This window comes from Melospiza georgiana, chromosome 1, assembly GCF_028018845.1.
Source record: "Melospiza georgiana isolate bMelGeo1 chromosome 1, bMelGeo1.pri, whole genome shotgun sequence".
Taxonomy (NCBI): Eukaryota; Metazoa; Chordata; class Aves; order Passeriformes; family Passerellidae; genus Melospiza; species Melospiza georgiana.
Genome location: NC_080430.1, coordinates 24355568 through 24477463, shown reverse-complemented (window position 1 = coordinate 24477463; position 121896 = coordinate 24355568). Strand labels below are relative to the sequence as shown.

Here is a 121896-nt window from a genome sequence, read left to right as displayed (position 1 = left end):
ACAACACAAAACATAAGGTTACTAATGTCATCATTTTTTTCTCAGACATGTGTTTTATCATATGGCATGCTATTGATTTATGCCTATTTTAAAAAACTAAAACACGTGTTTGTGAAGCCCTGAGTATTAGCTAAAGATGCTGTTCCACATAACATAACATAACAGTTATGTTCCACATAACTTCATGATCTCATGGATGAACAGGAGATCCTTAAAAACCAACTCTCTGCTGTGATGAAAACCAGCTCTGGCAGTGCAAAAACAACTCACAAATATCCTTAAATAGCCATCAAGCACAGAAACCTTGCTGCTTGTGAATTGAATTATTTCCATATTTGTACCATAATTCCACTGTCAGTGCAATGTTTAGCCTTTATCCTATGCTGTTTCAAACAGTGGTTACAAATAAAAAAGACACCATCAAGAATAAAATAAATCTGCATTTTTTGGACCATCTCCATTTGTGTCATTTACACTATAGCAGGTCTTAAACAGGAAAAGACCCCAAATAGATCACTTTCACTGCAAGAAGAGGGGATCCTTAGAGTTTTTGCATTCTGCGACACAAAAGCACAACTCACATCTGCAGTTTTGCATTTGGTATCTATCCCAAAACATCCCTTTATCATTCACATCTGAAAAAAATTCAGAGGGAGGCAAACCTTTCACAGAAGCTTTGAGGCAGCCGTTGATCACACATCCTCTTTTGTCCCCCAAGGGCATAAGGGCAAAGAAGGGAGCCTGTTCTTTCAGTGAACACAAGCTGTAATCTACACACCACATCCAGGGCTTGCTAAGCAGATCTGGTACAGAGCCTGGTTTTTCCCACTGAAGATCAGAAGCAAGCCAAGTTTTTATTGTACACATGGGAAGACCCTTAGGCATGTGGGGAAAATGGAATATGGAACAGTCAATTACCTGAAAATGTAGCTACTTGCCTGAAATCATGTCATACCCATGTTCCACCCTGTTGAGCAGTAGAATTCACACCTCCAGGGGCTGCTCTGCATACTGTCCCACCAGCTGATCCAAGAAGGTCTTTTCCATATGCTTTGAATAATTAAACCTATACCAAAGCAAGGACCTCAATCGTACATCAGGGCCATACAAGCAATCAGCTGGCTTCCTGCTATTTTCATCCCAGTTCCTTGCTTTTTGGAAGGACAGTGTCACCATGAGATATAGCTGAGAGAAGCTGACAGTAGGAAAGCCAGTTGTGTGCTGTCAGTGGAGTGCAGGTACAGACTTTGCCTAACCAGACTTGAAAACTGCTCATCTATGTTCCAGGTGAGTGTAACAAATATCAGAGGACCTGGACACCAGGATTTAGTCTTCATCAGGCTGAAGAAGGATTGCAGATGCCCACTTCTGCACTGCTGGTTAGTCTTCTTGGAGACTGAAGCCAATCTTCTTCTATTATCAAAGTTTTGCAAAATACTCCTCTAAAACATAAAGGATATTTAAGTTATATTCTCTACTGCAGAAAAAGCAGTATGAGGCTTATTGCAGAGAACAAAGATGTACAGAGATGCTCAAAATCAATTTTATAAAAAAAATCTCATATCAGAGGATGGCAACTACCAAACATATCCTTAGTGAGATAACAATTTTCAGCACTCAGTGAAAACTTAGCTTCATTAGCCAGTCAGAACCAAGCAATATATAGAATATTCTGAGTTAGAACACACCCACAAGGATCAATGAGTCCAACACCTGATTTCACACAGGGCAACCTAAAAACATGTATCTAAGAGTGTATGTAGGCCATTTAGCTATGTAGCTTCTTGCTTGGCATCAATCCTGGGTAGCAAGGATTTGGTTGGGAGCTTACTTAAAAATAACAAGTCAAACTATAGATATACTACAACAAAATCACTCCTGATTGTGGCTTATGCAATTGCTCACCTTGACCCTGCATTCCAATGATAATACTTCTACCTTTAATTTCTCCTGAGCTGCTTAGGTCACTAAAATTACAGTGACCTAAGCAGCTCAGGAGAAATTAAATGTGTTCAGCTCACCAAATCTCTGGTAAAGATATTTGAATTTCTTATTTCATCCAAGGGAAGAAAATGGAAAGATATTTTACACTAATAGTCTCCAATATGTTTCTGTTTCTTCCAAGAGCTCTCGCTCAGGATTTGACTGCAGGGCAGACAGGCTGACGCAGAAGTGCACACTTTCATCTGTCCCACCTTTTTAATTAGGATTAAAGTGATTCAGCTTCAACATATATGGTGACAAACCTCTAAGCAAGATTTAAACAGAACTAGGCAAGACAGCATGGTCAATAAAGAACAGTGTAAATTTTGTTTTAAATCTTATTTCCTTTGAAATACAGATAATCAAGGAAGCTGAATACCACACAGTCAATGTTTAAAATGTAAACTCTATTATTATTCTAAAATTGTATACAGGCTTTCTCTAAACTCACACAATGATGCTCAGTACACTTCTGAAGAGGAAATCAGGCCACAGAAAAGAACAATCATGATGACTCCATGAGGCAACTTTCTGTCACTGCAGTACTGCTGATATTCACTAACTCCTGGTTCCCTCATGTCTGAATTAATGAACAATGGCAAGTATGAATCCCAAACTGAGAATTCAGCATGCTGCACACACCAGTGGATTGCAGCCCCTGTACTTAATTTTACCTATTAGCTCAAAGTTCCTTTAAAATGGTCAGACAGCACTCCAGAAAATCGACTGTGTAATAAAAAATAAAATTCCTGAAAATTTACATACTGAAAACCAAAGGTAAAGCAGAAAATTTCAGTGAAGTCGGTGATGCTCTGACAAATTGATTTCCAGGACACATATGCAGTCAAGCCATTTTACTTTGCTCATGATCACTCAGGATGCAACAGCAAAGCAGGAAACAGGAAGACTATCTTAGTATCAATCCAAAACTTCGGTCAGAAAAACATTCCTCTGATTCCCTGGCATTATTGCTGGCATTTTGCATTGCTGAATTGGAAAAACAAAGTCTCACAAACAAATTGTATTAGCATACAATGTTTATTATCTTCTATTAATCTGAAGTCAATCATTTTGATATGACTAAATTAATTCTGAAATAAACAGACATTTTTAAATACATATGAAGATGATGGGCTCCAACATGAGAGTACTTAGTTGGTCTGCACTCTTAATCCACATGCAGGATACATAGACCAAATTATTATACATATCCTTTCACTTTACACTGAACTATAATACAGCACAATTTCTGGAGGTGAAAGCAGGGAGGAAAGAAATCATATTTTCAAGTAGCCCTTTTATTTAAAAAGAGCATCAATGATATATTAAACCATGGTGTTTCTGATTTTGATTTTACTTACAGTATACACTTTTGTAAAACATATAGCTCATCAATGACACACAGTGGCCCTTCACTAAGGGCAAGTAATCAAAAAAAAAAAAAAAGAAAAAAAAAGCAACAGAAAATAATTCTACAGATTAGAAAAGTCATATTTTAGACCAATTTCACTTCAGAGTGTGTCCAATGTTGCTAGGAAAGGTCATGCACAACATTTCTAATGTTGTCATTAGTCCATGAGAGAAATGTCTGCATGCTTCACATGTCAGAAAGAAAGCAGCTTTCTCCAGTTATCTCTTAGGCCTGTCTGTGTCATCAATGGTAGCTAACAGCTTCTGTCTTGCCTTTTTGTTGATGTAGGTGCCCAGACAAATATTCACCAGATTGGTCAGCTGCTTAGTGGAATATTCCTGGCAAACAAAACCAGATCAAGTTAGGGTAGAAAAAAACACCAGACAAAGACAGAAAATTTTAAAATACACAGACATACTCAGTGTGGATTTCACAACTGATAGAAGCATCAGTACACAGGGAAGATTTAAAGCTGTAGTGCAGTCATGTCTGGATAGTTTTCATAGTTGAGGCAGAGGACAAAACTGTATTTTGCTACATGGTGGCTTATAATGGAAAATGCTTATGACTTTAAAAGTACTGGAAAGAGTTCACATAAAGTAAGTCTGTGAACATGTACATAAATCAATTTTTAATGTGTTTTCCATTCTTTGGGAGGCTTGGTGGGAAAACGTATGCAAATGATTAAGCTTTCAACACAAAACCTTTTTTTTTTTTTACAAACTGTGATAAATGTTGGTGATCTTTTTTTATTTTGACTTCCCATTTCCAATAAGCTTCTAAATGCTTCTGTCTGCAGAGTCTCCAAACGATTTTGATTTCAGTGTATGATAAAGGAGGAAAAAGTGTCAAAAATGTGAAGAAAACAATTTTTAACACCTGAGAAAATATCGTATTTGCCAGTAATACCTTTATGTCTTAACAATATCCAAAACATAGCTTCCACCAATGTGTTTTAAAAAAGAGTTTTTCCCTGTAGGTCATCAAACCCCGTAACTCACAATCTCTCTTAGGTCTCCAGGCAATACAAGGAAAATTCACTCAAAGACTTATTTCCTTCCTCCATTTCTAGTGGGATTTAATCCCAAAATACAGATTTCAAGTGCTTCACTTCAAAAGACTTTTTACTTCAAAGATGGGTATCCCCAATAGCATGTGACATTACTTACAAAGATCTGTTATAATTGTTAGTCCATGCTAGAGTGAAAGCATCTGAATATTTTCAAAACACAAATATAGACTTATCTCAGCAAGAAATTCTGATTAAGCATTATATCATACCATTCATATGATAAAGTTGAACATATCCATGCACACATACACTTATATTTATACTGCTTCTATTATAATAAACATTATTATAATAATATTTATTATAATGAAACTTTCTGTAAGTTTCATTATAATAAATGAAAATGTACATATTTTCATATATGCCTATATTCATTTTAACACATAAAATAATTGATTATTTATAGTTGTTAGGATGTTTTTATCATCAGGGTGAATTTTCTCAATGGAGAGGGAAAGAACGCAAATTTAACTCTTACCCTATGTTCTTTTATCCAGGATTCCATGTCATTTTCTGTCAGGTAGTATGCTTTAATGTAGGTTTCCACAAATTCTTTATCTGGAATAGGCCTAATGTCTGTTAACTTTTCTAGTTTCATTAAGAATTGTTGAAAATCCAGTTGCATCAAGGCACGTCCTTCATTACTGCACTTCTTTACATTAGCATAACTAAAAAGAGAAACAGTGAAAAGCAGAACTTAGAAGGAAATAAAAATTAATTTTGCTCCTCAAAATTAATTAGTAATTAATTAACTTAGTATTTTGAACCTTGAGGAGGAGCAAAGTTATGGTTTTAAGTCAAAAGCAGACAAGAGCTTCTCTTAGGATGTCTGCTGCAGAGTTTTATTTGCATTAGTACAACACATTTTGGCCCAGTTATTGAACAGAACCCCACTGTACCCAGTGATACTTAGAAAAATCACACCCTCCTCTCCCAAATGCCACAAAAAATCCCACATTGAACAATTTACTATAAGTTAGAGTAAATTAAACCAATGCTAATTAGCACACTGGACAGTGGTTTCAAGTGATCACAACAACTGGAGCTTCAAAGGTACCAGAGCAGCTTTAGGAATGGTCACCAGGAGCTTCCTGAACCAAGTGGGAGCAGCAAAGACACAAAGCTACTTGTTCAAAAAAAGCCACAGCAGCCAGAGGATGAAGGGTGGCAGCACTGGCTCATGTCTGTGAGAAGTAGAGGATTTAATGAGAACAGGTTGACAGGAAATTAGTGACAGGTTAGAGGAGACAGTAGATGAGTTTAAGGGCAGGGTAACACTAGCAATGATCACAGTGGAGTGATAGGCAACAAACAAGGAAAACAATTTTTGCAGTTCTTCAAATGGATAAGGAACTGCATTTGTCAAGATCAAAGGAAGTGACACAGCAATGCCCTTAAGAACACCAATTTCAACTGTGTACAGAGTCAGGGGCACAGTGACTTGAGAGACTTAAACCAGCTCATCCACCAGCTGCTCCCACAAGTGAGAACCCTGCCTGTACCAAATCCAAAATAAGCTCAGTTTTTCACTGTTTCACAAAGTTAATCCTAATTATTATACACTCCCTAGATTATTAGGTTTGATACAGAAGAGGCAGCAGAAACATGCAGGTGGATGCACAGCAAGGTCAGGTTAAGAATATGAAGAAATATCATACTTAGAGATGGTACACAGAAAGAATTTGCAGAATGCAAAAGTAACAGAGGCAAAAACAAAGAGGGCCAAGGCAAAAGTCCTCTGGAGCTTCATAGAAGACTAGTAGATGATTTTCAGTTGGCTTAAGAAGCCAGCAGGGAAACAGGAGAGAACACAGAACTAGGAGATAGGGAAGGACTAAATTTAAAGAAAGATATAGCTGACTGCAGTGGAGGCAATTCTTCATTCAGTGAAGAGCCTGATGAAAGTAATTTCAGTTAACTGGATGAGTCTTTAAAAGCCTTCATGGCTTTTAACTCCATACATTCATTGAATGCAGAGATAAAAGAAGTTACACATTCAGAGAGTCAGCTATTCAGAACACCTTCCTTTCCTTTTCACAGTGGGAAAAGAACCTACAAGATACATAAAAATAACAGAACTGGCCAAGAATAAGAAATTACAGGCAAATATTTGGGAGAAGATGATAATGAGTACTTTTTACACTCTCAGAAATGGTACAGGACAAATTATATCAGGAAAGTATTCCTAGTCCAACCTGCTTAGGCAAAAGTAAAGGTCAAAGTTTCATGGAAAGTCACAAATATGAACCTAACTGTGGCATGGAGCAAGACATATGAGTGATGATCTTCACAGATAAGGATTAAATGGTTCATCAACACTGAAGCCACAAAAGATGAATGAGATGTGATGCAAGAAAAGGAAACAAGTTGAAAACAAACACAAAGGCTGAGGTAGAGGAGGTTAATAGTGATTGACGGTGTTATTGACTTGAAAGACAAGGGGAACTGAGAGGAGAAGAGTTAGGCCTTTGATTCACTTTCTTTTATTTGAAAGTAGAAAATAAAATTTTAAAAAGAGGAGCTAGTTGTATAGGCCACATATTATATGAATAGGAACTGAGAAGTCAGAGACAGGTCATGCATAGATGTTGTTACCCTGAACATGAAATTGTGAGACTGCTAGAGAATACAAAAGGATGATGGCATGAAAAAAATGAGCAGGAGATTAAAAAATGATGGCTTTATGGAAGCAGATGATTCTCAATAGGTAGCTAACACTTGGAGAAGAAGGGTGTTTTGTTGAGATCCTCATTTAGAGCAGACAGCAGGAGACCGGGATGGAAAGAAATAAAATAGGCAGTAGCGAGTGAATAGGCTAAAGATAACCAGGAAAGAAGTATGGAAACATGTAGAGGGAGTGGAAGACAGCACATATTCAATGATGCAGAAGTAGCTCTGGTAAGAGCCCAATCATATGTAGCCCAATCATATGGGACAAAACCATAAAAACAAGTTCAGGGAATTAAAAGTCTACAATACTCAGGCTACCAAATTGAATCCAAAAAGAAGGGGACACTGATCACAAGAGCAAGGGATGAGCAAGGTGTAGGTTCCTGACTAAGGTGCTTGTGCAAGCCAACTAAGACATCTCTCTGTTCTTGATGAATTTGGAAAAATCATGTTCCATTGCTACTTTAAGAAAACTGATAGTGCTGATAACTCCATCTTTCTTTCTTGTCAAGGATAAATGGCATCACCTTGGAAGTACTCACGATTATATTGCAACTTCCTTCTTTGGTCTGCTGCAAATGATAATTTTCATATAGAAGTTTCTTTGAAGGAGTGCTGCATTTTCAAATGCATTAGTAAAATATTCACTGTCATTCTTCAGCAGTATCTAGGATCAAGACCACCCTCTTTGGGCTTAATGCTGCACCCGATTGTGAAAAAACTGCTAAGGAGTGTGTTAAGCACTGATAGTTTTTAGGGTCCCCAAAAGCACATGAACTCACAAGGACACTATAAAATTAGAACTTTTAACTCAATAAAATTTTTAACTCTATAAAATAAACATTATCATTATAGACATACTTATCCCAAAGCAAGACCTTCATAATTACTTACCCTTCCACAAGGGTTCTATTGGCCAAGCGTATGCAGTGCTCCCAAAGGATGTTGGAGACTGGCAATGGAATACGGACTCTCTTAGACACATCACTCAACCTCCTGTTAAATTCTTCAAATTCCTAATAGAACATAAAAGATGTTTATTCCTTAAGGTAAAAGCAGATCATATCTGTACATCCAACAACTGCAACAACTAATTAGAAATGTACACGAAAGAGAATACTGAAAAGTAAGAGCAAAGAAGAGAGGCTTAATAGGCACAGATTGTAGACAACTCAAAGTGTAAAGTAGAAAACATGTCACTTTCTAGTATATCACTCACAACCTTACCTCAGTGAATTTTTTTAAAGGAACTGTTGCTCTGTTCCCCAGAACCACAGTTCTCTGTGAAACTGACACTTCTGAAAATGAACCAAGCAGCTTATCCTTCAAATGCCATTTTCATTGCCTTACTCCCTAAATTCATATTTAACTTCTTTAAGTCAAAATTCAGCCACTGAAGGAAATTCAGTGATGATCTCTTTATCCCTCTAAATACCCACCCCCACCGGCTTTCAAAGAGAAGCTCAGAAACACTATAACCCCTTTTCATTCTTCAACCTTTCACATTAGGTAATTCCTCAGTGCTTCAGAAGGAGCTGAGAGAAGCCACTGAAAGAGGCCAAATCCAACAGTTTAGGACCACACAGCAGCACTAGGTAACAGTTCAGGTTAAAAGAAGGCACCTATTTCCACACAAATAATTAATGGCCTGGATGGATTTCAGCTGATATTTTGAGTGAGAAACTAGTCATAACTGGATGCAATTACTGCTACAAAGATTTTTGTGACTTAAAGTGAAACAGAAGTTCTCTGCCAATGATTAAAGCCTTTATCATATAAAAAGAATCAAATTACTTCAATGTCAAGCAGAATGGTAATGAACTCCTCTGTATAACCAGCAAAAGTAATTTGCAGTGCAGTCTTTTAAGATTATACTTGCCCAACAGAGATTTTATTTCCAAGGCTGTTAATCTAGGGTTTTTTCCTTTTCTTCTTACAGACTGTCTCAAAAATTCAGTAAGTGAAGAAAGTCAGAAAAGAACTACAGTAACCAACTGGCATTTAACACAAATTTTCTGAAAGATTAATTTGGCAACAAAATGCAGGTAACACAATGTCATGCTTTAACTGGTATACAATTCATTCTTCTGAAGATGAAGATGTCTAATGCTCCATAACCTATTTCTTCAACCATCTTCTTTCCCCATTTTATCTGCTTCCAACATACTATGACTGAATGTAGAACTTTGTGTATGTGTGCACACGACTGAAAGTAGTTGATTATTCCTTCAATCTCTGCTCACATCTGATGTTCCTGGAGTCCCAGTGTACCCTGAAAATCCCTCATTACTTAGCAGTTATTTAAAAGCTTTTGTAGCAACTAGTACTAGCTATAGAATAGAGAAACCAAAACTGGGTTTAAATGGTATTAGCTCTGAATGTCCTGAAGCAAGTTCATCAGCAGTTGCAAACACACAGAAGACAAAAAGCTTTACTCTGAGATCAAGTATTTTAAGCACAAACTGGTAACAGCAGCATAAACAAGGATAATCACAAAGATTCCATCAATTTCAGTGCAATGATACCTCCTCTGTCAAATTCTTCCTTCTTTGGCTTGATTTTTTTTTATAGCAGAGAAGAGCTATAAAGTATGAAGGTGTTATCCAAACTGTTTTTCCACACAGATGTGTAGCTTTTTCTGTGATTCACACTTCACACATCTTTAAAATAAAATTTTCAGTTTCTCTGAAAAGAACTAGTAATTAGTACAGTATAATTAATTAGCATAATCCTTCCACTGCCAGAACTTCTCTCTGAAGACCTTTAGAAATATTAATTAGGCATACATAAAAAGATGAGAAAGGAATTGTCCCAAAAACTAGTTTTGTATGCCTTAACACATGACAATTGTATAATGACATCTACTGAATGCAATCGACAAGTTGGGTGAATAACTTCTCTTTAGATTTCTTTTCAAATATTAACTTCTAAATATAGCAACTTCAATTAGATACTGCATGATCATTATTGGTGCTGATTTGACCTATAGCTCCCATGATACATCTCAAAGACAATCAGCAAAATTATTCAAAACAGCAAATAGTGTGTTTTGGGGGTTTTTTTAAATGCTATCTCTGGCCACTGAATTTCCCTCAGTGTTACTCTGTTTACTACACACTTCTCTATCATTCAAAACTTTGATGTGAGACTCATTAAACTTCTTTGGTCACTTTCACACACCATGTAGTCAAAAAATCATCACTGAAAACAATGCTTTAGAAGCAAGAATAATGACACTTCTGGACAGATCTCATAGTAATTTTCACTTTGTAAGGATGATATATCGTCCTAGCCATGCCACCTTAACAGTTATAGTGAAATATTACAGCAATTCAGTGTTTATATAAACTCTAGCACACCACTTCCCATAAACTATTCACCTTTAAAAGAGCATCTACATATACATTGTGCTGTGACATGATTTCCTTCACATCCCATTTCACATTAGCCATCAGTAGAAGCATTTGTTCATAGTCAATGGCTTTAGCAGCAACAATCCAATAAACTGGTTTACGTAGTTCACTGGCAGTTGACACTGTCTGAAATAGAAAATAAATAAAATTCACTTCAGTAGGAGCAACATATAACTACGATACAGAAGTATTTTCACCATAATGTACAAGTTTCAAATCTTCTGTATGAAAATCAGCTGTGAATTACACCATTCTGACCTGAGAATAGAACTGCTGAAGAAAAGGCTTCTTGGCAGCTGGCATCACTGCATCAAGATGAGGCTGAAGAAATTCAAACTGCTCAGCCAGAAATACCCTTTGAAAGCAAAGAAAATTTACTGTGAACTAAGTGCAACGTTTGGCATGCCTCTTTACAACTTTTACTCTACAGCTGACGTATCTGGCAATAACAATATGCAACCGTGGAAAGTTTAGTCCCGAGAAGAGCCATATCAGTTGCGTGCCAGTATATCAACTAGCAGTCTCAATTCTGGCAATTTTAAAATGTATTTGCAAACAAGAAAATATTTTAATGAAGAGACTAAGGCTTGAACATCAAAAATTCATATTTCTATTTTTCTGAGGATACACTGCAAAAGTCCGTGCCTAGGTCTAGTAAAGTCAGTGACCAAGAGTCACACAATTTCCACCACAGGACAGTCAACATCAATATTAATAAATCCATATTAGAATTTCCAAAGAACATTCCCAATAAATTTTGTGCTAGTGGATCTATGAAACAGAACTTGATCTCATATTCCTAGGAAATATATTTCTAATTAAGCATAAATAAAAAAAAAATTAACTCTTAATCTTTAAGCGTCATCTCATGTGAAGAAAAAATCATTCCTAGCTGACTCTTACTATTATTCTTATCAAATAAAAATCACTTTGTTACATTTGCATTAATTCTTTACAATGTCTTCTTCTCCTGAGGTGTGACATAGGTACACTTCTACCCATTGCAAAGAACACAGTGATTCAAGCCAAACTGATACAAACTAAGCAGTTCTGAGTCAATATTTAATATAAGGTGAAAATGAATCATACAGATTAAATATTCCCACTAGCCTCTTTGAAATTAAACTTTTTTCATTATACATTTGGCCATGTATTGTCAGAAATTACTGGCTCATCTGCAGTAAAATTTCATTTCTTGTGTTTGCATGTTGCTAGACCTAAGAATTAGACACCAGTACCTTCAATTACAAAAATCACCTTTATCACTCATACTTAAAATCACATTGAGAGGTAGGAATTCTTGACCTGTCAAGAAGGTTTTGAAATGTAACCACAATTTTTTCAACTATCAATAGCTGTCAGTGATCACAAATACAGCGTGTATAGTAAACAACCTACAAGGATTCTGTGGCCACCACCCTCTCTGCCAAGCCATACAGCGAATTGCCAGATGTCAAAACTACGAGATGACTGAGATGTGGGCTTGGCACCTTCTCTTTTCTCTCTTCAGCAGCTGTGAGAGTCCCTGAAGGATCAGCAGACACCTCCTGAAACAAAGGATTAAACAAATTACACTCCACAAAACCAGCAAGGATGGCTCCAGCTGAACAGTTTCAGATGCCAGATAAGATGAAGGAATGTTTCCAATTCTAGGATGTAATTTAAATCAAGCCTATTTTTATTTAAATAGTATAGTGAAATGGGTGAAAAAAATCAGATCATGTAAATCAGTAGCCAAGGAAAAAATAAGTTAAAAGAAAAAGGCAGCAAAAAATCTTCTCACTATGCCTTATTCCTCAAACAGGCTTTAGCCCAAATCCCTTTTGGGAGACTGACTTCTCATCCTTGGAGAAAGTATCTTCAATCTGACAGCAACCAAATCAGGAGGCATATCAAAGAAATGTTACTTCTGCATGGGCTTCACTGCTTATACGAGCAGTGGCTAACTTAGGTAAAAAACAGCCAATGTTCTCAATCACACAATCACTAGGTTGGAAGAGATCTTTAAGATCATCAAGACCAACCCATGCCCTAACACCTCAACGAATCCATTCCATGAAAACTTCTATCCTGAAAAATTCTTGATGATAGAAAGCAAGGAAATATTGGATTGAGTAGGATTGAGTAGAATCTGTAGTGAGAAACAGGTTATACCAGTGCCTTGTTCCAAAATTAAAGGAAGAAAATAGAGAAAAAATTCTATCCCCACATTTAAGGAATCTAACCATAGGGTACAGCTAGAAGAGGAATCACAGAAGGAAGAAATTCCCAGAGAAGGTGTACAAAGGGACATACTCTGAAGCCTGGCTATTTCCCAGTCTTCAGAGGGTTTCAGGGCATGAAATCATAAAGGTAGTTCTGGCTGGCTTGAATTAATTATTCATACCATGCTTATACACAGGCCACAGGAAGATGAGAAATCTACAAAGGAAAGGCACAGCACCCAGAACAGGTAAGAAGACAGGCAGGATATGGCACTGATTTTAATAAGAGCCTGTCAAGACCCTGGGGATAGAAATCCTGGCCAGAGTCTACAGTCTATGGATGCTACAACATACCAGCTTGTTAATATGGAATGAAAACAAATAACAGTAACAGTGAAAAAGTAGTGGAAAAAATAACTTTCACAAAACTAAAATCAGTGGTTCAACATGGCTGCTGTAAACAGCATAGGAACAACCAACCAATATGACAATAATAATGCTTAAACATAACATTTATGTTTGGACTCAAAAATACAAATTAATGTAATTCTGAAAATGCAGTTAAACAAGGGGAAAAGATAATAACAAAAACAATGTAATGAAAAAAAACAGCTTTCAGGTTTGTGAATTGTTTGTTTCAACTAGAGATAGGAATAAAACCAGAAGAAATTACATTGAAGTAACTACAGAAAGAGGGAGAAAGACTCAAGCTAACCGCAAAGTTGCCATGAATTTCTTCCGGGCTCCACAGCAGAGAACAACAGTGAGAAGTGACCCGAAACAGAATACTTGCTATTCAAGCAGATTTTGTTTGGACACTTGCTTAAGGAGGAGAGCAGTGAGCACCTGAAACACTGGTGGAAATTAGTCTGACATCATTCTCGATGTCAGAATTGAGACAAAAAGGAATATTTCATTGCAGACCTTGAAACACCAAGAGAAGAAGTATTGCACGTACAATCAGTTGAAAACTGGAAAATCAACAGGGCAGTTATTCAGATAGCAAAATATCTGACAGACCCATTGGGGTAGCAGCAATTAAAGGTAGGGCAGGTGAAAATTGATTATGTCAAAATGTGTAAGGACCTGGTGAGAATTTAAGTGATACAGGATGAGCAGAAAGATCAAAACTTTGCTGCTATAGACAAAGCAGCACCAGAATGTGTTTACTGCCTGGATGAATGCCAAACCAAAAGTGACATTAAGAATATAAGACAACTGAGAAGATAATAGCGGCCAAGCTGTTAAAAGTGGTTTGAGGTGTGGAGGAACAAAAATTCACAAGTTCCACTTTAACTCTCTCAGATTTTATTTGGCAGTTTCCTCCTGTGGTGTCACAGCCCAAGGCAATAGGAGGTGGATTTGCTATATCAGAAAGGCTCTTTCAGTTCTGCATCTCCAGAGACATCAAACACAAACATAAAAATGGGCTACAGCAGATGGAACAATCCACAGTCTGGGAAAGCAGAGCTCTCACTACCAAGGGTGAGGAAGTACCTTCAGACTTACTTAAAAAATATTCTAATTAGGTTACAGACATAAAAGGCCAATAAAGCAGGGAACCTTGATGGCTCCCCACAGAAATTCTGACACTAAAAACAAGGACTGCTGACTGAGAAATTCCATCAACACATCATTTGTAGCACTAAAAGAACTCACAGAAATACATCAGTGAGCAGAAGACAAAACTTCTAAAAGAAGCTCATGGCAAATGTAATGAGATACAGTTGCAATGAGCCTAAGAACAATTATAAAGGCTAGCTACAATGTTATATTATTTGAAAAATTAATTTTCTTTGCTCTGATCTGTGTTCGCACTCAGCCAGATAAATCTGGAATTAAAATTACTAGATGCTTCACAATACTATGAAATTTGCACTCTGCTGAGTTTATCAGAATGGAGAAGCAAGCCAAAGGGCCTGGATATTTGCTGAAGGTCCTGTGACCTCTTTCAGAGAGTTCTAAGGTACTTCCTGAGCACACCCACAGGTTTACTGCAGATAGGGAATGACATCTAACCATCTAGCCACAACAATCAATTCTCTAAAAACATTAGCTAAGGCAAAGACAATATTGCTAAATTATTAAAATTCCCTCTTTATCTGTCCACTCTTTTACTTTTTTCACTTAATTCCATTCTCAAAAACCCAGATTTAAAAAAAAAAACAAAACCAAAAAACCCACCCAAAGCAACAGAAAAAAAAAAAAAAAACACAAAAAACTCAACCAACAAAAAATTTTAAAAATAAATCAATTTTGAAGTGTTTATACATGACAAAAACAGCCAAACCCACAGCTCACTAAGCAATGCTATATCCTTAGGAGAGACAATGAGTGACAGAGCTGGGGGAAGAGTATCAGAAGTAAACATTTAAGAAGCTTTCTTTCTTTCAAAGACTAATTACAAATTATGTAAAAGCCTAATATTATGAAGACTTCATTTTGTATTTATCTCACTTCAAAGTTGCTTGGCACTTCAAACACATTTTAAACTTTTTTTTGTTCCTTTTTGCTTCCCATGAAGGTAAGTAACAACTCTTAAATGACAAAAATGTGTTGCATCTGAGGAACACAAAAGGTATATGAGAACTGGCCAAGTCACAGATAATGCTCCTTTCAACTAGGGAGTCAAACTCTGGTTGAAATATCGTGGCCAAACAGCATGAGCATTTCATTCTCCTAATTTGTTCTAAAAAGCAGGCACTGCAAAAGCATGTTGAAAGCAAAAAGCCAGTGTGCCAATACCCCACAGAAGCACAGGATCACTCTGAAAGGGTCTCAGTGATGCATGTGGTTTTCCTTCCTGCCTTCATTAACAGAACTGATCAAATGACTGAAAGAGGAAAATAAAGGGGCAAAACACACAGGCTGGAACAGGAAAAAAGGCTATAGCCTATTTAAAGAAATCAGATGTTTTTCAGTGTACTGGACTTGTTAAAGTTAACCCTTCCAGTAATGAAGAAAATCTGCAAGAAAATGTCTGTTGCCAGTGATTCCCTCTGTGTACCACAGCAAACAAGCAGGGTCCTGTAAAACTGCCAGCCTCAAGAGGAAGAGGAAGGGAGTAGAAGCCAGAAAATTAAATAGCAGCCAGATGAACTTTAATTTCAAGAAATGTCAAGTCACACTGAGAACATCTTGTAGCACCCAAGATTAAGCATGCAGAGAGCAATACTAAAGCAGAATAAACTTGCTTAGCTCCTCCCTGCATCAGAGTAGCAGGTCCTGCTGATCCAGCAGAACTGGGAAATGTCAAAGACGTATCACAGCCCACACAATATCCATGTAAGAAAACTGCACAAAATAGATTTTATAAAATAACTTCAAGGAATACATGGAACTGATGCAAACTACAAGATGCTCTTCTCCTTCCTTGACAAAAAAGAAAAAACTCAAAGTGTTAAAAAAATTTAAAAATATTAAAAGCACCACTCTGATCTGAACAATAACCAAATGAACTGCAGTAGGCAGAGCAGGGCAGGTTAACCAGTACTGCCTGCAGACATCTTACAGCAGGTCTTACCTATTAAATTTTCTCTAGTCTAATTTCCTCATACTGTCACAGGAAAAGAACTGTGGGTTCTAATGCTACACATGATAGGTATACCCAAATGGCAATTATTTTTACAAGCTGCTTTGCTATAAAGACCTGAAAATATCAAGATGAAGTGTTAAAGCAGGCTTATGGCTGTTTCACCTATTTAAGGGTTGCTAATAACAGTAGTATGAGTTCAGTGTATGCCTTGGGAAGTATCTTTGCAAGACACCTACAGTTGAATTAAAACTCATCTGGAACATGTTTTTACAACCAAAAGGTATGTATCAGCAAATAACAGGTATCAGATGAATGGGAGTGTGACATTGTTTAATTGTTGGGTACTTCACTTCATCATTTAATTGTTTACACCCAAGAAGAAAATTTTTAATGAAGAGGTAGGAAAAAAAAACTATCTGTGTAAGGAACAAGCCTCTCCTTCAATCTCTTTTAAAAATGTCATCTGTAACAAGAGAACGTTTTCATTTCAAGTTTGGCTGAACCCAGTGGCAAGACTTTGTTAAGCCTTCCATCTCAATGGGAAGAGGACATATAAACTAATTAGCTAAATGGAAGTATAAACTATGTAAGATAATTATCTAATTTTAAAAACTGACATTTAATTTGCAAGAGAGACATTTTTACAGGGCTGATTTCATGGGAGCAAAAACACTTTTATTTCAGTTATCCAAAAGAACTTACGACTGAAGCAACTGATTATCTGCCAATTATGGTGAAATAGTTGACAGTTAATTACAATCATCCACCTCCACCAACTTTAAACAAAAACCAGTAAACTCTACAACCTGTCCCCAGCACATGAAGTTCTGCAGATCACACTCATAACCAATAATCTTTTAAAACTGCTCTTCTTCTGGCCTAACACTTTTTGCATAAGATTTCAGTTTCAGAATTGTTTTGATTTAATACACATACACAATAGCAAAAATGTTAGGTTTGATTTTGCAGTAACTCCAAATGTTACTGAAGAAGCCCAATCTTAAAGGAGTAAGTGGTGTTCAAAAAGCATGGACAAAACTGTACTATCTGAAAAGTTTCTGGCAAAAGAACAGTCTACAGCAGCTGCAACATACCAACACTACTGCCAAGAACTTGATGTGTGCTGATGGACAAGGAAAAGCAGACTAACTCCAAATGTTTACATAAAACAGGACAGCTCCATCATCTCTGTTTAAAAACTGTAATTAATAGTTCCTGGAATACCATGAGCATCAATTACAAGAAAGCAAACTGATCAAAGAAAGCATAATTTCTTATTGTATTCAAAAGCTGACAGAAAATAGTTCAACTAAATCCAAGTAGATGCTTAACATACAAGAATTTTTAATCACATGAAATGTACTGAAAGCAACCAATCAGGCTTTTTTTTTCTCCCCTTTGAGCTTGCAGATCTAAATGCTGAAAATTATAGGTAGGGACAATTGCAAAAGCACATTGCTTTCAAGGTAGAAGTATTTCCTCAATATGTTGTAAATGCGTTAAGGTTTTAAATGGTATTTTATAATACTCCTACTATGTTTTAAATTGCAAGATTAGTCTTTCCTTGCTGAGGGGCACAAAACTTACCAAGCAGGTAATCTTGCCTCAACTTGCAAGAAAGTAAATCAAACATAAACAATGTAATCACCACTCTACAGGCTTTAAGAAACCATATCTTTAAAAACCAAACTACAAACCATCTTGAGAAACCATGCTAATAATTTTCTATTATTTACAGTCCTTTTCATGCAAATGGTGTCTTTATAGCATTATTGAAGAGCCATAAAAGTGATCCCCAAACTTCCCAACATTTACAGTGCACACATTTCACACTGTCCTCAGGGTTGAATCGATCAGCATTGCCTCACAGAAGGCATGAGGTTCTGGTTTCAAGACTGGGGATCCTCCATGCTCTTTGTCACAAAACAAGCATGTCCCAAAACTCATTTGGGTCAGTCCCACTGACTCAGTAAACAGTTCAATTAAGTTTGCATCACTTCTGGCATCTCTGACTTTTTTTTTTTTTTTTCAAAGGTAAATGTCAGATCTTCTGCATTAAAAAATTACAAGAATTTGGAAGGCTTATTTACTACTGGTTGTCTCAACCAATGCAACAATCCCTCTGTGAGGAATCACTGTGTGCTTCCAGATAACTGAGAAAATGAGTCATGAACTATGTCCTTAAAAAATTAATATCAAATGAGACTCCACAGAAAACCACACACACAGGCATCATTAGAACCTGAACCACTACCTTGCAAAAACCATGAGCTGGTCTGGTCTGCTCACACACATTTTTACTGCACCACTTTCTTGTACAAAGAAATTTTCTCAAGAAGAGCTGCTGCTGGTTCCCAAGGGCTCAGCTGTGAGTCTGTGGACACCTGCACCCCTCTGGAAACAGCCCAGTTTTAGTGCCCAGCAAGAGTCAGAAGTGACAAAAATGAGATGTCCCAGAGACTGCTTAAAGAGAGACCAAGCAATTGCCAAAACCCAGAAAATATATCCAATTAAATAAGCTCAAAAGCTCCAATAAATTATTGAAGTCTACTTGGTAATACAGTCGAGTAAACACAAAAAAAAACTTCTATGAAGAACTTTAAATGAAAAATGTGAGGAAGTCCTAGCATAATTTCAAAGAGCTTGTCATGTCAGAACTCTGTATATACACAGTTCTCTTCCCTTGATAAGCAATTCATACAATGCCTTAAAAATTGTCATCATGTACATAACAGTAACTATGTACACTTAAAAATCTCTTTTAAAGAGGGGAAAGAGAAAACCCACAAACAGTGTTTTCCTCTTTTTTTCTTCAGGTTTTTTTGCCTTTCAAGCAGCAGGAGACCAAGCATGAATTAGAAATGTTGCACTCTTCAGCTAAATAAAACCTCACCAAGAATCACAGCTACCATTTCACTGAGGACCTTAGCTGTGCCCTTTAGGAGCTGCATCCTGTGCTAGGAACAGCCCTGTCAGGTAAACAGCTCCACAGGCAAGAGTCTCCAGAGTTTGCCACTAGTATTTTGCCAAACTATATGTAATAGGGAACCCATCCACACTACAAAATGTAGGCCTGTGATGTGACATTTTAAGGAAAACCAAACTGTTTCCAGCACTGGGACTAATGTAACTGAATTGCACCATTCCACAGGATAAAAGAGTCAAAGCCAAAATGGGATGGGAAGTCAGACATGAAGAAAAAAAATTACTCCCACCAATCTTTATCTTATTTGTACATCTGAAAAATCTACATTTTCCATCTCTGCACTATCAATCTCTAACCTGACTCTGCCAAAAGACATACACTTTCTGGGGAAGGAGTCCAAAGACCAAAGTAAAGACAGATTGTAAAATACATTGACCAATACTCATTTATATCAGTAATTCCTTCCATCTACTCTTCTATACGTTGCATTGCAATACTTAGATACTTTACTACAGTGATTTTCTACTGCTCTAAGTAACTTTAAGAAACTTCACTCTAAATTTCAGTTTGTGCTTGAGCAAATCTGTTTACAATGAATTATTTATGAGTATTCCATGGTTATTTGGTCCCCAAATCTCTTTTTGCAGCAATATCACTCAAAGAAGCTATTTACATACACAGGACATTCACAAACAAGATCTAGGCAATGACAGTATCATGATTACATTTACATTTTTTGAATATATGGAAGCTGCTCAAAAACAGAAAGAGCAAGGAATCAGAAGTATTTTCCTTCCAAAGCACTAATTATTCCCACCAAAGCACCCAAGAAACTGATTGATGCCTTGTACTTACAGACTTAAAGCTCACAGTGAACTAACATGGACATCATTACTGTGTAAAAATACGTTTCTGTTAGAAATTACAGACACAAGGACAATGTGTGCAGGTACCTCTACATACCGACTTGGAAACTGCCATGAGGAGATACAAGCAACTCAAAAAGGGGCTTGCTTTGATGTATTTAGCCTAATCTAAGTCACATCTGAGTGAGGATGAAAGAACAGCACTTCTTCATCCCCTTTTCAGCATTCTCTTTCTGTGTTTTCTTTTTAATACAATCTGCTTATATGAATGAGTAGTGTGTTTGTAGAGCGTACACGAATCTGTAGATTGTAGATATTCGTAAATATGAAGGTGTAGAGCGCTACTTCTGGAGGATCCAGAAGTAATTATTAAATTACTAACTCTGAAGCTGCTGCATAGCAGAGATCTGCATGAAAGCTATTCTGTGCTAGATGTGCAAAGACCTGACTGTGAAGTTAGATACACATATGAAGTTCAATACAGTGTGGCGAAATAAATCTTTGAAAGCCATACTGTTCTCTTAACTCTCAAACCCTAAACTACTTTAAAACAAATACTCACAGTGCTTTTGTTTCTTATACTTTTGATTTAGCCTAAAGGTATTGCTTTAAGGCTAAGACAAGGAGTTTCATACAGAAAACAGCTTACTCAATCACTGTAAGCTGTCAGCACACTTCCACATAACTTACTATAAGAAAGCAAATAAAGGTTTGCTAATTGGTATACCCTTTTTATTTATTTTTAACTAAGTCTATTTATTTACCAAAAAAAAAGTTCATATCATACTTAAATCAGTATCTGGATTAGCAGTACGGTATTTTTAAAAAAGCCATAATTGGATTCCATTATTATTAAATTTGTAACAGTTTGAGATTGGAAGCATATCTATAGCACTAGTGTTTTAAGAACATGCTTGCTCAATTGTAAAGAGTCCTTTAAGTCCTTTTATCATTGTCATAATGAAGACTTTTATTACGGTCATTTTGATTACATCATACAGAACATCCAAATTTTCAGAAAAGCTCAAATTAAAAATGTTTTTGTATCCCAATTATGACCAGCATGAGCTCATTTACTACCAACTGAAGCAGTTTGGTCACTGTTTATTGTTTGGGGGTTTTTGTTTCCTATAATGTGGTTTATCATTCATCAGTGTAGGAAAACATTCTGACACTGAATAATATGCACCACAGCTGAGGTCACATTACTGCCTTGCAAAGAAGTTAGCAGGACTAAATACATGTTCACATTTCAGCTATTTCCTGTTCTCTGTGTAAAACATTGATCTAAACTGCAGGAGGACTTACTTGCTGCAGTTTATAAAGCACAGTTGGTTTTGCTATGAAGTGTTAGACTGCACAAAGCAGTGGAGAAGTGATTCAGCTACAGCTGAATCCTGCTCAGAGGGGACAGAAGCAGGAGGCACGTGATGCATGAGAAGGGATGGAGGGAAGAGTAGAGGAAGTGCTTCAAATGCTGCAGCCCTTTGCGCACTGGCCACAAGGCAGACATCTGACCCAGTCACTCAGTGGTCCAAATAAAATCCAGGAAAATACTTCTTTTCCAAGTATGGTTAGTATACTGTAAGCACAGTATATATTAAAGGACAAAACTTCTTGCACTGTAATAATGGGAAAATAAAGCAGCTCCATAAGGAGTTACAGGGAATGCTCCAATCGACCTCCATACTCTTCATACTGAACATGCTACAAAAATGCAAGAAAGAACACTTAGTGCTTTAACTTGCCAGAAGTGGAACTCCCATTCCACATCACTTTTTCCTTCCCAAAGGAAACTTAAAATTCAGCCGAACAACAATAAAATGAATATTATTTAAAAAAAAAGAGGCAACTGGTATAAACTAGATAGCATTAATTCAATCCTAAATAGAAACTACCAGACTTCCACACAAAGCTGGAGGGGGAGGCCACTCAATCCTCCAATTATTCCTCTAAATCCTGACAATAAATTTGTGTAAAGAGGCCTTCATTCACACATATCTCAAAAAAAGTAATTGAGAAAGTCCAAGAGGAAAGCTAGAAATTATCCAATCTAACTTACTGAAGCATCTTGATATAGACCATGTAGCTCAACCTTCACAGACACTGACAGATTTGTGAAATTATTCTCATCTCTATGCAACTCTGGCCAAGTTTTGGTCACAGACTCAGAAATGTCAGATTCAGACCATCTTTATGGAAATAAAATATTGATGCTGTCATCGGGAACTGAAATGTGACAGAAATTAAGCCCTTAGTAAAGTTACCATGGGTAGAAGACAAGGCAACAACCGTAAATTCCCAAGAGGCCATGAGACTGAATGCCACAACACAAACATGAACACTTTCAAAAAGTAATTTACAAAAATTTAAAAGAAGATAGGAGAATTCCTTGAGCAATTCAGAACCATCCATGCAGTCTCAAGAAATACGCTTTTTATGACACAATGAAAATGAAACTTGACTTTCACAAAGTTTTAAAAATAAGCAAACAATAAACAAAAATACCCAGAATACTTTAACTTCCTCATATATTAAAAAGTGAAAAATTACCGTTTATACTATAAGACTGGCTTAAGTTCATAAGATATTAATAAACCTTATGGTATGTCTTTAAGCTAACAGCAGTTAGCTAAGATTTCTTTCTTCTTTCAAATCTTACATTGAACATAGCAATTAATTTCAACTGGCAATAACATTATCTATTACAGTACTATTAATGACTGAGGAAGAAAACAAATGCTGTTATTTTTCCATTTCACTCCTAGAATTTTTTTCAATTATTTTAACAGCTAAAAAAATGAAGTCTGTAAAGCACTGTCAGGAACCATCACTACAGAGAAATTTAAAAAATTAATTCCATAACTTGCCATTTTTCGATAATCTTTAACTGATTTGGAAGTACTTCCTATAATTAATTTTTCTTTCTGCATACACTGCCTTTGAGAAGAACATCAGGAAGCCTTTTTCTCCTTTTCAGAGGCCTAGGGTTATTAGTTATCTTATGCTCCCTCTACTGACCGTATAAGAAATGACCTCCAAGCCTTTTAAGATGCTTCTCTGAGAGAACAGTTTAGGATTTGATATAATGCTTCAAGGAATTTAAAAAGCATGAAGTATGTTTCTTGGAGTGTCAAATCCTTGTGCAAGTCAGAGTAAAACATATTTTTCTTCTTTCTAAGATAGAAGCCTCAGAAACTAAAACCTTTCTGTAGCATCCAGGGTATTAACTACTACATAACCCATTTATGATACCCTGAGGAAATTTCTTCAAAACGTTTCAAGGGTTTGATATTTAGGTGGAATATGAAAACTTCAAACTTCCATTTCTGGTGTAGTTTTTAGCAATATTTCTTTATAAACTCTGCTGTTCAGCTGAATCCACAAAACCTACCTACAGTCTCCTTTACCATCCTCCTGTGCAGGACAGTAGTCTACTGTCTACTGCCAGTGTGACATGAGCACCATATTTACTTTTCACACTTTCAAAATAAAACACAAAATGACCAATGGGATATAATCCAAAAAAGTACATCAGGGAAAGTTCCTCAAAATTAAGGAAGGTCTTAGTATACAACCTCTGTTATCCTGAAAGGTGAACAATCTTCAGGAGAGCTTACAGCTTTGCTATTCTTTTACTGAAGAAAAATGAGTCATCTATTTCTTTTTATAAAATGTCTCTTAGTAAAGATAATATTGAATTGTCTCTCTTTATTACATGAATCGTAATAGAAGATTTAAATATTGAATTTCACTGTTACATCTAGCAAAATCTATTTAATTAGTTTTGCTGTGCATTGGAAACAAGTGATTTAATACAATAATGACCTCTACATCACGAAACCAACCATTGTCTAATAACAAAGGCTTATTAGATACATTTACACTGAATGTGAAAAGAGGAAAAAAAATCAAAAAGCCATGATGAAATATAATTCCTGAATGTCATATACAGTCCTCTCTCCCACTGAGCATTAACAACATCCAGGTACTTACCAGATCAATCAGACTCTCCTGGATTCTGTTCAGTGTGGTGCGTAATCTGCTGCTGCTGAGGCCCAGTCCTGTAGATTCAAACTGGAAGAAATGCATTCTACTTGAGATGGGAAAGGAAATCTCTTTAGTTTAAACTTTAAAGTTATACAGCAAAACTTGAGCTTGCAAAGACCATCTACAACTTGCTCACATTAAAATTTTAGCACAAAATCACAGCCACACAAAATGAAAAGAAAATCAACAGAGGTCACAGCACTCAACACTGCACTGGTATGAAGAATGACCTAAGTATCTTCCATGAAGATGACAAAGTATCATTCATACCAATAAAACATCCAATATCTTAAATACATATTTTTGTATTTAACTTCAGGGCTGTAGATTTTCTCATTTGGGCCTGGAATGGCTCCCCACATTTCTCATTGAGCCTGGAATAGTTCCCCACAACACCATCTCTGAGCTTTGCATTCACACCACATCCAAGTCAAATGGTTTTCACTCTTTTTTCTACAATCCCTTGTAATCATCAGATATATATCTTGCATAAGTAAAAATTATAACCACTGATCTTTACAAACAGTCATTATTACTTAATGCCTACAAAGATCTACCTCAGAAATGTGCCACCTTCATGCTCACAGCTCAGAAATGTACGGGGCTGATGCTCAGCTGGGATATATAGTTAAATATATACACCTATGCTATATATATGTGTTTATTTTATTTTTATATGTATACACACACACATATATATAGCTACACTAATTTCCTGCTAAGTGCAATGGATTATACCAGCTGAGGGTCTGATTTGACATGCATAATTATTGTAACTTCTTATCTTCTACTGTTAATAAAATCCCCCAACAAACTAACACAACATAGAAAGTGGAAATGGGATGTGCAACAAACACAAACTTAAGTCAACAACCTGGAAGGATTTGAATACAGTTCTGGTATGTGATTCACACCAAAAGGCATTATTTAGGGCACTGTTGTATGCTGCATTATTAGACTTCAGGGAAGGAAGTATTTGAGTTTATGTGACCTCCTCCCCGCTGTGTGAATAAAGACAGATACAATTCAGGTCACCATTTACTGCATCCCAAGTTTCTAATTTAAAATGTCCATCTGCCCCAATCCTCCTATATATTAAATGGCAATTTACATCTGAGTTGAATTCCCACTGAAAGTACACTCTGATGAAATCTATAACCTGATCTAGGAGACACATCCACAAGAACAGAACCTCACGGCTTCACCATGAACATTTCACTCATCAGTACAGCTGACTCAATTCATACAAGTTCTTTCTATTTGCAGAACTATAGATTTTTAAATTCCATAAATTGATGACCTAGTAAGGCTAGTTAGCAGAGCATTAAACAATTTGCAGAATAATTCTGTTCATCACCAATTTTACCTCTTATCATTAACCTCTTATAGTAATTACCTCTTATAATAATCTCCTATAGTTACTTTAAAAAGTAAGTTTACAAATTAGTGCAATGTCCTGTCAAACAAAAAAAAAAAAAAAAAAAAAAAGAAAACTCACCTCAATTTGTTTCTGCTAAGAAAAACTATTTTGTGGCATGTTCATGAATATCTTCAATTTTAATGAGTAGATGTTAAATACAGGCAATACTTTTTTATTACTCTATAATTTGAGACAAGGTAGGCTTAATTTGCAGCCCACAAATAAAGCTTTGAAAGCAATTCTGGTTACAACAGTGTTTAATTTTTGGAAGCGAAGAAAGCTAATACTGATTACATAGGATAATGATTTGAACAAGGTCTGGAAAAAGCAATGACAGCAAAGTGAACAGCCATAGAACTCAACATATATATTTTAAATCCTTGGTTTTCACTAAGCTGGCAATGAACTCTGTATAACCAGCCACTCTCCTTATGTGTGTACTAACTCACATATACAAAATAACCATAATATTCACAAATAATTTTAAACATTTAAGGAAGTTATACCAGCATACTCTAAGAATCCCATTTGACATTATTTTCTGAATAAAAATAAAACCAGAACTCTCTGAGTGGTCTAAATCACATACCATCACCCATCTCTAATTTCTAAAGGTTTAGAAACACTATGGGGAGTGAGGACATTTAAGCAGCATTACAAAAGGGTTTATTACAATCACAAACCCTTGCAAGCATTGTGTTTCCCATGGAAAACAATCTGTCAAAATAAACACTAGGCACCGTACAAAAACATCACAATTCTACCACCCATCTGCTAGAACATTTACCTGCCTAGCACTATGCTGTTCTCTGTTAAAAGCACAAAATGAAGAAGCTGGTATGGGCTTTAGAAACACAAAACAGGAGGTGTAAAAAAATAACAATAAATGCAACACAATGTGAATAGCAGAGCAACTAAGCCAATGGAAATCAATTATCTTAAAAAACAAACCAAGAAGCCCCAAACCAAACCCCAAACAAACAAACAAAAAAACCAAAACAAAAACCCAAAAAAAAGGAAAACACCCTCCACCCATCTTGTAAACACAATTGCAAATACATTTGTCCTGCCAAACAGTTCAAAACCTTTTAGAACCATATGTTGAGTCTGAAAATTCATTACAATTTGCCAACAAATGATGATGGATTTGGCACCCCTCAACACTGTTACTTGTGGAGTAATTTAGGGGCCAAGATAGGAGAAAGTTGTTTTCACATGCAGCTATTAAGACAATTCTATTGACAGCTGATCTATATTATGTAAAGACATAGCCAACAAGCATTTTTTTCAACTACAAGATCACTCAAAAAAACATTGTTTTCATTAATTCAAGTAGTTTGGCAGAAAAATACTAGATATGAAAAAGTGTCTTTCAAATTTCTTAAACTAAAGTACCTACTTAACTTTCATGGCCCCCTTTTCCTACATTTGCTATTCTCATGTAAACTAGAGAAATACATATAGAAAAATTCAATCACCTTATACTGTCTAGGCTCAAACCACCCTTCTGCAATCTCCCTTTCTGCTACTACTTCTAGGTATTTCACAGTATCTTTCCTCCTTTTCAATAGTGCTGGAAAAAAGTATAGAGAGTCTATCTATTCAAAACATAATATGATTAATGTCTCGCTAACAATAATGTTCCCAGTACTTCCTTCCTTTATTGCTGATCTAATCAGCCTTTTCTTACTCCTACATTCAAATCCATTTTATTGCCACTAATTTTTCTGGGAATTACATATTAGGTAGCATTTTAAGCAAAGAGATCTCCTCTGTATTTTCATTCTCTGTGTAGAGTGATACTTGAAAATGAAAAATGCTTCTACCTACCATGTCATTTCGGCCAAAAAATGTATAGACTGCATACAGATAGTAATCAAAGAGCTGGGACATGAAGTGGATCACATCAAATGCAATAGGCTTCAGAATATTCATCATCTGCATGTATTTCCCTTAAAAATCAAATACAGAAGATCAGTTTCCTCAGCACAAGTGCTACAACGACAGTTCAGACAAACTCAAAGCCAATTTTATCAAGTGTATTACGTAGCCTTCATCGTTTATTAACAACAAATTAATAAGTTTACAGATTGGAAAGGTTTAAAAACAAAGCTAAAATGATGGCTTAAGACACCAATACTTCTCAAAATATAGATGTTAATCCTTACCAAAATGTACTCAACCATTCTCAGCCTTCTGGTACCAAATTCAACACACAACTGTCTGGATCCTCTATAAGTTTCAGCTTCATTTAGGTACAAAATAATAATCTGCTAAAGCAGTGTCTGGCAAATGCTATATAGAGCCACTGAAGATTTTATGCTTTAGTGTGTTTATATATGCACATATGGCTATTTTTCAAGCAATAGAAAAACACAGTATAAAAATGATATGCCCAAGATTGGATTTTACCCAACAACTGTAGGAGTTATGTGTTTCACATCAGTGATACAGCATTTTCTGCTCTCCTTCCTTTCTATCCTGTGGTAAGAATCTCAAGTAGTTTTAAGTTTGAAATGTTTCCAGGGTGAGAGAGTAAGAGTAAAGGAGGATGTCAGTACCCTGGAACATCCAGGGAGAAGAAGAAATCCTTCTCTTCCTTACTATTCTCTGTTGTAACACATTGGACTTCAGAAAATAACTTTTTTAAAAATAATAGAAAAACCTCGGCCTGAGGATCTTCATCTATATGTTATCTGAATCAAACTGATCATAGGATTTGGAGTCCAAAAGGGATTTCTCCTTACAAGCCTAGCTCACAGGGCATATAGTTTTCACGTATTTTTGTTTCCATCATAGGACATGGCTCTTCATTGGGTCATAAAAGAAGCACATTTAATGAAAATCCTGATATGGCAGAGACCCCGCATTTCCTGCTAGATACCTCAAAAATGACATCCTGCTGGCCCTTTTACTATTCTAAAAACATAACATATAACAAATGTTATTTTGTTACCAACAAACTGTTTGGTTATTACAGTAGGAGACAGACAGCAATTTTTTAACCACAACACAAATCCAGTCCACCCCAGCATGTAGGATACAGCAGGTCATTTCACAAATTGTCATATTCCAGACATGTTTAGATGTGACAGATTAGAAAAATTACAGGAAGGTGGTAAAACAATTTCTTTTTCCTGTAGTCAACAACAGTCATCTTCAAGTTAATACTCTGCCCAGAGAAGTAATCTACTAACAGATAGAGAAAATATTGGTTGAATCAGAGAAACTGGGGAGCAAAGAAACAAAAGCTAGCTTTTAATGAAGGGGGAGTTATTTGAATTTTTCAAGCAAGTAATTGTGTAGGTCAGCAACATAACTAACTTGAAACAGGCATGATACAGCTACATACCTGATAAAATGGTAGAGCACTAGAGTAAGAACTAAGAAATAGCCTGACATTGCTACCTTCCAGGTTTCTATCTAATTTAGACTCCTTACTGAATGACTATGCCCCTGTTTGCTGAGACATGCAAGCATATGTTTTTTTATTTTTAGAGATTTGACACAGGTTGTAATAATTGATAATTGTCACTTTAGCCCTTTTGTTAACTCTATACTACTTAATTATTAATATTTTGACCCATACTATTATGAACAAACTGAAAAGTGGACTTAAAAATTCTATTTGTATTCTAAAAGGGAATATCCAATGCACAGTCCAATGTGGAAATTTTTGGATGTTTGTGAAAGGATGGTACTGGTACCCTAATTAAAACAAGTGTCACTTTCATCCATACTATCTGAATAATCTGTATTGGACAGGCTGACTTGCACCACTTACTCTGTGATAAGCATATTTTTCAAGTTGCCTGCAATCCAGTATGAGTGATGAGTCACAATCTGGACAGTTAAGGCTTCCAAGTATCTGTGCAGCTGGCATCAATACTGAAGGTAATCTCTTGGGCAGTGTCTCATGCTTTTCCAAAGGGCTATGCAAGTACTGCCCAAGTACTGCACCTATAAAAATCTTCCCGTGCCAAGAACATTTCTCTATTACTACATCACTCAGCATCTTGACACAACAAGTGTTCCAAGAACATTTCCTCCTCGTTGCTCTCTCTAACAGGACACCAGTTTTTAGTGTATACACATTGTTACCTATACTTGGGCTGAAATTATTGTTTTGGGTTAAAAAGGGATATATAAGAATACCTCCAAACAGCATAAACACAGTCCAAAGCCGTATCAAAATAGAAATTTCCAGAAATACTTGAAACAAACACTTAAAGATTCAGCAATTGAAAGTAGCTTGAATTTCTAGAGGCTCTAGATAGCTTAAATTGCTAACATTTGCCAGGTTTCTTTTGAAGTATTGTTTGCAGAACTCCTTCTGTCCTTCAGGATAGCAAGTAGAGAGTATTCTTTATCAGACTAATCTATACAAAACTGATGCACCTCACAAATTAGCACACATAAATTCTTGCCAATAAATCTTTACCAGGCCAACCTGGTAAAGTGAGCTTTAAACTAGGAAAGATGGAGTAAGGGGAAAGTTACAGTGACCATGCATGCAGAAAAATAAGGTTTAAGTGGGATACCTCCAGCAGGTACAAGCAGCCAAAGACACAAAACAGGACTATGGGACATCCCCTTGCACTCCCACTGGGATATTGACATACTGAAATACCTCTATGAAGTGCCTGTACACCAATGCACACAGTAGGAGCAAACAGGAGGAATCAGAGATGTGTAGGCAGTCACAGAGCTTTGATCCCATTGCAGCTACAGAGCTATGTTGGGATAGCTTGTGTGACTGGAATATTGTCATGAAGGGCTACATGCTGTTTAGGAAAGACAGACCTGGAAAGCACAATGGTGGAGTGGTGCTGATGTGAGGCAACACCTGGAATGTATTGAGCTCTGTCTTGGGGTGGATGATGAGTCAGTCCAGAGTTCAAGTGTTAGGATAACAGAGCAGACTAGCAAGGGTGACACTGTCAGAGGTGTTTGCTACAGGCCACCTGATGAGGAGAAGGAAGTGGATGAAGTCTTTTAACAGAGAAGTAGAAGCAGCCTCATGGTCACAGGCCCTGGTTCTCATAGGGAACTTCAGTCATCCTGACATGTGCTACAAGAACAAAACAGCAAAGCACAAACAATAAAGCATTGACTACAACTTCCTGACAGAGATGGTGGAAGATACCAGTGAGGAATGGTGTGTTGCTCAACCTTATACAAATGAACAAGGAAGGCCTTATTAGAAGTGTGAAGGTTGGGGACAGCCTTGGCTACAGTGACTATGAGATAGTGGAGTTCAGTATCCTGCATGAAGGAAGCAAGGCAGCAAGCCAAATTGCAACCCTGGGCTTCTCAAGAGCTAACTTCAGCATCTCTGGGGATGTTCTTGGAAGAATTCCATGGGGACGGGCTCTGCAGGAAAAAAAGGGTCCAAGAGAGATGGTCAATATTCAAGTACCACTTCCTCCAGGCTCAATAATGGTGCATCCTGATGAGCAAGAAATTGGGCAAAGGGGGCAAGAGACCAGCATGGATGAACAAGGAACATCTCTCAAAACTCACTAAAGCAAGACATATACAGGAGGTAGAAGCAGGGACAGGCCACTTGGAATGAATATAGAGATGCTGTTGGAGTGAGCAGACATAAAGACAGAAAAAGCTAAGGCCTACCTGGAATTAAATATGGTCAAGAAGGACTTCTTCAAATACATCAATAACAAAAGGCCTGCTACTAAATGGAGAAGGAACCCTGGTGAGGGGACACAGGAAAGGCTGATATATCAAATGCCTTCTGTGCATCAGATTCCATTGACAAGACCTTGGGAATCCCTGACCCAGGTACTGGGAAAATGGAATGGTGGAAGGAAGACACACATTAAGAGCTAAAATACTGCTCTGAAGGAAGAAGTGCAAAGTCTGTTAAATACTGAGTGATTTAAGGTTAAGTCGCAAGAGGTTCTGTTATGTTACCAATCACTCACTTCAGCTAACAACTTCTGCTTTGAGGTTGGTCATCACTATTATTATTTTCTTGCAAGATAATGGGGTTTAAAGCAAGCAAAAACTAAGATTTTGTCCTCAAATCCCATTCTTATCACAAGCAAAAATAAGGCCAAAAAAAGCATTAAAACCTATCAATATAAGAAACACGCACTAAACTATTTCTTAGGTCAGAATATTATTAATTAAGAGATCACCGAATCAATATATATAATGACATAATCATTAATTATTCTTGCTGATATACAGTGCTTAGTTAAACTATTCCATACAAATTTAACACTGGTTTATTCTTCCTTTACATTTTAATTCAACATGCAATGGCTTGATAGGAAATATTAACCTTATAAATTAGTCTAATGGCTATTTCATACTAGAAATAGAACTAATTACCTTAGTTAATTAATGTGAGAGAAATCTCGAAAATGAACTGTTAATTTGAAATTCAAACAAAATTGTAACCACGCCCACTTCAATCATACATTAGCAACTCATTTATGCAGTTTATAAATATAAAACTACTTTTTAAATTATTCATTTACCCTCCATACAAAGCATACAGCACATAGAAATACTTCAAAATGGTTACAACAAACACTGTCATACTCATTCAGTATGACACAATGGACACTACTACTTTCCTAAAAAGTAAGACAATTATTTCTGTTACTTGATTGGGCAACTTAAATCTGCGTCTTCATCACTATGACTGAAAAACAGCAAAGGAAAACATAAAAGAAGGAAAAAAGTAATCCAAATTAACTACTGATCCACTGTTTTAACTTTAGGGATGTAGAATTTCAGATTGTTTTGAAGAAATTATGGAAACGCCAGAAGAGAAATATGGAGGCAAAATTAAGATAAATCGTGGATCTAAAAGAAGTGAACTGTACCAGACTAAAGTACCTGATTTTCCACACAAAGGACACAGTATATATCATCTATCTGGGATTTGGTAAAAGTATTAATATAACAACATTGCACAGTAAATAAATGAAGCTAGAATGTGTGGGAAAGGGAAGTAACTAAAAAAGCTACTGGTGGAGTTCCCAGCAATCAGCCATCTCATTAACATTTTCATGAATTACTCTGGTACAAAGAAATGAGAGTGATAATAGAAAAAAATAAAGAGGCACCATCAAAACAGAAAAAGGACTGACATAATGTACAGAAGTACTTGATGACTTATAATAAGAATTGGATGAAATTTAGTAGCACAAATTGTAAATGCATACATTTAGGGGACAACTGATTGAAAAACATGCATCTTTCTACTATAAACTAGCAGCTTATATCTTGGAAAAAACTGGGAAAGTGAAGAACCTGCTGGCTGTACAAGGTCATTACACACTGCCAGTACAAGGAAGCTGTAAGAAATCAAAAGAGGTGCAAAACAGAAGGAACTTGGGACCATGATGCAATGATAAAAGAATTGAAAAATTCAGGAAGATCTCAACCAAAATATTGCATCATTTTGGTAAGATTATAAGAAGAGCAGAAAATGTAAATTTCTGGTGGATAAATACAGGGGACATTAGAAATCTTGGCACATTTTTTAGCAAATCAGACTGAGAAGGAATAGGATAGCTTCCTGTAAAAACAGCAGAACAGTATGTTGAAAAACAAAATTACCTGTTAAACCTCAAAATTTCTTTTGTCATAAGATCAAGTCAGCAGAAAACAGGAGGATATTTTTTTTTTAATTCTTTAGGCTGAAAAAGGCTTCTGAAATAGAATTCCTATTAGAATGAGCGCTGGGAATAGAAGTATTTTTCAGCTGGAGCTCAAAACAAGCATATTTACAGGCAGTACTAAATGACATCTTCCCCCTGCAGGAGGTCCTTTCCAAGTCCATGTTTTAAATAACACCACTATAATACAAAATATCACAAATACTCATTACCAAAACAATATAAAACACCTCAAACAGCAGAAAATTTGAAAATTAATAATAATTCCAGAAGGAGAAAAAAGCATATATATGAGCTTTTAAAATAATGTTTAATTTTGGGGTTATCAATATAATCTACAAATAGTTTTCCTTATGTAAAATCAGAAAACCAGAATACTGCTTCACCTACTGGTACAGTGTTTTATGGCAGGGACAGAGGCTGATGTTTGCAAGAAAGTGCCACGAGTGGTTTCTATACTCAATCCTCAATTTTTTCAGAGCAAAACCTTATAGCAGAAAGAGCAAAGAAATCTCTCCAACCTAAGTCACAGAACAATCACAGAAAAGTCACAACAGAATGAACTCTCATTTCAGGTCTATATGGTAAATTCTCAAGGGGAAAAAAAGGTTTTAGCAAATCTGCAAAGAAGATTTAGAAAATTAATTCCTGACTTTCATGCTGCCTTCAAAGAGAGCAAAAGGTGCTATAACCAGGTATCAGAGTAACCTTTTTGAAAAGCGCTTAGTCTGAAGTGCAACAATCATTTTCAAACTTTGGAGGCAAACCTCATTAATGCAACACATACAGAATTCCTCTCTCTTCTGCCTACTCAGATATATTTAGACAATTACTTTCCCTTCTCTATAAATAAAACAGAAGTCAGTAGCAGAAAATTGCTATCATACAATTATCTAGATCATCACACAGAAGGCATGATCACGAAAAATCAATCCCATCACACCTAGAATTGGAGGCAAGTGTTTTCATAGAAAAGTTTGGCAAGAAAAGACCTCAAGAAGTGGCAAAGTACAACCTCCTGCTCAGAGCAGGCCCAAAGCCACAAGGCTGCTCAGCAGCCTGTCCAATCACATCTTGATGACCTGCAGGGATACAGATTCCCTAAACTCCCCAGAGATTACTAGGATGTATGAGAGCTCTTTTCTTCTAGTTCATTACTATGTGGTAAAAACAGTTATTCTGAGTGCGAGAATTTGAATAATGAAATGGAAAAAAAAAAACTAGTCATAAAGTTCTTACTTTTGCAACTATTTTACTTTAAAATAAATCTTGCTTCCTATATCTACTCTTCTAACACATTCAATATTTCAGACAAATAAACTAGCACTATAGGTTAAAACCAACATATGCATGCAGATTAATTTTCCAGGTAAAAATAATGTGCAAGATATAAGCAAATTTGTCTGTTTAATTAAGGAATTTGTTTAGTGCTTTATTTCTATCTTATTAACATTTTCAAAGAGCAGAAATAGAGCCCAACTAAGTATATTTTTCAGGGCCTTAAATATCATTTAACATATTTGCTATAATCCATACGTTTGTACAAAAATCAAAAACATTCACAAAAAAACAACAATTATTCTACATACCAACAAGCCTTATTACATTCAGTGTAGTGTTGGTTAGAATAGGTGCATTCACTTTATTGAGGTTATAATCTGATCTCTTTCTGCTCCTCAGAGTTTCTCGAGAAACACTTAAAAAAAAAAAAAAAACAAAATACAGCAAATGTGAAAATATTCAAAGACATACAAATGAAATTTAGTGGAAAATGCATTATTCCTTCCTCCTTCTTTCACATGACAGTACGTCTCCCAGTGCAGAATTTTACTTATGCCAAAGCACAACAGGGTTAGGATTCTAATATTTAAGAAAGAAGCCTGATCTAATTTACACAGAATTGTACTACAGAAGGAATTTTTGACTTTTATTCTCATGCTGGAGTTCTGCAGGCATCTGTCTTGCCCCAACATTCATTTTAGTCTCTTGCTCTGAATCAAATTCATAACTCACAAAGAGAATAAAAACAACACAAGTCACAAAAAACCAGGCAGATTTGTCAGCTACAGCTGAAAGTTACTACCTAGAAATAGAAGCAATTTTGAGGAAGGTGAAACTAAAAAAGTCATTAACTTTTTCACAAATTTTAGTCCTGAAAGAGGCAGGAAGTTGAACTCGATATTTATCCAACAAGACACATTTTAATTTTAAGAGAAACCCTCTGCCAGTTGCCATACCTCAAAATTATATTCTTCCAAAAATTTGAATTTCACAGCACAAACCTATGGACAGCACCTCTTGCTTGTTCCAAATAAATTATTTTTAACTATATCTCCATCACTCCTTTGAAAGGAGGGAGTTTACATTGTAAACCTTATAGAAAGAATCATGCTAACAATATTTTATCCTAAAGAGTTATCTTGTAACTGTTCTGCTACTCTGCTTTGATCCAAGTGATGGCATTCTGTTTGTCCTGCAAACCCTACATAAAAAAATGTTAGCCTGCTTCACAGAGTCCCAATGTACATCTAAGTTGTACAGTGTCCTAGACAGAAACTTGTTTTCAAATCCTTTTAGAGGATAAAAAGTTGGCTTTTTAAATATGAATATATATAAGTAAAATACTTTTTATAGACATCAAAATAGAATATGTATATTTATTTATATACATATATAGTATATTAAAGAAAAAGAGAACTTAAAATTGAAAAGCACTGTCTTCAAGCTATGGAATAATCTTTTTTTTTTTCCTTAACCTGTAGAGGTTTATTGTTCTGCAGAAGCCCAAATCTCAAAGCATTTGTCTGCAAACAACCACTTTTGACACAACAGAAATTACATATATGCACAATGGCTGCTATAGAAGGACCTTTAGTTAACACATAGTCCTTATTAACCAGTTTTCCACTACCTGCTTCAGAGATCCTTCATCTGCTTTCAAAATGTTCCTTTCTTCAGGTTTTCTCTGCAATAATGATGAGTGGTTTAATGTTCCTCCCTGCTCTGGAGATCTAAGTGCTGAGCCTTCTAACTGTGCAGGCAGCATAATGTTTATTTGATTATTATTCCACTGTTGTAGATTACAGAAACTGAACTAATTAGAATACTGAGATGAAAACCATGTGAATTAGACCAAGGACCCACACAGCCAACTTACCTTTTTATTGGGGCATCTCCTGTCTGCTCATCCACATAATCTCTTTTCAACTCTTCAGGAACATCACTGTCACTGTCATACTCTTGATATGCACTTTTTTCTTGTTCATCTGATTCATACTGGTAAAAAAAATAAATAAATGATAAATTGACAACAATTATTTTTCTTATAATATTATCACTCATTTAATGTTGCACTTTGGTCGCATTTTGGCTTTTACCTTGATCGGGATACAAATAACTTTGCTGTTGAAAGGCTGCTGACTATACTCTTTAAAAATGTAGCAGGCAAATTATATTATGGTGATTAGGTAAATACCTCCATCATCCTGTTTCAGCTACCAATAATTTGTGTTCCTTTCTAGTTGGTTTATAAACATATTTGAGCTTTTGTTATTTTCTTACAGTCTGAAAAAAACAGTAATAAATCCTCAAAATTCATCCATACAATGGCAGTAAAAAAAAACAAAAAAAAACTCCTGGCATGTATAATAGTTAATTATTACTGCAAGAAGAACTAAACTATTGCTTCACAAAATACTTCTTTATACTGCACACATTTAATTAAGAAAATAACCCAATATCAAAAAATAACTTGCAGTTATGCAGAATGCACCTGCACTTGAAGAGAGACACTTTTCCTTAACTCATACACTGCTTTGAAGCCACTTTATCCACACAGTCAATACACAGGTAACACACACTGGTTCCAGGATCTTTAAGAAATGGCAGCCAAAACACACTAGGACATGTATTTTTTCAGTCACACATGCCTTGGTCCCAAGTTGCTGAGAGTTTTCAAGGCTAGCAGTATGAAAGCACTATGTACAAAAGCAAGAGCCCACAGAACAAACAAATTCAACACAAAACCAGCTCAGGTGGAAAAAAGAGAATGTAGTATGAGACACTTGAAAGAAATGTTCAGACCAATAGAATTCCCAAGCAAAATATCTGCATCTTGAACATTTTAGACAAAGGAAAGTTGTGAAGAAAGCAGCTCAGTTTATTTCAAAAATGAGCTGAGGTCAGCCTTGACTAAGCACAAAAAGAACCACAGTTTATCTAACTTGACTGGAACAGTAGCACAGAGAATTACCACCACTTATTATGCATTAACATATAATAAATGATGGGCTGATTCAATTAAAATCCAGGGACAGTAAAATGATAAACTGACCACAAATTTTAACTGCAGTTCATATTGATGTAAGAATCAGTCAGTTGACATTAATGAACTGTCTTAACATCATAGAATAAGAAGGATTTTGAGATGTATTTTTTTTTGACATGGAAAAATACTTTTATTAAGTCCCCTCAATCTAATGCTATTAATGATCTCGAACAGCTTTTTTTAATGAAATAAATGCATTTGTATTTTAAAGTATGCAACTATTAAACAGTGACCTCAATCTGAAGAGACATTATAAATCTATTTTGAATATACACAGTCTGCAGTAAAGTTTTGAAGTGCTAAAATGAATTCAGGTATCTTGTAGCAGTAATGAGGTGAAGTGTTAAGGCAATCCACTCAAATCAACCTCCAGGAAGCTGTAAGATTCATCAAAGTTGAAGAGTGTTATAATACTGGAAGTTAACTGTATCACAACAAACACGTTTTAAGAAGCTACAGAAAAGGGACATAAAGCATCTCACCAAAGCTCAAGATACAGAGCTGAGCTAATTGGGTCCAGGGGCCCCATTTTGCAACATCTAAGCACTTAAAGACTCTAAAAGTCTCAAACGAAATCCTGACAGGTCTTCCCACCCTACAGATAAACTGACAAGTAAATTAAATGCTTATGTCCTTATCGTGCTACTTCTTTCTATATTTGGCAACATGCCTATATTCTCTGGAAGAAAAATTTTGCAACCTCCATCTGAAATAATTCCAATTTTCAGTGCTAAAATGTACCTCCACCTAAACTGGTCAGGTAACTGGTCACTGAAACACAAAACCTTAGTAAAAATTTTATCCTGCGTTATTTAAGCAGGTTGTTTATCTTTCTATGTAAAGAATAACAAAATAGGTGTACCTTCTACATATTAAACAGGAGTTCTTTCTGTGTCAGCACTTTGGAACAGATAGCTGTGAAACATTAAAGGTTAATGGCTCAAGCAATTGGCAATTTGTAAGAGCAGCAGGTGCTCTGCTGAGGCCAGGTTTGCACAGCCAGCTGTGCTGGCAAAACCTCTGATCTCCATAAGACAGAGGAGGTGCACACCCACCCCCAGAAGATGACCATGAAAAACCAGCCTGTGTTTAGCAACAAGCCATTTTTTGACACAGATAAGGGAAAAAGGTCAGTAATAAACAGATACTGTGAGACAGGATAATGCTTTTTATCATGACAATGTCCTTCCCATGAGGAGGAATCACATAAGCCTTAAGGTATTCACCCCTTCTGATAATGCATAATTGGCTCAACTTAGCCAGGTCAAACAGCAGTCAAGTTATTTAGAAGGGGCCACAAATCATCAAAGACCCCCAAAATGCCCCCAGAGTCATTTCCGCAGCCTTCCACCAGAGGACTGCACACAATCCACAGTGTTACAGCAGCCAAAAACACCCCTGCAGTGGAGGTACCTTGGCTGCTCTCCCCTGAACACAAATGTCTATTAACCCAGCGAACTTTCATGTTTGGTGGTTTCCCTCAGCCCCAACAGATCAAGATTGTGGCCATCAGTTTGACCAGTGGACACTGAAATTGTAAAAACCAAGTCCCAGTTAGATCCAAGAGCTGTGCTATCTTTCCACAATCTGCTCTTATCCTTTACTTCTTTTTTCTTTCTATATTTCATTAAGTTATATCTTGATACTTTTATATTGTTCTATTACTGTAGCTAACAACATGCTAGATAAAATGGCTACATACCTCATTTCCACTGAGATCAAATTGTTCTACAATAAACCTGCCATTTATATGTATGTATAAACACCAATCATTCAGTGTTGTTTCACTCTAATCCATCCCAAAGGATCTATTAACAAGTACCTCACTTACCCTGCCTCTGGGACAGAAATGCAGAGAGGAGACTAAAAATGTCAAAAGGGAAAGTAGGACAATTATCTGTAGAGTACAGCCACCTCAGACATAAAATACCTTTGTTCCAATACCAGCCCTGGGAGATATCCTGTACACAAGTTAATTAACTTGCTCTGTGCCTCCATTCAGAGAGACAAATTTCTGTCTGTTTTACACTTGTGTTTTGTAACTCATGCAGGTTTCAGAGTTCCAGTAAGACCTGCAGGACCACTACTTCTCTCATGAGCCAGCAGTCTCTGTGACAGAGGTCCCTTCGAACAAAAACAATTCAGTGATTCTGTCTTACTGACAGAAGGCAGCAGTGTGACACTTCATGCTGGCAAAGCCCTCAAAACAGTGTCTACAATATGTTTATCAGCATTTGCTACCTAGTTTTTCATCAAATGATTTAATACTTGCAAAAGCTTAGCAGAGAGTAAGACAATGTCTTCTAAATTATTCTTGGAGCAAGGAGAAATAGATTCTGAAGGCTAAAATGGTAGAAATGGAAACACCGAAGAAGGTCTGTCCTAACTTGTATTCAGAGTTTTCACGTCTCATACAAATGTGCAGAGAGAAATAAAAACACCTCAGCCTATCCATAGCCAAGAAATTAAGACAATTCTACAAACCCTTTCTACAAGTTGTAAGCAGCTGCTTACAAGCTGCTTTCTACAAGTTGTAAGCAGCTGCTTACAAGTATGCTGCTTACAAGTCACTAAACAAAAAATATGGGAACAATGCAGGCTCTCATTCACTAGCAGCAATCCGCAAGGTATCAGAGGAGTTTGAAATCACTAAGCAGCAATTATTCTTTTTTGTTCTTAAGATGTTATCCAGCCTCAGTAGCACAAGTTAAGCCCAAGAAAACATCAGTCCTCAAAGGAATAAACAATAACAAAAGATTAAACAAAAAAAGAAAATGGTACCAAGTTTTACATTGAAACACATTTGATCACTGATTTTTGACAGACTTATAAAAAAACTCCACACAGTTATTGTTCAGTTTTACAGAAGAACTCACAATAAAAAGAGTGTCCTGAGCACTTCAATTGCAACTAAAAGTGATGTAACAAACATCAGAAAATCACAGCAAATCATATTTGAGCGAACAAATACAACAAAAGGAGCAGCCCACAATGACTCCTTCCTGTGAAGCCAGAAAGCAAGTCCTAAAATGATAAAACCACCTCCACAAAGAAAGCTAACTTAAACCTCTGGAAAAATACTAATTTAGGTGGAAAATGTCTTGCTAACCTTCAGGAATGCTTGACTTCAGTGGAAAAAAGTACTGATTCAGTGCAAAACAAACTGAACTTTAAACAGGATGCCTGACTTTCTGGCATTTTTAAAAGCAAAACAGCAAAGTACTGCAGGCAAGAGATTCTTGTACTAAGGCGCTTTACCATCGTTGCCTCACAAAATATACCATCATTTACTGAAAGCACTATTTGCTTTTTTTTTCTGGAACACTCCATACCCCATTGGAAGCTAGCACATCCTCTGTCTCATCGTCCTTGCTGTCGGCCTGGATTTCGAAGGGGTTTCCCCCGGCGCAGTACTGCTCGAACAGCGTCACGGCCGACGAAGCCGCAGAGGCAGGCTGCTTGCTCGGCGACACCGACGGGGAACGCGACTGCTCCAGGAACTTAAATTCCTACCAACAGAAATAAACCACGTTCTCATCAGGCATTTTCAATATTATTATGACTCCAGTTCCATAAAAACAAAGGATAACAACAAACTTGTGGACAATTAACTTTTAGCCGAAGTTGGCTGCTTATTTAAACATGTGGCTCAAGTTAACCTCAAAAGTGACAACCTTATGCTGCTTGTCTTTGTACTTTTAGAAGTTTTCTACTACAACATGCAATATATTTGTATTCTGAAAGTATTTACTGTCTAAAACTAGGTGAAAAGTAACTGTGTTTTTTATTTCACAGCAATAAGGAGACTTAAATTCTATCCATATCCATATCCAAAAATGCAGTTTTCTTTACACAAGTTACCTAGTAATTTACTAAAGCTGAAATTTTCTTGCTGATATTTTATTTTTAAAAAGTTGTCAAGATATTTTACTTCTCAAACCCACTGCAGAGTTTCTGAGCACTAGGTGAGTACACAAACTTTTGCAAGTGTATGGACCAAGCAGGATCCAAAAGGCATGATTTTTTTTTACTTTTTTTCCCCTAACAAAACACAACTTATCTCAGATGACATACCATTTTTATCTACTCAACTCTAGCTATTGATATTCATAACAGTAAAATGTACATTTTCATTTAACTAAAGGTTCAAAGGTTAAAACACATGCAGCTAAAACGACTACAATGTTAGATTTCGGTTTGCTTACACAAATCAGTAACTTTCTGCCATTTTCTGCTGCTCCAGCCCCTTGAGCAGTATGTACAGATTTATAATCCCATTTCTTTATTTAAAATATTATTTCCTTTGCTGCTGGATGCTGCTGAGGGTCTTCCCTCCCTTTCCCTCCATACTTTCAGTGACCCTGTCGCCTATTGCTTACTTCTACAGTTAACTCCACAGAGGTTGCAAAATGATCTTCCTTAACATTGCTGTGCTAAAACATTTCTGAACTGCAGTTATAGCTTTAATCACAGGCACCATGTTTTATTTGGCAAAACAAGTTAATTTCATCCACCACATGCTAAAAATAAAAAAATCACTTCAGATGATTAGAAGGTAAGTACAGTGATTACTTGCTTTCAGTTGGACTTCACCACAGAAGAATATTTTTTTTCCTGTCCAAATGAGGCTGTATGACCTATGTTTCCAGAAACAGATGCCAAGTTGGTACAAGCTAGTGAGTGCTCATGTAACTACTTGCAGGCACTCATGTTTTAGCATCTTACTGTCAGATAAATATTTTAGAAATTAAAAACAGACATATTAACAATACATGGAAATTAACATTACATTGAGGCTAACATTATGCTTACAACTCCAGCATCTTCCATAAAAACCACTGCCTGCCTGAAACAGAAACACTACTGTTTCGAAACCATTTAACTCCTAAGTTTCTAATATCATAAAGTAAAACTGAGGAGTTTTTAGAAGCAATTAAAAACATTTGTACAGTAGTTAATGGATCTTACTACTTCTTAGAACACTGTGACTCTCAGTTATTAAATATTAATACATTTGTAAATTTTATGCATAGAACGTACGTGAAGCTGCAAAATACTAAAGCTTGATTTAACAGGACAAAGTTCCCAGGTCTCATTCTCCAAAAACATTCTTAGCTCCTCAAGACGGGTTCTGAAACACAAATGAATACTTTCAATTGGCAGAAAGAGTAAATCACAAAGTTAGCAATTACTTCACTTCTGCAGTGAAAAACTCCTTCCAGAACTGTACAATAAGTTACACTTTAAAACAAGTATTTAAGCAACTCTTCCAACTGACAAACCACTCAAAAGCTGTGGATAACCAAAGCAGAGTATTTTTTATGACACCTCCAGAGAAAGATATTCTTTGAGACTATCTCCAAAATTTATAAACTAATTCTTTCAGTCAAAACCATTACAAATTATAGAGGGACAGCTACAATTATGCAGAAATACTGGATCTTTTTCCTCTGTAAACTGTAGAAAGCAATATAATATACACAAACACTCCACTAGCAGCACAACAGCTTCTGAGAGCCCACATAAGACAGGTGTTTCTTTCAAACACACTGAAGCCAGTGAGAGAGAGCAAAGGGAAGTGGAAAGAAATCATATTCTACAGACATACCAACCTTTCCAAGAAAAAACTTCAAATGGCTATTAGTCTCTAATTTTCTTCATAGCTTAATTTTACTTTGGTGTCAGTAATACAGTAATAAGGAAAAGTAATCAAGTCATTACATCTCTGTATTTCTTCTGTTGTTTTTAATCACTAGAAAAACCTCCACTCTGTCATAAGCAGAAACATCTTTGATAAAGAAAAAAAATTTGCCACATAAATGGAACACATAGGAAAAGACAGCAATGAATGTTTTTTGGGATCACACTGCTCTATCTTTTCCTCTTAATATAGGGCATATTGTTTTGTTTAACAAGTAACAGTTGGTAAATTATGCACTGGGTTTCTAATTAGGCAATAAAATATTCTAGGAATACCACAACTTCAATAATGAACTACAACCACCACTAAAATTAAGATTTGCTTGCCACAATGAGATAAGCAATGTGTTGAATTGTGACTACAGTTTGCTGTGTTTATTTAAATTCCCAAGTTAAACACAAATAGACTTTAAGTGCTATTTTCAGGGCATTGAGCACCCATAGCTTACAGATCTTCTCACAGTAAAGTCAACAGAAACAACAGACAGAGATGCAGTGAAAACCAGCATTAGAGATTAAAAGTCTTTGTGAGGGAGACTGAGGTGAGAGTCATAGAAAAGCAAACATTCAAAAGCCACACAACAGGTTTTGTAGCATCTAGAATCTGAAGCCAAGGCTCTGACAGAGTACTTAAACAAATGTTCTTAATTTTTACCTTACATTTAGAAAGGGAAATGCATGAAGACCTGATGCATTCATTCTCTGAAAAGCTTAAGTGATCAGACACATCTTTTTACAAGTGTATCAGTGCAAAGTAAATTGCATTTCAAAAATCATCTTATTGATGCTCTGCCAAAAGCCCATTCTGATTTATCAGAACAATCAGCTTGCACTCAAAAAAAAAGGCTTCCTGTGTGCTCCAGTACTATGTTCTCTTCTATGTTTTTTGAATCACACAGCCAATTCCTTTCAATGTTTTCTATATGTTGGCAGTTCTCCGTAACACCACATTGCCCAGGAGGCCAGATATGTCAAACTACACAAAGAACTGATTACTCCTGGACTCTGAGCATTTCAGTTCCGTGTAGCTTTCGTGTACTAATGAATCCTTAAAAGCACTCCTACTTTTTTTTCCCCCCTCCAATTAAATACCCAAGAGAAGTGAAAGCCACATTAGCTTGATCTGAAAAGGTAAGATGCTTAAAACTTTATATAAAACAACCTAGGGGATATAGCTGTGAGACAGGGTTTTTATGGTTTTCCTTCTTTTAATGAAAACATCAGCCAATTAATCTTCACAATACCCTTGCAGCATAAAACACATAGAAAGTATTAAAAAGTTTCATATAATTTAATTCATGTCAATAAATATTTATTTTCACAAAAATTACATTATCTTAAAAAACACAAGTTATTACAAAAAATTACTATTTCTATACATATTCCAGCAATGTTCCTTAACCTTTATTTTACTCAAAGATAATTCAGAAAATTAGCCCATGATTACTTAAACTGTTAAACATACACAGGACTGTAACAGTCAAAATTATATTTACTTAACCCAACAAGGCACTATGTGATAAGTCAGTGTTAAAATATGGTTAGGTAGACCAAAATCCGTTCATGAAATTCTGCCTAGGATTAGGAAAAATTTCAAGAAATAAAAATAAGTGGCATCTTCTGACAAGACATAATGTGGATCTGATTAAGGCTCAAGTTTTTTAGACAACTGGAACTGATGTCTTTACCAAATGACAAGAAAGAATTCCTAGCAACAAACTACCAAAGCTGGAAGAAATTCCAAACCACATTCTCATCTTCTGAATTTAGACACTGTTTCATGTCCTCCTTGCACTAATTTTCATACTTCATGGATTTTAGGCAGAAAGCCTACGACTTCCCAAATGGCTCTGGATGTATTAGTTGTATGACAGCTTCCAAACAAGAGGGCAACAGATCAAGACTAGGAAAGTAAGCATTTCCTAGAACATGGAAGGCTGTATGTCTTCTCACATCTTCCTAGTTTTCACACACAGAAAGAACATAATGCTAGACAACTAGAATTACAAAAGTTGTCCATCATCCAAATCAAAACATTTCTAAAATCAAGACAACAAAAACAGAAAGATAAGTCTCAATGCTGTTATAACCATATATCATATCTGAGTCCAGAGAATGCCTGTCCATGACAACACATGACTGGCCTCATGTGATATGACAACAGAGCTGACTGAAATGTAATTACACCCTGTCAACGAACAAGCCGTGAAGACACGTGAAGACTCAAAAGGTTGGACTCAGTTCTAAATATCTTACTTGATTCAAGACAGAATTGCACATTGAAAAACACTTCATAGTCATAAGTCTTCTCATGATGTCATAATCATGATGAGTCTTCTTAAACAATAGCACAGAAAAAGAAGACACAATTTTGCTACAAATTATTGATTTCAGAGGCATTCCCTCTCAGGACACCAGGAAAAAAGAAGCAACCTAAAAAACTACTGAAATTCTACATTAAAAAGTTGTTCATCTTTATCTGACTTGCCTGCTGCAGAACTACAGTTTTCCACAAACACAATGGAAGCAAAGGCTTCTCTATCCTCTCCCCTCCTCCAGGGGTCAGAGCCTTATTGTCATCAGAAAACATACTCTACAGTCAACCTCAGTGCAGGAAAATTGTGCAGCGGAATTCCTTTGGAAAGCATTTACCCAACAATAATAAATGTCATTAGAATCATCTACTATACATATAATAGCCTCACCTGTGGTATGTTTTGAAATAGTTAACACTTTGTTTTCTGATAGATTCTTGCAAAACTTCAGACTTACTGCCACAAAATTCTTCTCCAACCTGCATCAGCCTAGAGTAATAAAACAAAGTTTAGACATTTCTATTGATTTCTTAATACTACGGTTCCAACTGTGAGTGTAAATGTATCTTCATAAACACAGAGGACCAACATTGCATTGCAATGTTAAGGTTGCATTCCACTAAAGTCCCATGTCTCATTTTCCTTCAAATGCTATCACTGTGTGCCATACACATAGAGACAAAGAGCCATAAGCAAAATAAATGTATTTTTGAGAGCCTGCTACACAGGGCAAGCTGTCAGTTCACAGTCTCAATCCATCATTTTATTACCAAAAGAGAAGGATATAATATTGTACAGGTTGGCAGTATCACATAATTTTCTCTGCTTGACTCAGACCCCCTTTAAAAGCTCTTAGAAAAAAAATTGCTAGACCTGCACATACCTTATCTTAAAAGCAGACAATACTGAAACCATATCACACTTAAGCAGCAAAGTGGTTCATGCTACCTCTCCTAAACAGATCCTAATAAAAATCTTACATATAGAAGAATTGGTCTTCAAGCTATCAGCACATTTGAATGAAATTGGCATCAAAATGTGAATGTCAGCCTTAATCAACAGTGCTATCTTATCAGAGCTCATTTGTGGACACGTACTTAAAGGTCTTACAAGCACACCACCATACCTGCTGATAACATCAAGTACAAATATGAAGTCATCATATTTGAAGTTAGACAAATCTGTTCCCAGAAGATATGTTTTCACTTTCAATTGAACATCCTACAAAACACAAACAAGTTTTTGAATAGTTAATACACTGAAAACAATAAGTGAAGGCTTGGATGCCTGGCTCATTAACACTTGTTGGTTGCCTGCACTTAAAAACTCGTTTTTTGAGATTTAGAATAGAATTCCATTTTCTGTAACATGGTAATTTCTCTAAAACAATATTATAATCAGTTTCTTTAGCACTTTGTTAAACAGATAGAGTCAATCCTAGATGCTTTATTGTCAATGAAAAAACAGAACTCAGCTTTTACATTATACATTTTGGGTGACACTGCACACCAAACTGATCCAGCAATCACACCAGGAATACCATGAAACCAGTCAGGTTCACAAGGCTTCAGGTTCTCCAGAGCTATGGTTAAACCAGAAATATAAAGCAGTATACAGAGAAAAGCACATGAGAAGAAAAGAGATTGTGTGGCAGCACACAAGTTGAAATAAATGAGATCAGACAAAAAGTCCTACTACTATGTTTTGGTATCTGACTGAGTTTGGAAGCATTGCAATCACTGAGTCATAGAAATTATATTTCTGTGGTCACTTTAAAAAAGTCCCTGTAAAAAATCTGGAGACATTTCTTTAAGAACATTAGTATAAATATAACCATAATTAATACTGGAGAGGTGGAAGGGGGGGGAATAAATACTTAGAGGGAAACAATATTCAAAACCCATACCTGCCATATTCGTGAAAGCCCATGCTCCAATTTCTTTTTTACATAGTTGCGGTCAAAACTGTTCTCTTCAGTTCCAATCACATTGTTGCCATCTGAAACTTCAGGTTAAAGGCATTTTAAGTATTTCCAAAAGCTTTGAAAGTTATCCTACACAGAATTACACTTCCTTAGCTATTGCCATATTATTGATTATGCTAACTCCAGAACTATTTTGCTCTAAGCTTTTGAACAGAAATGAAAAATGCACATATAAGCATTATATGTAAATGCAGACCAGGAGAGTTTCCTCACCTGCACACCAAACATCTGTCCCAGTAGTGTTCCTTAGGTAGTAATGTACTGCAAGGATCACAGTGAGAGCTCATCCTAACTGATCCTTGCAGTGCTTCATTACTAGGCTTCACAGCTTTTTCCAGACAAACTCCTGGCTTAGCTTCACCTTCCTTAGAGAAAAGAGCAATTTTTCATGTCTAATTTGTTGTCTACTGAAGAAGAGCCCAGAAACGTAAACAATGAACATATGTCCTCCATTTGTCAGCACCGTGAAATTTTTATCAACAATGTAAGTGTTCTTTCCTTGTCATGCCTTGCCCTGAATCCAGACCTTGCAGTCTGGATGAATATCATGTAAATATTGTGAGCACCTTACTAAAGAGGCCAGTAAGGCATGGGAGGCTGGATACAAGATTTTTATCAGCCTTTTCAGGTATGAAGAACAGACCCTGCAGCATTGTCTGGACTACCACATATTTAAGAGAATGAAAGAAAAAAAATCCTCTAATAGGAATTGTTATGACTTGTATCAGACACTGACAATTCAATTAAACCAAAACAACAATAGAGCACAGCAGTCTGGCCTTGTTTTGATTGTATCTCCTTCAGATCATCCAGTGCTCACTGTCAAGTGAGCAGTTCTCTTCTGTAACAATCACCAGTTATAAATAGCACTCAGCAGTGCCTCATTCTCCCAGTCCTAGGCCAGGCTCTTCTAAGTAGAACGGCATCGTGTACACTATCCTTCTCCTGATCAACCATCTGGTTTCTGATTTGAACCTTTCCAGAGTATGTTTCTCAGAACAAGAACTATTGCCTATTATAAAAAATATTTTTATAAGTTTAACAGGAGCAACAAAAATATTAGATCTTCTATCTCTGTACCTCCATTTAAATTCAAAAAACAGATTATGAATACTGAGATGGATGCTGGTCTTGCTTGATTTCTTTCAGATGGAGCCATAAGGTGTGGCAGGACACGTTATTAAATTATGAACTTCATCAAACACTGAGAAAGCTTTATTTGTAAACTAGGGATTACAGGAGTGGACATACAAATACTACCAACAACTACTGGCAAGCTAGTTGAGCTAGTGTGCCCACAAGGCTGGAACTCAAGAACACAGAACCAGCACAATAACCAGCCAGAATGTAAAAGTTCCAGTACTGTGAATTGAATAACTCCTCGTCAAAATTAAAAACACAATAAATACACTCCGAAATTTGGGTTTATATTAGGGATATTAATTTTTCAAGGCTGCAAATCTGTGTTCAACTTCCTCTTTTGTTAAGACAGTGAGACTGGTTTTGCAGGTTAACTGAGAATCTACCCTAATAACTCAAAATGAGATAAGAGGCTGTTTTATGTGCAAACAAGACCTAAACTTAATTCTATACTATATCTACTGTTGCAGGGCATGCAAAAAATGTTCCTTAGGAAAGAAAAATAATAAAACAAATATTACCCACTGCCTACATAAATCATAATTTACTAACTGTACCTAAATATGCTCATCTTCTGAAAGTAAGAATTCTGACAAATTCATTTTCCTGATCTTCCATGGAAGATTAAATGCAACACAAACAGAAAGAATCTAAGACTAATTTCTAGGAACAGAAAACCTCTATGTGGATTTAACCTTTCCCAGACTATCAAGGAAACAAAACCAGCAATCTTAGCCAGAGCACACTTTTTGTGTGTCTCTGTAAACTCCTCTCTTTTGAACTTCTGCAGACTGAAGACAATGCTCAACAAGGCAGTGTCTTTTACCTGTTGGTCTCTAGATTAAGACCATAGTCCCTGTACTCCCAAACTGCCATTCTTGAAGGAATAGTTGGACAGATACTGCAATATAAATGTTATTGTTCACTAAAATAATCAATGGAATATTCTCTCTCTGTCAGTCTCCCAATGATCTTGGTTTATGGGCAGTCATGCTAAGACGTCTTGTTTCCAGTCCTTTAATGAACTGCACTGCAGCTAATTTCACACATGCAAACACATTAATTTAGGATAATTTCCTTGAAAATCAAGGACTGCACAAGCATTTACACATTTTGCATTGAGGAATTTGAAACAGGCAGAGAACACATATATTCATAACTACACATAAAAAGAAGGATCAAAACCATCCAGGAGTCATTATTCTAGATGTCTGATTTAAATATAGTGATTCTTCATGTTTTTCAGTATTTCTCAAAATTCAAAAAGGCAGCTTTCAGTAATAACAAAAGGTTTTTGTTTAATCCCTGCATGATAGAGGAAAGCAAAAAAAAGGACTCAATCAAATCTCTGTCTTGTAGCTTCACTCTTTGAATACCAAGCAGGTCTTGCCCAGAATTTACATAGTACTATAAAGGAAACATTTTAAAAATTAAAATGGTTCAAATTGAATTTACATCCTACATAATTTTCTTCTCGCTTTTCTTTGAATCTTTTACAGATACTAGAGCTGTTACCAACTTTTACTCCTAGGATTACACATGTGAAATCAGAAGTTTAAATGCTATAGTGATCATTTTACCACTCACTTTCAGGTCTTCTGTTAAATCATTATCTCACTAATACCTGTAAATTACATCAACACCACAGTAAATTTCATGCTGTGAAACCAGGCAAGCCCTCACACAAACAGGTGTGACTTCAAAGATCACTTTGCTTTGAGCAGGGAAAACAAAAATTATCTGCATAGGTCCCTTTAAAATTTTCTGTTTGATTCTTTACTAAAAACATAAACAATGCTCTGACCACAACAAACAGTGTAATGGAAAATTTTCCAGTAAGTAGTTTATTTTGAGGGATGAAACCTCATATTACAGCAATTTGCTGTTTAGCATACAAACAACAAAATCATAGACTAAGTAGTAGCTCATTAAATATGACACAGATATAGATAAATACGGCATTCATTTCACATTATGTTGATAATTTTAGTTCACTAATTTTATGTTCAGTTTTATTAAACAAGTTCTACATATACGTAATTCTGTCTTTCCAAGGAATTCTTTTGTATAAGTTTCACTACTAAAATACAAAGAGTTTTATTTATAATGTCTTTCAAGTCCAGCTTCTCACTTCTACTGTCGTACTTGTGCCTTAAGATCAACAGTCCCTTGACACATTTAAGGCACTTTCTAAGAGTGCTGAGATTAACTGGGACAATACTGGGACAGCCATGAGTTCCCAAAACTTCAAAAGCCATATATAGTGGTACATCTACTGCTCCAGTCTGTGGGGCTTATATGAAGAACAACTTCAGCATAATCTCCTGAAGTGGCTCCCTGGTTCCCTCTGACATACATGCCCATTCTACAGGAATTTTACTCTTTGACTTTACCACATATCACAGCCATCAAATCAGTAAGTATGAAATGAGAATTCCCAGTACAGTTTCAATAATTACTGTAGAATAAGCAATGAGTTTTAGAAAAACAACAACCAGTAGATATTTACAGTCCCTCTGAAATTAAACTGTACTTCTAAAATTCCCTTCTGTGTGCTTTATCATTGCTGAAGTATTTGAAAAAGTGATTCAGCAGATCACTACATTTCAGTTGTACATTACAGCTAAGCTGTAACTCCAGAAAATTAAAAACTGAGTGACAGAAGGCTAGTAGTAAACATACTAAAACACTTTGGCATGCATTTAAAAGCAGTGTGTCTAAAATTATGCATCTGACTGTATAGATAACTTTATTAGGCTTAATGGCTCCTGTAGAAGGCTTTAGAGTGCAGATTGTTTTCTTTCCTCAGGATGTCACAAGTAACGACTCTAAGGGGAGCTAGTTTTGTAAGTGCATATGTGGCTGAATTAGGAGTCTACTGTGACCATTTTTCCATTAAGTAAGTTCTTTATGGTACCTGCATGATTTTACATCTGCAAAAATCACAGCAAGATGGACACAAGAGAAGAAAATGTAACTATGATCTTTTTTTTTAAGATTCAACACAAAAGGGAAGGACATTTCCCTAAGCACTGTTTAAAATAAAATTATTTATATCTGCAAGACTGGCACATACAAACATTCATTAAAAAATTAATCTTATACTGGAGAGTAAAAAAATCCAGTGAGTGCTTTAGTCCTTACTACACACTATCAACAAAAATGCTGAAGGCACTGGGGCAAGACCACAAAGATACCAACACATAAATTAAAAACTTGAGCTTAAGTTATTTCCAAATATCAGAAGTTTTGTTCCCAGAGGTTTCTTACCAGAAGACACAACTGCTGCCTCATCTTGGTCATGGTCCTCATGCCACTGCATTGTTCGGTAGTAACTGAGCATGACTTCCCAGAGGGCTTTGCAGAGATCAGCAAGGCATGGAATGTAGCTGTCTGATGTGATGTGCTACAGAACAACAAACAGCATTGAGAAACTTCAAAATGGTGTTCATTTTTTTGCTGCAGCAACACAAACCATAAGAAACTCTTCAAATTTATATAGCGGAGCTGACACACAGCAGTTTCATTTTCAATGTATTTTAAGAAGTGACAGATTCCTGATTTTGGTCAACTAATCAAATACTGTCCAACAGTACAAAGTGTTTTTGTTACCATCTTCTTTTAAATTTCCTCAATTGGCCTGTATGTTAACTACTTTTACATTTACTTCACAGTGACACAGAAGCAGAAGTAAGGCCATCTCACTACCACAGGGATGCAACCACCCTGCGTGGCAGTTCAGGGACACAGACTTCTGTACTGCAGTGCCACAGAGAAGCCCTCCTGGCAAATACCCCACTGGGTTGAATGAGCTCTAAAGTAGTAGTTAAAAAAAGGCAACTTGCTGATTCAGCAATTTTCTCTATTAACTCATGTTATTCTTCCTGTATTTCAGAGCTTTTAGTATCTAAAATCTAAAGTTCTTTTGCGAATCACTATACTTGAAGACATACTGACTTTCAGGTGGACAGGAAGAAAGGATTACTTACTAAATACCAAGATAATTCAATTTAAACTAAGGAAACAACTGAATTTCTTTGAGCTTATACTAGAATAAAGAAAATCAAAACTTGAGACTGAAGCAGCAAAACTTTGCCCTGCTCCAGAAATATTCAAAAGGAGAAAACATGTAAAAGCATAGCATATTGCTAAGAAAAGAGACTCAACAAAGAATCAGTGACCCTGAGTAGACAGGCACTAACTTTCATAAATGCTTAAGGATTTCTGAAAATATTACTCTTTTTTAAAAGATTCACATTATTATAATATTTAGTATCTGACTTTCAAATAGATGCAAACATAACAAAGAAAAAAGCCACTGTAGTCCTCCCCTACCCATCTACAATGGAAAGCTAGATGAGTTCTTTTTGACAGATTTTCAGAAGCACACAGCAGCATACCTGCCTCAAAAGGAATACTTCAATTTTATATGATTTCCCTTGCTTAATTAGAGTAAGTACTCCATAACCCTTTACATGTTAAGGGCATCCTGGGTTAACAGCATTGGCTGCCTGAAAAAGGTTCTCACTTGAACTAAACAAAGAGAAAGAGGGCTCATATTTCAGTCTTGAACAATTTACTCCTCAACAACTGAGTGCATGAGACGAAAACCTGCTGTTTTTTCTACAGGAAGTTAGAAATTGAATTGCTATGATAGCTCATCTTATTTAGCACCCTGTTTTCACAAATGCATTACAACAGGCAACAACCAACACTGAACAGCATAGTAAGAGACCAACATTTCCCATCTGCAGCCTGTTCCTAAATATCTAATGGTTACCAAGATAGTAATGAAAAATTTAAAAAATAAATTTCAATGCAATTGCAGCAATATTCACAGTAGAATAAAGTCCTAAAATCTGAGTACCTTCATTTACACAGAATGCCAGCTATTGCAGGGTCACATTAACTCAAGCATCATGTCATTAATACTTTGTATAAGTAAAGACTAACAGAAATAATGACGTAATAATTTTGTAACCATGCAGTTAAAGCCACTCTCTTTCCGTGTATTACAAAATTGGTATTTTCAAGTACCTGAAAGTTTCTTCCACACACTCAAGTATAAGGATAAACAGCAACACTAAACCTGGATTTTAGAACTGGTCAGAAGCAGCTCAGCAGTAGTTTGTAAGTGCAAATAAGTGGGCTTAATATCATTAGTATTAGCAAGGAATGAGAAATAAACTGAAGGACATACATAAGTATAAAGAAAAAAAAAGAAAAAGAAAAACCTGGGAGAAAAGTTCATTAGAAACTAAAAAACAAAAATAAAACCACACTCTGAAGGCTTACAGAAGAAAGATGAAAGGACTGCAGTCTGGAGAACAAAGATCAGGGTTTGCTGGCTTTCTGCAACTAGAATTCATCTCAGTGAAGTGGAAATACCAACTATCCAAAAACTTACTCATTATAATAATGAATACTTAAGTCAATTATTCCTACTAAATTTATTTTGTTTATCACACTTTTATTTATATGAAGGCTCTTAGATAATGTAAACTTTTTAAGTCAAAGAGGCACCTCTTTGAAATGAAATGGTTTACAATATAGATGTATTGATTACTAGTGGCAGCTACATGATCCCAGGAGATAAGAGAAGTGAAAGAACAGAAAATGGATCAGAATATGAACTTTAATCTCCTTGTGACTGTATTTCAATATAATAAATTGCAACTGATGGGGTGGGTCCTTAAGTTGATGAAGTATGATGAGGGCTTCATCTGTGACTGAAAAAATATCCTAAAGAACATTCAAGATAGAAACATAATTTCAAATGGAATTCTACATTAGAACCACCTAAAATATCTCACATAGTTCTTCCCCATCACTGAAATTTTAGAAAATTTCTCAGGGTGTAACAGTAAAATCCCAAGTGAAAAAATTAAAAGAGTGAATTAAAAATTTGTACATTCATTCTAAAAACATTACAAAATATGCAAGAAACTGCATTTAAAATTTGCAGTACAGGAAAATATATGTATATTCCCAGCCCATGATCTGCCTATCATCAGGCTTTCTCATCTCAATATTATAGCTGTCCCTCATCCTGGTATCAAAAGTGCAAAATTAGATGTGAGAATGAAAAGTGAATGATACAAAGTCAGGAATAATGGGAAGACACCAATTAAAATACAATCTTTACAAGAATTCTTATTGAAATGCATTATCAGAGAAATTGTGAATACTACCTAAATGCACTGGAATGAAATTCAAAGATAATAGTTATTCCAATAACTAGTATATCATACTGAAGACACATTTTGAAATGCTGGTCTTTGTTTGTTAGACGGAGTGCACAAGATCTCCAAGGTGCTAACATTTAGTGCACTCAAAATTACCATTAAGTTACAACTATCAAATAGCTCAAATAGTCATAAGCTGTATTAAGAAACTACAGTAGCCATAGGGTTAACAAATGACTCCCTACTGACAAAACGTACACTTATAAAAGTGAAAAAAATCAGATTAAAAAAATACATATATGCAAGAATTACATACTGTACAGAGGTCTTTGTACTGTAACTTCTGGAACTTGGTGTCTGTGTTTCCTGCACACAGCTCCACATATCCAAGGACTACTTGAAACACAGTGTTGTGAATGGCTTGGGTGAAGTGCATATGTAACTGGTCCATTGCTGTCTGAAAGAAATGGAGTAACATAAAACCAAACAGTAAAATTCAATTTATCATCTGCCATTATCTTTTAGCCATCATCTTTTAACATACATCTTTTTCAGTACTGAACACTTGTAAGCCTGTCCTCCAATCTCTGTCTCAAAAATACCAAATACATATCTTGGCATTATTAGAATATGGTCACATAAAAGAGTTCAGGTATTGCAAGTAAAGTCAGTTCCCTCTGCCATCTTCCCTCTTTACCTTTTTTTGTACACTGTCACTAGTAAATATTAATATAATATAGCTAATTATAGAATTTACTCACTCATTTACCCTCCTCCCAATCATTGATAACATGAGTTGGGATTCATGCTCTTTCTCCCTGGAAGAACACTGGAAACACTGCCAAGTAAATAAAAAATATTTCCTTTGCAATCATTAAAATTAAAAGCATAAAGTCTTCATCCACTTGCCAGAGTGAAGAACACAAAGTACAATTAAGCATTACAGAAAGGCATGCACATCATATAAATAAATTTCCTATAAAATTCCTCTTTTTGGTAGAAAAATCAACATTTGTTTTTAAAAAAAAAAGACTACATTTTCCAGGAAAAAGAAATATGTACTAAGGACTAATGATTATGTAACAAATTAGTTTTGCCACAATCATGTCTGATTTCAGATCAGGATATTTACCAAGTGTCCCCGTTCTTAATAAATTATACATAACATTATTCCATTTCAGAAACTGAATTTTCTCATTGTTTTCACATATATGTAATCAGCAGATTTGTAAGTGTTCAGTTTAACTACTACCTATTCAACATTTTTAGCTACCAACAAGAGCTGAGAACTCAATTACACCACAAGAAATGAAGAAGCAATTCTGCTTAAATCCTATGGAACAACAGATGATTTCCTATAGTTGGTCTTCACCTGAATTAGCTAAAGAAAACAGAATGATAAATGAAATAAAGAAAAGTACTTAAGATACTGAAGGACTTTGACATTTTGTTTACTGAGAAGAGGTCAATATGGGAGAGATTTGAATAAATATGCAACTAAATTATTTTAGGACAAGTCCAAAATATGTACTTTACTAGTAATAAAAAAATGCCAAAACCAAGTCACTCTATAATGGAAAAAAGCAAGCAAAATCATGCAGTAACAAATAACACTTTTGTTTTGTCAGAAACGCCATTCGTCTCCAACAAATATCTGCCTTTTCAACATGCCACGTGCTTGACATGCAGTGCCTATTTTTCTTCAGTAACTAAGAAACTGAATACAGTGCACTAAAAAAATCTTCTCCCCTGATTTTAAGTTGCAGTCTTTAGGCATTCCAATAGTTCTGCACATTAACAAAGTATGGAAAGATGAATTCACTTCTATCCTATTGCAGAGCTGCACTGGTTTTACAGCCAAGCCAGGAAAAAATGAATCCAACTTTGCTAGAAAGGTTCTAATTAGAAAGATGCAAAACAAACAAACAAAACTTTAAAACAAACCCAAGAAAGGCAATCTTATACCAGATATCCTCCTGAAATCTGGAAAGAGCATTAAAAAAGCCAAGCATAATAAAAAATGATTGGGGTTCTTGTCCTGTCTTGACCAGGGGACATGTGCTTTGACTTGTCTTTAGCAACTAAAGCTTTCTGGGGGAATATCTTCCCTAAGTAAAATAATCCCTGTTAGACTGGCACCACCATGTTCAGCCTGTACTATGAGCACTGATCACTGACAAAACATGTCTCCAAGACTTTCCTGTCTCCTTATCCTTCTTACTCCACAGGATCTTGATATTAGCTGCCATACTTCATACCTTCTTAAGTAAATTGAATTTCCTTCTCAGAGAAACAAATAAGTATGAAGTATTGGTTTCTCTGGGTCTGGATTGAAAGCACTTGAGACAGTAGTTCATGTTCAGACTCAGGTGTTTATTATTTCTTATCAGTAAAACAATCTCATTACTGTGAGTTCAGCAGCTTTTCATTAGAAGGCACAGAATGGCCAACAAACTCTTGTTACAAGGTCTTCTGATACTAAATTAACCAATTAAGAACTGACACCTAGATTATTTTCCCGTTTTACCCAATAATGATCCCACAGAGCCTGCAATATGGACTTCTCTGCCCAATTACAGTGCCACCCAAACCCAAGAAGAAGAAGGAAGGAGGAAAGCATGAAGAAGAAACTCAGGATGACACCCTATGCCCTCCATCTTGCTTCCATCCACAACACACTAAAAATCCTCAGACCTAAATTTCTTACCAAGTGACACACTTACACTACTCTCTATAATCTATTTCACACTTTTGTGGATTCTAGACTATCTTGAATTCTAGGAAACTTTCTCCATGAATGAGGGTCAAAGTCAGTGCTGCCTTGGGGGTCAGGACACCCTAGAGCAGACAGAGAAATATTCCAGATGCCCTGGGTTTCCACAATGAAGCCTCAAGACAGTGCACCAAACAGAAGAGAACTCCATCCTAAGGGAGAACCTAGGTCTACTCTTACATACACAGAAAGGGCTCCAGGCACACACAAGTGTAACTTTCAGGACATGTTCACAGTATGTGTTTGACATGCCATGGGATGTAGATTAGTGCAAAAATCGATCTCCTCACATGTTCCATTGTTGTCATGTTAACAGTACAATATAAAATGGAAATACTCAAGGCAGAGGTAGTGTACAACCCAGAAAAACAGATCTAGCAATAAAAAAATAGTATTCACATCACCAAATAGAATGAATAGTGCAAACAGCAGTATAAACAGAGCTGAAATATGCAACTTTTACTGTTATGATCTGTCCAAAAAATTACAGGTTGCAGTAACACAGAGCTTACCTTTAGCAAGTACTGTTAAATTACATGAGCATTATAAAAACCTTTGTATAGATATATTTGGCAAGATCCATCAGCATTAGTGTGCTGGTTTTGGCTGGCATAGAGTTAATTTTCTTCACAGTAGCTGGTATGGGGCATGGGGCGGTGTTTTTGATTTGTGCTGCAAACAGTGTTGATAATTCAGGGATGTTTTAGCTATTGCTGAGCACGGCTTACACAGGGTCAAGGTCTTTTGTGCTTCTCACCCCAACCCTCCGGAGGGGGCTGGGGGTGCACAAAGAGTTGGAAGGAGACACAGCCAGGACAGCTGACCCCAACTGAGCAAAGGGATATTCCATAACATGTGGTGTCATGCTTAGTAATAAAAGCTGGGGCAAGAAGAAAGAACAGGGGGACGTTTGGAGTGATGAAGTTTATCTTCACAAGTCACTGTTACACATGATGGAGTCCTGCTGTCCTGGCCATGACTGAACACCTGCCTGCCTCTGACTTTGCCATTGCACCAAGGAGGAAGTGAGCAGCTGTGTGGGGCTTAGCTGCCACCTGGGATTAAACCACAACAACTAGGAAAATAAATTTCCATCACAATACTCAAAGCTTCATGCTGTGACATGACTATTCTTTGTGAGTTCCTCAGAAGATAAGTACTAACCTGTGTTTTTAACAGTACTAACCTGTGTTTTTCCAAGCAGCCTGTAAGCCTGCTGAACCTTTGTATAATGATTGATATCAAAATTCTTGCATATTTTGGAAAGTGCTACGTCCAATTGTTCCTATAAAAATGGAAGAAAAACATGCATTAAACGTTAAAAAAAAAAAAAACAGGTCACGTAATACATTACTTAAACAACAACAAGTGAGGAAAATGTTTATTTAAACAGTGTGATAATTATGGTTGTAAAGTAACTAAGACTGTGTGTGACTGGACTTTTCTGAGGTGCTTTAGTGTCAGTTCTCACAGTGTAAGTACTTCAGTGTCAGCCAAAGAGTTCCTACACTCCCAAAAACAAGCAAGAACTCTGCAGTCAAATTAAAGTGATGTTTACTTTGAGAAGACCAGGAACATCAATATGGGAGAGCTGGGATTTCTAAGCTGGTCTACTTCCACCCCTAAAAAAAACCAGATCTGGGGATTTCAGCTCAATCAATTCCATTACAGACTTCTTAACCCTCTGACTGCATCTCTTAAATGAAACTAACACTGCCTGAATATAAAGTTCATTGGCAAGACAGCCATTTATAGAATACTATATCAGCACAACAATCAGTACCTGAGAGAGTCAAAAAAAAAAAAGGAGACACACAAATACAGGTTCTGCCAGCAGAGCTGTGTCTGAGCATACTGAACAGCTCTGCAGAAAATGAAGTTCATCTACTATCTAAACTAAGTGAAAAAAAAACTTCAATAGGATCATGTATTTCATGACTAATAAAGCTTTCAAGAATTTGACTACATAGCTTAATAACATAATTCTCATGTAGACACTGCAATATATTCAGATACACAACGTAATCCTAGTTTTTTTCAACCAACAATAAATAAAAACAGAATAAATCAGTAACATAACATACACAATCAAAAAATATTTTCTTTCCTTGCTAAATATTAAAACCATTTCAATTCTTATTATTTAATGATCTTGCAATACAGTCTTGCTCTTAAAAATAGAAACCACAGTAGATGGGTGTTCAGCCTCTTATGTACTTTTACTTAATCCATTGGAAAATTTTCATTAATTACATCATTAGCCGCAAAATATTTTTGGTGGTAATCCTAGAGATTTGGTGGGGGTTGTGCATTGTACTTTCTTCCCTAAGTTAAATGGTGAAAGGACAAGTAACCTAAAGACTCAGAACTTCTCTAAAACATTACTCAGCAATTTGAATTTCAGACATCTACAGATTTTAAAAAATTCTGTCTTGTTTCTTGCAGAATACCTGTACAAAGAAAAAAACTGGGATATCAAACTGCCCATGAACAGAGATATTAAACAGAGAACATTAATCTTTTCTGTTACATTTTTCAATAGTACCATCCACTAAAGCCATCTTGCATTTGTAAAAGCCATCATTGTATGTAACTTAGTATAAAAGTAAGATCTATGTTAAAGCCTAAATTTAAAAAAATATTTAAAAAAGGAAAAAGGAATGCACTTAAGTAGAGGCACTCAACTATTGAAAAGACTCATTATGGAATTTCTAACTAGCAGAATATTATTCTATATCAATTAGACCATGAATTTTTCAGCAATACTCCATGGACCCCAGGATGACTTCATGTTTCCATGATGTTTCTTCCATGTGCACAGGCATAACTCCAGTAAAAAATAAGATAGTTTCAGAGGAAGAAAGTAAGATATTTTTATAAATTCACAAGTAATAAATAAAAATCATGAATGTGATTATTTAGTTAGCTGTGAATTGCTTTCACCAACCAATATGGCACATTTTAACATATTTTGATAAGATCAGAATTTGCTCTTCAAAGCTGTTACTGGAAGGAAGTAAAAATGCATTTCTCCTTTTAAGCAACATCAGTATTCACTCGTGAGGGAAAAAAGAGTGCTCACTCTCACACAGCCTGTGTTGGAGTGGTAAGAAAACAGTCATTCCACCAGCTTTTGTGAACCAGACATGCTCTGAATAAAGCACTGTCAGAGAAAGAGTAAAGGAACAAAAAAAAGCTTTGCATAAAAGCTGAAGTACAAAGACATAACTGAAGGAAATTGACAAAATTTTAATTTTACAGTGAATTAAATAACAAGGTATGATAAAACACGTGCTAGTCTGACTTTCTGAAGAGCATGTGACAACGGGTGTAGACAGCTGCTCTAACAGCTGATTCAGGTTCCTGCTAAACATTACATGTGTATGCATTACATGCATCACATACACATTATACATACCTACATTGCTAGACTTCCTACAAAAAGCTTGCCAAGTTCCAGCTCAAAATTACCTAGTAGTGGAGTTCAAAGCATTCCCTTTTTTTTCCACCAGTTTCTGGGAAGACACTCAACATTTTATATTCCTTTGCTTTTGTCATGCTATCTACCAACTTAAACCAACCTTAGTCTCATCCTTCACAGCTATTCAAGTCTTATTTCCAGCAGCTTAGCACAGTCCTATCCAGCAGTTTCCAGTTTGCTAATCTCTAAAATTTCCTATGAAACTGGGATCTCTCGTACAGCTTATCCAAACCTACTGTCTTGCTATTAATTTACTTTTCACAACTGTTTGGAAGCTCAGTACTTCAAATGTTATGTACTTCTTTAACTTGACTGCTCTACCACTTACAGTGAGCACAACTAGTGGACTGGGTCATAACATATTGTAGAGCATTTAGATTGATTACAGCACTAAAGTCTACATGAACAGCAGTGGCTACAGCATCCAAAGAGAGTATTTGAAAGAAATGCACACATTCTATAATTGCTAACAACATTTAACTAGAAAGCTCTAGTACTTAGAGATTAAATAGTATCACACACTTAGAGGTCAAATATTAGCATATACTGAACATCAGTAAAATAATTCTTACCTCTATTTGTTCCAAGGTGTCTTGCAGTTTTGAATTTAACTCACTATTGATGAATGAAAAAAATGTTTAGAATAAAATTACTGATTATATAAACATTTCAGACCATTTCTTACTTCCAAAAACCCTATTGCTGAGTCACAACATAGCAATTCATCATAAACCATTAAGCTGCTGTTGCTGTGTCAGACTAGCACCATCACACCACTGCTATGTTGAAAGGCAGATTATTGTAGGCTTATAATGCAACAGTGTTAAGAGGGTCTAGACAAGACTCCATCCTGCTAGGATTTAACCTTCAAAGACATTCCCAACCCCCAAGAAACTGGATTTAAGTGTTTTGGTATGGCACTGTGATCTATACCAGAACATACCCAGAAGGGTCAGGCTGTCAAATCTTTCCAAACTACAGTAATTTTTATTTGTTACTCAGGAACCCCTTACAGAAATGCTATCAGAAAAAGAGAATTTAAGCTTCTTCAGAAAAAAATGTAAAATTTGGTATAAAAAAACCCCAAAAACAGTTACCATAAGAGAAACTATTTAGGACAAAGAAAGACACCACTGCACCTTTGCAACAACCAGCTCTAAAAATCTCAAAATATATCTTTAAAAATCTTTATATTTAAAGATATCTTTAAAATATCTTTAAATATCTTTAAAAATCTCTTAAAAATCTCAGCAGCAATAAAAAAAAAAGAACAAAAAGACTATGTTTTTGTTTGGAAGGGTCAAAGCAACAAAGAAATAGGCAGGATACTCTCTTCTTGCACAGAAATCAGAGTTTTCATTAAATAATCACCATATCTCATTTTAGACAACTTCCCTCTGTGCTGTGAATCTTCTCCTTAGGGGCCTACATTAATTATCAAAAGACAGATTTTAGCATCTCTGCTTAGTTCTCTACATTTAAATGATACGCCCATCACCCTCCTTTTTTGTTTCTATTGAAAAAATTTGGTACAACATCCTGCAAAAAAAAGCTTAAATAGAAAAAAAATGGCATCAAAAACAACTGCCATTAAACATTAAAGAGAGTAGCCAGTGTTTCTTTCTTCTTTCTCTTATGGAGGTCTTTATTACAGACCTCCATAATAATCTGATATTACTGCATCTCCTGCCGAAATTTATGAGTATTTCCCGCTATTTCTTTTTTTTTTTTTTTAAGTGATGAAAACATTGAGTCTTTCTAAGTTAGAAACTGCAGATATTTGTATTAGTTTAAGTTCTGAAAGCAATTTCTTCATGTCAGCATGAAACTCTGCACTTGCTAATTTCATTAGGTATCCTGCAGAAGCCATCTTTCTATGGGCAAATTAATTCCAGAATAGAAACTTCTCATTAAAAACTCAGCTCAGGTATCTCTAGGCGGGAGGTTGTAGCACAGTTATAATTCACTTTAAGTTGCAAAACAATTATATAGTCTAAACATTCATTATGTGCTCTTATTACTGAAGATTGGTTAGTCATGGTAGAGAGAGGTGGAAAAATACAGAGGATACTTAAGCTTTTACAACTGCCTCAATTTTACTTTTCTCAGCTGAAAATTGCTCTTCAATTTAACTTTCTTTAGAGAATGAGAATCAATGATCACAAATAAAATCATATAAAAGCTGACATCTGCACAATGTCACCCTACCTTATACAACTGTAGTGTTTGAAAGTGCTGGCAGCTTTCTGGCATTCCAAGCATAGTTGAATAGCTCCTGGATAATCCTCCTCCTTAGGATAAAATACAATTGAAAGCTCATCTGAAGTAACAGTGCAATACCCATTTTTCTTGCATGCTTATGTATAAACATTAGGAATAAATATTTTGCCTCTCCTGTCTCTACAGTAAAAGAGTTAGGGTTAACTAAGTAAAGGGTTAGTAAAAGTAAAAGAGTTAGGGTTAACTTCAAAAATTAAAAGTGAGGGCCTCCTGCAGCACTTAACGTGCAGGTAATTTAGCATTAGCAACATCTGAAAACACAAACAACATGCTGCATTGTTTCCTTATCCATACATAAAAAATACATCACAAACAACTAGCATCTTCCCAGTAATCTATTCATGAGCATGGAAAGAGGTTAATTCAGGCACAGGCAGGCTATTCCCATTGTTTATGAAACATAAAGGAGAGAAGGAAGACACTCCCAACATTATGCCCAAATAAACACTATTTAAATTGACACATCCAGCTCATTAGAAATTAGCTTCAACACAACTGACTCATAGAAGGCCTCAGGAAACAGCACACTATGGATGCATTGTCCTAATATTTAAGAAGAATATCTAATAAGTAAACAGCTCAATCAGGAAGTATTATGAGGATGTCAGGACAAAACAAAAACATACACACAAAAATGTAAAACCCAAGGATCCTACCAACAAGACATGAGCATTGCCTTGCATATACCTACTGTTCTGGTATTCTATTAAACAGGAGACCAGAAGGATTCTTGGAAGAAGAGAAACTCTCTTGAATAGCTAAGAGCTTCTGGTTTATGTCATAATTACATCTGTTATATTACATGCTTTAGAGAGCTCAAATGCAAAGCTGTTACTGGAATTTCAGTCATTGACTGAAGAGCAAAAACGCAAGGGTAATTTATATTCAGCTATTATCATAGAGGAAGTTCTGAAATGAAATTGGTTTTAACAGCAATATTCTAATGCAGATCCAATTTAACTAAAAAACACAAAAACCCCAAATACATAATCCATTAGATGAAAACAGAACAGCACACTGGTCTAAAGAGAATTATTAGCTCTTTATATCTCTCTCCACTGGAAACCTGGTACTTGTTCCAGCAAGTCTAACAGGGCTCAAATCAGAAACCCTGCTTGCATAAGATATATTACAAATATACGCCAGATGCAGCTCAGCTCTGTAAGCTACCATAAATTCATTCCAGGTCTTTTTTTTAATTGGAAACCCTTTCAAAATTCTCTTCTCTGAGTGGCTACTAATAGCTCTCATGCATAATCCAACCTACTAACTTCTAGGAGTACAGAAAATAAATGGGCAAATAGCTGGGATAACTTATTGGGAGCAGACACTGAGCACAGCTCTACAACTGCACAATGCCAAAACAGCAGTTCCAGCCCTTAAAAATCACTGACCAATTATGGTAATCAGACATTAGGGTCTGTGTGTGGATGCAACAACTACACCTCCTCAGGACAATTCCTGCCAGTGGGCAGGGAAGAGTTAATTTCCTGGGTAGCAAAATGCAGCACAGAAATTAAAAGCTAATCATTGTACAGGGCTTACTGAGCAGAAAGCATTTATGCCACCTGAAAACGAGTGCAGTTTTGCTTGGTGAAGAGTAAGAAAGTTTGCTGACACAAGATGACTTACTCAAGATAGAATTAAATTCATAGAATCTTGAAAGCTGAAACTATTAAGATTCAATTTCCAAATTTAATAACTGAAGACTGTCATCATGACATTCCATCCAGTATTAGTTGTAAATATTTGGCAAAATTGCACGTTGAAATTGTTACACTATAAGTACTATAGCTGTCAATAAAATCCTGAGGCTTTCTTTCATACAATTCATCACCTTAAGACAAGATCCAATTTTGCTCTGTGCAGTATCTACTGCATTTTTAGCCAGTATACATAACAGCATCTGAATTTTCAGTGTCATGGCCTGCCTGTTGCAATCTTTTCTACAATTGAATTAAAAAGTCAATGCAATGAATAAGGACAAAAGACTACTACATTTACAAATGAAATACTAAGCAGGGAGCCCATCTATAAATTTGTATAGTAATATATCAATAGAAATTCTTTACTCAGACCCAGATTATCAACAATCAGCTAAATCTCATCTTTTTTTTTTTGTTTTTCCCCAAATATCAGGATAAAGAAAATGGGTATAAGTTGAGAGCAGGGCTAAGTGAAGACCCCACAACATTTTTACTGAACTAACTCAAGCTTCAGTGCCCAGATATAAAGGCAGGAATGAGTTTTTGATAGAAAATACTCTCCCCTGGCAGCAGGGCTATCTAATTTGATATGAAGGTTTTCTCAATTGAAAAGAAGAACAAAAATATAATTTCATCCCATGCACACACCCTGTTTGCAAGACAAAAATTAAGATGACTGACAAATGTAGTCTTAGAACAGCTCCAAATTATACCAGTATGGTAGGGACCTACCTCCAACATCTCACTCAAACGCACATCAGTTCTTTGCTAAAAAAAACCAAAAAAAATCCAGTCATTACTACGCAGAAATTAAGAAACATATTTGTCACTGAACAAAAACAACTGTACATACCAGTGTTTTTATTGTTCTCAGAGATTTTAGCAGTCCAATAAGCAACTGTCGTTTCCTCTGATTTGCAAGGAGCCCCAAACTAGTTTGTGTGAACCCTTCCTTTGCTATATTCAGGTGTCTGCAAGGTAAAAATTAACATAATCTTCAACAATTAACAAAATAAAACTTACTTCTAATCAATTCTAACAAGTCCAACAAAATACATGGTAGAAAATAGGATTATCAGCATTGTTAGGGGAACTCAGAAAATGAGATTGTACCAAGAGACAGCTAAGAAGGTACATCCTCCCTTCTGCACTTGTCTGTGGATCAGTGGTATATCTCCAAAGCTTTCTGTTTCAAAGAGAATTACCAATTGCAAAAGTGAGAGCTGCAACTGTTTCAGTATCTCTAACTATTACTGCTAATAGCATTGAGCACATGAACAGGAAATATCATCAGCAAGCAAACTTCCTGGGTTTACAGATTTCCTGTAAACACTTCCCCAGTTTCAATCTCTGCAGTTCCTTAAGCAAATACCTTCTTCCATTTGTGCAAATAACCGCTGCCAGCTGAAGGCCACTCTGCAATGATGTAACACGTTCAAGCTCCTACAGAGAGACAGCAGGTTAAAGAAATATACAAGTTAAACAAATATACAAGTTACACACCAGTGAAGATTACTGATTAATACATTCCTCTTGAGATGTTATGACGACTTTGTGGAGTTACTTCATATATTATTTGTTTCATCATTTTATATACACTAAGTACTGCAATGCAACATTAATATAAACTATACTTTGAAATACAATTCTCTTTTGAAGATAAAATAGTTGAAATCTGTTTTCATGGCAGTGAGACCCTCTACATTTATATATTGCATTTAGCCTAAGAATTTCTACATCATTAACGCATACAACAGAATGATCAAAGCTTCAAGGAAAGAAGCACGGGGCTTAATTTGCATTAATATGCCAGAGAGCAGCAAAACAAAAAACACAAATTATGTTTCACACAGCATTTTCTTTCTTAGAAGCACTTGTGTTCTACCAATTTAATAGATGTCACATCATAATGAATGTTAATTGTATCCTGTTGACTTTCAGCTGAAAACTCTTCAGCAGAGGTGACCTGAATTTAGCTTGATTTTGACTGAGTGAAGTGCCTAGAAATCTCAACTCCTTGAAAAAAATAAATGTTTTAATATAATGATTAGGATTGCTTTTGTTAGAACAGCTCTGCAGAAAAGTGCATTCTCTCCTCAGGCTACAGAAAAAGGTTTTTTTGTTTGTTTGACGGTTTTTTGTTCTTTTGGGGTTGGTTTTTTTTTTGGTGGGGGAGGTTTTTCTTATTTTTTAATTCTGCTCATCATTTCAAAATGTATCAAGTGCTTTCCATGAAAAGGGAGATTTTCACTTTGAAAACTCATCTAACTCTAATAATATGACAAGCAAAAATGAGTTCAAAGTTCAGTTCAGTTTTAGATCAGCTCCTGGTGAGTCTCCAAATTACAAAGCTGCATCTTCCACCACAACCTGCTCCTTTATGTTACCAGTGTTGCTTTTTTATAAATGACAGCCTAGTTGCTGATATGCAAAATATCTTAAGAAACCAAACTCGAAGATTACTTTCCTCAATACCTACCTCTACTTCTCTCTAAAAACATACTTTACAAATACCAGAGCTATTCAAAAAGCCATTGTTTCCTTGTTCAAGAGGAAACACATGCAATAAGGAGCTACTCCACTCCAGTCCTGCTTCTTTGCAAAGACTCTGTAAAATCTCTCCTTTGAACACAACTGGATGGAGAGAAATGGGGAGAGAGAGCAGCTTAAATATTTCCAAAGAGGGAGTCTTCTGCCCACCATTGAGGGCTGAATACAATTTTTCTCTTCTCAGAAACAGTCTTTCACCCGCTGGTTGCTCCTGGAGCATGTCTTTCTTCCAAGCACAGAAAACTGTAAATCCTTTACCCTGTGTCTGTGGCATGTCTCTTGTGGCCACAGGAGTGCCTGTCAGACCAGTACTTCACACTAGACATGGGCTTCAGACCATGATACCCCTAAACTACACCTAGCACAGTGAAAATGTGTCCAGGACATGTGTTCAACTGCATTTTTGGTTCTTGTAATGAATTGTTACTGTCGTTTAGCACTGAACTGGAGTTCAGTTCATTTCATGTATAAGTGGGAAAGTGAGACCCATAATGCCCACCAGAAATCTCCAAGAAATCTACTGACAAGAATAACTCTGTGCCCATAAGTAACACTGAAGGATTGTTGATTTAATCAGGCAGAAAAGCATTTAAGGAAAGTTTTTAAAAGATTTTTACTGGCACAATAGATTTTTAACTGTCCTTTTGGAATATCTGAAAGCACTTCTAGGTATGAAACAAGTTCACTAAGATGTCTGCAAAAGGAACATTAGCATTACACAGCAAAATTCAAGAACATTTGCTGCAGTTCCATTACGCAGTGAGAGGTCTTCAAAGTGAAGCTGCTGGATTCAGGAAAAGCAGTACTCACTCAAAACTATCAATTTCAAACCCACGTAACAGTGAAATAATACCAGAATGTATTTATACCACACAATTACCCTTTCTCCCCCTTCTACACTACCTTGTGAAGACTCAACCAGTAGCACTTACCAGCCTCCTTCTGCAATAGCCTCCCACCTCATCACCCCTTCAACTAAAACTGAAACACCTTGACTGTTACAGCCTTTTTCTTCCACCTGCTATTGCAGGAGATGACGCAAGCAATGGTCATTTCTACCCCAAGGATTGTTCCTAAAACAGCAGCACTCCTTTCCCCAGGCAATGATGGCAGAACACAGATGGCAACTCCACTAAGGCTGGATGCACTGGCCATAAGAACAAGAGAACAAAAAGGATGTTGTGTCCTCTGGATAAGAGGAAAATGATTGCAGCTCCATCTACCACAGGTTAATAGCCAGGAAGCCATCTTTGCTCTTCCACATTCTCTCCAGCTTCTTGCCCAAAGAATTGCCATAATCACCAGTACAGCAATGGTGATGTAAGGTGCTGTACACAAACAGAAGTGTTCACCACAGAATCATTCTCAGGCTAACTTAATAAAAATCACCATTTTCACTTTGCAGAATTGTTTGAACATTACTCCCAGGCATATAGTGAGATTTTTGGGGATGGTTCTCTGCAGGGACAGGAGCTGAACTTGAGGATCCTAGTGCGTCCCTTCTAACACAACATATTGTGACTCTGTGATTCTCAAAACTGCCTGAGATTAGTGGCAGATCTTAACAAAGACCACTACTGCTTTCTCTTATGGAATAAGATGTGACACCACTCCTAAACAAGGGCAATAAAGCAGCTCCTGCTCCAAGTCCATTACAGGTATTAGCCAAGCCAGTGAATTCCTGAATTCTGAATTCTTCAGAAGGTCTTGTAAAATGACCATATGACAAAACCTTTATCATCTTAAGGACTTTCAACTCAATACACCGTTGGCTTTCACTATAGAGACAGAGCTTTAGCATACAAAAATAGCTGGTTACCAACCAGGCACTAGCACCCCTACTACAAATCACTATAACAACACAACTGCAGCATAATAGCAGCACAAAATTGAGCAGTTTATTCTTGAAAACTGTTAGTTGTCTTACCTCAACATATGCAGGCTGTTTTTCAAGGATTAAATCTGCAACTTTCTTAGATACCTGAAAAAGAACACTCCATGTGATACATAGCAATCTCAACTAAGCAGGCCATGCCCATGCTAAAATTCTACAAGCTTATGATTCTCTACCATTAAGTTCTGCATTTTTCAAATTTATTAATAAATATTCCACAACAACATATAAAAAAATTGTAAAAATTATGATAGCTTTCCTTAGAACCAAGATAAGAGAAATGTTCACAAGTCCATCTAGCAATTAGTGGACATTTTTAGACTACTCACTTAACTCTACTTGTTAAGGAACAAGCTAAAAAAGCAAACAGAAATAATTTGGGGCACTGCAAGTGTTTACATTTTGCTCATGCTATTGCTAGAGTTCAAATTTAAGTCAGTGATATACACACAATGGTGTGCTGGCTTGGGCTGGGGTATTCAATTTTCTCCAAAGTACCTGGTATGGGGCTGTTCTGGACTTGGGCTGAAACCAGTTTTGGTAGCACAGAAGTGTTCCAGTTGAGCAGTGCCTGCAGAGAATCAAGGCCTTTTCTACTCCTCGAACCACCTCACCAGCAAGTGGGCTGGGGGTGCACAAACCTTTGAGAGGGGACAAAGCTGAGGCAGCTGACCCCAACTGACCCATGGGATATCCTAAATGTACGGTGTCACAATCAGCATTTGCAGTTTGGGGAAAAGAAGGAAGGGAAGGATGCTCAATGCCACACATGATAGAGCCCTGCTTTCCTGGAGAAGGCTGAACAGCTGTCTGCCCATGAAAAGCAGTAAATTAATTCCCTGTTTTGCTTCACTTGCTTTTGCTTTACCTATTTTTTAGCTATTTCTTCTGCATTATCTACCTTTATCTCAACCCATGAGCTTTTTCACTTTTACTCCTCCCATTCTCCCCTCGGAGAAGTGAGTGAGAGGCTGTGTGATACTTCATTGCCATCTAGAGTTAGACCACAACACATTTAACATAAGGACACCTACCTTTGAGAATGATACTGCATTAAAGTAAAACTATGTCAAAATGAATATGCATCCTCTACATATTATACCCTTCCTTTAGAACACAGAATATGTATATTTTAAAATTTTCTCCATTGATCTGAGTATAATTCTAAGCAGAATGCTCCTGAGAGCTGCTGTCTGCATTGTATTTAAAAACCAGGCATTGCTACCTTAATTGCTACCTCTCTTGTCCACAAACACTTCAAAAGAAATCCAACAGCAACAGTCTTATAAATGCCAGCTTGAGAATAGTGTATTTAGTTTTGGTGTTCATCAGGGACTAAAAATACTTAAAGAAATGGTTTCATACATGACAAAAAAATATTGGTATTGCTCTATATTCTTTTGGGAGAATAATACTCTCAGAAACAGAAATAAAATAAAGCTGGTGATGACAGTCAGTACACAATGCACTACTGGCAAAGAGAAATAAAGATTTTTGTAAACTTGACTGCTTGACTGCTATGTTTGCCTAAACATAGCACAGATTTGAGCTCTTCAATCAACATTCCTGCAGCAATCTTATATTGGCTCCACCAGCTCAATTCCCATCCTCTGGAAGAGCACTTGCACATAAATGGTCTTTGAAGTATTCCAATGTCATCAGGGGGCAATGGACAAGGGGCATATACACAGCTATGCTTTCTTCCTTCCATATCAAAAGCAGGCCAGAACCACAGAGCAAATTTAAAACTGTTCAGTTGTTCTTAACCTTTAAGTTGTTCCATAACTAATAACTCCTTCCTTGGCAGGACAGCAGAAGAACCACTCCAGAGCGAGGTGGGGTCAGGATAGGATAATATCAAGCTGAATGCTACACAAGCCTACATGACCCTGGGGCTCTTAAGAAATTTTGTTCACTCCACAGTCTATGCACGGTGAAATTTTCACCTTCTTTTTCCAACATATTCTTCATACTAGTCCTGTACCTGTAAAAAACTTTAGAACATGGATATACCTGCTAGTTATTCAATGCTCTAGTACTGTTAAGCAATGTTCAAGCAGTACACATGAATAAAAGATACATTTCTTCTCAGTTTTTACACTTTTTGTTTTGCAAGTCCTCAGTTGCCCTTGACTAATAACGATCTCAACATTGACAAGCACCTGCCATAGGCACTTTTTTTTCTCTTCCAGTACTTAGTGGTACTAATTTTCTTTCTGAGGTTCCAAACTCTCAGATACTTTTTCAGATGAGCAATACTATCCCCAGTTATTTCATTTATTTCCAAACTGTCACACGCCTTTTGGCATCTTCCATACAATTGTGCTAAGTCTTGGAATCCTGAAATGCAGCTGCTAGCACTGAATGTGACCATGGTTGTCATGGTTTCCTGAAGGGACAAACAATTTTCTCTTTCTTAATCACATCAGTAAAAAAATATTTCATCTCCTGAAAAAAAAACTACATAGCTAAGGATATTAGACTGCTAATTAAAATGAAGTCTAGCAGACATACAACTAAAACGCCCTTCTAATTCAAACTGCCTGTAACAAGACAATTACAAATTAAAGTTATTATGATACACACATTAGAAAATGTTTGAGCAAGTTGGGATCCTTTCAGTGGAATGGAAAACTATTGAGAAAACTACAGAAGTCTATAGTGACCCTAAAAACAACAGGATGACCAAGATCAGCTGTGCAAAATCACTAAGTCAGTGAAAATCAGACCTCTAGTACCTGTAATTCACACTCATATAAGTGCTTTGCATTAGAGAAATTCAGAATTTGGTATTATCTCCAAACTATTATTAAAAATTTTTCTGCCAGCTCTAGGTAAAGACATTGAAGTGAAAAAGGCAGTATTTAGTTTTTTGCAAAAGCAGAGCCACTGTGTAATATGTCAACAGGCTTCTTGAATCCTCTATCTAATAATCTGTTCACCATTAAAATATTTTTAGGACTGAACTAACAACATACAACATTCTACGGTTTTGTCTTCCATGAAGGACACCAACATGTTTTATGGCAGGTAGGTCTAAAATGACCTATCACAAGGTAAATGGATCACAACTGAGACACGAAGCAAACATGCAACAGTCTCTCACACTCTACCTGAAAATATGACATAAGGACATGAAACACAATATATAAGACATTTTAGCACTTTGGCACATGCTTAAGGAGGAAATTCCTTCCTATACCAGAAAAACATTTTGACAAAATTAAGAAAGAAACAAGCAAGGACAAATCCTGACTGGGGGAAGTTGGTGAGGAAAGAACTGGGCACATGTTTCTTGTCAAAGGTTTTGGCCTTGAGATTTTTTACCTGTTTATATTCTAAAAGCCACATCTGGCCATATTTACTGGAAGCCTTGTGCTCAGTTCTCTCCCCTATCATTCATTAGCTGCATGCACTTTCCCGTTCAAATGTTTTGGCAGCAGCCACGCCCTGAAACTACTCCCTCAGCTGCAGCCAGTTCCAATCCTGCAAGCAAAAAATGGCCAAGACACTGATAACACATATCAGGATTACGCAGCATATCTCACTGAAGTTGTCTCAGTCTTGAGAGCACTTCCTTGCAAAACAAGGTCACCATCAGATGTCCTCTTAAAATTAAAAAAACCACCACCACCACACAAACACACCAAAAAAATTACTACTTCTCACTCTCTTCCAACTTCTTTCCTTATAAATCTTGGTGAGAAATATGGAATATTCATTTCCTCAACTTCTCACTAATCTTTCACAAAACTTCATAGGTGAATTATGGGGAAAGCAGCTTAAGGCTTCTGCCTTTGCTTTATGTATTGTTAACACAGCAAGATTCTCCTATATATTTCATTTATTTGAAGACATGAATTAGGATTACTACTTCTATTTCACTTGCAGATATTCTCCAAATGCCACCATGTTATACAACTCAAAAGAGTAATGGAACAACAATTAATACATTAATAGAAAATTCTAAAGTCTGCAACATAACAAGCACCTTTCAAACGCTGCAACTCCAATTTTGCCTCATACCTTATACTTACTATTCATTAATTTCATTTGTTTTATTACATAATAACTCTCTATCAGTGTTCACTAAATACTTTTGTGAACAATTAATATATTGGCAAATGAAAAGTAAGACAAAATAACATCTTCAAGGAGAGAGTTTTTAAAACATTTTAAGTCTTACATTGCCAGGAATCCCTCTAAGAGATACTACTCCACTATTCAGCACTGTGTTGAACATTACAAGATAAACATTCAAAAAGTCAAGTTTCTAAAGAAATAGTTAGCACATTTGCTCTTTGTTACAATACTTAACACTAAGATTTACTTCCATGATTTCATATAATTGTATGATTTAGTGATGATTTTCCACTATAAAGGCACACAACATGATGTTAAAAGAAATACTTAGTATCTAATGTGTTAAGAAATCAATTTTTTTTTCAGTTACACTTCTTGCTAGACTTACAGACAAGACAACAAATTGTGTAATGGTACAGAGGAAAAAACTTCACTTACAGCAGCTTGCTGTTGTTTTAGTTTGTCTCTGTACTCTTCCAGTTCTTGAAGACTAAGTACTGGAGGAAGCCTCTGCATTTAAATAATAAATTAAAATCAGTAAGAAATTAAAAGTTTTTAACTCACACGCAGCATTAGCTAGTCAATCAGTTTCATTAAAGAAACATTCTTGTGGCTTCTGTAATCTAATTTGCAGAATTCATCCATTGTTTTAAATGATACTGAAATCAATTAGTGTTAAAATATACAACATATATATATATATACAACATATGATCATAATTGCCTTATATAGTATTATAATTACCTCAAAGTTACTTCACATTACGTCACATATGTATGCACACAACCACCCAATCACAGAAAATGGCTCTCTCAGTTTGGTAAAAAAATACACAAAATATAGAACAGATTTGTTTCCTCCACTATCTTGACTTTTTCAGTTCAGTTTAAATTACAAAATGCCTGTAAGCATATTCTACTACATTAAAAGAAGGGACTATATATTATATATATGCACCAATACTCTATGCTAGAAGCTGCACACAACTGCAAGATAACTTAGGGGAGTTCAGTGTTGTATTCATACAAGATCTAAGAAACAAAAAAAAGCTAATTGAAACAAGCATACTTTTGGTCTTCATTTTTTGTTATGTTACCATTTTTTCTTTCAAGATGACAGCTTACCTCTAACTCATACTTCACTATATCAAAGGAGTCATTGGAAAAATAAACTTCTTCAATGCTGTTAATTATTTCCTGTTGTGCCTGAGGATCAGGTGGTTCTTCATGTAGTTCTCTGAGCTCCTCCTGCACAAAACAAAACAGAATTTCCATCATGTAATAACACATCCCAGGAAGAACGACCTTTTAACAAAACTAACATCTTCCAAAAGCAACTTCCAACATTAACACAAGAAGCAATCGCAAAATACAGAAAGTACAGTACACTGTGGCTTGCATTAGGGAGAGCAAGACATTTAAAACTTCTCAAAAAACAGTGTAGGCTTCAACGTTGCAGCCACTTAAACACTTCTTCATTGATTTATGGCACCAACTGCATGTTGAGTCCAGTTTTTTCCTCCTCACCTTTAGAAACTCTCATAATAAACTAAAAATAAACTGGCAAACTATTTCTCCAGAAGGAGAAAAAAAAATTGCACAAAACCAAAACAAATAAAACCTGAATTTTTTAAAACAGAAGAACTCTCTTTGTAAATGACAGGTAGACAGTGTCATTACAAATGCAAAACTTTTCAGTTCAGCCCATACATTCACTGAAATAAAAGATAGGCCATTAAACACTTGATTTCTACAGGTAAAACCAGAACAGATCTGCCTTCTTTGCACAAGATTAACAGCTCTCAGATTTTAGCACAGTGGTCTAAGCACAGATGTGCTGTCAGCCTTCTGAAAGCCAATATTGCAGAAATAAGCATGCCCCTCCTTGCTGTCACGATCTCCTCTGGAAGGCCTCCCCAACAACCCAGATGCTTCCAGTGGCTGAAGCAAAGCAAGGACTCACCCTGACCCTCCTCTTCCTCTGCTGCACTGGACATTACAACTAACACTGGCCCTCTCCTGGACATCGTTCACACAAAAAGAATGAAAAATCCTTTATCAGAGCCTCAAAAGGGAGAAGTGCTAGAATATTCTTTCATCAGAAGTAAAGATAAAATGGATAAAACTGCTTGATAATGAAACTAAACTCTGGTGAAGCAATGTAACAGACTGAAGAGTCCCATAATTGCCCTGAGCCTCCCAGCAATGCTGAGCTGTTCCTGTGGGGCAAGGTGCTGGTATTTTCATCACAAAGAGTTCAAAGGTTTATTTCACCAGTGTGGCATCCAATTTTAGATTAAATGACTGAACAGCCACTCATTTGCTTATTTTGCATGTCAGCTGAGATAAGGTCAATGTGCAGACGTTCGGAGACAAAGTGACCCTTACAGCACACAGCAAGGCACTGCTTCTCTACGCACTAAGAGGCAGCCAAGGGCTCACAAGTGAGCGGTCTGGAAGAGCATCAGAGGAACCACCGCTGAAATACTTCTCACAAGAAAAAAAGAGGAAGGGAAAGAAGGGGAAAGAGGAAAGGGAAAGAGGAAGGGGAAAGAGGGAAAAGAAGGAAAAGGTGGGGCGGTGGAGAAATAAAAAGCAACGACTCAGACACAGCGAAAAACGGGTTCCAAGTGTATCTCGCGCCCCCGGGAGGCCGCATGCGAGGCCGAGGGAGGCCCCAGTGCTGCCGCCGGCGGTGCTCGGGCGCCCCCGCCGGGCCGCGGGCCAGGCCGCAGCCAGGAGGCTCCGAGCCGCGATGGGGCCGCGGGGAACGGGAGCAAAAACACCGAGGAGGCAGCGGGGAACCGGAGAAGAGCTGTCCAGCAGCCACCTTCTCCCGCCCAGGCGCCTCCGGTCTCCCCCTGAAACGCTTGATGCAGTCACTGCCACCAAAGCAGGTGCACGCAGCAACCCACTGCCAGCCAATAAAGGACATGGACTGCACCGAGACACCGAGAGAAACAAGGAAATAATATCGTTATACAGCTGTAATGGTAGCTCCATAATGTACACCTCACTGTAAATCAGTTTCACATCTTACAGTACATTGAGTTTTAGTTATATGAAACTAAAATTAAAAATTATCCAAGACAGGCAACGGGGTCCACTTGTGAAAAGTACATATTATATGGCTCTACGCAGATATTTACTCTATGCATTTTGTTGTATTGATTAGTAGTGCCGTATTAATATTTTAATAATATGATAAATGTAGTCTTGTAGTTAAAAGGTAACTTTTGTAGTTAAAATAGGAACTACATAAGTGGGATATTTTTTTAAGAAAGGAATGAGGTACTCGCACCAGATAGCAGCCACAGGACACCTAAATCTCTCAGAGAAAAGGAATTTGTTGTTCTCTTATCAGAAGAAACTGACTTCCTCCTGCCTGGCTAAGGATGGAAGGCGCCTTAGGATTAGAAGGAAGAAGCTGACGATGACCAGACCGAATCCTTTTTTGAATGGAATTTATGCATCATGTATGAGATGTATGAATATTCAACAGGCTATTAGTTTTAAGGGTTAATCCTTTGTTAAAGTGTCCTTTTTCGGGCTTATGCTGCCCAGAAAAAGGTACCCGGACATCTGTAATTCTTTGTTTCTATTGTCTCATATTGTCCTAATTCAAACTGTCCAAATTATTATTACTCTAACTGTATTACTATTTTTAAAACCAATTTATTACTATTAAACTTTTAAATAACTTTTAAAAACAAGTGATTGGCGTTTTTCACACACTGAACCACTGCAAATGGAATAACTGAATTTATCATCTAATCTTTGCCTACAAGTTCCTGTGTGGCTGTTTCCTAAAAGAAAAAAAAGAAGATGAAAAACTAATCAAAGAAGAAATGCTTAGGATCATTTGAAATTCTGGCTAGTGATACCTTGTCATGCTGGTGAAAAAGTATCTCAATACCATAGGTCAGTGGTGATTCACATTTGCTAAAGATATATTAAGCAAGCTATTATGGACACATATTCTGGATTTGATGTTGGAGTGCCTAGGAAAATTGCTAAGAAACCATTTTATTCTGTCACAGAAAGATCACTCATCTGAGTGTTTCTTGCCAAAACACTACTCGGGAAAATATTTATTAGATGACAAGGTTTTTCTTTACCTTGTTCATTTTTTTCTAGAAAAGCAGTCTAGTTATAACTTTCCAGGATAAACTTTAGCTCCCCCATAAATTACATTATCTGACACCAGACTTTCTGCCATGATAACCTGCAGCTTTCAGCACATCACGCTCCAGTAGTTTGAAATAAGGCAAATTTATTCACTCACCACTGAAGGAGGTAACTCTCCCTAGGTAAAGTTTATTTGCTGATATTCTATTTTCCTCATCCTTTCAATCACATACACAAAAACAATTTTACTATGTAGAAATAAGCCCACAGCTTCAGGGGTCTTGGCAAAGGGCCAGTTTAGCTCTGGGGATTTGGTACTCACACACTTAGTAGAAGAAAAGAGAGAAGCTCTATTAAATCCCTCAAAGTATTTTTCCACCCCAAAACTCGTTTAGCTATTGCTATATAAGTATCTTCCTTAAAAAGAAAAAAAGTCAGCAGTTAACATCTTACATTTAACATCTTACATTTTATGTTAATTCAGCAATTCCGAGTGCTATTCTGAACAGAAAAGCCAGTCAAAAATTGTGACAGCAGGAATCTCATTATAATACCCTTGCAGAAAACTTTGCCATTGCTAAACAGAATTAATAGATACACAGGAGGTCAGGAAAAGCAGCATATTGGCAGGGTGGACACCACAATATGCACTTCAATCCACCTGTCCAGGCTAACATATGCATTCAGCAGTAGGAACTCTTCAATCAATAATGGGCCAACACAGCCTGGTAAGATACTGTTTCACAGGCTACTCATTTTTCCAAAGTTTTATTCAGCAAGAGGCCTCACCTCCTACCTAAAACTCGTGTGACTTGTGGTGCCAACTGCATCTTTTTTTCCCCGGTACTTTGGGATCATACTTTCACAGAAAAACAATTTATCCTGTCAGGTTACCACTAGTGCAACCTTCAGCAGCAGGCCTCTCTCATTATGTCACCTAAATAGATCAGTGAAAGACAGCAGCTGGGAAGGAAAAGAAAGAAAGTAAAAGAAGTCTGACAGCTTTGCATGCTCAAAGAAGCCATTGCTAAATAAAACACAGTCATCCACACACTTCTCACATCATTTTGTGTTCCTGTTCTACGGAAATAGGAGTTTACAGTCTAGAAGCCTGTGGCAATTCCTTGAAATGTATTTCAGAAGAGTCATCTCATTGCAAACTCATCTGAAATGCAGTTCAGCAAGTTTTAGATGTCTACCCAGCCATTTCCCAGTGCATCACACTCTCCTTGTATGCTATGTTGCCTGTAGCAGCAAAACCAATATTTCCCTGTTGAATGAAGCATTACTTGTAAGGAGTAGAAGCAAACACTCTCTGCACTCCAGTCACTATCACCTAAAAGACTAGGAATTGAAGACATTGACAAAAGTTAACTGATACTACCTAGAGAAAAAAAAGTCTAAACAGTTTCTAATCTAGTTAAAAGCTGAAGCTCAGCAACAGCCTATGCACACTTATCTGGAGGTTACCAGGGGCCAAGTCTGCCCTATACTGATTTGGACACAGCCTCCCTTTCTGTTATGAACCAAAAACACACAAATGAATATGCTGCTGATTTATATCCCTCCATTCTGAGCATGAATAACACCTCTGCTAAAATCCAATCCTAAATCCAAGGATAAGGTCTGTGCTCAACAGATTCAATCAGCAGCTATGCTGCAACAATGCACCACTGTGAAATAAAAGTAATAAAGCATCTACATATGTATCTGTATACACACATGCAAACACAATCTTTGAATTCTATCTATATACAAAGATATATTTAGAGATTATATCTGTCTTATAATCACAGAATCCACTGAGTTTGAAGGGACCCACAAGGATCATCACGTCCAGCTCCTGGCCGTGCACAGGACCATCCCCAAAAGTCACTCCATGTGCCTGAGGGCACTGTCCAAATGCTTCTTGAACTCTGACAGGCTTGGTGCTGTGACCACTTCTCTGGAGAGCTGTTCCAGTGCTCAACCACCCTTGGGTGAAGAACCTTCATCTAGAATCTAATCTAATGTATATATATTATATTATAACAGTATATATTCAATATAACAATATACATAACTATATATATAAAACAATCTAATATTTCTCTATATGTTTTATATAACAATTAATGTCTATAATATCATAAAATACAATGCATAACTATATCAATAAACTTACTTTGCTCTTCCTCCCTGCCCCTCCCTCACCCAGCCAGGGAAGGCAGTACCACAGAGAAGTTTGTGGTATTCCCTGTCTTTCATAGAAAATGCTCAGAACCTCCTTTTGATCTTCCCTTATTCAATATGTGTAGAGAGTACCTACTAAAAAGCTCACACTCTACCAAAACAAACATTATACTTTGAAAACAACTTTCTTAATGGAGAGAACAACAAAGTTGGATATGTTCTATCCATAGAACACATATTAGCCACACTGCTACTTAATGCACTCCGGAAAAGCACTCAGCTACTGCTTGGGAAATAGAAACCCACATTCCTTTATCTATAGGAAAAACATTTTTTAAATAGTCTCACTGTTATTTACCATTATATATTGCATATGAGCTGATTATCATCAAAATAAACATAACCTAATTGAAAGTCAATTCACCATTAATCCAACACACTTGAATTCAAGCATGCAAAATATCTACCTCAACCTTTTGTGACAGAATCTGCTAACAAAACTGTTATCAGCTTGGGAAACAACAATAACAGAATGGTTCAAAAAGAATTAGTTTCCCTGGGTAATCAGGGTATGCCAATGAAGTAAGGTATTTCAGTCAAAATAGATGCTATGTTCTTCTACAAACAACTTTCTCTTCTAGATATCATAGAATCATCAAAGAATCATCAGAGAATGATGGAAGGGATCTTGAAGATTACCTAGTTCCAGTCATGGACACTTTTCACTAGACCAGGTTGCTGAGAGCTCCATCCAAGCTGTCCTTGAACACTGCCAGGGATGGGGCATCAATAGTTTCTCTGGGCAAATTGTCATATCCAGCCTTGCAGTTCAGATTTGGCTTCTCTACTTTATGAGACTTTATGAGACTCAAACTATTATACACTTACTGAGGTACTTCCCTATGTGAGTGAGCTGGCTGCATAAGACTGTATTAACAAGTTAAGCAAGTTTGCTGATGATTTGCCTTCATATGATAAAAATTGAACTTTTTCAAAATAGTTGCAGAAATTACTGGAGTACCAGTTAAAGTGAGTGAATACACTCATGTACTCACAAAAATGTCCAAATGCCTAACAATTTCATTGCCTGAAAATAAAAATTGAGTACAGTCATCACTTCAGTATGCTGGCCACAGTTAGCAAACAGTCAGCAAATCAACAACTTTCAGATATCAAGACCCAAAAGAATTTTGCTGGTTTTGCTCTCAGGGGATGGAATGTCAGCAGATTCTTCTTCCTGTCCTCCCTATTTCCCATTTGACCTCCAAACTAGTGTGATAGTTCCTCATCTCAAAAACCATGGGTGTGTACCTAGGGTTGTCTAACCAATGGCTTGTCCTTTCACCAGTAATTCATACTGGCATAATTAATGCTGACCCTGCAGCCTTTCCTTCTGTATACTTCTGTATAGCTTTAATGCAGCTTTTGAAGTTTTCAGTAACATTTGCCCTAAATCAGTCTGGAGATACCAACTTGAATGTGGAAGTGTGATGATGAAAGTGCAGCACCATAACCATTCTGTCATCAAAACAGCTTGAGACTTTAATGATTCAAGAGTTAAATAAAAACAGTTATTGCTATACAGTGTAGACTTATCAGACATATAAGATCAAACCATTACAGAATGGAAATCCAGCCAAGATACCCTACATCTGCTTTTACCTGGAGAGCCAACTTGGCAAAAAACTGGCTGCTCAGGGAGTGGCAGGAATCTGCAATTGTGAAATTTAAGCGATGGAGATGTGACAGGTTTTTCAACATTGCTGCAACTGAATACTTTTGCTCTTTGATATCAATATATTTGCCACTGTTTCACAAAGTATAATGTACCAATTCAGAGACTCTTACCTGATTTTTGAAATATACAGCAATGCTAATTCTCTGACCTGCCTCAGCACAGGCAACATATTACAGAGTAATAAGACAAAGAAACACAAGGGGTCTTTCAGTTTGATTTTTTAACTATTGTAAAATAGGTCGTCTAAATTCAAGTCAGTAATTTAAGTATCTTAAAGGCAACGACCAAATTCACAGACAATAATAGACAACAACCACAGAAGTCTTGTGAATCCTCCCCTCAGATCAACAGGGAATAAGCAACACCCAATTATTGTGACAATTGTACCCTCACACACAGATTACTCAGCATGACTTGTGAGATGACAGTGAGGTGGCTTCATTTAAATAGTGAGACCTAAAAAAATAGCAAAAACTACTGCTATTATAAAGATCTAACTTTTAAAGTAGAACATGAAGTTAATTAGACACGCTGAAGATTAAAACTATGAAATTACAAAATATACTTAGAGCACCAAAATCATTAAGAAACTTAATGTTCAGACTAGTACTATACAGGCCATCCACACAGCATCTACTTTCCAAAGTAAAACTCAAAAAGGCATTTTTCTTTTATCTTCTTTTTTTTTTTTTTAATTCACTCCAGCAAGAAACCCAAATAATATTAAGATCTGCATCCAGTGATAACTGAAAAGTTTCAAGAAAAAATTTTCATACAAATCCATTTGGAGTTGTCTCACAGCTCTTTCTTTCATTAAAACACTCTAAAAGATTTTCAGCAAGAAATAAAACTGAAAAAAGAACAACAGTAAACCTGGTATTAAGGAAAAAAAGAAGACATAACTGTCATTTAACTGTAAAATGAAAAACTACAAGGGAGTGGGAGGGGAGGGATGCTGTATCATACCTTTGTAGGAATCCGTAAGTTTTCAATAGGACTGAGGTCATTAACACTCTCCTGAGGACTTCTTAGACCCTTTAAAATAATTTTAATAATCAGTTCAGTTTGATTCCTTTATGCATCTTGCAATCAAGTCTTACCTGATTTTGAATAGGTATCTACATGTCCCTTAATAAATACTCTGACATGCAGCTGGAAGGCTAAGACCTCATTCTAGCAACATTTCAGCAAGACCATCGGTATATAAATTATGTTCCACAAACATCTAAGCATTTCCAGTTTTATGCTGCAATATGTACCTTTTCAGTACAGTTCATTAACATTTTCTTTATCAAACTCACTCACATCCTCCTGTCAATGTCCAGATGTTATCTTAAATTTTAGAATGAGCATGTGTCCAAAAAACATAGCATACTTTGTATCACTAACTTTATGATTTAATGGAATCAAATAGCGGAATTCAAGTTAGGTGCCAGCTACTCTATTCCAAGATTATTTCTGCTTCATGGCATATTTTTCTACTTACCATATTCCACTACTAGGACTGGCTTTCCATATGTGTAACTGAACTGAAAAGGTTGCATAATTCACACTAGCTGCTTTATATAATTATTACTCCTTAAAACACATATAGCCACATAAATAGCATGAATGTTTGTTGAATATCAAACATACTTACAATTTTCATAGAAAGGTTTGGGTTAGAAGGAAACTAAAGATCATGCAGTTCCAAGGGACACCTTCCACTACATCAGGTTGCTCAGGGCCCCATCCAACCTGGCCTTGAACACTTCCAGGGATTGGGCACCCACTTCTCCTGACAACCTGAAACAGCATCTCACCATTTCAAGCAGCAATACCACAGAACAGGCTGCTTAGTATATTTTCTGCTAGCTCCCTAGGCAGAGGCAGAAATTAATCTACACACTCAAGTTTCAGATATGGTTCTGACTCCAGCTTCCCTTGAGACTTCAGTGTGTTCCTGTGAGTCAAAAGTTTCAGGCAGACTTTCTTCCTTCTCTTGTGATCAATGTTAACAGTATTTTTTCCAAGCCCCTTTCTGGTCCTGGGTACCCATATTTCTAAAAGGACCTACTATATCAGTTTATGGTGAGAAAGTTTGTATTTATTCTTTGAAACTGACAAAGCGTTGTACATAATTTCAGTGCTAACTACTACATTTTACAACTGTTTCATCCTCCCAAGATGCAGAACCTCTCCATTTTGGTTTTGATTCTCAGATTTTGTCACACAAAACATCCTCCCTCTGCAGTTGCCACCATCAAAGATGACTCACCTCTACGCATCAGAAATTCAAAGCAAGAAATAAGCAAAGCAACTGCTGCATTTCTCATACTTCACACAAAATCTTCCCCAAGTCCTCTCAAAAATATGCAGTTCTAGTGACTCACCTCCAGAAGAAATAAAATGTTTCACTTATCAAACGGTAAATGGAACCTAATCCTTTCAAATGACTGAAAATTGCCTAAGTTGTTATCATTTGCAGAAAACATCATCTCCACACTGGGCAGGCTTCCCAGCACTCCTCCCAGTCAAGCTGAAAACGAACCCTGTAACCCTCTACTGAAGCAGAACAGAACACTATTCTGGCAATTCCACTTTCACACAAGTATTCATTTTTGAGCCCTGCCTCCTGCATAAGGATCACAACTCCGAGGGCATAGTTCAAGGGGAAAAAAAGCTTCTGACTTTCCCATGATTTTCTATAACTATCTAGAATATCTGATGTGGGTGACACAAGTGATTTTTTTTTTAAGTTCTCCAATAAGACACAAATAAAGAGGCTTATTTTCAGTGATATCTTATATATGGGAATAACTAGAATGTTCTGCTGATACATTTCTCAATCTTAGAAATATTGGTCCAAAAGTAGGCTTAGATCTACATAATCCTGGAGACAATCGGTACAAGTAGCAGACAGCAGTGAGGTGACAGACACACTCCGAGTGCTCTGGCACACACTCACTGTGTGCCCACCCAAATCTGTCCCTGGCACCTTCTCAGCCTCGCTTCCCTTCTGGCATTTGCTGCCAGACAAAGCCATGTTACAGAACCACAGCCCAGCGCTCAGAATTATATGTCAAAAAAGCAAACTGACACGGGCCCGCCCTGTCATCTTCAACAACGATGTCTCTGTTGTGACAAGAGCTACGCTGTGGCACCTGAGCACGCTTCCATTTCTGGGAGCAGAGAAACAAGGCGGATGCGTGAGCAGCAGGAGCCCGCACGCCCCGAGCCCTCCCCGGCAGGGCAGAGGGCGATGCCCGCGCACCGGCGGCTCTCCGGAGTGCCCGGGCAGGCACGGCGGCCCCGAGGAGAGCCCGATACCCCGCCGCCCCGCGAGAAGAGCCGCTCACCTGGCGGGTCATCAGCGACTTGATCTTCTGCATGATGGCCCCGCCGCCGCCCCGACTGCGCTCAGCGGCCGCGCAAGGCGCCGGGGCACGGCGCAGCCATGTTGGGCGCCACCTGACCGCGCCCGCCCGCGGCTCCCTGGGAGCGGTAGTTCCCGAGCGGCCGCCACGACTACAAGTCCCGGCAGCGCGGGCGGCAGGGCGGCGGGCCCTGGAGCTGCGGTGTTTGGGTATTGGGGCTCGGGTGTGTACATTCGGACGTGCTTAGCTCGGGGGATTAAACGCGGTTCTGTGTGTAGAGACAAGCTACAGCGTACAAATAGGCGAGAATTTCCGGGCTGTCTCGGGTTATTTCGGGCGTTATGCACAGACCGTGTCTGGCCTGATCACGGGTGACGGATGGAGTTTTGCGTGGGCAAAAGAAGCTTGTGTCACTCTTATTTAGTTGTATTGATAGTAACTTCAAAAAAAAAAAAAAAAAAAGACACACACCAAAACCCACCAGATAGCTTTTTAAATCTAATTTATATCAGCACAAGAAAAGAAAGAATTTATCCTACAGTCTTTGCTTAAGTGGAGGCAGCATTCGAGGGTGAGGCCACCTGCACATGGGCTGTGACATGGTTGTGCCTGCAGGAAAAGGAGTTTTTTCCTTCTCCAGGGCACGTAGGTCAGCTCCGTGTGTTTCCCGATCCTGCTGTTGCCCAGCGCCGCAGCTGCTGCTGGCTTGGTGCAGGGTAGGGCAGTCAGAGCAGGTGCCTTCGAAACCACACACTGGCACAGGGAGGGTCGGGAGCCATGGGCCGTCCCTGCTTCCTTTGGCAGGAGCTCATTGCTTCTGGCTGCCATTGGGAATACCGTGTGATTGTTTCGTGGAAAACCTCTAATAAGTTTAGCATGTAACAAAGTTACTTCTCATTAATAAAATAACTAAAATTTGCAGATTGTTGGTGCTGCAAATAGTGTTGCTTTAATTTAGTTGCTTCTATTCAAAAGGAGGGAGGTTTGATTTGTATTAAGTCTAAATGCCATTTAACAACTCGCGCAAGCTGCTGAAAATAAAATCCATTTTCCACATGCACGACATTTGTGTGAGTTTGTGTAAAAACTTGCAGTATATTAATACCGTCAATAATATATTCAAATGTTGGAAATTACAGGACGCAATTGAAAAACATAACTGTGCTTATCTGTTCCTTTTTCATCTTTTTTTTTTTTTTTTTTTTTTTTTTTGCCCATATGGGACATTTAAAGTGCCAACACAAGTTTTATTCCAGTACTAAACATCCCATTATTTCAGTTAGAACTTAGTTGGAATCTATGACCAGTATTTTGTTACATGGTGAAATCAAGTTGATAATAATTTCTAACCTAGGTTTTATAAAAGGTTGCAATTTGATATATCAAGGCTACAGTTAGGTGGATTAAGCAGCTTCCAAACAAGAACATTCAGGTGGGCAGGAAAACGGAACGCTTTTGGGAATACGTAAAGTACCCTCTTCATCTCCTGACACATGTCAGGTGGTGATAATATTTCTGGTAGGATCACTAAACTTCTGCTTTATTAACCTGGGATAACCCTTGTGTTTCTTATATTGGACCTGGAAGCACCAGGGTGTTTTCACCTCTCTTTAACTAAGGTAAAAATTGAGGGCTCATCCTTTCTGATGGGGGCTTAGCACCTTGCTGGACCCCTGCTCCCAGCACACAGTGAGGGGGAGGCAACTCCTTCCTACCAGTTGCTCCTGCACAGAGTGGAATGCAGTCTAGCCTAATGTTTGTTAATCCATAATAGTCTGCCTAAATGCTGTTTAGTGAAAAATATTGTGTGGTTTTCTATGGATAAACCATGTCTGTCACTTCTAATATTTGCTGTTGCAAACTGTTACTACACAGCTCTGTGAGGGTCTGTCCAGTTTGCTGCTGATTTGTATGGTGAGTGACAGCTTTGGACAAAATCCAAACCCTACATTAATGTTAATTTAAACTGGTGTAAGTTAATGGAGAAGAAACAATAATCAGCACTTAACAACTGTAGTAAGCTGTCCACTGCTACCATAGGATTTTCATTTCAAAGATGTGTCATAGGCGCTTGACATCACATGTTGTTTAGAGAAAGGGAGTTAATTCTTTGCTGAGTTATACTTCTGTTAAGGAAAAAAAATACAGAAATGTCATGGGCTTGAAAGTGCTAAGAAAAAAATTAGAAAGGCTCTTTAACAGCTGTTTAACAGGGGGGGGTTGTAACAGAAAATGAGAGGCTGTCATTTAAAAAGTTCTGAAAAAATATTGTGAATACTAATTTTAGTTTGACATAAGCATGTAGCATCACAGTACTTTTTATGAAACTGTAACTAAAGGAAGTTAATAACAGTATAATCTGTTCACCTGGTGCGTTTACTTACTTCCATTAATTAAATGTACTTTGTATTGTGTGCCCCATTTATTACATTCTGTGTCATATTTGCTGTGACTGCTGGGGAAGGGTTATGATAAAGTCAGAGGCAATGAAGATGGGTCCTCATCTAACAGGTGTTCCACTCCCTTTGTTCTTTGTATACACATATTCAAATCACCTAAGGCAGGGGACAGGATAGGACCTGTTAACTCATTGCTGATTTCCCTAGCAAATAAACCAGCAGCTGCAGGTCCAAGCCCCGGCTCAGTGCTGAGAGGGTGGCATTTGTGTGGGACAGGATGCTTTCATGGAGCCCTTTAGCCAACTTCTTTTGGGACTTACAGTGCAAAATATATTTTCTGCTTGTAGGTAAGATACAGTATGAATTATACCTGGTTGTCATTGTGGAAATGTGAGTTGGTTCCATTAGATTTGTCTTTATAAAGTTAAAGATGTTTCTGTTGTATTGTCAGATGTTTGATTTCAGAAAGGTAGCCTAGAAGCTTTTTATCAGATAGTGGCACTTTGTTTTATTGGTGAAGCTAAAGTTTTAGCAGCTGAACAAAAATGAGTGCTATACATAATCTCTGTGTAAAACTTGGTATTGGTTAAATACTCATAATCTACATATAAAAACATGAGTATTGATTAAATACATACTATTACATTTTATTGAGTAACATATACATTGTGTGTTCTTTTTAACAAGGCTGGACAGGTTCTAAACTAAAGATTATACAGAAGCTGTTACACACTTGTTTAAAAATTTACTGAGACAGCCCTGAAACATTCTTTTTCACTTCTTTACTATTAATTAATTTATGTGTAACATCTAAATGTAATTGGTATTGAAACTAAATGAAGCTTTTGGTCAGCTGAAGAATATCTCCCCATTAATAGTGTGTTTGTTTGGTGTCTGTGTGCAGTTTTTGTAAGTGTGCATTTATTTGTGCATTTATATGGGCATGCAATGGATAAAAAATAGATGTTCTATGTACTTTGACAGAAATATCCTGTAATCAAATGTTAGATAAGCTTATTTCTACAAACTACTGTAATTACCTTTTTCTATATTTAATTGGTTTTGTAAATGTCAACTGAGGAAATACATAATATTACAAATGTAGTGCATCCTCTAATCCTTCATGTATAGGAATAACTTTTATCTTCTTTGTGAACCTCACAGTTGTAGCTTATTATAGAGTCACCTAGTTTCCTTGATTTTGAGCTCAAAACTTTTTCAAGACTTTTGGCTTCATAATGATTGATGTTTTATATGATGATTATCAGATCTCTTCTTTAAAAATGAAAAATGTTTGGTTGATAAAAAGCAGTGATTTTGTGCTTTGTCTACTTTACCACTTTATTGGATATATTTCATTAAAATCCTGCAAGAGTTACTGTCATGCAAACAGAGTGCTTAGAGTACAGGTTCATTCACCATGAAGCCTAACATCCTTACCCAGATATTCACATTTTCTAGTGAAGGAAATGTGGTGCCCATACTTCATATCATGGTGAAATCTGGTGCATTGGAGATATGACACAAAAGCCACTAAAGTCATTTACCTCAGTAAATGAAATTAAATCCTGTAACAAATCTCAGTGGAACCTTTTCTTGGGGAAAAATCCCAGTCTAGGGAAGAATATTCCCAAATTTTCCATTATAGAAATTACAGCTTTTCTGGACCTTACATCTGGGTTGTTTGGGGTTTTTTATTCCATAAATTAACAGACTTGTAAAATGGGGGAAAAATATATATTTCACTGATCTAGTGACATTTTGCACCAAGTTTAGGAGAGCTGAAGGGCTAAATGAACACTGGTGAAAAGCAGTTGAGAATCCAAACTCACTTTGACAAGGAGATGTGCATGTTAAATTCTGAGAATCCTAAAATCTCGCTAAGCAGGTTTCAGTTTATGCCATAAACTCAAAAGTTATGTCATAGTTTTTTATTTAAACTAAAACTGCAGCCCTTGTTTTATGTCAACAACAATTCTGTTGTGCTTGCTAATACTGATGATAGAAATGTGAAATGGAAGCAAAGCATAGATCACTGAGCTCCAAATGGAGGTCGTTGTGGTACAGCCCTTACAATCATTATACAAAAGTCAGATCTTGGAATTTCATCATCTTGGGGGGGAAAGTGTATTATATTTGTGAAGCAGTAGGCATAGGCTTGAATGTTATGGGATTTGGGCCTGAAAAATATGAATTTAGTTTGACACATTGGCTTGATTTTGCTATTAACTTTAATTTAAAGATTAGTCATAACAGTCTCCAGTTTAAATTAAAAATCAAAATTAGTCTACTACAAGTGAATCATAGAACCCTTTAGGTCAGGGAAGACCCTAAAGAGCATCAAGTCCAGCCATAAACCTAACACTGCAAATTCCTCCATTAAAGCATGTTCCTGGGTGCTACATCTGCATCTTTGAAGTATCCCCAGGGAGATGACTCTACCACTTCCCTGGGTGTCCCATTCTAATGCCTGACAACACTTTTGGTGGAGAGGATAGCCCTCTCAATAAAGAATATTCCAGACTGCAGAAGACATGATCTCTTGCTAAGACTGGAATATTTCCATCACTGTAAAACCCTTGCCTTTGACAGAGCACCATTATCTAATAACTTGCCCCAGTCTCAGCCTGCCTTCTCCCTTGCCCCTCCAGCCATGGGGAAGCTCCTGTGGGATGCTGGCACTCCACAAAATCACCCCAGCAAAGCCAGAGAGAGCAACAAGAACTGGAGTTATCCAAAGCCACTCCTGAAGGGGCTGGGGAGAAAATGGGCTTTCTGCCTTCACCACCTCTGGTCCCAGCTAAAAGAATTTCCTTACTTGCAGATGTCAAAATGTCTTTCCAAGACACTACACAGAGCAAATTTTGTAAATCAAGTAGAACAAAGTTAATTTGCAGTTTCTATTCCAACAGGTTTTAGCTGCTATGAAGGTACAGAATCAGTTCCAGCCCTGATTCTGTTTTCATTACTCTGTTATGCTGTTACTTTCCATACTGGTGGTCCCAGTTATCCTGGTGCTCACAAGACCTGCTTAGGTTATATTAAGTTTTTGCATTAACAGATCTTTGAGAAATATTCTTTGTTTTCCATATTTTATGATTGCACTACTTCTTTAACTGGCATATTGTCCAACAACACAATCACCTATTGACAGCTAAATAAACCCAAAAATTGAACGGCATCATACATAAAAAATGAGTAAGTATAGGGACAGATCTTTTAATTACAGATCTCTCTGTGTTTGAGAGATGTGTTTGACTTTATTCCAGTTGATCTAAAAATTGAAATGGGTAGTTAAATAATTGGTAGGTTATAGGAAATAGATCTCTAGCATTAAATATTTCATGAAGGATTCTACTGAGGAATTACTATCTTTCTTTTTAAAGTGGACAAGAGCAGTTTAAATCTGATTTTTACTGTTATGTTGTCAGGGAACATATTAACATCTGAGAAGTGTTAGAATAACCAACAAAAATACTTAATGTGTCCTGTTAACCAGAGTCTAGCAAGCCTTGAAGGGTTGTGCAGTGTCAGAAAATTGCAAGAGTAATAGGGTACAAATACTTTTTAAAAGGGGTAGAGGAGCAGGCTTCAATTTGATGTGCATCAGCTGGTTTAGGTTTTTCATCTAGAAAGTTAAGCATGTAAACATCTATGTCCTATGTATCCTCCACTTAAGCCACTCCACATTTTTTCTACACTCTTCCTCTTTTTTTTACCCTGTTCTCCTCCTATCTCAGCTGAACCCCAGCCAGTCCTTTGCAAATTAAAGTCCCTGCAGCCTGAAGCCCTCTGTCTGCTTCCTCCTTAGCCCCATTAATGGGGGTTTGCCAGGCTTTCTGTCAAAGGATTTCACTGTCTTTCTGTATTTCCCTGTTAGTATTCTGCAGTGTTTTCCTTTGGCTGCCCTGCCGTGCCCTCAGAAATGCTGTGAGCTATCTTTAGCTGAGTGTAATATTGCTCAGCTTTATGAAAAGGGAACCAGCCACAAAATTACTTCTTTGGGGCAGATTCTGTACAGCATGCTGGCTACCCATGAGCCAGACTACTCACACTCCAGAGTAGCTCTGACATTAATTACTGGCATTACTGCTGCATCTGTAACCACCACTCCCTTTTTGTGTCCCCACCCTCATCCCCAACAAGTTTGCTTTGCCATTACCTCATGGCAAACAACTGTGCACTGAAATTCGATTATTCTAACCCAAAAGACATTTACAGATACCATATTATGCTACTGAATTGATTTTTTTTTCTGTCACATATCCTAGGAAATTAGACATAAAGGAACCTTTAACAATTTCTGTCATAAAGAATAATGAGATGAAAGTAGGAAATGTAAGAAACAAAGTTAACTCTGCATTATATTAGTGAGCACAGTCACATATTTTACATACATTGCTCCTTCTGCTATTCCCTACCCACTCAGCTCTTTCCAGGTAGAAATAAGAAATACATTCCATGTACGTCAGCTGAGAAGTTACTTTTTCATTACAGGAAATTGGAAGCATGTCAAGAAGCACAGAATCTCAGGTTTGAGGGACCTCAAGGATCATCAAGTCCAACCAAAAGTGATCATTAGCAGGAAAAGGATAGATGGTGCATGGTGAAAGTGTTGCATGCTAACCAGGGCACTGTGTTCTCAGTCTCCAGTGTGTTCTTATGCAGTAGCAGATGAATTGTTTACATCACAGTTTTTACATTTCTTGCTTATAAGAGGTTGCTTTTTTCCTAGGTTTTATTTTACCACCTGCAGTCACAAATCTGAGCAATTAAGCCTGCAACTAGAGTCAGTTGGAGTTGCATCTTGAACATACCAAAATATTTTTATATGTATTTTGAAAAATCGTATCCTTTATATTTCAAATTGATCATCCAAAATGAGTCTGTATTTTTGTGGTTAATTTTCTCTGGGCTTAAATTCTTCATCTCTAAAGTCCTATCAGTTAAAATGGTGTTGTGAGGTCAGTTCATTAATGTCAATTCTTTACATCAATGCTGTTCTCATGAGTGCTGTGGAAAAGTTAATGTGAAAATCAATCACTTAGTTCCAAGACTAAAGCTTTAATAGTGTTCTATAAATATGTCTTAGGCCAGCACAAGAAAAAATTATTTTAAAAAATGTATTGGAAAGACAGTGATTAACCAAGGAGTGGCCTTTTTGCACCATAACACAGACAGAATTCTTAAAAAACAGAATTTATCATGTGGCTGCAAATTTCACTTTTGTGCATATCAACAGTAGGGCTTAATTCTGGCAATTTCCTAAGACTAGAATACTTGAATTTTGCAAGCCTTATATTGTTTCTTCAATTTAGTCTTACAGGTACAGAGCAGTCAGCAATAATAATTATATATAGTTTTAGTCAGAATTCATGAAAGTGCTGCTTGTCAGATTTTCAGTCAGTTTCTTAGTGTAACTGGCAGAGTACCTAAGAAGCTCCTCTGCAGCCAAACCAACCCAGAAAAAAAATCATAAAATCTCAGTTTACAATCCAAGAGTGTTAGACAATGTAAGACCTAGAAATACGAAACATTTTAAAGGGAACATATTTTATACATTAAGGTAAATGTACATTATCTCATTTTTGTCAAACTTTCATCAGTAAAAGATCCTTCCTTTGGCTTTTTGTATAATATGAGGCTAGAGCTCTGTAGTTAGATCCAGCTTCACCAAGGTGAATGAGCTCTTTCCCCTTTCATACTTATAAACTGAATTATAACCAGACAAAAAAAATGTAAGTTTTAGCCTAGAGAGTTTTTTCACTGTGAAAATTTCTCATTTGAGTTCTTTGGGGTTTCCATTTGTGGTTTGGGTTTGTTTATTTGTTTGTTCTTTCATTTTTATTCAGGGATTTGTTCTGCCTTGAAATTGACAGTACCATCTCATACCATTCATGGTATTGAGGGGCAACCACTTCATCTTTCTGTTGACTACAATTTCAATGCTACAGCTTCTGAAATCCAGATAATTTGGCTTTTTGAGAGGTCTCAAAGTAATCCAAAATATTTGCTTGGCTCTGTAAATCAAAGAGTAATTCCAGACTTGGAATACCAACACAAGTTTACCCTTATGCCACCGAATGCATCTTTGAGGATTAACCCATTGCATCTCAGTGATGAAGGCAATTACATTGTAAAAGTCAATGTCCGTGGAAATGGGACCATAGCTGCAAGTCAAAAGATTCAAGTAGCTGTTGATGGTAAGTTAGTAAAAGATAGTATCTTCATTTTGAAAATAAAATTACTATAGTTTTGAAGTCCTGGTTCTTAGTATCCAGTTGCAATGGTGTCTCATTTAATGAAACCATACATGAAAAAATGCATACAATTATGTTTTTTTCTACTGCTGGTGGAGGGAATACAAAAATATGTCATCTTTAAAGAAAATTAATATATTGACTGGTGTTTCTATATCATAAGTAAAAATCTGAAGAGGCATAGAAACATTTAAGATGATATTAGATATTAGACAAAAAATAAAATTTCATAAGTTTCTGCTGTGCTATCACGAGGATGCATTGAATTTCAAATAGTCTTTTTCCCTGAACAACTTTACCTCCTGTAACAAAGAGGAGCTGTTGACTTTTGCTGGTGGCTGTAGTCTATAAAAGAAGCCCAGATCTGAATTCATAAATTTACTGAATTTCCCTCTTTAGCCTCTGCTCTTTGTATTGGGGACTTTAAAAAAAAAACTGGAAAAGAATTATCTAAAAGGATGGCAGCAGGCTTCTGTAATTTCTGGATTATACAGAGGGAATCCTGTAACTGAAGGGTTCAGGGTTGGAAGGAATGAGATGAATGACATCTTGAGGTGACAAAGTTGTAGGTGCCATTTAACTCCCAAAGCCATCCCAATCTGCAGACATCCTCATGACAGGTTGCCCTGATTTCAGTGGTGCCCAGTGTGGGCAAAGCTGTTGGCATCATGCTGAGGTCACACACGGTGAGCAGTGTCATGCTTTGTGCTCTTTTCATTTCTGTGGACTCAGTGACTTGTGTATGAGGCAAGAGGCCGTGGTACACATGACTGAAGACTTCATCCTATTACCAGGATTATAAACAGTCTGGTTTTATTTATTTATGTACCATTTATATTTATTTATTTATATACAATTCTTACAGTCACCAGCTGAGAATATGTCTTCCCTTTTAACCTTTAAGTGCATTTAAGAGATAAGTACACTTAAAGGTTAAATATTAGTAATTTAGAGAAAGATTGATGGTTGCTATTTGAATCACCTTGACCATGAAGACTGTTATATAATGGATTGTCACTTTAACAACTCTTCACATCTCTTTATTTTACAGTTCCAGTCACAAAGCCAACTGTACATACTGAACCATCTTCAGGAGTAGTGGAGTATGTAGGGAATATTACCCTAAAATGTACTGTGGATAGAGGTACAAGGGTAGTTTACCAGTGGATGAAAAATGGGAAGCGTCTTCATGCTGGCCCTAATTATATCTTTTCATCAAACAATGCTACACTTCTCATTGTTCCTGCAGTAAAAGAAGACATTGGGAATTACAGCTGTCTGGTATCTAACCCTGTCAGTGCAATGGAAAGTGAGATAATTGCGCCAACCATATATTGTGAGTATATGAAATATTAATTATTATCTTTGTATGAATGATTTTGCTGGAAGGAGTGCCTCAAAATATGAAAACAGGCAGAAAACAGTGGAGTCAACATTGTATGTGAGCTTGCATTCAAAATGAGCTTGTTTGTAATAGCTCTAACTTAAGACGGGATCATAAAATTATTTAGTGTTGTGTAGTCATAAAGATCAGTCTCAATTGCAGAATTCAAATAGAAACTTCAAAATTTCCAATGATGTCTTCAGATGTGACTCAAAAGAAAAAAATAATGAGATCATTATACATGAAAATGTTGTTATAAATGAAGACACCAAATAGTATCAAAAAGCTAAGCACAGGAAGTACCAGGCTGAAGAACTGGTATTAGTGGGTTTCCTCAAGATCATTTCAAGTCCAGTCTTTTCTAATACTTCCATTAATGGCTCCAGAAAGAGGATAGGCAGTATCTCAATGAAGTTCATTCATGACATTAAATAGGAGGACTGAATGACTTTGACAGAGTAATAGAGCTGGGATGAGATTTGCTAGTAAAAAATAAATGGGCATGCCTTTCAGAGAATAAAAACCATGAACTTCTGCTGATAAGATCAAGATTGATTAGAAAATAAATCTTAGAGCCTTCTCATTTTGATCCATCTCAGGAATTCCCAGTGCCTCCACTGTTTTCAAGTAGCACATGGTATACATATGTCACCTGCTATGCTCTAATCCTCATGTCCTCAGGGGTCAAATTATCCTTCTCAGAGGAGAGCTGAAATTTGAAAGGCCGGGACCTACTTTGTCACCAGTCCTATTCAGATATAGCCAGTTTGCCCCATGGCCCAGTCTGGAAGGGACACTGCAAAGACTGGAACTGAATTCCTGTCCTGCCAAGGGCTGGTGCTCATTCCTGCTTTCCTCTGCAGCTTTTTCCTGCTTTTGTGGCAGCTGGCAGCTGGTAGGCAGCCTATGCTCAACTTGTTATGATTGCACTACCAACGTATTCAGAACCTACATCTCTTACATCTTTACCTCTTATATTTTCCTCCTCCTCCTTTCATCTCCTTTCATTTCTGATTGTCTATTCTGCTATTGTTCAGAGATTTTTGTTATAACTTGAAGAATTCATTGCATAAGGGGATGACTTCCATCTAAAGTATTGGAGGAGCGGGTGGGTCTCCACACTGCACCAGGAGAAGAGAAAAGGACTGCCTAAATTAAAAAAGATTAACAAGAACATTGTTAGATATGAGCTTATAAAATTGACAGCAGTGCAGACTTGAAAATGAAGAAGCAGTTGCGGAGTCCTAAACAGGGCAAATATTAATTGAGCTTCCATCTCATTAGACAGAGGAATCATGGTAAACAAGGAAATAACCAGCACTGATAGAGCTTTAACTTATCATTATTGTAATTAAAAAAAAAAAAAATCCATCACATTCTTTCCTCGAGGTAGCACATTTTTATATGCCTGCTTTTGTAGAGTCACAATCTCAGCTCACTTTTGTGCTTGAAGTCCTAAGAATGAGACCTGAAGGTGTATGAATGCAGCTCCTCTACTGCATTTCTCACTTTAATGAGGTGTGAATTGGCCTTATACAGATCTGTCTTCAAAAAGTACCTACACAGAGCTTGGGACATTGTATCCATCCTGACAGCCTCTTCCCGTGCAATGAAGTAGGGGCAGACTAGAAAAGCATCTGCCGCCCTTGTTACCTTTCAGACAGCTCTGTTTGTTGCACAGCTCATGTGAGATTTGAATTTCTGACCTGTTACACATGGGATTGTCTCCAAAGCACTGATGGCACTGGCAGGTGTCTGGGACACTTTCTCTGACAACGTGTGTGCCCTTCAGTCCCAGCTCTGGTACTGCTTCCCCCCTTCTTCCTCACTCAATTGCATGCATTTTTCAGTAAATTGAAAAATCTAAGTTCTAAACTAGAAACCTGTTTTTGACCTACTGTTTACCAGAATTTTAAAATCTCAAAGTTACTTAAGTGTCTGCATTTCTTGTATCTTCTGCTGTTTAAATGGTTGTGATATACACCTTTATCAAAAACTGTCAGATTCACTTTTTTTCTGTGTGTGTAAATATTATTGTTATATGCATTTTCTGAATGTCCTTCATCAGAACGGAGGGTTTGCTTTGTGCATAATATAACAGCTTAAAAAAAGATATTAAGAGCAAACAATGCAATGCTGAAAGACTTCAGATACCTGTGATATTTAAAGTCTCTATATCCAAGTTAGTGATGGGAGTTGGGGTCTTACTTCCTGAGCTATATGAAGTCACCTAATTTGGTTCAGCCTCTGCCTGCAGAAGTACTTTGTCTCCCAGCTCCCAGTTGTCAATAACAATCCAGAACAGGCCCCAGGATCTCTCTCTGCCATATGTCATTGCTGTGGGGGAGTTATTGGAGGTGATAAAGAAAAGGTCGCTCACAGTAAATACCTGCCATCTGCTTGGAAACTGCACCTGTCTCGTAGTGATGGGAGCAATTGGAAATATTCCCATGGAGCAGTAAATTGTTACTCAGAAAGATTGATTTATTCTTTTACACATCATTTAGTTAACTGGTTTTATTGAGACAAGAGGCAGTCTTCTGTAGAGAGCAATACTGGAAAGGGAAAATAGAGCTGAGGGATCCATGAAGGCTGTTATTGTGGGTTGTTACTGGGTATGAAAAGTGGTTTTTAATTCATGTCTTATTAATATTGTCCTGCTTCTCCATTAATTATGATGATAATGCAGCCTGGAACATGGCTATTGCAGTGATGTGACTCAGAAACAAATTATTTCAAGACTGGAAGAAGCTGCTTTCCTGTAGGCTGCAGCAGACACTGTTGTACTGTGTTGATGGAGTTAAACTCAGAAGGCTAAGTGGAATTTTCTTCCTCAAGTCTTCCAAAAGATAGAATATACTTAGTACTAGTGAGAGAATGGTTAATTGCCTACTTTTCAGAATCATCCTTGAAGCTGTGTCTAACTGTTAGTTACCCATTGTTTAGAGACCTTGATGTATACAATGCCCAGGAGAGGCAAAATATTGCTCCAGGCAAAACAGAAGTGTTACCCAATCCTTGTGTTGACTTCAGCAAGGAATGTCACTTTTCAGATTTTGCCAAGATTTGGCTATTTCTTAAGATAACCCCTCTGGTTTTTTCCAACTTACTTTCCCAGCCAGTGTTTGTCAGTGTTTGTATAATGATTTCTTTCAACTCGCAGCTTCCATTAAAATATAGTTCTCAGTGTTATCTCTTTATGCTGCACAGTTATGATACTGATAAAAAAGCAGAACTCAGTTCTAATTCTTTTGCAGACTGTGGCAAACCACCCACTACAGTGAGGAGAACATGTAAACCAGTCAGCTATTCTTACCAATAATCTCTGTTAACACATATCTAAGTCATATTACCTGTGAAAATAAAAGAGAATTCACCTAAGAAGGGAGAATTGGATTGGAAGAACCACTGAATTGCTCTGAAAAGTAAAAAAAAAAAAAAAAAAAAAAAAAAAGTTCCTGCCTATACATAGTTTGTGAGGGTCTTTAATTCATTTATGAAAAACATCAAAGGCCAGTACATGCCTTCTCCTTTCAGATCTGAAAAAAAGGGAAGTAAATACCCATAAGAGGTGAGCCCCTGTGACAAGCTCCCCTTCCACAGAAACATGCAACTCAAGTGAGGCCAGCCAAGCCAAAAGACTGGGGTATAGGTCTGTACTTCACAGAAATGGTCATTACAGGTCCAGCTGGCTCTTGGAGACAATAAACCAAATTACTCAGGAGCTGCAGAGCCTGTGAGGAAGCAGCCCAGCATCTAGAACTTGTGAAAAGAAAAGCCATGATTCTTCAGAGTGGCCACTGCAATGTAGGTTGGAGCAGCACTAATTCATGCTGAAGTGAGTTTGTATTGCATTTCCCAAGAAAATATTATGCGTGATGTTGGCCATTCCTTAAAATGAGACTGCAAAAAGCTTACCCCTAGGAAATAAATAGAGAAAATTAAAAGATTGACAAGTTTATGTTGTGAAATATAGATATTTACTTAAAAGTGAACTAAACTGAGGTCATATGTGGTGATCTGTGGTCTCTTGTCTAAGCCTGAACAAACAGAAAAAAACCACAGAGGTGCACACAAAATGGCCTGGTTTGTGCTATGTGCTGGTGGCTTAGGTGTGTTCTTGAAGAATAAATAAATCTCATTAAAAAAGGCAAACAGTAAATAGAAGTGTGTATTAGAGAACATTCTAAGATGGTCCTGAATTTCCTGGTGGGAAATAAAGTCTGAAATATACAAGTATGCAGCTTCATGTAGCAGGGATTTTCCCATTTAATTCTCCCAGACAACCACAGGAAGGTGGAAGTTTTACTAGATTCCACTGTCTGCAATGGGCACAGCACTGTGCCTGTTTTGTGCTACACCACTGTGTAAGAGACAGCTTTACTGATCTTCAGGGATCCTAACAAAGGAATACTCTGCATATATATTCTTCTTTTGCTCTGTCATATTAGGTCTGTGCATTTTTGATTATTCATGCAAGTCCTCAGGGAATCAACAACATTAAAATTATTAGGGGTTTCTGGTTTTGTTTTTTAAACTATAAAAAGCTATTTAATAAGGCATACTTAATTATTATATTCTCTACATAAATTCTTATACTTAAGTAACTGTAAAAATAATTTTAATGTGTAAAGATGTAAAAGCCCCAATGATCTGAAATGTTCGAGCAAAAACAGCATGAGAAATATTCTTATAGTATTTAAATATATTGTTCCCCTTCTCATTTTCCTATGCAGATTGCACTAAAAATACTCATCTGCTCAATTTTTTGAGTAATGAACACATGACTTTAGAACAACATATGCTTCTTCTAATTATATTCAGAAAAACAACTTTCGGTACAATAACTTGCTCTTTTAAAAAGCATAATTACAGTAGTAATTATTTCAGTATTTTAAAATATTTAATTATTTAAAATATTATTTAGTAGTACAAACCTACTAAAATAGGGGGAAAGTTAAAGTTTATTCTGGCAGCCATTTATGGAAAAATTTTTCTGAATTCATCTAAGGCACACCCCACTCAATATTATACCTGTAAGTTAGTTCCCTTAGTAATTTTTGTACTGTAAATTATTGCAGTGAAGATAACATTACAAGGCCAATTTTTTCACTTTTAAATTTGTTGGGAAATTAGTTATGCCAGTAAGTTTGGCTTTGAAGTAGAAATCAAATATGCTCCTGAAGAAGACATGCTCCTTTACTTCATAGAAATCCAACTGATTTCAGTTTTCATTCTTTTTATCATACTGAAAATACATAGACACATGCTTTTTCCTTAAACAGCAATTAGACCAGTATTAAGTGGGTGTAGCCTGAGCTAAGCCTGGCACAGATCCAGTTATAAAGCCTTTTCATTGAAATAACTGAATGCCAGCCATTCTAAAGGCTAGTCTAACTTAAATATTCTAGCTTTAGAGATACACTTCTGATTAATTTTTAATTATATACTTTGATTTTCATTTTCTCACTGTATTTCTCTTTTTCTTCCCCAATGCAGATGGACCTTATGGACTTAGAGTCAAATCAGACAAAGGTCTGAATATAGGGGCAGTGTTTACAGTGGACGTGGGACAAGTTGTACTGTTTGACTGCTCAGCAGATTCAAACCCACCAAATACTTATTCATGGATTCAAAGGGATGACAATAGCACTCAAGTAATCAAATATGGACCCCATCTGGAAGTTGTATCTGATAAAGTGGCCCAGAAGACAATGGATTACATGTGCTGTGCTTTTAACAACGTGACTGGGAAACGAGATGAAACTCACTTCACAGTTGTTGTTACGTCTGTAGGTAAGAATGTAACCTTACTGCTGTAAAGTGTAACATCCGAGTGGATGCCCCAGAAAAAGGAAGTGGTTATTAGAATATGTGTTGAAATTTACATCTCACTAAGAATATGGTAAAGGGGCTTTTGGACATTCTGTGGGATAAGGTTTTTGCTGTGTGACACAGCTTGGAACACAACCCACTAAGACACTGAAATTTTGTGGGATTTTATTACAATGTTCATGTAAATAATTTCCTTGTCATATTTATGAACCTCTGGATTGATTGCTGGGTTCTGAAGAACACATACCTTCATTGCTCCTACAGTATAACCTCATCTCCTCTATGATTGTGTTCAATAGCAACAAAGCAGTTTTTCAGAAAATCTCCAGAAGCATAGAGCAAAGAACAAGATATCAAAGAAGTCTGATGTCTCTTCTCAATACAGATGGATACAAGTGTTTTCAGATAAGGCACATATGCTATTAATGTTCAACAATAATTACTAGATTGCCTGTTAGAAAATTTAACAAAGCAATTTCATGTGGGCTGAGCAAAGAGCTAACAAATTTGTTAGTTTGGTAAACAAGAAGATATGTCCATGATTCAGGCTATTTACTGATTCATCATGAATCCAGGGCTTTTAGTATGCTGGGAGGAATACATATTGCAATTTCATAGTAAGAATACCACATTCAAAAACTAAATATTGTGGTTACTAGCGAAAGAAAATGCAATCAGAGCTATGTTTTTATAGAAATAAACATGACATTTCTCCAGGAAGTTCATGTAACATTTAGCTGAGATTTCCCTTCAAAGGCTAAAAAGGAGGGAAGACTCCACAGCTTCATGGTTGATTGCACTTAAAATAGTAGATTTCCTAATTACAAATATTTTACTTACATCTTATCAAAACATTTTTTCTAGTGTATTTAAAAATAGAAAAATATATTTTCCCCCTCTGGAGCAATTTTCTTTTAGATGAGTGTTTATTCAAAAAGCACTAAATGGAGATGTCAAGGCTACACTTTGCAGAGCAGGACTGGCTCATTCTAAGAGGTATGAATTCACACACAGTTCATTCTCAGTGATGCTGCTCAGGCTAAATTCACATTGCAAGTGAATAAACATACTAAGCAAAGACTATGAAAATTGTCCATATTCCTTTTCCTTACCCCCATAATCCTAGATACAGAGGCTGGACTATGGCATTCAGAATACTGGAAACCCCATTTTCAGAAGCAACAGGAACTCTGATGTTTCAGAAGACCTTACACAACTTGCCCATGGGACAGAAACTCACCTATATGGTGCTATGGACAGCTGCCTAATTAATCCTAAAAATGATCTAGGAAACAATTATTTTAATAAGTTACAGTTATATCAGTAGTTGCACTAAGTTGTTATCCATTTTCAGCCAAGATTCTAAAATAAGATGAGGTATCTCAGGTACACCTGTCATTGCTCACTTTTCAAGCTTAGTCAGCTTGAGTGTGTTAGATGCATGCAAAGAGCATTTCTTTGTTTTCTGTGCTGATATGTCTATAGAGATGTGATTTATTGAGTCTACATTTGAAATTACTCACTTCAAGGAACATTTTTAAGGACTCATCTGATTCTCCAGCATTTGGGCTTTTTCTTCCTAAGGAAAGCAGTACACCGAGGGACTATTTTAAAAACTGGTGAAATTGCAGTGATTTATTTTCCCGTATCTTTAGGACACATCTGTCTAGAAATCTTCATATCTAATCTTCATGAAAACCACTGCACATGTAGCCAGCACAATGCCAGTGAATTACACAAAGGTCTAAGTAGATATAAGCAGCCCTCTGCAGAGGAGTTCATTGACTATTGGGAACACATCTAGCTGAATAATACACATTTCAATTGTACTAATAAATCTGGCACTAGCAAATATGCAACATTAATTTACCTGTATTGATTGTGCCTTGTCCTTTAATTACATGAATTCTGCACAATTCAGAGCAAAAGGAGGAAATCAAGAGTGCACAAGCAGATACGTCTGGCATTTCCTAACTTTAACATTCTTGTCTTTGCAAATTCATTACAAATGTTTTCCATGTGCTTCTAGGTATGTAATTATATGCAATTTGTGTATGTGTTGTATCAGAATATCCTGATGGAAAAGTCCTGTTAATGCATATCCCAGAAAAAGACTTGAGCAAAGGAAAGAAGTATTTTTAATATATTTAGAAATAAATACAAACAGTATGGTGGAGTCCCCATCCTTGGAGGTGTTTGAGGAATGACTGGACATAGAACTTAGTGCCATGTTGATCTTTGTTGATAGGTTAGACTTAATGGTCTTAGAGGTCGTTTCCAGCCTGACTCTGTGATTCTGTGATAATTAATTGCTTTCAGATGCAGTTTGATAAATAACCAGACTGTCAGTGATCTAAAAATCTTTACAACAAATCAAATGGATCTTTTGTCTTCTCCTACTTTAGAGCTCCTAACTGTTAGGAGGATTTCTCTCCAATCTAGCACAAGTTGCTCTCTCACTTCCTTTTTGGTAATTCAGTTCCTCTATACCTCAAGTTATAATATACATTTTCTTTTTTTGATGCTGTAATTTGTGGTTTACATTAATGACTACCATTTAGCTCCAGGCTCTAATCTGCTTTGAAGTCTTTTCTGATATGCATATCATTGCTTTTTCAGTTCAGATCTGTGGGGAAAAAGAAATATTACCCATTATCAAGACCCAAATTATGTATTTGTTTTCTATCTCTGTGCAAGTTTACTAGTTTCAGAATAATTTTAAAAGATGCATTTTTCAGTGTCATTGTAGCACATTATAAAGAACAAGGAACTAAATACAGTACTCATCTTCTTTGTCACAGGGTTGGAAAAGCTGGCCCAGAAAGGAAAATCTTTGTCTTCTCTTGCAGTAATAACAGGAATTTCATTATTTTTGATCCTAGCTATGGCCTTTTTATTCCTATGGAAAAAGTATCAGCCACATAAAGGTATGTAAAAGTTAAGCACAGTCCAGCTCTTCTTTTGGATCCTTGAAGCAAAAAGAATAATTTTTTTTTCTTCTTTTCAGTGATACAACAGAAGCTACAGAGCAGGTAGAAAAACAATTCATCTTACATCTTAAAGTACTTTCCATCCAGAGAATTGCATTTTATCATATTAATTTTCATTCCTTGGCTTATGACGTCAAACTGAGAAATGTGTTTATGTTTTCTAGGGCAGAGGCTGATTACAGAAAGGCACAGGCATTTTCAGGTAATGCTAATGAAATAAGTGTGAGCATAAGGTCAAAGTCCATTCCTGAAAAAGAAAAAGAGCATCACAAAATACAGAAAAAAATAAAATAAAAGGAAGAAAAGTGTGTTTTTATGTTGCGTTGCACACCTCTATGATAGCTTAATTAAGATCAGACCTAAATGAGAAGTCAGCATGGGTTTAGCTCATGCCTGGAGCTCATAGCAGTATGTACTGCTGTCTTGAATTCTACCTATTAATCCCAGTATTCTGGGACTGGAACACCTGTATTCCACTGTTGTCACCAATATGACAAATCAGTGTTATTGTGGGATAGCAGTAAGAGGTGATACACCACAGGAGGATTACAACTGAAAATGCTCATGGCATCAGTTGTTATCAAAATCATGAGTTAATGACATTGCAGTATACAAATATAACCTTCTATCATATTCTGTACTGCCTTTCTCTGTGTTATCAGGGCCCAGAGTGGTTTTTTTCACTGCCTCTTTTCTCTCCACTATGCTTCCCACCTGATCCTAGGTAGGAGATGCCAGACACCAGCCATCCTCTGGAAGGATATCACTTTTACTCCCATTCCTTTCTGCCAAAGCATCAGAGCAGACCATAAGCTGCTACATGCACAACTAGAGGGAAGTATATGAAGCTTAGGAAGGTAGGACATTCACCTGAGCACAGAGAGTCCATCAAAGTCATAGCAAAGGATAGAAATTCATCATTGGTTTTAGTGCTGTAACCTTTGATGTGGAATGATGCCCAAGAGACAACCAAGAGCCTCACATCTCCTGGACAGTGGGAGGGTAGACTAACTACACCTAAATATACCTAAATATAAGGTGTATCTGAACTCCCAAATAATAACGTGACATCTATAGGTACCATGTTCCCTTTTATTATTCTCAGAATTGTAAAACATTCAGATGGTACTGCTTCACTACACTTAGATATGCTCAGTTTATTTATTCAGCCTCTTTTCTATGGGAAATGAAAGTAAATTGGTCATTTTAGCCTTCCAGAATGGAGAGTATGAATGTCTCTACCAGAAGTGTTGCTGAGGTTAGCAAGAGGCTCCTCAGTTGGTCCAAGGTGTGGGAAATCACCAAGTACCAAGCGCCAGCTCTGCTGCTGTCCTGCCTCACTCCACACCAGTTTAGGAGCTCAGCAGGGAAGTGGTCTAAAGCAGATCACATAAGCAGTGTTCAGGTGTTTAAAAAATACCTTGCCAGTCATTATTTTCCAGGTTCATATTACATCTTCTTTTTTAAATCTTTGTTCTAACTTCAGGACATGAAAGTGCTTTGGATGATTTTGGGATATATGAGTTCATCACTTTTCCAGATCTTACCAGTGGCTCTAGGGTATGTGATTTTACATCATAAATAGACAGTTTCTCTTCTATTTCTCTAATTATAATAAATATCTGTACCAGAATCCTTCTGTGGGTTTGCTTCTGTTGCTTTTTACAGATGTGTGCATGACACCATACTCATGGCTGGTGTTCACCCAGTATTTGCTCTTTCTTTCCTGTGTTACTAGTTCAGTACTTCATAATCAACATAATGAATAAGGAATAACCAAGCTCTAAGTACAGCAATCTCCATTCAACTACCCTATATTAGAAGAATATTAGTAATGTTGGGTAGTTAAGTAGCCACTTGTGTCACACAGGCAAGCCTGCTATTTTGATGCCATTTTCTCCCTTGACCCTAATATTTCTGCTCATGCAACATTCAGCCCTGGCAGTGCAGAAAAGTCTCAGGGAGTTATTTAAAGTGTAAATGTAAGCTAAGTCTGGGCTGTGTTTCACAAAATTATTTGGTTGGTTTTGTGTATTGTAGGGTAGGAGTTAAGCATAGGAATTTCGCTAGCAGAAAAGAAATCCTGCATTATTTGCTGCTTCCTTGCATTGTCTTTGCTGACATTACTGCATAGCAGTTGGAGACCATTCTGATATAGTGTAAAAGGACCAAAAAGAAATCAGAAACAGGGCCATAAAATTTAGGGACAATGGTAAAACTGGGAGGAAAGAGAAGAAAGGCATTCTCTTTGCTAGGGAAAATTGTCAGCAATGTAATCTTGTAACTTTGGAGGGCATCGATCTGGTCAGGTAAGGGAGAGCTTGTAAAGCATGGTCACAGGGTCACATTGTCACACCTAATTTATTTTTATGATTAGTACTCATAATACATCATGTCAAAAAACAGCCATAGATTAATTTATCTTCTCTGATGGAGTTAGAAGTTGAAATATACATTTATAGGGCTAAAGTGCTACTGCAAATGTTAGTAGAGAGGGCAAACTTTTACAGCAGCAGAGATAAATGACTTTTAGAAAACAGAGCAGCTGAACTGCTCCTTTTACAGTTTCTGCCAGTAAGAGGCTTATTAAGTTTGGAGATCAGGCCCTAGATCATCGCAGCCTTAAGCACACTTCAGTATTATTTTATTACTAAAGAGGGTATATTTAGATTAAATAAATTCTTTACTTGTGAGGATGGCGAGGCAACTGAAGGTTGTCTCAGTTGCAGATGCCCCATCCCTGGAAGTGTTCAGAGTCAGATTAGACTGTGACCAACCTGACCTAGTGAAAGATGTCCCTGCCTATGGCAGAGGGGTTGGAACTGGATGATCTTTAGGGACTTCCAACCCAAACCTTCTATGATTCTATATCCCTTAAGCTGATTATATCACAATATTACATTCTGGCAGGATCAGGGCCTTAGTAGGTCAGGAGGGAGAGAGCAGTGCCAGGAACAACAGGATGGATGTACAAGCAATGAAATCTACTATAACTTCCAGTAAAATTTCAAGAAACAGGAGAAACTCTACTAATTTGTGTTCAGCTACTCAAATGTATAGGATTGCAGGTAAAGCCAGTATTTGATCCACTGATTTATTTTAGTCAGCAGAGAAAGGAGAAAATAAGAAAGTGTAGATATTGAAGAACTGGAGGTTGGGTATAGGCAGAATGACTGATAATTCCTTATGGATGTAGAGTCTAGGTAAATCTGTTGTCATGAATAAGAGGAAATTAATATACTTAACGTGCTGAACAGCCAATATTACTTGATTTATGGAAATTCCATGCATTTGTCTCTCTTTGACAGGCCAGTGGGAATTTTATGCTGAACCCAAGCCCTGTTTGTTCTCCTGCTTTTCTCTTTATTAAATGTTCCTTTCTTGACTTGTGGTACATTAATATGAAGCATTTGCTGCATTAAATTCAAAAGCTGCATCCTAAATCTTTAAAGGGGTTAAATGAATTTAAAACTAATGCTTGCCTTACTATTAATGTGACAAGAACTTACTGAAAATTAAATGTAAACTAGGAGAGATTTCCTATTCAATCCACAAGCAAAACTTTGATGAAAAGTTTAAAAAATTACAAGTTACATTAACAGTTTAATTTCTGTTGAATCTTTTCATATTTGTACTTACAGTAGGAATACACTTTGTTGGTTTTAGGTTTCAAGTCAATCTGTTCCTGGCCCTGACTTTGTCGCAGGCCAGGATATGCTAAGTACGGTTTATGAAGTTATTCAGCACATTCCTGAGCAGCCAGAACAAGACCACCAACAGTAAGTTACAGACTGTGTTCACTCACGTGGTAGCTCAAAGACAAATACTTTTGCATCCAGAACAATTTACATTTTGGTAGCCCTTTTTTGATTCCACTGAGAGGATTATGGAAGGAAAGGTAAAAGTTACCTTAATTCCTCCACCATTTCCTATCCAATCCCCTACTCTTCCTCAAGACTCGTCTGTTGTTTCATTACACCAGGTTTGTTAGTGAGATCTTTAAACTCAGCTTCAAATTAAAATTCCCACTGAATTTACTAGGGCACTGAAGCATCAGCACTTCCTGCTGAATAGGGTAAATATTCAATCAAAGCAGTTTAATTGGTAGCATGGCCTCCAGACCTCTCAGCCATGTGCCAAGTAGAGTTAGAGCAGGGGTTTTTGCAATGTTGAAACTGGCCAGTTGAATAATCATCAGTGGTTGTTAAAATAGTCACTGAAATACTAAAAGACATACTTAAGTAAGCAATGTCTCTATAGCAAAAGCATTCTTGTGTGGAGCATTCTGTGGAGTTCCCAGACCCTGGCTGGGAACTCCACAGAAACATTTTTGCTGAGTTCAATACCAGGAAGGCCACAGCACGTTGTGCTTATGTCTCATAGACCTGGTTTTGTTCAAGTCACCTCCTGTGTATCACTTCCTGGCATAAGAACTGTGAATACACTACAGTCTTTGTAACTGTGGTATAGCTGCCATAAATCTATTGTGAATATAGTCTTTCTTACAAATTAAGAACAGCACACAAGACTTGATTTGGTAACAAGCCTATTATATCTCATTTTCCATGGTTTTTTAATGTGTTCTGTTTCTTTTATAATTGAAAAGGAAAATACACACTCTTAACAATATGCTAATCAGTTGGCTGAGTAATCACAATGTTTATGTGACTGCATTCCCATGCAGTACTTACACTATAAAAAATGTCCTTATATCTTAGTTTATGTCTTTGACTGTGTGTCCAAGTTATGTATGTAAACACGCAGCCATGCCTGTCAAGACAAGCTGGTCAGTAAGAAAGCAACTGAATTACTAATGATGTTTTTGTTCTGCTCAGAATTTTTCACTTTGAACCCTAAGATTTTTAAAGCCAGATGTAAAAAATACCATTCATAAAGTACATATTTTCTTACTCTTACATGTCTTCTTTCTCAGCTTTCTTGCTGATACATGACCCCTCTGAAAAAAGGAATAAATACAACAAAAAGGTAACTTGAACTTTGTGACAGTTCAGATTTCAACTTAAATTTTGCAAAACATGTTCTGTAGTTGTAAAGGACTCATTTGCATAAACCAATTTTTCTGCTCCTTTCATATTTCATATTTTGAAAAGGAAACAGGAAAAGGTTTTCACTAATAGCACAAAATCTGCTAATCACGATACTGGGGAAACTACTCAGATTAGAGGGGCCTGGTTCATGAATTTTCCAATTCCTGACCTGCTGAGAAGGAACACTCTGAGTGATAAATAAATAAGGGTGACTAAGTCGATACTGGTGCTTACAGCAGGATGCTTCCATTTCAGTATAAGGGAAAAAGAAAACACCACAGAACAGAGAATGAAGCTGGGAAAGTAATTGCAAACTCCTGTAGTGCAAAGTAATGATTACTTATGGATGAATCCCAGAGACTCAGTATACAGTCATCTGTACAATACTCAGCAATATTCGCAGGAAAAATGATACAAAACTTGCCTGCACTCTGTTTATGGCAGGAATCTCTCTTTGTACAAAGCAAAAGAACAGTTATTACAGGAGCCAAACAGATTTGTTAGTTAAGTGATCACTTTACTCTTATTCCTAGTGCTTCTAAATGGAACTGCTGTGATTTCATAAATTTATTAAAATAAATATGTAAAGCAAAATCAGTCAAAAGCAATGTTAATTCTCCGATTTATAGTTTGAGAATCTTTCAAATCCTGTCTTTGAATGTAACTTCACCAGAATTAGCTGTTGTTCTCTCTCTTGCTCTTAGAAGTCCCAGTGACAATACCAGCAGATTTGCAGACTAGCCAATGCCTAACACCTGGGAATAGCTTTTTCCACTTTTTGTCATGCTTTTATCAGCCTTTCTATCCTTTCATCCACACATGCATGTATGCCTTTGACAGTCTAAATAATTACAAAATTTTTTATGTGCCTCATCAAAAATGGGGCTACTGGAAATAATTAAATTCTTTAAATCTCGGGTTTGGACTGGCAGGGTTATAACTTAATTGCAATCAAAACATAAGGTGAGATGATAGCTGGCTTTCACTTTTACATTCATATGCTTCCCTTAGTTGTTTTTCACAAGTGTTTTGCAGACTCACCTCTTCTGCACTTCTAAAGAACCAAAGGGAAAACACAAAATCAGATTTTGAGGCAACTGTTCTTCTCCATCCCTGGGATCCACAGTCACAGGGAGTTACAGGATTGTCACATACACCAGTATTTATTAAACAGATTCTTTTAAGCCATTCTGGTTTGATTATTTTCCCACCCTTGGATATTTTTTAAACTAAATATAAATCCTTTGACAAATTGAACAGGTTCTTCCACGTATGGAAGAAATCCAAAGATGTCTGCCAAAGTTAATGAGCGAGAGGTTTAGCCAGCTTTTACAGATAAGCACTGACAGTTCATCACTGTTCCTCTAAAAACTGTTTGTAACTTAGGTTTCATTTGCACTCCAAATAAAGATAATTTTGCATCATCTTCCTCTCCTCTGATCCATACTGTTTCTCTCATATCAATCATTAACCATTTCACAGATTTCTCCTCTGTCAGCTGTTAAAGAGCAATAAGGATACAAAGCCTTGCCAGGCATTTCAGCACAGGGTTGTACTGTGGACTGCACTGGCTCAGTCCAGGGTTACCACCACCCTTTAGCAGGTACATTATTGTTCTACAGTATGAACAGCTATATACATCATCGTACTGTGTGATACTGTATCATACAATATGATACAGAAATGTCTGTACAGAAAGAGCAGCAATGCAGGATGCTATATAAGTCATTATGGCTAAAACCTGTGCTGTCTTTTAAGAACTAGACATACTATGCATACTAAAAATTCATTTAAAAATTAGTGTCTTGCCAATCTGTCCCCACAGATCTTATCCAGGCTGAAGAATTGTGTTTAGAGCTGCTGGTTTCCTTACATGTTTGCTACAGTTCTTTTAAAGAAAAGAAAGCATTGTGGACACAGCATTGTGAACAAGTGTTATATATATCTATGTGTATGTTCTTTCCTAGATGTATATGAAGAGACAGGAAGAGGAAATCAAAGCATCTGAAAATACCAAATTTACTACTTCTTCTTTGTAATATATTGAAGAAAATGCCAACAACTTCAAGAGTAGCAAAGGCTTTTGCCACCTTGTCTTGAAATAGCAATTTTTCTTCAGACTGAAAATCCCTTTTCTTAGGGTGTTCCAAATTGCCTTTTGTTTTTTGGGGTTTTTTAAAGTAATAATTCCTTTGGGAAAGTAGGGATATTTTAATTCTTTTTTTTTTCTTATCAATGAATACAAAAGACAAAGAGATAGCTTAAAAAATTCAGTATAAAACCTACGCCTTTTCTAAAAAACAATCAGCAGAAGCACAAGAAGGAACCAGGCCCGAGATGCCATCCATGCTTTTTTTATTTAAAAAATAGCAAAAAATAGCAAACAGAAGGGGTTTTTTTGTTTGGGTTGACTTTCACAAGAGAAGACCTCCATACTGACTTGAAAAGTAATAAATGCAGTGTGTCAGATTGCAAATTACATTTGGGGTTTAAAATAAAGTCATTATTTAATTCATTTAATGTGACATAATTTTCAAGCATAGAAACAGATCTGTCAGGCAGTTACAAAAATGTACATATGTATATTATTCAGAATTATGTGTTCTCATTAAATTCTCTTTCCTTTGCATTTGAATTGGTTTTCTATTTGCTGCTGAAGAGCCTGTTTCTCATTGACTACGAGAGTAAGTGATATTCAAGCTATTTCCAAAAGCCACAGGAAGTTCAGGCTATTTGTACACTAAAATAATTCTCCAGTGCAAAAGAAACCAATCTTACTCTCTTTAAACAGTGTGTTACAAGTCCCTTTGCAAATAGAAGAATACTCTTCCAGAAGCTTCTGTTAGCTGGCTTCTGAATCCTGCAGGAAAAATCACTATTATTTCCACAGGGTCAGCTATTAGTTGGTGTCAGTTAGCTGCAGTCAGGGAAAAGAGGAAATATGAACTGAATTAATCTACAGGGGGAAAAAAAGTTACTTCAGGAGCAATTAAGTGTGCAGAAAATCATAACTGTGAGTAATGAGAAAGCAGACAGTGTGTCCACCCTTTAAGACAGGCTGTATGATAATATTTAAAGCACTCTGTATTATGAAAAATAATTTGCACTTATTTAAAATACCTCCTTAATCCATATTTACCAAACATTCTTCCTGTCTCCATCTTTCAAAGACAAGGAAAAACCAGCATGGTTTTCAGCCAGCATTCTGATCTTGTGAGGCTAAAAAAAAGGGAATAAAACAACTGCACCATTGCATGTGAGGAAAATAGGATTTGGCATTACACAGAGGCAGCACATGAAGCCCAAACATGCAAGTAGTAGTGACATGATCTCAAAAATAACATATCCACCAGATTTGCTCCCTAAGAAATAGCCATCTGACATGAAGGCATCAGGCAGAGGCTCTAAATAGAAACATTTGGGCAGATCTCTGAAAGACTGAGAAGCTTAAAGAGTTCCTTATAAATTCCTCCATTGTTCAGTCAAAACTGACTTCATGTGTGTTTCAAATCAGGACAGCTCTTTGGGATTTGCAAAGTCTGATTTTCACCCTCTTTTCTCCTCCTTTTCTTGCTGGAGCAATAATTTTAATTGCTCTGAAGGGAGTATGCTGATTAGTGAAGTGCTTGAGATCATTCCATCTTACCCCATTGGATGTCACTGCAGGCCACAGGGCAGGAGATGCAGATTAATTAAGAGAAAGTTGTTTCTCCAACTCTGGACCCTCTGTATTTATAACTGCCTGTTGTTTACATTTTTTAGGCTTTTGGGGGTGGGGAAAGAAGTCAGGTCAACATCAGCTCCATTCTACATTCTATTAAGCTCACTTAAGCCCATGCCTAAGTGCATTTTAAAGGTCCCAAAACATTTTGTTTCAGAATCTGTGCTCATGTCTCAATAACATAGGGGAAAACTTTTTTGGTTTAAGCCATTTGTCAATAATGTGAGATGACTTTATTAGTCCAATACAAAAGTCCACCTTAACAGTCTTTTGAACTTCTGCAGAGTGCCTATAAAAATAACTGTAAATTTAATGAAACAATTCTGCTTATGCATCACATAATGCCTAAAAGCTCTGTGGGTCCATGCATTTTCACTGGAAAGGACATCCATCATAAGGTTTGTAAATATGAAACAAAAACCTGCCTGTTGCAAGTAGAATGTCCCCAGAGGCCCTGTATGCAAGTCATGGCTGTCACATTCCTTCTCTCCACTTACAACGAAAATTTACAGAGAAAAACTCAACTGGAAGGGAAATTTATTTTACTATAGAAAGAAAAAAACTTGCATAAATAACTCTTTTAGTTATGGCAGCAGAACTAGCTCTGCAAATAGGAATATGTTATTGAAAGAGACAGAGGGCAAACACAGGCAAGTCATCTTCTGCTTATAATATATTGTTCTCATCTGGTTTTGTTTCATTGTGTCTTGTGTATTACTGACTGTTAACCAAAAATACACTGGCATAAATTCCTATTCAAACTGTGCTCATTCTTTACTGTTGTTCCAGAATTTGCACAGTGCATTGAGCTGCTTTTGGTGGGGAAATCCGTTTGGTGGAGGTATAAAAACAATAAACTACAAGGAAAAAACAATTCTGAAATGTCACAGAAGCTTAATGGATGACATAGAAAACCTTTGCATATTGTACTCTTACCTCTTTCTCACTGTTACCACAAATTTCAAAAGAGATTGGTAAACGTTCATTTATTGATGTAAAATCTATTCCAGATTTTACCAAACTCAATGGAGTGTGTGTTCATTGAACTAGATGATGTATACACTAGGCAGTTGAAATATGAGATGGGGACAATGAGAAAGCAGAGTGAAATGGCACAGGGAGGAATTTTAAAAATCCTGTCTCGTTTTTTTCCTCCATTCCTCTTGGTGGAGGCTTTTGCCATCTCATTTGCCTGCTGATGAGGGTCAAGAATGACTTTCTTTGATTAAGTGAGGCTGTAGACCTGAGATCAAAGATAGGGAAGATAAGCCATAACTCTGGAAGTCTGACATGTAGGAGCAGTAACAATAGACACAGCACTTGTACCGTATCACAAAGTGGTGTATAGTACTTAGTCTTTCTTACTATGTATCTTAGAAGTAATTTCAAAACAAGAATACTGAAGAATATCATCTTTTACCACTGCTCATATTGGAATGCTCCAACTCACACTTTGTTATGGCTTTGAAATATTAACCCCTTCTTACAGGCCATCAGGCTATATTCCACAGTCCTTTGGAGCCTGCAGCAAGATCCAGGAGGACAGCAGTATGCTTGGCAGCATTAGGAGAAGCACTGCTAGCAGGCTGAGGGAGATGACCCTGCCTCTCAGCACTGCTGGAGCCAAACCTGGAGTGCTGAGTCAAACCTGCTCAGTGCTGGGTTCTCCAAGACATAGACACACCACAGCAATCCAGCAAAGACCCACAATGATGATGAGGATCATCTGACATTCAATGGTGAGTTGAGAGAGCTGGGACCTGAAGAAGAAATGCCTCAGGGAGATGTTACCAATGTTCATAATATAAGAAAAACCTTTTACACTGTCATGGTGGTCACAGACTTCTGCCCAGAGAAGCTGTGGAGTCTCCATCCTTGGAGATATGATAAACCCAACTGGATGCAGTCCTGGCCAATCTGCTGTAGTTGACCTCTGTACCAAATCTTGCCCTGGACCATGCCATATAAGGAGACAAGCTAGGATGCAAAGCATAGAATTACAAGCATAGTTCTTTTAGTCATGCGCATGAGGGATCCCCTTCAAACCAGGGCAGGCATTCAGGTGCACATTTCACTTATTGCTGCCTAACAAACACACACTAATATTTACCAATCATAGTAAAACTTTGCAAAGCAACTACATTTCTATGATGTCATCATCCACTTGCTTCTCTATTGATCAGATGCGCCCAGAGTCAGTCTTGATATACTTATTTATCTATAGTGACAGACGGTGGGAGGGTTTCAAACACATGTTAGAGGGGCTAGAACTCTGGCATTATCTTGGTTGCCCAGGAGTATCTTTTATTCTTCATGGACAGTGATTAAAATTCCAAGAAGCAGAGTCCTTATCTTGGGAACCAGGTTGTCCTTCTTACAATAAGCTGGGGTTCTTTAGTTTGCTTGCTTAAGCATGACTGTTCAGTATCCAATGTAAACTGTACATGTGTTTTAAAGAAATATAACATTTTAATACAATTTTATATTTCAACAATTAATTGGTATAACAGATAGGGAGCGAGATTTTCCTAAGACCCCTCTTTGAGCAGGAGTTGGACCAGATGATGTCTAGAGGTGCTTTCCAGCCTCAGACATGCTGTGATTCTGTGAACTCAGGGAGGGAGATGATGAGTAGGTAGATGTCAGCAAAAATGTCCCTGGCAGTTAAAGCACAATGAGGTCCTGTTATTGTCAAGAGAATATATACTTCCACTAAACATCTCCTTAAACAAGCATGGCCAGCTAAGCAAGATAGGATGGCAAAGTACAAGCACAATACTGTGCATGTACTTCCATGCTTTACCCGTAGAAAGCTGAGCCTTGAAAAGGAAACGTTCCACTGTTTTATGATCTCAGGTTAAAGCATTTCTTAAAGTAGTTTTATTCTTTTTATTACTTTTTGCCTTACTCACATAAAATACAATCAGATATTTTCTATGGACTTTCTTCAGTGTTAGCACAATTCCTTTGGAAATCTGTCACCAGTATGGCACTATCAATGCATTTATATCATACATCTTTCTGGGAGCTAGAGGGCAATGGCTTCCCACAGAACATGGCAGGAGTTTCTGGGAACTATGCTTGAGATAGTGAGAAGGAGAAAGGGAAATGACACAATATTAGTAAATATTAACTTTCTGACAGATGTGCAAATTGATCATGTCCATTTGAAGGGGGTCTGTTTCCTCAGTGCTGTGTCCTGCAGAGGCTTCCTGATTAACAGAAGCTACTTTCTAGGTGTATAAGTGGCTGAATAGAGAATACTTTTGCATCCAACCAAGTATTTTTTGATGCCCTTGAACAGTCAATCATGATGTATTTTTGAGTATATTCCCTAATCACACACAAAAAACTTCAGAATTTTGTTCATAAGCATCTCTTAAAAACTTCAGTGTTCAGTACCCAATCTTAACACTGGCTGACAATATAAAAGTCCATGTCAGTTTGTACAGAAATGCTTTTCTCAACAAGTATCTCTTCATAAAGACTCCTAAATGTATGAAATGAGCCAAACTCTTCCAAAGGAGCAGCTCTGTCACTGCCTTTCTGTGGAGACCACAAGGCTTTTGTAGAAGAGAGAGCTGTGGCAAAAGTTTCCAAACACTTCATAGACAGATTTAAAAGTATCCCATTGTAAAAAATGAAACTGATGCAGCCTTGCAATGGAAAGTGACAGTTGTGCTGTGTCATTAAATAATAAGGAAAAAAGCAGAGGATCGTTTCTTGATTAGAATCTGTGGTAAATATACAACAGACAAGGAGCAAAGAAGATAAATAAAGGATTAGACATCTAAGGAGTCCTTTCAAGTATAAATCTCTATCATAGTTCAGTTAAACATGAAATGCAAATACCAGCATGTTGGAAATCCTGCTCCACCTAAAAAGATAACATGTATGTATCTCCTCATGCTGTGCTGTGTTCCAGGGCAAAGTACAAACTGCTGGTCACAGAGGATGTTGTGACTCAGATACAATTAAATGCAATTAGGAACTGGGGTACCTCATTACAATAGCATACCCCAACCAAATATAGCATGTTCTTATTCAGGAAAGTACTGTCCAATGTCAACACTGATATCTTCATCAAGCTACAACTTTTATATTGTAGGGCTAAAAAGTAGCTTCTACCTAACTTGTTTTCATTTTAATATTAATGGAGTAAGGATGTCTTGCAAAGTCAAGACAAATGCTTATCTGGGGAAAAAAAAAAAAAAAAACAAACCAAAAATTGTGTTGGGCATCTTTCATATGTTTATCTTAGAGTGACACTTTCTCCTTTAACTTCAGCAAGCTGATTTTTTGTATCTGACTTATCAAATCACATTAAATTCAAAACTTGGCTCTCAATAATTTTTCAAGTTTTTTAGGTCTGGCATGCTTAGTCCCATCCACAAGTTGTATCTACCATACATTCGAATATTCTGCAGCTCTATTCTAAATTAGAGGCTGGGACACTGAAAAATACTGGATTCCATTGGAAACTCTTTTCAAGTGTGTCTGAAAGATACAGTACAGCCAAATGCAGAAATGAGGAAAAAAGTTGAGAACGGGCCTAAAAAATATTTTGTCTTTCAGACAGCTTCAGCACTGGGGTGAGCAGCCTGTCTCCCACCAACCTCTGCCATTCAGGGGAGCCCAAGGAAATCCAACAAGTTTGAGAAAGTGTAGCAGCTGTGATGGGAAGGAGGAATGGTGGGAAGAAAGGAATTTCCCCATGTTTGCTTAATTGTTTGTCTTCTTGGTTTCTTAATACCCCAATCAGTAGTTAAAGGTTGCAATTGGCAATAAAATAAGTCAAACTCTCCAAGTCAAGACTGTTTTGCCTGCAATACTTGGACATTTAGTAATAACCCTCGGGATCTGGCACAATGTATTACATGCTAAACACTGCACTCTATGCCTATCTTGGTTTACAGAAATAGAGATTTATTATTTGTGTACAGTAGTTTGCTTGTTATAAAATTGTATTTTTAGCAGTAGTCCAGTAGTAAATGCAGATGTTTAATAACAATCACAATTGCACAGTGTGGAACTGTATTTAATTATATATCACAGAAAAAGACTGACAGAATTGCTTTTTACCAGAATCTCCTATTTTCCACTACGTTGTAAGACATTTTTACATGGCTTGTGAATTTATTGATTTTTTTTTTTTTTAAACTAAGCTGTCCTACACCAAACCTCTACCTCAGATGTGTTTCATGTTAATTAAAGCCAAAGGACTCAATAGCCTCCAAATGTGAGGTCTAGGAAAAAATATATTGTATTGCCTATGTTAAATAACTCTACCAGCTTTTCCCAGCATGCTCAGGAATTTTTTGCAGCATGTTCAAATAAGGATTCACTCTGCTAGAAGAAAAAGGGGATATGTGAGGGGAAATTTGTCTGCACAGGCAGACAAATTTTGTCAAGTTGCAAGGCCAGAAAATACTGGAAGGAAGGGAAGGGAAGGGAAGGGAAGGGAAGGGAAGGGAAGGGAAGGGAAGGGAAGGGAAGGGAAGGGAAGGGAAGGGAAGGGAAGGGAAGGGAAGGGAAGGGAAGGGAAGGGAAGGGAAGGGAAGGGAAGGGAAGGGAAGGGAAGGGAAGGGAAGGGAAGGGAAGGGAAGGGAAGGGAAGGGAAGGGAAGGGAAGGGAAGGGAAGGGAAGGGAAGGGAAGGGAACACTTCATGGTCTGAAGACTCTCAAGATTGCAGCCAGAGCAGGGACAATAGGACTCATGGGGTAAGACAGAACAAAGAGAATTTCAAGGAAAGAGAAAACGGAGGAGCATACAGTGTCTTCTGACAGACAAAGGGCTTCTGCAAAGAAGTGGGTAAAAAGGAAGGTAGAAAAATATTCTCCATGCCCAAGGTGGCTGTGGACTGAGAATAAAAACTCACCATAGGAAAGATTCAAGCTATACCACAATAATAAATAAAAAGGCATCAGTAAAAGTGATAGACTGGGATAGGCTGGATACTCCTAGGGAAAGCAACCACAAATGACATCTCCTAGCTGTTTAACACCAGAGGATAGCCTCTTAGAGGCAGAGATGGATCTTGTGCAAAGAATGTGCCTATGAAAATGTTAGTTAGTTCAATGTCCAAGCACGTGGCAAGAGCATGCCTTTTCTCTTCAGAAGCTATTGTGATAACAGACTATGACAGTCATGTTACCAGAACCTCTAAAACTCCAGCTATCCACTTCAAGATTTGAGCATATCTTTTGCAAGAGTGTAATATTTGAGTAACACATATTAGTATTTTTTGTGGAAATTTCTTTACAATGACTATTTACATAACCCTCCTTTAATATACTTTAGGTGGGTAGCCATATGCACCACATGTGTTATCTGGTAATGCCTGAACTGAAATCTCAGGTCTGTCATTTAGTCTCTGTGTGATATAATGGAAGCAATTTTATGCCAATATTTCAATCCGTGAAATGAAACGTATTCATATTTACTCATACTACAGATGTAACAATAGTTTAGTATTTTCCTGTGAAAATTATACACACTGCTGCTGCATAGTCCTCCCCTCACCTCTGCCTGCTGCAATAAGCAGTTTCTAGTACTCACATTTCACACTTCCATTTCTAACCAGAATTGTGGGGCCCAGGTTTTTCTAAAGAACAAATATACTTCTGCTTATTTACGGGTTCTCAGGGCTTTTTCTCACACAAATGTGAACAGGACCTAAAAGATTCGGGAGCTCAAATAACCTAATGCATCCGTGAAAGGAGAAAGCATGGCAGGAGGGATTTGATGAGAAAGAAGAGCTGGGTTCCTGGCAGGAGAGATTCGATGGGAAGGGAGCGCGGCGCTTCCCGCAGGAGCGGCTCCAAGGCCGGGAGCGGAGCGGGGGGCCGGCAGGGGGCGCTGCTGCTCCGCGCCATGGCGGCGCTGAGGCGGCGGGCGGGGACAGCGGGCCGGCCGCGGCCCGCGCTGCCTGTACAAAGAAACGCCGGTAAAAAAGTAATGTGTTTTACCCAGGTCTCAGACTCTTGCAGAGATATGTTCCAGGTATATGGCTGAAGGGCTGCTGATGTTGAGACTGTCACAGTCTGTAATCACAATGGCCTCTGGAGAGGAAAGAAGGGCTCTTGCCACGTACTTTGGTGGCTGCAGCAAGGGAGGCCCTGGCCCTGCGTGAGGCAGATGTGGAAAACGCCATCCCCGCGGGGGAATCCCACAGCCGTGCAGAAATCGCTCCAGAAGCTGCACAAGGGCAACCGAGAGGGAAATCCATCCTGGGCGTACAGGGCCCTCACCTTCCCGGCTGCATCGCGCAGCCATGTGCGAGTGACTGGCGGCGGTACCGAGGAGAGGCGTCTGGCCGTGGAGCTGTGTGTCCCCTGTGCCAGGGCCGGGACACATGTCCCTCTCCATCGCTTCCACCGCTTGGGCAAATGCTGAACCGGAGCGCCAGAGCCCGACAGGGCTGCAGCGAATGACATGGACTTTGCCCAACCACAAGCACCCGCGTTGGGACGGGCCTGACCCGGGTGTGAGAGAGTTAATGCATCCCGAGTGATGAGTTAATGCATCTCCTCTCTCTCTTTGGACAAGGTAAGTCCCTCCAGCTGAGTCCAGCCACTCTCAAATGGCTGGACTCAGCTGGAGGGACTTACCTTGTCCAAAGAGAGTGAGGAGAGCCAGCACACCACAAGCAGTTTCTCCTCGGCTGATTCCAGCTAGAAGCATCAACCTACCCTTCTGTGAAAGGAGTGTTGGCTGTGACAAATCCATATTGCTTATTTGAGGAGGCTGCTCCAGAAAGCTTTTTCTGGTTTCCCTTTGCCTATTAGAACCAGAAATCTTCATTCTATGTAACCTGTCACAAGACAACTTTTGAGTTCCCCTTTGTAGGGCCTTGCTTGTTCCTCGCTGTTACTTAAGAGCTCAGAATAAAAACCATTTTTTTTCCTACTCAGCAGCTGTGTTCCCTGAGAGCAGTTCAGGGTCCACCACTTCTTGCTGAGCCAAATTGTAGCACCAGCTTCAGTGCAGCTATGGCTGCCTTGGGAGAGGTCTGGCTTCACAGTGCATGAAAACTGAAGGAGAAAGTTACAATAGCAAAGAATATAGTAACAGTTATGAATTAATAATGGTATTGAGAAATGAGGAAGGAGGGAAGACAGGAGACCTGGTTTTGTGCTATCTTCCCACTGTCTTCAATAACTCCTGTGTATAAGTCTTTTAACTAAGGGAAATGAGAAAAGAACACAAACTGACTGGTTTTGTATGAGCAGTCAAGATGGATCCACTTTATGCATATGATGGGATGTGTGTGCACCAATGAAACAAAACCTAGTAAGAGTTACAAAGCAAACCTCTGACATGAGTTACAACCTCATGATAGACTGCCCAGTGGACTGCAGAGAACAGAAACAAGAAAAAACAGCTCAGATCCTTCACAAAATTTCTATTGGCATCAGTGTATAGATTGCAAGATAATGATGATCAGTGATGATGATTATTTGTGAGTTACATCTTAGTATATGCTCTCCCAAAAGGCCAAGTAGAGGGCAAAGACAGAGCAGGAATGACGGTCTTGTTAAAGGAAAGGTGTTTTAAAGTCCTGCCTAGTGAAGCTGTTTACAACTAGTCTTACAAGTAGGGATTTTATATTGTAACAACTAAACTTTATGGTTAAATTTCTTCAATCTGCAATTGCCATGAAAAGGGCAGTAGCAAAAGAAATAAAATAAGCATAATAGCAAAGAGAAATCATCTCTTTGGAGATTAAGATGAAATGTCAAAGACTTAGGGTCTACAGTGTGCTGATAAGACACACCGTTGTGTGAACTTTCCCTCCCAAAGCCATCCATCCCTATTATCACAGCCTGGAGATGGTTCTGTGTCAACTTTGCATCTGCATCAGTAACTCATTCTGTTCAGCCATCTGTTCCACAGACATCAAACTGTTAAGAAGCCCCAGTATGGCACAATCTAGTCCAGTAACACAGAAACAGAAAAGAAAAGATCTCATTACCATTTGAATTCACAGGCTCTCCTGTGATACACATACAATATTTTCTTATATTGACATGAGCATGGTAATTTGCTAAGTAAATTCTCAGTTATAACAAAGAAATTAAAATCAAACACTTAATATGCAACAGCTTTATTCAGAGGCAAAATAGTTATCAAGTTAAACTAAGATTTAAGGTAGTTGTTTCTCATTTTGCAGACTTCAACAGAATTTTAAAAAACATTCATGTTAACTAGGATGACTGTTACATATTGCCCATTTTAGCTTCTG

General features: G+C 37.1%; 2 protein-coding genes across 2 annotated transcripts; one reads left to right on the top strand and one right to left on the bottom strand.

The window, feature by feature from the left end:
- Positions 1 to 3002: 3002 nt before the first annotated feature.
- VPS50 (VPS50 subunit of EARP/GARPII complex) lies at positions 3003 to 85107 on the bottom strand. The gene is made up of 28 exons (XM_058021137.1): positions 84997 to 85107; positions 82625 to 82693; positions 74746 to 74868; positions 74059 to 74130; positions 69571 to 69624; positions 66466 to 66536; positions 65947 to 66064; positions 65826 to 65861; positions 63316 to 63398; positions 61680 to 61722; positions 58813 to 58911; positions 55170 to 55310; positions 51939 to 52074; positions 47451 to 47548; positions 46671 to 46765; positions 45935 to 46033; positions 42570 to 42660; positions 40862 to 41038; positions 36360 to 36478; positions 34792 to 34898; positions 27381 to 27502; positions 24077 to 24157; positions 11948 to 12096; positions 10808 to 10904; positions 10517 to 10675; positions 8031 to 8152; positions 4945 to 5134; positions 3003 to 3732 (listed from the first exon to the last, which is right to left on the bottom strand). Exons 1-28 carry the CDS (start codon positions 85027 to 85029, stop codon positions 3613 to 3615), a joined length of 2904 nt encoding a protein of 967 aa, XP_057877120.1. The 5' UTR covers positions 85030 to 85107; the 3' UTR covers positions 3003 to 3612.
- Positions 85108 to 87690: 2583 nt separating this feature from the next.
- Positions 87691 to 107665, top strand: HEPACAM2 (HEPACAM family member 2). Its single transcript, XM_058035809.1, has 9 exons — positions 87691 to 87760; positions 93266 to 93616; positions 94725 to 95009; positions 100557 to 100853; positions 103694 to 103819; positions 103900 to 103924; positions 104047 to 104084; positions 105369 to 105442; positions 107549 to 107665. The coding sequence occupies exons 1-9, from the start codon at positions 87691 to 87693 to the stop codon at positions 107663 to 107665; spliced, it is 1383 nt and encodes a 460-aa protein (XP_057891792.1).
- Positions 107666 to 121896: the final 14231 nt, after the last annotated feature.

What these genes read in the sequence shown, in the direction of transcription:
- VPS50 (XM_058021137.1), bottom strand. Translation starts at nt 85,029, where the DNA reads ATGCAGAAGATCAAGTCGCTGATGACCCGCCAG. An exon ending in GGCTGCTTGGAAAAACACAG is followed by an intron (nt 55,311 to 58,812) that starts GTTAGTACTGTT and finishes CATTTCTTTCAG; the next exon opens with ACAGCAATGGACCAGTTACA. An exon ending in TATTTCAAAACATACCACAG is followed by an intron (nt 42,661 to 45,934) that starts GTGAGGCTATTA and finishes TTTGTGTTTCAG; the next exon opens with AACCCGTCTTGAGGAGCTAA.
- HEPACAM2 (XM_058035809.1), top strand. Translation starts at nt 87,691, where the DNA reads ATGCTTTCATGGAGCCCTTTAGCCAACTTCTTTTGGGACTTACAGTGC. An exon ending in AAAGTATCAGCCACATAAAG is followed by an intron (nt 103,820 to 103,899) that starts GTATGTAAAAGT and finishes TCTTCTTTTCAG; the next exon opens with TGATACAACAGAAGCTACAG. An exon ending in CAACAGAAGCTACAGAGCAG is followed by an intron (nt 103,925 to 104,046) that starts GTAGAAAAACAA and finishes TATGTTTTCTAG; the next exon opens with GGCAGAGGCTGATTACAGAA.